The sequence below is a fragment of the Pleuronectes platessa genome, chromosome 14 (assembly GCF_947347685.1).
Source record: "Pleuronectes platessa chromosome 14, fPlePla1.1, whole genome shotgun sequence".
Lineage (NCBI taxonomy): Eukaryota > Metazoa > Chordata > Actinopteri > Pleuronectiformes > Pleuronectidae > Pleuronectes > Pleuronectes platessa.
Genome location: NC_070639.1, coordinates 4,730,001 through 4,833,942, shown reverse-complemented (window position 1 = coordinate 4,833,942; position 103,942 = coordinate 4,730,001). Strand labels below are relative to the sequence as shown.

The 103,942-nt window shown below is 40.4% G+C and overlaps 3 protein-coding genes across 5 annotated transcripts; 1 reads left to right on the top strand and 2 right to left on the bottom strand.

The window, feature by feature from the left end:
* Positions 1 to 9,563: 9,563 nt before the first annotated feature.
* LOC128455803 (interleukin-1 receptor type 1) lies at positions 9,564 to 27,785 on the bottom strand. Of its 2 annotated transcripts, none has more exons than XM_053439677.1 (12): positions 27,649 to 27,785; positions 19,916 to 19,993; positions 18,749 to 19,004; positions 16,435 to 16,627; positions 14,829 to 14,997; positions 14,450 to 14,509; positions 13,738 to 13,873; positions 13,485 to 13,639; positions 13,017 to 13,160; positions 10,835 to 11,002; positions 10,426 to 10,706; positions 9,564 to 10,226 (listed from the first exon to the last, which is right to left on the bottom strand). In XM_053439677.1, the coding sequence occupies exons 2-12, from the start codon at positions 19,989 to 19,991 to the stop codon at positions 9,930 to 9,932; spliced, it is 1,935 nt and encodes a 644-aa protein (XP_053295652.1). In that variant the 5' UTR covers positions 19,992 to 19,993; positions 27,649 to 27,785; the 3' UTR covers positions 9,564 to 9,929. The 2 variants fall into 2 exon arrangements, with proteins under 2 accessions (XP_053295652.1, XP_053295651.1); XM_053439676.1 differs by lacking the exon at positions 27,649 to 27,785 and adding an exon at positions 21,107 to 21,517 and having other exon boundaries at positions 18,749 to 18,928.
* Positions 27,786 to 31,471: 3,686 nt separating this feature from the next.
* LOC128456523 (probable ribonuclease ZC3H12C) lies at positions 31,472 to 55,002 on the top strand. 2 transcript variants are annotated; one of them, XM_053440732.1, is made up of 6 exons: positions 31,472 to 31,528; positions 46,725 to 47,572; positions 48,361 to 48,500; positions 48,591 to 48,825; positions 49,267 to 49,367; positions 49,518 to 55,002. In XM_053440732.1, exons 2-6 carry the CDS (start codon positions 46,827 to 46,829, stop codon positions 50,993 to 50,995), a joined length of 2,700 nt encoding a protein of 899 aa, XP_053296707.1. In that variant the 5' UTR covers positions 31,472 to 31,528; positions 46,725 to 46,826; the 3' UTR covers positions 50,996 to 55,002. The 2 variants fall into 2 exon arrangements, with proteins under 2 accessions (XP_053296707.1, XP_053296706.1); XM_053440731.1 differs by lacking the exon at positions 31,472 to 31,528 and adding an exon at positions 39,601 to 39,989.
* A 1,281-nt stretch (positions 55,003 to 56,283) lies between these two features.
* Positions 56,284 to 86,604, bottom strand: LOC128455891 (radixin). The gene is made up of 15 exons (XM_053439845.1): positions 86,382 to 86,604; positions 77,478 to 77,580; positions 68,180 to 68,263; positions 63,729 to 63,824; positions 63,174 to 63,296; positions 62,024 to 62,175; positions 61,854 to 61,937; positions 61,608 to 61,754; positions 60,744 to 60,840; positions 60,493 to 60,656; positions 59,904 to 60,034; positions 58,733 to 58,893; positions 58,241 to 58,333; positions 57,580 to 57,789; positions 56,284 to 56,603 (listed from the first exon to the last, which is right to left on the bottom strand). Exons 2-15 carry the CDS (start codon positions 77,487 to 77,489, stop codon positions 56,439 to 56,441), a joined length of 1,719 nt encoding a protein of 572 aa, XP_053295820.1. The 5' UTR covers positions 77,490 to 77,580; positions 86,382 to 86,604; the 3' UTR covers positions 56,284 to 56,438.
* Between the last annotated feature and the right edge of the window lie 17,338 nt (positions 86,605 to 103,942).

Sequence of the window (103,942 nt, the reverse complement as noted above, 5' to 3'; positions counted from 1 at the left end):
GAGTGCTTAATGAGAAACAAGATACAGGTGCGTGGGGAAACAAACAGGAAGTAAAGCTAGACACAGGACACAAGAACCCGGACAACAAAATAAAACAGGAAGTGGATACAAACAAACAGACTGAACAGATGTTACATTACTATGAGCTAAACTCCTTGGCTGTAATCCTGCTTTCTTGATGAGAGACGTTACTTGGCAGAGTGAGATGCCAGCGCAGCAGCGATGCAGACTCCCCAAGGTCCTAGTGCCCGGTCTTTTATTGTTAAGTATGATGAGAGGCTATTGTATTGTAATTTGAAGGGGGAGAAAACATACAAACCAGAAATGCACTCACATATGTAGCATATTAGAGTTATAAATAACTTGTCCATGTGTAAAACAGTAGTTTAATTAAAAAAAAAAAAAAAAATCACAATAATTATTTGGGGGGGCTGAAGAACATTTTAGGGGGGGCTTCAGCCCCCCTAAAATGTATTCCTCTACACTTCTGAATGAAATATATTCCAGACAAAGATTATCAGGTTTCTTCTTCCTTATCAGTAGAACTCGACCCCAACAGTTTCTTGTACAAAGACATGAATAAATATAATTCCTATCAAAATCAGAATCAGAATCAGAATTATTTTTATTGCCATGTATATTTGCACATACAGGAAATTGCCTTGGTGTGGTTGGTGCACTGTACAAACAACAATATAAAAACAACAATAGTGATGATATGAGTTGTGTTTGTGTAAAATAATTTCTCTGTGTTTCAGGTGTAGTTCTCCATGTTGCTGCATTTAAAGGTACTGGCAGAGATGTTGAATCCACCTGTCTGACACACAGATACAGTACTAGTATTTGACACCGGCATGCAAAAGCCCATAATGTAGCCTCCCCTGTTCCTGCAGGATCTCTGGAGGGCAGTGTCTCTGTGAAGCCTGCGGGACCAAACATCTACCTGGGTGAGAGTGTGCTCCTGCAGTGCACAGTGGAGTCCCTCTCTGCTTTTGTGAAGAGCTACTGGTGGTTCAGGTCCAAACCAAACAGGGCTCCCACCCCCAGGCCCCAGGTAGCTGTCACCTCTGAATATTGGAGTTTGTTAAATGAAGAATCATTGAATGACATTAACTTTATTTTCCTTTTAATAAATACTTTTGTAATTAAAGTATTTGTATTTCTGTGATTATTTGTACATATGTATGTGAATACAGCTGGATTACTATAGCCTGTGCTCGAACTTAAAACCCTTCATTGTTTATTATATAATCATTAATATTGAATATTGAGATTATTAATATAACGTATATCACTTGAGACTGATATTTAAAGATTGACTCGTTTGTCCCTGTAAACAGGGTGGTGCCCTGCAACGATAAGCAATGATTACAGATTGTATTATTCTTAATTGATAATTTTATTTTTTTCATTAATTATTTAACTATTATTAATGGATAACCGTATAATTTCTAATTAATTATTTTACTATTCTTAATTAATAGCTTTATAATTTTTAATTATTTTTAATAGATAATTTTTATTTTAATAATCATTTTTCATGATTATTAATAATTAGCCAACGTCAAATCGACTACTACTATTGCACAACACTCCCCTGTGTTTATGGGTGACGATGTCACCTTGTGTTGTCAGTATCAGAGCGGCAAACACAAACAAACCAGCTTCTTTAAAAAACGGAGCATTGATTGACTCTAACAGTTCGTCCGGTTCAGACCGAGTCATAAAGATGACTCATAAGAATGTGACACGGGAAGATGAAGGCTTCTACAGGTGTGCGTCCCACGACAGACAGCTGCAGAGTCCAGAGAGCTGGTTATCAGTGAGACCGGACAGAGGTCAGCTGAACATCATCACTCTGCTGTGTGTTCTATAGAAGTGGATCAGTGTCACATATCAACTGTTGTTTCTTTTAGGAAACTTCACATCAGAGGAGACTCCAGCCTCCACTGGTATTTTTCTTATTTATATACATCTACTTGTTTTGGAGGAAATACTCAATATTAATCAACACATTTTCCATCATTGAGTGAAGCCTTTTGGTTGTCTGGTTCTCCCCCTGCTCTGTCTTTTCATCAAGGTCTAATTTAATCAGGAAGATCCCTCAGGATCTAATGAGATGAAAGAAACTAGAATGGGACTCAGTAGAGCGCATATTCACCAAGGCCCAGCAGTCCCCAATACAATCAAGCCGCACCAAATTTCACACACTCATAGATATCAGTCCTCTACATACAACAGATTTTTTTCATTAAGGTCCAAGAATTACTCCCTGGGAAAAAGTTTTAAAAGCACAATGTTAAAGAAATAATTAAGGATCAGCTTAATACCAAAATACAGTGGGCCCTTTCCTGACACTTACTACATCTGTCCGCCAAGTTGATTGGAAATCCAATTGTTGTTGTTATTATAACAGTTTTTTTTATTTAAACAAGAATTATGTTGTCTTGATCAGGTTCCTGGAAATGGATCATTGCTTCATTTGGGGTTCTACTTCTGATCGTAATTCCTTTGACTGTTTGGCTCGTTTGTCACTACAGGTTAGTATTTATAAAATCTTCATCCGTCTTGACTTCCTACTTTCTACTGCATGAAAGACAAGCCCAACAGGTGGTGAAGTAAATGATTCACTGCCTGTTGTATTTTCTTGAAGGTACCAGAAGTTCTGCACTTGGAGCTGCTGGCCAGTTTCCAAACAGGAAGTTCCAGCAGGGGTGCTTCCTGCCACCAAGTTGGATGTGACGGAGGTGCAGTGGGACCTGTCCTGGATGGGGATGTCCAACCTGTTGGAAAATGATTCTTATTGTGGCACTTAAAGGGAAACTCTCTTCTGAAGCCTAGAGAAAGTATTAACTATTGGGTTAACCCTGGCACAAAATGGCTACAGAGAGACACACAAAAGTACTACAAACAGACAAGAAATGTAGAAAGAGAGAGAAAGAAAGAAATACTCTACTTATATATTATACATGCACCTGATAATATATTTCCATTCAGCTGATTGAGTAAAATAGATTTTTAAAATTTCACAATTTACTTCGCTAATATAGGCTCTGGATTTAAATGCAATTTTTTTTTTAGAAAGACCCGAAACCATTATGTGTCTCTCAAGATAATTAAGATGCATGCCACACTGCATTATTCCTCATATACTACACTGTTTATCATTTAAAAGAAGCACATTACTGTAAAATAAATACATGTGCATGCCTTTAGAACCCGGCATCTTTGGTAGTAATTTAATGCAGTCGATTTTATTTTCAGATCTTCTCTTTATTGCATTAGAGGATGAAAAGGAACCTGAGAAGAATTGTTTCCACTTTGTTTGATAAGCAGGGGTTTAAACAAACGGAGCTATTTCTAATAATGTTGAAAATATTGGCTGTGTCAGGGATTACATCTCTTTGCGAGGACTTTACTACGGTGGCCCTGAAAGCTCAACGAACGGCAACTTAAGAAAACACATGCAAGTTGACAAAACACCAGCAAAGTAAAAAAACATCTTCATCAATTTCACAACACAACACAACACATTACAGCAACGCGCTGCAAAAAGAGAAAAGCGCTGCAAATACCGGAACGAGCTGCAAATAGAGAAATGCGCAGCAAATACCGGAACGCGTTGCAAATACCGGAACGCGTTGCAAATACCGGAACGTGCTGCAAAAAGCCAAACGCGCAGCAAGAAGAGGCCACAACACAACGGAAGTGTTTCCAGGGGACAGCTAAAAGTGATGGACACTGCTGCCACAAAAACGTCCAATACACCATAGAAATTCGGTTCCACACAGGCTTCGGCCACCCGCGGCTCTTCGGCCCCTCTGCAGTGGCTGTACAGTACAATGTTGTGCATATGTTTTCATATTATTAACGTGAACGTAACGATGAACGTGAGTGAACGTCATGTACATTTTTTAAATCATCATCGTATCCGGCCATCATGAAATACCAGGAGCGGGCGAGTGTGTGTGTGTGTTAATTATATAAATTATAATACAGTATGGATGTGGTGGTAAATACCTTTGATTTTCATTAAATCATATATATTTGATGTATTTAGTGATTTTATTTTCAAATTGTTGAATTAACGATTAAGTCGTTTTTCCAATTGCACCTAAAGACTTTTTCGTTTTTCTGGTAATGATACACCTGTCTAAACAAAGACACCTGTCCTACACACCGGTGAGTTCCTACAACTGAAAAGGTAGCAACAGGTATGCATAAATGCAATAAACTCAAAGTAAAGCTTAACACTTTCTTCTAACGAAATGCAAGACATTCAGTTACATTCATTTAAAACTCATAACAAAAGATCGTTTTGAACCATAAACATCTTTTGCAATCAAAGTTCAATGTTTTTCACATTCAGTCTGTTCACTCACAGTTCACTGCTTTACACGTTTAGTCCAAAGTGGTCGAGCCACGGTCCTCAAAGTGAATTGATTTGTTCCCCAAATGGACATTACCGTCCCAGACACTTTGCTGGTCGCTGACGATGCGGAGTCACATGTGGCAGGGTAATACTCACAAACCAAACCGTCTGTCGGTAGCTTGAGAGAGGGAGAGAGAGAGGGCAAGTGAGCTGCGGACCATCCAGGGCTGTAATGGCGCTGCGGCGAAGTCCCCGACGCGGCGGGCACATTAAAGGCTGCGGTGGGTAAAAGGCTAGCTGTCCTCCTTGGCCGGCGTGGTGAAGTCCCCGACGCCACAGGCACATCAAGGGCGGTAGTGGCGAAACGGCTGGCAGTCCTTGGCGCGATGAAGTCTCCGAAGTTGGCGACGAGCTTCAGCTTCAGGAGAGGAGCCTGATGGTCGACACAGGAGCTACCTCACACGTCATCACGGACATAATCAATTTCAAAAACGTTGACGACACGTTCAAGCCAGAGACACACTATGTAGAGTTGGCAAAAGATACCCTTTGCAACGGTGTCGCTCAATGCAGGGAAGATACAGAGGTTTGCCTCGGTGACAGTAGAGGACAAAGACATACAACAATGCTGTGAAAGGCGTTGTTTATTCTGTTCTATCCCCAGGACATCTTCTCCGGGAAGTCGGCGACCACCAGCGGAGTGTAGAGATTTTAAATCTATGTTTATCTATGTGTGTGTGTCTGTGAAGATGTCAATGAAACTGAACTCTAAACAAATGCATTGTGTTGGACGGGGATGGGGGCAGCGGCAGTTTGGACTGAATATGTGGAAAATATGTAGCCTTCACACAGTGACCTTTAATAGTTGTTGCTGGCTGGTGTTAATCTCGAAGTTAGTTAGAGTGTGTGTGTCACATCGCAGTTCAGTCTCGCACCTGTCTGATAATGCAAATAATTCAAGCGGCTGGCCCAGGTTCTGAAGGGCAGTTAAGAAAGACGTTGTTTTGCCCAAAAAAATTGCATGTTTACTTAAGACCCACAAGGCGTCAGCCGAGTCAAGGCTTGTTTGTACCTTTTTCTAAACAGTCAGAAATGTGAAGATTTGCCAAGCAACGGTCATAGGAGGGGCTTAACTTGGAGCGGCTCCTCATCATTTCCTGATTCCAGTGCCAAGAGGCTGGGACCACACCTGCGCACCATCAAGGCAGAACCAAGTTTAAACCACAGCGACCCCCCCCTCGTTATTGACCAATCCTGTTCTACCTACTGTTAAATACTTGTTAAACCAAACTAAGACCGGCTCTTCTCATATTTGGGATAAAAGAACACGACAAGAGCCTTGGACATTATATACATATTTAAAATTCATGTGCGTAACATTATTTACACACTGAAGGTGAGAATGGTGACAAGTGCAACGCTTGTCACGATATACAGACGTGACATGAGATATTAGCCCACTGTTACTATGAAGATGTCTTAAAGTTGCAAAATGTAGGCAGAATAAGGGCAACACAGCTAGACCCGACCAAGAATGTGAGGTATGTAATCACGGTAAATTTGTCCAAACCAGAAATAGAAACCCTGATAGAAGAGCAAAGGCTCCCTTACAAATGGTACACATGGACCTAGCCGGTCCGGTAGCTACAGAATCAATAGAAGGTTATAAATATGTGCAGTCATTCACTGATGTCTACTCAAGCGCAGTGTTTGTATATTTTCTAGAAACAAAAAGTGACACAGTACAGGCAACGGAAAAATTCCTTGCAGATACAGCTCCATACGGGGAAGTGAAATGTATCAGGTCTGACAACGGCACAGAGTTCACAAGCAGGGATTTCCAAACGCTGTTAAGGAAAAAACGGATTACACATGAAACATCATCCCCGTATTCACCCCTAAAGAATGGTACCGCTTAGAGGGCCTGGTGTACTCTTTTTGAGATGGGTAGGTGTATGCTAGTTGAAAGTCAGCTCACAAACAGCCATAGTACGTAACGGATGCTTTAATAGGCGTACAGGGCAAACCCCTTACCTAAAGCTGACTGATAAAAATTCTTACATATCTTCAATGCAGAAGTTTAGGTCTGTATGTTACAGATACAAACAAGACAAGGGAAAACTGGATTTCAGGTGTGACCAGGGACGTTTTGTGGATTATGACAAAAACAGCCCAGCGTATTTTATCTATCACCCAGATACTGATAAAGTACAAAAGCACAGGCTAGTTAAGTTTGTGAGCAAGGTAACTGTAGAGTAACAGACACAGACTTGACCAAAATGCAAGAAGACAGTAGGGGGTAAATGGGTTTACTCTATCAAAAGTACAAAAAGGAATCAAAGGAACAGAAAAGTACAAAGCAAGGTTTGTTGCCAAGGGCTACAACCAGAGGGTGGTTATAGACTATGGGGAGACTTTTCCCCCCACGGCCACCTTGACTCGTGTAAGAGAGTTGTTACAGAAAGCAGCACAGGAGGACCTGCTATTACACCAGATGGATGTAAAAACGGCATATTTGCACGCTCCAATAGATATGAAATCTAAAACGACCAACCAGAGGGTTACGAAGAAAAAGATGAAGATCTAGTGTAGCCTGGATGCCAGACGAACTTAGCCCCGCCCACAAAGGATTTGGTCGGGCAGTTCGGTCTGGAGTCGCTCCATGGGAAAAAATTATGGCCGGACCGGGCCAATCAGATTGTCAGGGCGGGCTTTATACGATGATTGACAGATGATCAACGGTAACGTAATCAACCACGTCATCACAGTGCCCTCGGGTTGAATTCGTTTTCAACAAACATGCCTGCCGCTGGCGAGCTGAGATGTGTAGATGCTGCCATTGAGTCTGTTTTAGAAGACATCGACAGCGCATTCATTTTGAAAGAGGAACACAGAACGTGGAGGCGACGCCAAAGCACCGCGCTAATCCCTATCACCCCGGCGCTTGGCTGTTCACAACGGACACTGAAGCGACGCTGAACCGCCGGGCAGCGCTAATAATATCACCCGTTGATCCAGTAGATCGCTGCACGGCTTTGTGCCAGTCACACCGGAGGCTAAAGCACCACGCTGCGCCAAGGCTGCCTCGCGGTGCTTCAGCCTCCGGTGTGACCGGCACAAAGTTTTAACATGGGAGTGGATGGGAGCCAGCTGTTATTTAAAGCTTGGCGCTGCGCTGCGTTGCTTAGCATACGTCACATACTACGTTGCTCTGATTGGTTGTAGGTCTATCCAATTGAGCGAAGAGGAATTTTACTTCCTGGTCAGTTGAAACACGCCCCATAATTTTTTCCCAATGGAGCGACTCCAGACCGAACTGCCCGACCAAAATGTTGTGGGCGGGGCTAAGTTCGTCTGGCATCCAGGTTAGATCTAGTGTGTAAGCTGGAAAAATCCCTTTATGGTCTAAAACAATCTGGCCGATATTGGAGTAGGATTTTGCAAGATTGTCTTACTGAAAATAATTTTAGACAAAACTCAGTAGACCACTGCCTATGCCAAAGACACAGAAGAAGGGAAGGTGATAATAATTATATGGGTCGATGACCTGAAATGTTTACGTAAGTGAAAGGAATGCTATCCGCTAAGTTTAAAAGGAAAGATTTAGGCAGGCTAAAGTACTTTCTGGGTATAGATTTCAATCAGTCTGATGAATGGTTAAAGATGTCACAGGAAAATGATATATATCTAGAGCAGCTACTGGAACGTATCGATGAGTACAAATACACAGAAACAATAGTGTATGAGGACAATCAGGGAACAATCGCCCTTGCCTATAACCCTGTAAGTAGAGAGCGATGTAAGCACGTGGACATAAATTACCACTCCATAAGATTTACTGTGAATGAGGGGAAAGTAACTCTGGTGTATTAACATTTATTTTCAACAGCAGAGGTTTTTTGTTAGTGTCAGAGGGAGATTTGTGATGATCAGTACTCACTGTTTTCAGCAGCGGTGCAGACAACAAGCAGCAGACCCAGCCGGTCCACTCCAGGACTCTTATCTTCAGGTCTGGACAGATTATATTTCGTAAGGTTTCTCTAAGATTTCTCACACATGGCTCATGTTCTAAAATACAGGTTTCTTGACACGTGACTGACAGCCCTGTGACACAAGCAGACGCCACTGAAAGCTGGGAACTGGGACTGCCTTCTTCCTACACACAAACAAGGCAGGGCTAAAGCTCTTTCTGTGAATTCCCAGGAAGTTCCACAGCTTGGGTGGAAAAGGTCAAACACTTAAAGGAGTTGGACTCTTATCTTATATCCTCTAACATAAGAGACAATGGACCATCGTTAAGAGCCATTAAGAAATGTAAAGAGATAACTCGCCCAAAATCCCCCCCCCCCTTCAAATACCATTCAGGTATAAGTTCGACGTGTTTCTTCCTCTTAAGTGGAACCAATTAAAGTTACTGAATATCTCTCTCTTGTGTATCACAGAGCTGTTTTAAATCCTTCTGTAGTGAACCCGCTGAAGAATAAAAACTTTTCTTGGGGTTTAATCCAACAGATATTTGCACCTAAGTGGTTTTGTATTTACATAATCTGCTGCCGAAAAACTGCAAATGGAACCAGGATTAGTATAAATGGTATTTAATTACTATATAAAAATAATTACAGTGAATAGAATATATTACATAGAGAATAATCACAAAGAAGTAATTTAAACTTACCGTAAATGACCCCATAGAGTAAAATTCCTTAAATAAGAAGTTTAGGAGAGGATAATGATAATTTTAGTTGACCAGGTTGAGAGCTGGTGAAGACGGCTGCTTGTCAAGTTGCATTGAGATTTCGAGTAGCTGCGTTGTTTCCCCTCCTCCTGTCTTTACAGAATTGAATACTGTTCCACAAACCCCTGCAAATTTTTTTTAACTGAAATATGTACAACTCATTCTGCAAATAATGATTCATCCCCAGCTCAGAGGAGCTTTCATATGTAAGGCACCAGACCTCAATCACCTCAGATTATGAAAGTGACTCTATTTCCGACATCTAGCCCAATTTGACTGGTAAGATGTGACCTTTACAGGTACTTCTTCATGAAAAACTGATTTTATAAGAACCTCCTTCAGTATAATCTTAAAAAGCAGAGAAGTCAATGTAACAGAAGCTTATCCAGATTAGTTTTTCAAAAGAATACCTGAAAAAGTTCATCATTAAATACAAATAATAAGTGTAATGAACCATTTGTGCATACAGTATTTTTATTTTTAACAAGAACTTTGTGTTTTGCCTTGATGCATGAAAACAAATGAACAGCAATTAATGAAAAACTCAGTTAACTTTTTTTTTTACATATGTACATTTTACTTTTATACATGATGATTCTGTCTGATCCGTCCTCCTTTCTCCAGGTGATTGTTTAGTCTCCACTTGCTATGGAAAATAAACGGATCAGGTGATGCAAGATCATCCAGACTGGAATCCTCCGTACAAGTTTTACCATCCAAAATGTGCAAATTGAAAAGGTCCATGAGCTGAAGGAAAGTCCCGCTGTTCACCTCACAGCTTACTCTGACAACACAGTATTTCTGAAGCATATCGTCAGCCCATCATAAGTTCAACAGGGCAGTTCTCTCGGGGTAGACCGCCCTCTTGCCCCTCACTGGCATATAATACCTGATCTCCTTCCAAAACCTGGAGGAAGGAGAGAGGGACGGTGACAGCTGTGCGTCCCCTTCGGCCTTCTCCTCATCCTCTCTCCTCGTCATACATGTCCTCCTTCTTTGCCTCTTCCTTTGCTCCTTCCACCAACACACTGCACCCTGCTTCTTCCTCAGGTGTTGCACCGACTCCGGGAAGAGAGCCAGCTGAGCCGAGGTGATCTCTTCCAACTCAACCAGAACCACCTGTAAAGCAGCAACTCAAGTTAGAATCAGGATACTGTGTTTCAGTACGTAACTACGGAAATCATTGGGGGTGGGGGGGAACTTTGGGACAAAAGAACTCCACTGGACCTTTGTTGCACTAAAGACCTTCTTCTATGCAGGAATTACATTTGTGTAGGTAAAACATTAATCCCCTGTCAGCAATAGTCTGGTTATTCACCTTGAGCGATCCCTCCAGTAGCGTTTTATGCATTGCTAGCAGAACCTCCAGATTCTGCCTCGTGTCTGGAAAGACTTCTTCACTTCTTTCGCCGCTGCCTCCCTCACCCATCTTGCTTTCACCGTTGTCTTCGCTGTTGTTGTTCTTAGAGAGGTTGTTATTGATGCTGCTCGTGCTAGTCTTGCTGCTTGTGTGTTTTTTGCTGCTGAAAGTGGAGGCGGTGTAGAGCAGGAGGAGGCGCCGGCTGGCTTGTATGTTCTCCTCCACTGAGTCCACTATGGCTGGAGGGAGGAAACGAGAAGATGGAGAGAAATGTTGGATTTCCATTAAAGAAATAGACCCATGTAACTTTGACTGGACGCCATCTATGAGTTGATACAGTCTCGTCTCTGACATGCAGGTGACTTACCCTCCCCGGGGACACAGTCACGGCCTGCTATGAAGAGTTTGTAGCCACAGGCCTTTTCCAACACTCGGGGCAGAGTCTGGAGGGTGAACGTCTCCACCTCCTCGCTGAATCCGATGGCACAGGGCTGTAGGCATGCCACGTAGGCGTCATACAGCCTCCCATCCATATCTGATGCAGGAGAGAAGAAGAGCTTATCAAGGGCATGGGGATACATCTCAATCTATTCTGTGGTCTGAAGTCACACACTACTATTTCATGATTTATTTTATACAAAATGCACAATTCAAATCACAGCTCCAAAACGAACGTTGTTAGATGTCTTTGCCTCTGAAACTGGATTAACTTTTTAATATTCATGTGTCTCACATATTTGTATTGACAGTTGTCAAGAAAGGCACCATGAAATACTTTCTATTATCATTGTTATTATTTCTAGAATTTTGGGTCTTTTCGGTTCCGTTATCATTCTCTTCAACATCATTACATATCCAGCTGGTTGAAGAGTCAACCTTCGATTCTGCACACTGTTCCATCAGCTCCAGCATTAACTCCTCTCCTTAACTCAGGGGTTAATTTGTGCCGGATCCTGCCGGAACAGGATCCGGCACCTCTTGGTTTTGGCCTGCCCGTGTTCCGGGACTTATTTGGGCTGATCCGGTACCTCTCGTATAGAAAAAAATATTAATACAGAGCTGCCAACTCTCACGCTTTCGGCGTGTGACACACATCCAATTTCTCACGCCAAAAAAAAAAGTGATGTCTTACAAGTGGCCAATACGTCGATCACGAAGGCAGTGTGGGCTGGGCCGGCGCCGCCACGCCCCCCCCAACAAGAGGTCCGCCATGGACGAGGTTCGCTACATCGTCCAGGGCGGGGGGTGGTGGCGCCGGCGGCTAAAGACACACCGCCGCTGACGTTTTGTAATAAATCTCTCATTTGATTTTTGTGTTTGCAACTTGTGTTTCTGCTTGCGCGGCTATATTTTGGTCACCCCCGAAAAAATCTCAGTCCAAGGTTTTTTGAAAAGTTGGCAGCTCTGTTAATATTAAACTTTTTTTTTTTTAAATGTATAAAATAAAACAATAATATTCATATAATAATTTACAGAACAAATCCCATGAATTCCATGTTGTTTATTAAGATAAAACAATGTCATTTGAAAGACTCGGAGATCTGTTGTTAATGCACCCCGCTTCGCAGACAAAAACTTTTGAAATTTGCCGCATCTGGGGAGCAAGCAGCAGAGAGGAACAAAGAGTTACCTGTTCAATGCAAACATGTCAAAAAGACAGTGGAATTTACTGTCCTTTTTCAAAAAGAAGGAAGACTTGCACAACGCTTCGAAACGAGTCAGAAAAGCCTCGACAAGCGGCGACAAGGGCAGTTGCAGCGGTCATGTTGACGAGCAAAACCGGCTGCAGCAGGAGACTAGCTCCGCAACCGCTAGCCAGCTTCACCGACAGCTAGCCAAGCCAGGGCAGGAGGCCGGTACCGCGGCAGCAGCAGGTCAGGTTGCCCGCCAGCCGGAGCGGGAGCTAGCTACAGCGCCAGCAGTCACAGACACACGCAGTAAAACCCGAAACAGGGAGGAGGAGGAGAATCCGGACATGGTCGTGATGTGGATTTTTTTGGACAACTAAATATGGTGAGCATACTGTCTATTAATAGGCCGCCGTGCCAATCTTTAAATAATAATAATGGAAGATTTATGTGATTTATTGTAAGCTTTGAACTTTTATTTTTTATGTTTTACAAGTTAGATCTATGTTAAGAAATTAATTGCTGACTGTAAGTCCCACCTGTGTTGATATGGGCATTTGCCTGTGCTTTGCAGTATAGCCTAAAATAATTGTAAATTATTGTCATAAAATTTATACCTACCTACCTACCTATCTATCTATCTATCTATCTAACTTAAAGCAGTTGTTCAAATACAATCAGGATCTTTGAAATGCTCTGTTGTAAAATCAGCGAGTTACACTGAAATGGAGAATGGTGCTGACGGTCCTGTGGTAAGTTGGTTTCCTTGCCCTGTTGAGCAGTCAGGTATGACGTAGAGGTTCAGATTGTGAGGTTGTGTTGCAAGGTCAAAGCATCATTGTGGGTTTTTGAGAGTTGTGACAGTGTTTTTAATGTTATCTCTGCTTACATGTGACTGATAACATGCTTTGAGAGATATACCTTTATTGGTGTAGAGGACTGGAAACACTCTCCTGAAGCACAGCACGATGTCGACTTTGAACATGTAGTAGATGATGACACTGATGATGGAGAAAACCATCACACAACCAAACAGGAACCCAATAGGAATCAAGATGTTTGGATCTGCAGAGACAAACATCAGAGAAGGCCTTCAGAAAATGTCTTCAAATTTGGTTCAAAGTTTCACTCAACTCATGGATGAACTGATTAGATTGGAGGTTGACGGTCAAGATCACTGTGACCTCACAAAACCCTTTATTGCCTTGTGAACATGTTTTCTTAAGAGCCCCTGGATTTCATATTTTTTTACAAAAGGTCAAAGGTCAAGGTCAAGTTGCCATTTGTCACTTTGACTCTAAGATAAACTGATTAGATATCAGTGGTCAAAGGGAGTAGTACAACCACATAGCACTATTTATAGTTGGGGGGGTATTCTGTGTTATATACCTGCTGGTACCAGAGTAAAATATGCTTGATGATATCCATGGCCACTCTGCGCTTGACAAGTGAAGTTGATGTGGAAATCTTCCTTCCTCAGCTCAGAAAACGTCAGCAGAACCTCCAACCACACACCTTTGATGGGAACATCTTGGTTCCTCAACCTGGTTGGAACAGAAAGATGAAAGTTTATTTCACATTAAGCTTTAACCCCAGAAGCAGCAGATCACAGAAGTAAAATAAGAAAATCGAAAGGACTGACGTTTGGTTTGTTTTGTAGACGCGGTGGGCAGGGTCGATGCTGGTAATCATCTTCAAATGGTCAGACCAAAAGACGTCAACAAAGGGCGGCCCAGCACCCGGCACAAAGACACTGCACAACTGGCTGAAATGATTTCCTAAACAAATATAAAATTAATAACATGTTATTTTTGATTAGATGTTAGGTTTCCATTATTTTCCAATTGACAGAAACTGTAACTTAGGTCCAGACACTAACAGGATGTCTGAAAATAGTGCTGTTTGTGTAAATGTGTGTTTCAGGTGCCAGAAAGAAAAGACGAATTTCCACAATCTACAATTTTTTTATGGAAGTATGTTTGGGCCTGAAATAAGAAACAAAAAAGAAAAGAGAATATTTGTTTTTGTTTTAAATTTTGTCAAAATGTCGAGATTCAATGTTCGATCTCGATATTTCCGTTAAAGATACAAAAAAGTTTCAAAATGTCATTACAATAATCTCAGATTGCAACAAAAAAAACTATTTAGGATTTATTTTTACCTCAAAATTTGTCCTTCAAGCAAAAAAAGACAAAAATCTCCCATGACAATATTTTTTTTATGCCCAATGGGCCTCTTTACTTTTGTGAAACAAGGTTTCACAACTCTGTAATCATTAATGGTTCATGGTTTATAAATATTAGGTTCACAGTAGATCACTGTAGCATTGTGCACTTTACTCGTATGTGACTCACCTATCTGTGCACTGATTGTTCCATTGGTTGGTTCACGCACTTGTGGAACCATTGAGTTCTCTGAAAACACAGATAATATGAAAGACTGTGAAAGAGGCTGAGTGCTTCTCATCATGGAAAACAACATTTCCCCAGATTCTAGATCCACACCCCTGATCCAGATCCGCACCAAAATTTATAGGGATGTAACATTATAATCCATCCATCAATTTTTGATTAATCCTGTCAACTAACGCAGAAACAACATAACCTCTTCGGCGAAGGCACATACCATGATAGTGTTTTTTGGCATACAACAAGAAATTAACAATTAAACTGGCCAAATGTTTTCTACATTTCAGGCATTCAAGTTCCTCTCTTGTAAACTAGCTTTTCTCACCTATGACCGATGCATCAATCGTCTCCGACACGGATCCTGTGACACCTCCGAGGGTGAAATTCAGAGTGCAGGTGTAGCTGTGGTTGTTTTTAGCGTTCACCTTGTTAATATACAGCTTGGAACTGGGCCTGTAGATATAATCCTTTTCATTCTGTATGGGCTCACAACCCTAGAAAAAAAAATAAAAAAATAAGTCAGGATTTTCTCTGACTTTTTTTTCTTGTTAAATTAAGACTTTATCCTCTTAATATGATGGTTATTTTATCTTTAATTATGATTTTATTTTTCTAATATTAAGACTTTTTTCTCATTAACTTACGACTTTATTCTTGTGAATTATTTCTCCATGATATTATGAATTTATTGTACTGATATCATGAGTTTTTTCATGAGGAATTACACCTTACCTCTCATAAATGTATAACTTTCATCTCCTAAAATTACGCTTTTATTCTCCTAATATATATGATACATATTGTTCTTGAGAACTTATGATTGTTTTCTTATAATATTGCAACGTAACTCTTAGGGATGCACCTATATCTAAGCTCTTGGCAGATACAGATGTCTAAAACAACAATCTAGCCGATAGTCGATACCGATATTTGGTTATTTTGTTTTTGTTGTTATTCATTCACCCTTTTGTGCTAGGAAAATAATTAAATCATTATTTAAAAAGCACTATTTTAAATTATTTCAGCCCTTAACTCTTATCTTTTAAAGAGCACAAATTCAATTAGATTTATGAAACAATCTTTAGTTTAACTAAACTTTATTTAGAGGAGACAAATTATGCCTATTTTACCAGAAGTTGATATGGCTCCTTGGGGTCTTAATGAAATGTCTGTAACATGTTTTGGTAAAAAAACCACAAGGATCATTTAAAACAGCACCTTTTTACCCCGTCTAAAGCAGCCCTTCTCAGATTGACCTGTTTTGAGTGTACCACCACCTAGGGATATAATCTGGATGCCAGATTGGCAGGCTGCAGAAAACAGCGTGAGGGGGCTGGGAGAGCCCCCTCACCTGCACCACATAGGATCAATCAGCGCAGGTGAGACCTGTTAGCTGATTGGTCCTGACACTTAAAAGGTAGCATCTTGGCTGCCTCTGGGCGCCTCAGAGACTGGAGAAACTGGAGAGAAGCTGGAAAAGGCTGGAAAGCTAGTTACTTTGTGTTCAACTTTGTTTGCTCTCGTGTGTGGTGGCAATAAAAGATGTTAAAAAGCACCAATTCCGTCTCTGGCTGTGTGTGGGAGAGCCCCGTGGCAAGCACCACTGCCACAATGGAGCCCAACGTGGGGCTCCATTGTGGCCAGAGACCCGGACACGCAGGCGGGTGCAACACTAATCGGTGCAACACTATTATACTATCATGACTTTATTTTTGAATGCTCTGATTTCTTTCCCCTTTAAATGGCCTTAATACTCGCAGAAAAGGGCGCCACCTACAGAAAGTTAAAGGATGTTTCAAACAAATGGAGAGTTAAAAAATGAAATATACCAACATTTTATCAAAGTAGCTCTAATGATGAATCAAACAGACATGTCAGATGATTACGTATGTTAAATTATCTGAATAGATGAAGCGATGGAGAAAACTCACTCTGTGCCAAGTGAGGGAGAAGCTGACATTGTAGCTGTTTAGTTTATAGGTGTAGTCCTTCAGGGGACAGGAGAGTTTGTCATTGATGCCTTTTGTGAGTTCTTGACGAACTTTGTTAGGCCTCCCACATTCTCCAGGAAACGGCAGGTGAACGACCAGCTTGGTGGCCTGTCTGTAGCACCGAGAAGGAGTTCTGTAGGAAAATGAAGCAGAAATTGATATACTTCCTCTCTTTTACTTTTAATTTTCCATTGAGCATTTGGATAAGAATAACAAAGCTAACTGTCAAACATCCTGAAAGGTATAAATGGCTCAGCCCTAAAAAACTAAAACCTAGAGTCCATCTACAGTGCCTTGCATAAGTATTCACCCCCCTTGGACTTTTTCCCATTATGTACTGTTACTAACTGGAATTCAAATAGACTTAAATAAACTTTTTCCCGTTTGATCAACACAACATGCATAGTACTTTGGAGGTGCAAAATAAATGTTATTGTGACACAAACAATAATGAGAACAAAAAGTTGACATCTGTTGGGTGCATAAATATTCACCCCCCTGTGTCAATACTTGGTAGAACCCCCTTTCGCTGCAATTACAGCTGCAAGTCTTTTGGGGTATGTCTCTACCAGCTTTGCACATCTAGAGATGGAAAGGTTTGTCCATTCTTCTTGGCAAAAAAGATGAAGCTCAGTCAGATTGGATGGAGACCGTCTGTGAACCGCAATCTTCAAGTCTTGCCATAGATTCTCTATTGGATTGAGGTCTGGGCTTTGACTGGGCCATTTTAAGACATTAACATTCTTTAATCCAAACCATTCCTTTGTAGCTCTGGCTGTATGTTTAGGGTCATTGTCCTGCTGGAAGATGAACCTCCGCCCCAGTCTCAAGTCTTTTGCAGACTGCATCAGATTTTCTTCAAGGATTTCCCTGTATTTGGCTCCATCCATCTTTCCCTCTATTCTGACCAGTTTCCCTGTACCTGCTGAAGATAAGCATCCCCACAGCATGATGCTACCACCACCATGTTTCACTGTTGGGATGGTGTGCTCAGGCTGATGGGCAGTGTTGGGTTTTCGCCACACATAGCGTTTTGCATTGAGGCCAAAAAGTTCAATTTTGGTCTCATCTGACCAGAGCACCTTCTTCCACATGTTTGCTGTGTCTCCCACATGGCTTCTGGCAAACTCCAAACGGGATTTTTTATGGATCCCTTTCAACAATGGCTTTCTTCTTGCCACTCTTCCATAAAGGCCAGATTGGTGGAGTAGACGACTAATAGTTGTCCTGTGGACAGATTCTCCCACCTCAGCTGTGGATCTCTGCAACTCCTCCAGAGTAACCATGGGCCTCCTGGTTGCTTCTCTGATTAATTTTCTCCTTGTCCGACTCTTCAGTTTGGGTGGACGGCCTCCTCTTGGTAGGTTTGCGGTTGTGCCATATTCTTTCCATTTTCTTATGATGGATTTTATGGTGCTCAGAGAGATGTTCAAAGCTCTGGATATTTTTGTATAACCTAACCCTGCTTCATATTTCTCCACAACTTTATCCCTGACCTGTTTGGTGAGCTCCTTGGTCTTCATGATGCTGTTTGTTCAGTAATGATCTCCAACAAACTCTGAGTCCGTCACAGAACAGGTGTATTTATACTGAGATTAAATTGCAGACAGGTGGACCCTATTTACTAATTATGTGACTTGCAAATGTGACTTGTGAATGCAATTGGTCGCACCAGATCTTTGTTAGGGGTTTCACAGTAAAGGGGGTGAATACATATGCACTCAACACTTTTCAGATTTTTATTTGTAAATAATTGTGAAATCCATGTAATATTTCCCCCCACTTCCAAATGATGCACTATTTTGTGTTGGTCCATTACATAAACTCACGATGAAATAAATTTTAATCTGTGGTTATACCATGACAAAATGTAGAAAAGTCCAAAGGGGGTGAATACTTATGCAAGGCACTGTATATCTGTGTTGAGGCTCATTAACTGCTCTTAAAAAAGATGATGGAAGTTGTTGGTGTCTTTCTCCATGTTTATTTAGTATCCGATCCTTCTGATTGGTGAACAGCTACTGCAACAGGTCAAGCTGATACTGCCCTCTAAAGGACCATGGGATTACCTCAAGTGTTCCTTTTACAACGTAGAGTTTAACTGTAATTCATCAGGAACAGTTTGAATATTGGGGTTTACCATGTTTGAAATAATATAACAGGAATTTGCACAATATAGACAGACAAACACATCAGGATATATTTCCTGCTGCTTCCTTCAACTTGTTTTGATATTTCTATCCCTTCTCTGTACCTCAGTATGGTCACATATTCCCCGCTGTCGTCCAGCGTTACGTTCAGAAACCACAGAGTCTCCCCTCGCACCAGGACTCGACCCGTCTGGTTGCTTATCTCTTCACCCGTCTTGGAGTCTAACCAGGTGATGTTGTAAGGGACGGTGTTGAAGTCGAAGACGTCTGGAGACACCAGGGTGCTGTTCAGCATCGCCATTTCCCCAGGAACAGAGAACACCTTAAACTGGCGTGTGTTGTTGGTACAGTTGTCTGCATCTAAATGGAGGATGGATTTGTCTACTTTAGCTACTCAATAGATGGAGCTTACAGCTAAATTATTCTAGCTAGAACACGTTTGTCAGACAAGGCCAGGCTGCCTTAATTATATATTCACTTACAAAAAGTGTTTTTAGAGCAAGTTTAAAACATTTGTTTCTCGTTGGGTGTTTTTGTCTGTTTACTACAGCATTCACTTATAGTTCGGAGGTTTAGAGCTGCCCAGAGGACATTGAGCCTGACTTCCAGTATTTTTCCATGATGCTCTCATCCCTAATGGATATTTTTCTTTCTCTGATTCAGCTGGAACTAAAATGACTGGTCAGTTTGGGATGCAATAATTTAACGGATTCTGGTTTCCCATTGGTGAAGAGCCTGTGGTCGGCACCGCCTTCACTGACAAAGATAAGAGGTGTAACAATGTATATGCCAAAATAAATGTTATTAAAGTAGAATTAGTCTTTGTAGTTTCATAATTTCTTGTCCAGCCGCACTTCAACATATAAAGCTCAGCTGATAATGTTATACTGAGCTGCTTTGAGCCAAATGACATATTCGTAGAATGCTGTTGGCTTGTTGAAGCTCAGCTCATCTACTACAAATAGAAGGGAAAGCCTGTATTGTCATTATACAAGGGAAAGCGTTGCACTAAAATAAAACATAACATATTTAATAGTTTAAAGCTAGAGCTGTGATGACACGTTACACACGCAGTTGCCTCAAAGGTCACAAGATGGCGATAAAATCCTTTTGTACAGCCCTATGGACTAAGTCAGACATAAAAGCCAAGAACAAGAAATATAAAATGTTTTGCAAAAATATACAAATTCACTAAAGTGTGTGTGTGTGTGTGTGTGTGTGTGTGTGTGTGTGTGTGTGTGTGTGTGTGTGTGGTGTGAGAGAAAACTCACCTTGTAGAAATCCTGAACAGATCCCATACAACTCGAAGAAAAAGAGAAGGCTTCTGAGTGTTGGAGTTTGACTCATGGCTGAAAAACACACACATAAGCAAATGTAAGAAATGAACATGTGCTACAAGACAGAGAAAATATCCTGTAAATCCAACAGATTAACAACACATTTACAAACACAGCCATGATCAGCAGAAAGATCAGTTTTCCCTTCACCCTACTTTCTCTTTCTAAAACGGTTTCTCCTCTGTCTCCCACCCCTTTTCTCCCTCTAAGCCACAGAAGTAGATCAAAATCGTTTTTAAGAGTAATTTATTGAGAAACCTCCAACAGAATGTGATGCGTTGCTTCGACGCTGGAGAGAAGCCCAGCTTTCCTGAACTCTGTTAATTTCCAAGTGAACCCTCCTACTCAGAGCTGCCTGTAAATTTTACGAATGAACTCTGCGGACATGTTTCCACTTTTTGCTCAAACTTGTACAACGACTTCATGTGTTGTAATAATTCAGTCGGGTTTTGTTTGTGTGTGTGTGTGTGTGGCCAAGGTATGACTCATAATAATATACAAATCTTTTTACTCAGTCAAACTACGAGAAATTGTCTTAATCATTGGGAAAAGAATTGAAAAATGTTAATCTTTACATATTGATGTCAGGTAAGTGGTAGAAAATATGTCTCCATGGAATGACTAGGTCAACATGAAATCCTCTGAAGTGATAGAGACGGGTATGAGACATTCAACTCTTCTTGTACCCTCTACTATCAAATGGTAAGAACATTGTTGTTGACAAGATGTGGCACAAATCTGGCGAATCAGCCTGTTAATTAAACATAGTCAAAGAATTTAAAATTAAAATTTAAGTGCTACAGAAATAGTAACCATTACATTTCATGATGAGCTTTGAAAGATATTAAAAGAAAAACACCTTGTTTTGGAAGCTGCTAAATTATTTTATTATACTAGTAATGAGTATTTTCATGTTCCATAGTATCCGATTGACTCTTAAAGCATTTTTCATGACTCACTCTTCAACGTACATGGTTATATTGGTTGCAAAGGCAGAAGCTGTGACCTTAGTGTAAGACCAAATTTAAACAGGAAAGTGTGAAGATAACCAATGATCTTATCTAACCACATCTTCAACCACATGCTCACACATTGCTGGCAGTTACAACTTAGTAGGCATCGTACCCCAGGTGTTTCATGAGATGTGCATTTGGAGGTGAGGGGGCTGGGAGGGCACGCTTCACCACAGAGTGATCATTATAGGTGAGACCTGGTGAGAGCTGGTTGGTCTCCATGCTTAAGAGGCAGAGTCTGAGCTGCCTCAGGAGGACAGTGAGAAGACTCTTGAGACACACAAGACCCTGGCAGACTCACAAAGAGACCAGAAAAGACAGCTGTAAAGCTAGTCGCCTTTAGTTGCAGTTTATTTGTTTGTTGAAGTGTGTGTCTCGACTTAATAAAATGCTCAAATCCAAATGGTTCGTCGCTGGCTGCTGCTGTGAGAGCCCCATGGCATGGTTTACTGCCACAGTGTATTTTGAATGAAGTTTAAAAACACTGAGTCAGGGAGAAAAAGTTTATAAAATGAAAAAACAATATCATTTTTAAGGTATCTTTCATCATATAGACATGACCTAAGGTTTGTATACAATGAAAAAAGAGTCATGATCATGTGGTGTGAGTAATGTCATCATGATGTCACTATGATGTCAAAAAATTGAATCACGTAGAGTATTAATGCATTCAAATTTAGTTAGAGCAAACACTGTCAGTCAATAAAACAAATCTTAGTTGTACAGCCCATATTCACAAATCACAATTTGTCTCATAGCGCTGTAAAGGTTGCAGCATCCTCTGTTCTTAACCCTCAGGAAGTGAGGAAATCTACACCAAAAAAGAATTTAACAGGTAAATTTAAGCAATCTAGTTTTCATCATAATGGTACATAAGGCATAAATGACGGCTGACAAAGTTACTATGAAATAGCAGTGTTACAATTTAAAAAAGTGCACTTTCCCCAACTTAAAGCTGTAGTACCCAAGTAAACAAGTGGAGTCTTTATGGCCCCTGAAAAATCCTGTGGGTTATATACAGCATGCAAAGGGAATGCATCACCGCTCAGATGCTTTTCTTTTCAAATTGAGTGATACATACTGAAGTGTATGGATATAAAATGTTCATAGAATCATGCACAAATTACATAGAATTCATCTTTATCTTTGCCTGAGGCCGCTCATAGCAGTCAAACTCTTCCCTGGGCCGTTTGTTAACTATAGCAACAAAATGAGAAAACAGATAGGCAAGGAGAAAAAGATATAAACCTCAGAAAGTGCACCTCTCACCACAGGAAGAGCTTCTGCAGAAGAGATAGAGATGGAAACAGTGCTGTGTTGATAAGTTGAGCGCTGGCGGTTTGTCTGGCTGCATGTGAGAGCTAAGTGCTGCAGGTTGTGAGGTTTTGCTGTTCACACATTTGCGATCTCTATTTTCTAAGAAGTGACGGTACAGGCACTTGGACATGTGTCGTTCGGTCCATTTTCAGTTTTTCAATCAAATGGATATTGTCATGGACTCTATGGTTAAATATGACAAGTAGTTCTAAAACATCCCCTTGGCCTCCATGAAATTATGACATTTTAATCAAACTGCAGTTGTAAAAGAAAATAAATCTGTAACTGAACTTAATAGTAGATTTTAGCATGATTTCGAAAAGAATGTGAATGTTTACAAGAGTTTTTATTCCAGCATCCGAACCAGTGTGGCAGTAGACAAGTGGTGAGAGCCACGGGGCTCTCACCACAGCAGCCAGAGAATGAAAACACTCCAGACGTCATGGAGACTGATAGGTAACTGACGCAACTGACATCAGGACCCACATGCAGAAATCCAATTCCATTGACTTCCAGTAACATCCTCCAGTCTCAAAAACCTCATGAAGATTTAACTTATTGTAAATGTATTATTAAAAGTGCAGTGTCTGTTTTTAAATCCACCTGTTTGGGCTGTTTGCTTGGTCTGTGGTGATTCTGATTGAAGAATTCTGTATGAAACTCCAAAGGTGACCTGCAGTAATTTAGCCTCAGGAAGTAAAGTCTGCAGAACTCACATTTTATTGATAGTGCTGGAATCACGTGTCCTTTCAACAATGCACTTCCTTGGGTCCAGGTCAGTTTGCTTTTAAGCTTCAGGATGCTGATATGATTAAAGTTGCAAATTTCTGGGATTATCAGAAATATTATTCTATCATTAATAGCATGAGTGACTCGCATGTGGTTCACAGTAATACAGCTGCAGGAATCACCTACTAAGCTGGGACAGACGCACAAATACTCTCACTGTGGTTCAGTGCAGGAGATATTTCAGTGTAAACCAGTAAAATGTGGTTACAGTGTATCACTTTTGTATTGCTGTTAATGAGATAAGTCCTCGTCTGTACGAGATGGTGCAGATTGTCGTTTGGCTTCAGCATGAAGAGAACCAGTGGAACCACACACAAAACAAATTCCACCATGGACTGCCAGAGTGAGAACTAAGATGATTTAGGATTAAATGATCAATGGCAACCAATGGATAAACATCCACACATCCTCATCTGCTCTTACAAAACACTAATAAAATCTATTGAGGGCCTTTTTTTCCTAAAATCAAGTCTGCTATTAAGCTCAGTTGTTGATTTATTTTCTTTTACAACATTAAAATGCCATAGTCTTTTAGAAGCCAAGGGGATGTTTTTGAATTGCTTCTCATATTCAACCATAGAGTCCATGATAATTTCCATTTTTATAAAAAACTGAAAATGTATGTTAATGTATGGATTCAAGTTACATTTAAAGCTTAGCTTTAAGGGCAGGAGGCAGATAGGAGATATATTTTCATTCACATTTGACATATTTTACAACTATCATTCAGATCTTTTGCGAATCAAAATTTCAGGAGAGCTGAGGCAGCAATAGTTTTGCTCTGGGACAAGTCTGGTCGGGGAGGAGCGTGGGAAGAGCGAGACCGGTTCAGCAGAGCAGATACTTGGGAGAACACGCGGGAGGCCGACCTTACGCAAGTGACTCAGTCAGTCACACAGGGTAAAGAGAAGCAGTGTAAATGTTCTTGCTGCTGCAGACATCGAGGTGTTGGTGGTTACCGGTGCAGCAGGTTGAATCAAGGTTTTAATGTCACATTAGTTTACGGGTTTGATGGCTTTCAATTTGTGTTTGCTTTCAATTTGATCACTACCACAGACTGACAGATTGTAAAATGACAGTGGTGGTTACCTTGCGGCAGTTTTATTATATCATATTTAAGCTCCTTATCTTTGCACCTTGTGTTTTCTCCCACATGTTACTTTCAACCCACTCCCTGACTGCAGTGTTGTTACACTCCTGCCTTTTCACGTTTGCTTTTAAACCGAAACTGCTATTTCAGTGCCCAACGTTGTTCTTTGATGTAGTTGTAAACTGATATTTAGTGGAGTGTTGTAAAATATTCGGGCTTTGCAGAAACCATACAAATACTGTTGGGAAGTGTGCCTCGATTACCGAGAAAAATGTGTGCAATGTTTGATTTCACAGCCGCAAACTAACAGAGAAGTTGTGGTTGTGTTTTAATTCAGCTCGGAGGTGTTGTCCTACAAATCTGCTCAGTCGTGCAAACTTTGTCCATCTGTTTGTTGGACAGCGGTTGCAGCACACACAAGAGAGCGATCACAGGTTTAAGGTCTCCAGAATGCGTCACTGGTTGATAAACAACATGATGTAAATGTTGTTTTCTTATTAATTCAGTGTTATGTTATCAATCTTAGGAATAAAGGTCACTAATAAAGAATATTGTTACTGTTAGTATGGACAGTCTTAAAGTGAATTTCTTGGTTTGAGTATTAAAAGTGTGAAAGTATGAGTCATCACCAAAATGCAGATAATCATCCTGATACACTGGCGAAACAAACGTGAGGCGGCCGCAGCTAAATGTGCCTCAGCTGATACTGTGCGACTGAACCACAAACACAAGATAACACAATGAACCTGTGTATTTATACAAGGAACTGGAAAAGTGCCGCTGCATTATTTCTCATTATTTGACTATTTACATTATTAACTAATCTATGTCTCTATCCTGTCAACAAAATGGCCGTTCAGTGCAACTTCAAAATACTTGTTTCAACAGACCAAACCAACGATGAATTCTGAAAAAAGATGCAGTATCAGCAGCCTCCGGAGACTTACAGCAGTAAAAGATTGGAGGAAAGAAAACGTGGGAATATTCTGATGAAGATGAAATATATCTTTCCTTAAGTGAGGCCATGTGGAAGCTGCAGTTGTTGGAAATATCCAAATATCAATTTTCGGAAATGAGGGTTGATGGAGGAGATGCTGAACTCCTCTCAGAGTTTCATTTAACTCTTTCAACGGGAAAATGAAAGGAGAAACCGCTCCTACAGCGCAGAACGAGTGTTGTCTTACACATAATTATCTCAGAAAAAACACGCTTTTTTTCCCCAAGTGAATGCAATACGTAATAAAGCTTAGGGACTGTACCAAAAATATTTATTTCAATCGACTTAATTTATTCGTTTAATTAAGATTGTTGAATATTTTTTAGGCCAAATCTTAGTTTTATAAACTGTTTACAGATCAAACAGACAACTTCCACTTGCTGTGAACGTGCAGCCACACAAAGACGACACACATTTATAACCTCAGGGCAGGATTTTCTTTTACAGAGTAAAAACTAACTGGGGTTAGTGTGAAGTGAAAGAAAGTTTATCTCTCATCAATGAGAGAGTCTTTCTGGTTTGGTGGTGAAGTGCTCTGTGAGACGACTGGCAGATTCAGCCATCTCTACTTTTTGCCCCGTCGCTCTGAAACTACACAGATCAGAGCGCAGCAACAACAATCTGTACAAGGGCTGGATTTCCAACTCCAGTGAGCAGCAGTAATGTAAAGCTCTGAAAAAGTTCTGTCAAAACTTAAATCCTAAAAAAAACTGCCATGCATCAATTTACATATGAGGACAAAGTTTCTCATGAAAAAAGGTTCAAGGAGTGTTTTACTTCATTTTCTGATGGCTTTAAAATGGTAAATGGTTTTGTATTTATATAGCGCTTTTCTAGTCTTGATAACCACTCAAAACGCTTTAGAGTACAGTTCTACATTCACCCATTCACACACACATTCATACAGTGCATCTATTTACAGCCCTTTGTTACTCTATGGGGAGCCATTCAGGGTTCAGCATCTTGGCCAAGGACACTCCGGCATGCAGATGGGTCAGACCGGGGATCGAGCTGCCGACCTTCAGGTTGGACGACGACCACTCTACCCCTCAGCCACAGCCGCCCTGATCCGGGCTATGTTCATGTAGTATGTTGTCATTTATTTATGAGCAAAGTTAAGCCACACTAAGTAATTTTTATACATAAAATAAACAGCTTGGAAGTCATTTAGCTGGTACACAAACTTAATAGGGAGAATGGCATGTCTGACATTACCACAGTACCCCCCATGGACACCTGGAACTACACCATGTAACTCTGGTGTACAGTACTGGAACATTACAATCTGCTTTACTGCACATGTCACAAACCACCAACCAGTCTGAGACAACTAGCTCTCTATTATATTACATTACATTATATTATATATCAACACATTTCCATCGCTGGTGAGAGCTAAAAGAGGCCACGGGACGCAGGACAGATGCAGACTTTACATTATAATGTTGGCTTCATTTTGGCTTCATTTCTGCTTTCCTAACGTTGGGCTGCGTGACGAAAGTTGATGACTGGCCATCAGGAACCAGGTATTTGTTCACAGCAGTGAATGTGCACTTGTTCACTGCAAGACATCAAAAACGTCACGAGTCGACAAGGTTCTTTGGCTTCTGAGGTTGCGATCTACTTCCCTGTCATCTTCTCAAATTTTGCCCGAGGAGGCTCAGGCTGCAATGCGTATTTCCGACAGTGATTTATTCATCCCACCTGTAGGGGAAGCCTGGGTATAAATGATAATTGTACATTGTGTCTCTTTAAGTATCTTCCTGCTGTGGTGGCAATTTGAATAAAGAGCAGTTGATGCTGATCATTCTGTGAATTCAGCACGGCACTAATTCATACACACACACACACACCCACAGACGAGCATGTCTCAGCTGTGACGGACGGGACAGAGTACAATGATAAAGTGTCCACACCCTAATTCTGAAAAAACCAGGAGCAGAGCTTTGACAGTAAAACAAAACTTGCTAATATGAAAGTGAAAAAATTGAGTGCATTATATCGCAAAAATAGAAGAAAAAAAACGTGTCAATGTTACTTATGTCTACCTGTGTTTTCCAAAGTGCCCAATGAAAAAGGGAGCTATTTTAGGTGGGTCTTGTACTGGGCTATAAAAAAAACATATTTGGCAAATTCATCAAACATATAGTATGTGATTTCTGATATTATAATATCGCTTGACATACAACACCACTGAAGTGGTGTGTTAAACTAAAGTACAAGTCTGGCTTTGGGCTTTCAGAGGACTTGCTCAGTTTTTAGGGTTCCTGAAGCCTCCTCAAGCAGTTTGGGAAGCTCTGATCTACTGACCCCTTTGTGGTGAGACATTCAAACAAGCTTTTCAAGCAATGTTAGTAGAAAGGGGGCTGATCAGGGACAAACTATTTAATATTATACTTAATATAAGAGAGCAAGAAATCAGGCAGCAAACAGGAGTCTTATCTTTAAATGGTTGACTCACCTCAGAGGAATCACAGGCACCGATCAGAAGGAGGAAGGATGAGCGAGTGTAGACAGCTCTGCAGATCCAAGTGTGCAGAGGGGAGGCTCCACCACAGCTCAGCCGGTGACTCAATCACTCTGTCCCACCTCCACACGACGGAGAAAAACACCCACACACACACAAAGAGGAGGAACAGCATGTTTACATTCCACCTCTCAACTCCTCTGTTCACTTTCCTCTGCATTTCAACACACCATCAATAAAACCATTCACCAACAATATTACCCTAACTAGAAAATAAGCACTCAACATAACATAGAATAACATAAGTTAACCTTAATGGCAATAACCAGAAACTAAACGCAGAACATTTTTCACAGTGTTTCAGCCTGAAAAATATTAAATAAAATAAGATTAATAAGAAAATGTGTGATTATGTGTCTCTTAAAAAAAACACATAATTAGTCCGATTTTTTTAGCGGGAAACTATAAGATAAGGAAAGGTAATGAACAGGTGAGACACATGAGGACAAGTGAAGACGATCACGAGGGTGGGAAACAGGACAAGAGAAAGGAAATATGTAGAGACACAAGGAAATTGGTTAAAAAATAAAAGCAGGAAATTTGACAAAAAGAGAGAAAACCACTTCACAAAGTAAGGTACACGTGGAAGGTTACATGAGATGATGAATACAACACACATCCAAACACGAGAGTCCATAAAAAACAGACAAAAAGAGTCTTTCAAAAATCCAAAAAACAAATACAATGAGGAAAATACGTCCAAAGTCCATGAACAGAAAAAGTCCAATAAGAGATCCAGAAAGTCAAAAGAAGCTGGTGCGTCTCTCCGTCTCAGAAACTTTAACAGAATAATATTCTATCAGGCTAAAGACGCTCATCATTTTATTGGATAGTTTGTCCAAACACTCCTCTACTGCGGCATCTTACAATATGTACAGTGCCTTGCATAAGTATTCACCCCCCTTGGACTTTTTCCCATTATGTACTGTTACTAACTGGAATTCAAATAGACTTAAATAAACTTTTTCCCGTTTGATCAACACAACATGCATAGTACTTTGGAGGTGCAAATTACATTTTATTGTGACACAAACAATAATGAGAACAAAAAAGTTGACATCTGTTGGGTGCATAAGTATTCACCCCCCTGTGTCAATACTTGGTAGAACCCCCTTTCGCTGCAATTACAGCTGCAAGTCTTTTGGGGTATGTCTCTACCAGCTTTGGACATCTAGAGATGGAAAGGTTTGTCCATTCTTCTTGGCAAAAAAGATGAAGCTCAGTCAGATTGGATGGAGACCGTCTGTGAACCGCAATCTTCAAGTCTTGCCATAGATTCTCTATTGGATTGAGGTCTGGGCTTTGACTGGGCCATTTTAAGACATTAACATTCTTTAATCCAAACCATTCCTTTGTAGCTCTGGCTGTATGTTTAGGGTCATTGTCCTGCTGGAAGATGAACCTCCGCCCCAGTCTCAAGTCTTTTGCAGACTGCATCAGATTTTCTTCAAGGATTTCCCTGTATTTGGCTCCATCCATCTTTCCCTCTATTCTGACCAGTTTCCCTGTACCTGCTGAAGAGAAGCATCCCCACAGCATGATGCTACCACCACCATGTTTCACTGTTGGGATGGTGTGCTCAGAGTGATGGGCAGTGTTGGGTTTTCGCCACACATAGCGTTTTGCATTGAGGCCAAAAAGTTCAATTTTGGTCTCATCTGACCAGAGCACCTTCTTCCACATGTTTGCTGTGTCTCCCACATGGCTTCTGGCAAACTCCAAACGGGATTTTTTATGGATCCCTTTCAACAATGGCTTTCTTCTTGCCACTCTTCCATAAAGGCCAGATTTGTGGAGTAGACGACTAATAGTTGTCCTGTGGACAGATTCTCCCACCTCAGCTGTGGATCTCTGCAACTCCTCCAGAGTAACCATGGGCCTCCTGGTTGCTTCTCTGATTAATTTTCTCCTTGTCCGACTCTTCAGTTTGGGTGGACGGCCTCCTCTTGGTAGGTTTGCGGTTGTGCCATATTCTTTCCATTTTCTTATGATGGATTTTATGGTGCTCAGAGAGATGTTCAAAGCTCTGGATATTTTTTTATAACCTAACCCTGCTTCATATTTCTCCACAACTTTATCCCTGACCTGTTTGGTGAGCTCCTTGGTCTTCATGATGCTGTTTGTTCAGTAATGATCTCCAACAAACTCTGAGTCCGTCACAGAACAGGTGTATTTATACTGAGATTAAATTGCAGACAGGTGGACCCTATTTACTAATTATGTGACTTGTGAATGCAATTGGTCGCACCAGATCTTTGTTAGGGGTTTCACAGTAAAGGGGGTGAATACATATGCACTCAACACTTTTCAGATTTTTATTTGTAAATAATTGTGAAATCCATGTAATATTTCCCCCCACTTCCAAATGATGCACTATTTTGTGTTGGTCCATTACATAAACTCACGATGAAATAAATTTTAATCTGTGGTTATACCATGACAAAATGTAGAAAAGTCCAAAGGGGGTGAATACTTATGCAAGGCACTGTATATGTATACATAGATATGTATATGGGCATGATTGCATTGGCAATGATTCCTAAGATGTCATTATCAAAACCTTAAGACAATAATTGAGAATATTGAATATTTTATAGTGTAACCATAAACCTTATTATAAGTATCCATAAAAAAAAAGAAAACCCAACAAAAATTCAGTACTAGTACTTCAATAAAGAAAATACAACTATATCAGTGAAATATTAAATGCACATCTTTTCTACATTGTCTTTTCATTTAAATATACATTTTCATGTTGACAAACTTTAATTCTTATACAGTCTGAAAGGCTGATATCGCACGATGTTCTCAGCCAAAGGAAGAATCAGTCAGGCTCAAGTTTACAATCTGCCATAATGGACCAAGGGAACCTAAATAGTCACCAGAGAAAGTTTTCGGTTTCCGTCACAATCACAAGCTGATCTGAGAGTAATTCTCTCAAAATCACTGTGAAAGTAGTGTAAACATGCAGAGGTGTTAGCGCACACCGGGCTTTCCCACAGCACAGTCGAATTCCCCAGGTTTCTTGTAAATAAACCACAATCCTGATATGAATGTCACTTTTCTCCCACAGGATGCGCTGCAGAAAACGTGAACTCCGCCGAAAACCACAATGTGACAGTTTAAGCAACCATATCCAAGAAGCTTATTTTTTTAGTTCTCATGTGGACAAAAAGTTTCGACCACACTGTTGTTTTTTTTCTCCCCAGCAGACGAGGGGAAATTTTCTGTGGTTGAATTTCGGGGAGATTATACAAGTAATTGGAAGATTGTCAATATGTGTTATGAGGTGTCAGTGTGAAGTGGTGAGATGTTGAAGTGGTGAGATGTTGTAAAAAAAAAAAAAGGTGTTAAGAAATTATTCCAGTATCTTTAGTTAGGAAGTTTGTCAAATGAAGTCAATTGAGGTCACATGTATGTACACAGCACATTCAAAGTGACATGTGTTGATTTGTGTGTTTTAGAATAATAGGAAAGGAAAAACAACACATGTATGGAAAAAAAAAAGTCATGACATGAAAAATGCTGAAGAAACAGAAGAGGGGAAGAAAAATTAACGAGATGAAATAATGGCCAATATGAAAGGAGTTGTAAAATAGAATCAGGCCGGTTAAAGACAAAGATTAAAAAAGCTTTTATTTTAGATACTATATGATAACGGCCACTTGGTGGAGACACTGAGGCTGTCTCTCTCTTTATCTCTCTCTCTCTATCTCTCTCAGTTTATGAAAGCAGCAGCTCTTCCTGACTCAGTGTCTCTGTGTGTGTGTGTGATGGGGGATTTGACTCCGGACAGGATGGATGTCTTGTGAAAGTAAGTACTCATTTTAAATCGACACACAATATATCACTGATACTTTCAGAAGATTAAAAGGAACCATAGAAATGTCACAAATTTAAATGTTTTATAGGACAATGTATGAGAAAGTGAAAGTTCAGTCACTCAGTAAAATATATAATTAATGACTATAATAATTGTCCATTCGCTGTTATTTCTATATTGTTTTATCACAAACACACTACATTCACACCCATGAGGAGATAAGATAAGATACGTTAAGATAAGATAAGATAAGATAAGATACGATAAGCTACGATAAGATAATGTAAGATAAGATAAGATAAGAAAAGAAAAGATACGATAAGAAAAGATAAGATAAAATAACTAATGCCAAGATAAGATAATGCCTTCATTGGTCCCACCGAAATGTACTGTATTACAGGAGCAAAGAAAGAAAAAAGAGAAATACACACTCAGTAAAGGTAAACAAATATATATACACAAGGGACAATAACAAATTGAAAAACGTACACTGTAAATAACATAAACACAGCGTAGAAAGATAGAAAGTTATTGTTGCACAGATAAATCAGCTTAATATTGAAATATGTACACTGTTAATAACATAAACACAGCGTAGAAAGATAGAAAGTTATTGTTGCACAGATAAATCAGCTTAAAACCCTGAGTGAGGTACAAGTGATCAACTGGGAAACGTGTGAGGTGTATAGGTTGTACAACACACAAACACAGCTCCACTTTGTTTGAGCTCATTTTGCTGAGATGCAAATTGAACATGTTGACAACGTCTTGACAGATTTTTGTCCTCAGACGGCCTCATGTCATCATGTGTCTGCTTCAGTGACTCAACAGCTCACACTCTGGTTTGACAGCTTTGATGATGGGAAACAGAAGACTGTGATTAGTGGCTGAATCGATGACAGAGCAAGCAGCTACTCAGGAGAGTGCATAGGCTTCGTCCACCAAGCCTAAAAATCTGTGAAAATCATAAAAAAAAAAAATCCTATCTTGGAATTTTAAAGAAAATGAGATCAGGTCATGGGGCGTTTTTAAAGATGTTTGTGACTTCTGTAAATTTCTAGTTCTATTGCCATTCTAGTTTACGTATTATTTATCATTTATTTTAAAATGATTTTGTTCTCTAACCCTAACCAAGTCAATTCAACTCTATTTGTTTTGCGCCAAATTGTAACATACATTATCTCAAGGCACTTTAATGTCGTGACCTTGCAAAAATATAGAGAAACCAAACCCCCAAAATTAGCTCAAATCTCTTCCATTAAAATCCATCAGAGTTTACTAAGACCACCTCCCTATTATTTCTAATTAATAAACAAAAGTGTCACACACTCAACTACAAATCCTGGCTGTAAGTCGGTGTTACACATTTGTACCTATGTCTGTTCTCCTGTGTCCCCATGTGCCTTTTTACCCTTTTTTTCCTGCAGCAGTGAGCTCTAGACTGTGACTGCCAGGCGGGACAAGTGTGTGTCTGTATGTTGTGTGTATGGGTGTGTATGTTTTAATGTGCATGTGTCAGCAGAATCAGGACTGCGGCACGCTCCCAGTGAAAAGGAAGGGGGAAGGGAGGGGAGGGGCATTGCAGGATGATGTTTGGCCCGGCAGCTGGGAGCTGCTCCATGCTTTTGTTCCTCGCTGACCCCACTGACCTGGCACTCGCCCTGATGTCACACACACACACTTTCACGCACCTGCACAGTCTGACCCACACACACACTTAGGCAGCAAGATGTATGTAAATGTAGAAATTTGCTAATATACACCACAGATACACACACACATACACACACATACGCACACTGCTCAATAGGCCAGGCCCTGTGGGGACGATCTATCATGACCTAATAAGGGAGATGTGAATCTGTGTGTGTGTGTGTGCGTGTGTGTGCGTGTGTGCGCGTGTGTGCGTGTGCGTGTGTGTGCGTGTGCGTGCGTGTGCGTGCTTGTGCGTGCGTGTGCGTGTGTGCGTGTGTGTGTGTGTGCATGTGCGTGTGCGTGTGCGTGTGTGTGTGTGTGTGTGTGTGTGTGTGTGTGGTGTGTGTGTGTGTGTGTGTGTGTGTGTGTGTGTGTGTGTGTGTGGCTGCATGCATTCTTGACAGTAGAGCTATGATTGTAAAATCCATGAAAACGCCCACATTTCTTGCGACCATTTCCTGACGTTGATTTTCAGGCATAAAAATCTGGAAATCCTCGTGCTCCAGGAAGCAAGATTCTGTATAAGTCATAGCAAAGTGTTTTATTTGGATATTTCTGCTTAAGCACCCTTCAACCTTCAATTGCGTGCGTTGAGTCGTGTGTCATTGTGCTGGTAGAAGTTTATGCGTTTAGACTGATGCAGTAATCTTCTGGCAAACAATTAAAAGTGATAATTTTCTGAACCAATTGAATGAATTAGCAAAGTCTGACAGAATACTTATGGGCTGCTTAAAGGAAAAAAAGTATTTTGAAAATAACGTGAGATTTCCCCAGCTAAAGTTGCTCATTCCTGGGAAAATCCATTACTTTATACTATGTGTCGTTTTAGAGGTAGAATATTGATGATCACTCTATTGCCTGCGTTAAAATTATGAATGTGGAGCATCTTGTTAAGTAGTACTTTATTACAGGTGTCATAGGTAATAAAATACTTTTAAGACTTTGAAAAGATTATCCAAGAAACTGTGATGATTCTGAAAAAAGAAACACAATGTTTGGTATTGGTCGGCTACAATAGTGTGATATACAAAGAAGTTTTGTAGTTTGACAAGAAACAATGAGACTGGTTCCAGATTTTAGATCCAAAAGGATTTGAACTACGGCGAGCACAGGTTCTCCTTCCTAAAATAAATAACTGTATATTAATATAATGCAACTTTATTCTCGAAATATTACATTATTTTGTCATCTCTGAATCATTGTTGTTTCTGCATAAGGGCCGCAATACTCGTTAATCAAAATAAAAGATACGAAAAGCGTAAAATGACCAAATGAGTTTTATTCCTGTCATGTAAATAAAAGAGACAGTGGAGCCAGGGGTGAAGTGCCTGAACACACCATACTGTGCCTTCGATCAGGACGGACTGATGATAAAAATGATACTCAGTTGAAACATTTGTACATAAAACTACGATTCCAAACATGCTGAGCAGATTGGTTTTATTGGCCTGCATGTGGTAAATCCCAGCAATGTGTCCGGCTGCTGATTCACTCTATCTTCATTACGCCAAACATGGGCCTGGGTGAACAGCAGGTGGTGTGTGTGTGTGTGTGTGTGTTTTTCATGATGCCTCCTTGCCTCCTTAGGTGACCCGGAGGGCATTGGGCCTAAGGCCAACCTTTTGTGCCTTCAAAGTCTGATGACCCTGTCCCATCCCCCTCGACACACACACATACACACACACACACACACACACACACACACACACACACACACACACACACACACACACACACACACACACACACACATACACACACACACGCACACACACCATGTGGCCTGGCCCTGTTTATTTGGCTTCCCTCTCCATAGGTATAGGAGCATGTGTGGGGGCTGTTAGAATAGCATTATGTCTGTAAAGTGTGTGTGGATGATACCAGCTGGACAACTGCTTCTTCTCCCTGCATCCACCTCTCAGGCACTATTAAGGAAGCTGCAGTAATCCCCGCTGCCTGGATCGGTGTTTACGCACTGGGCCTCGACTCCTGCTGTTCCTTTACCGGCACACGTTCAACCCTCTGTGTGGATTATCTTATCACACATACACTTTCTTCCATCCTGTTCCTCTTTCTTCTCATGCCACTCAGTATAAAACGGTAAAACTGGACGTTCAATGTGATCAAACACGTTATCTTCTGGAGGGGACTGCTGTGAAACATATGTTTAGGGTGGAGGTTGGTTTTGTCCAAGACTGTTATTCAATCTGTGGTGTCCCAGTATGGTGCTAAATGAGCTCTGAGGAAATTAATCAATTAATTAGCAGGGAAGACACAAACATTCAGATATTAGACACATACACAGAATACAGCTGCAGGAAAAGATACTTAACATTAGTTAATATATCTATTCTTCATGTTGACATATGTACAATCTGTCTAAGGCCCTTCTATGTGCACATCATATGTTCTTCCATATACTTAGTATCTTAGCTCGTTGTGCAAAATAATACATTAAATAATAATTTTCATAAAAGTTATTGATTATATTAAGCACTGTTTGCACCAATTGTACATAGAAATACATGTTAACAATCTCAAATAAAACCACAGTAGCTCTCAGTAGAACGAATACCTCCACCAAGACCAGACAGTCCCATTATGAAATTCACCATATCTGGATTTATAAGAGAATCAGGGCCACCAGGAGTGGATCAAGACAAGGCTGCTCACAGATAAGTTTTGTAATATTACACATATCCCAGTCTAATTTTTCTTCTTTTTCTGTATTTATCGTTTCAGTTTAAAAGCCACATAGCATTTCTTAAAATCTTGTGGTTGTAACTCACACACTGTGCTCCTAAATTACAATTTTCTGTTCCCTGATCAAGATCCACACCAACATTTTAAAGGTTCCTACCCTGCACATCATTTGATGATAACCCATATAGTAGTATTTATGTAATCCTGCTAAATAACACACAAACAAAAGAAAAATATGAACTTGTTGGCAGGTCAGATCAAAGTTAGATCATGCAGTTACTAAGGGAAATACTTCATAGTAATCTAATAGTAAAGTTCCCTTCACAACTCCCCCATTTAATGAAGACACAGATGATTCTGGATTATTCGGTGGGATTATATAGATAATATATTGACCTGTTTTTTTTTCTATTGCATAGATGCACTGGTCAAACGTTCATGGCTGTGATCACTCTTTTAGATAAGCTTGTGTATCCATATGTTTCCTGTTATGTTTGAGGTAGAAATGCAGCTCAGGTCAAACAGAACTACTCAGATTTATCTTGTGTAAACAGCAGTCTCCCAGCGCTGTGCTGCACTTTGCTGCGTTGGAGGGGCTCGGTGCGGCGGGAGCAGGACACCTGTTCATCCTGCGATTAGAAGCAGATGGTCCACATGGCTCCTGCTCCCCGAGGGAAAAACCTGTCAGCTGAGCCCCAATTAAGGAGTCACTGCAAGTCAGGGGAGAGCGGGGGCAGGGGGGGATGATGGAGGAAAAATGTTATAAATTAACCGATGGCTGACAACATTGTATTTGCATTCTAATACCGATACATTGTTGGTTTGTAACTTAGTGCTCACCTTCAGAGGAACAATGAAAACTCCATTCATGACAAGATACAGATGTACATGCAGCTTCCTCAATATTCTAATTGAATCTTTGAGCAGTTTATATTCCTATAGTTTATAATAAGTTTTAGAATTTTGGCTAAAGGCAGCAGCACAAAAGGGAGCTGTGAAGCATAGGTCTAAAATATCAGTAATGTCCACATGTTTCAAACCATTTGCATGCCCCACTGTGCCTGAAGAGCAGACCACAGCAGGAATGATAATAACTATGAATCACGCTATTTGGTGAACTAACTTAGAACTAGTCTTTCCAACTGGTCGAGGCCAAACACACACTGTATTCAATAGAGTATGTGTTCTGTGTGCATGAACAATATCAACGACATTTACTAGAATAACTTAAAATAACCAATGTTATACATTTGCATGTTCCAGAGGATGCATGGTTGCTTTTTAACAATCCGCAGAGAGGAGTCATCACCTGAAGAGAACTTTTCTCAGTACAAAGTGGGTTTGACTGACAGCTCTGTCCATGTTATAGCAGGCAGATGATTGTCTGACCTGGTTTTATATATATATATATATAAAAAACAGGTCAGACAATCATCCGTATACCCATATATATATATATATATATATGTATAAATATATACGTAATATATATATAGATATGTTTCCTTTATTTACACTGTAAATCTGTCATGTCAAATGAAGAATTTAGGTTAAGAGTGTAGAGGGGAGACTTTACCAGGTGATCTGGGGCCCCTGTTTAATTTCTTGTATGAAGACATCTCTGACATCCTTTCTGAAATCCTTTCCTTTTCATCAGCAAGAGGAGTTAAAACACATCAGTGGGTCTGAAGGTTCTTTAATGTTGATAGTTTGTTTAGGTAACACATGCCAAGGCCTGCTCCCCATTATATCCCCAGTTTGCCAGGCTGGCATTAAGCCATCCGTGCCGGTGGCCTCAGATGTTTAAATCTGTTTGTGTGTAATTTCAGAAGTATAGCATCACATGAACACACGATTACAGGCACATAAATATCTTGTGTTAGCGTCGGCTTGTGGTTCACTCAAAACTTAAGGCTTCGTTCTTTGTATCATGTGATGTTATGGCACATCACTATCACTTGTATCACTTGAGCGCGACCGTACAGACTCTGGCTCCAAAAGTGCAGGATGGCAGATTCAGATATTTTGGCTTTATTTTGATACATGGTCCATCTTAATATGATATCCATTTGATAATCTGAGTTTCTGTTTGGATATTTAGGAGTTTGGTTGTTTTTTTTGTTTGTTTTTTTCAGCCAAATAAAGGAATGAGGACAGAAAACAGGAGTTCCAGAATGGTGGTAAAAATGGCAGATAAAACTGAAAAGAACAGAAACAGATCCATGGGCTGAGACATGAAACACTGAAACACTGAAAAACTGTTCAGGTTTAATTAGTACCCTAAAATAGAATCACTAATAAACAATGATGGAAAAAAGCATAGTTGAATCATGACTCTATGGAAATATTGGTTCATCCACCACTTAGGATCAACAGGGAAATGTCTTTAATCTCAATAAAGGATGGATCGCTGCGATACTTTGTTCAGACTTTCACGGTTCCCGGAGGATGAATCCTACTTACTTTGGTGGTTATCTGCATTCACCTTTCCGGAATCTGTTGAAATATGATATTTAGTGTCCAGACAACCATCTCACCTATATTAAAGTAACAATATGATTTACTTGATTCGATTGCATTTGTGCTTCTCGCTAATTTTGACTGCATAATTAGAGATGGATTACATTTATTTTGATTTATAATCATAATTTTCTGATCTCTCCTCTACGGAAGAGTAAATCTTTTTTGTTTCACTGGCGTTGTTGGAAAAAAAAAACGACGTCCTTCTCTCTAAAGGTTCAATCGCCTTGTAACTGGATCTGTTAAAGTACAGCTTGACAGGCAGCCAGTCTTTATTCTACACTGAGCCTAAAAGCAAAACCCCTCATCACATTCGGAGGTCTTTGAAACTGTGCCGCCATTTCATCAGGGCCGTGTCCGAACAATAAAGCCCTACTCTTGCTTTCTGTCTGTTCCTACTCTTCTCCTTTTCTGCTACTTGTTAGTTTGAAGGCTTTTTCGCTTCACAGCTTCTCTCCACCTGCTAACTTTCTGTCGGACACACACACACACACAGGCAATATCACTTCTAACACCCATGTTGGGAGCACACACTACTTTTAACATAATTTGTCTCATTGTCTGAGTCAAACCAATCCCCCACCCATGAAACAAAGAGGTCGAAGGCGACAGCCGCCCCCAGTGAGCCAGGTGTTCCGCATGGCTCAATTCTTGGTCCTGTGGTTTTTTTACTCGTTCTTTCTCCTCATGTATCTGTATTTGTGTGTGCGTGTGTGTGTGTCTGTTTGTGTATGTGGTGTGTGCATGGGCACACGTGCACAAGCGTGTGTGTGTGTGTGTGTTTTGGTGTGTGTAATGGCCCTGAGCATGGTGTGTCTGTGTGCAGCTGCCTGCCGAGGACCCTCCTTTGTGTCCCTCTCCTCACAATTGTCAGCTCACGCCTTCTCGTCCATTCATGGCTCAAGCCGGCGGATGGGCTGGTGGTGTGTGTGTGTGTGTGTGTGGGTGTGTTTGTGTGTGTGTGCCTGTGAAATTTTGGGTGGGGGGTGGAGAGGGTGGAGTTATCCTAGTTTATCTTAAAGTCCATTTTCATTGGTTGAGAGATGGCTGACTACTGTGTGTACAGACTGAGCTTTGGTGAACACAGGAAAGTGAGACGTGTGTGTTTGTGGTCAGATTCCTGCCTTGTCATTGGTCAGAGGGCCGCCTCGGTGAGAGGAGGGGATGGTAGATGCCTCACACTCCATCTGTTGTCATTCACACTATGAAACCGGCAGCTTCAGGACACTGCACTCTGCTTCTCAACCAAAAAGAAGAACTTGGAGGCTGAGCTCTTAGGATTGCTGCTATACTAAAACAAAAAACAGTTGGATTGACAGCTTTACTTTTTTCCAGTTCTCTGGTGGATACTGACATTTTACTGTTTTGCAAAAAAAAGGAATTTTGCAGCTGATTTTATCATCACCAACTCCGGAAAGTTGCTTCTTCAGTGCCTGGCAGCTTGAAAGGCCAGAGTTAACATTTCAGGGGAGGCAATTGTAAGAGTTTTTTAAAAACCTTTTTGCTGACTTGCTGTTTCACTTGGAGCTGTGAGGTAAGTTTTATTTAATTTATTTTTATGTGTGTTTGCCTTGGGTGAGCCTGAATTTTGCATGTTGAATGATACTGAAAGCACAACTTTAATGCTAAGTCATGGATTGCAGCGTTTTCAATTGATTGCTTGATTATAGTTTTTATCATAAAATCTTCATGACCACAACTACCCAAAATACATTGTCTATAAACAGCGATCGGCAACATTATCAAGGCTTTGTTGAGGCCGTTCAATTTGTTCATATGGCTTGTTTGGAAATAATTCAATCAACACGCGTTATCTATTACTTTTTCAAAATTATTTGTGTTTAAAGTCAAACTTGATCAGACGTTATATTAGAAAGTTGATTTGGCTGATCAGTGATATTATTCATTTTAACAGCAGCAACAGCCTTTATGTGCAAAAGTGTATAATTGTGGCCATCATGTGTGGAAAAGCGCCTCATCTAGAAAGAGTTACAGAGACATAAAAACACTTTATAAGAGTTTGTTTTTTCTCAAATTTGTTTTACGAGTTAAAAACTGCAAATCCGTTTTTTAAAAACCAAACTAAATTGTTTAATTAATGGACAGACAATGCTAACTTTTTCGTTTCCATTTCAATGGGATTTTGATTATAAGTGAAATTTAAAGCTTGGTGTCTTTGGGTTTGTTCCACAACATAAGGAACAGTTTGATTCTCACTCAAATTGAATGAATCCCTCAATTAGAGAATAGTTTAATTAACGTTTGCTATTTGCTCATGTATTATTGGATGTGGCTGTGAGTGGCTGATCCTGGGTTTCGTTATTAACATTGAGGTGACTCAGCCAACTGAGAGTGTGCACAGCTCTGGAGGTGAAAGTGAGAGCGATACCCTCAACCCCCTACCTCAAAGTCTCACATGACAGACAGTGTTGATATGTGACGCTGAGGACGAATATGGACACCACCAGTTGCAGGGCAGCAGTAGGAGAGGGACAGAGGGAGGAGGGGGAGGAGGAGGAGGATGCTTTCACGGGGGTCCCCTGTGGCTTCAGCAGGCATCTGTTGCCCATATATATATCTATATATATATAGATAAATATACAACCCCACACTCTACACCCTCCCCCCCGGTCGGTCACCGGTGTGGCAGACTGGTTCACCACTGGGCTCAGCCATCCGGTGGCCCTCAGGGACCGGTGTTCCCTCGGTCTGGCCTCGGGGGAGCTCATCCCTCCTTAACCCTGGATCGTGACACGCACAGAGGGGGACAGTGCAGAGGCAGCGCAGGCAGGCTGGGTCACTGAGGTCGAGGCTGCATCTGCTCTCTGTGGAAGGACTCACACCTTCCTCTAAACATATACACTATTTGAGAGATGACTTATTCTTTCTCTGTTATATATTTGGAATTAAAAAGCCTGGACAACGGATAAATTTACAGTCTCACAAAAGTATTGTCCTGCATTGTTTTTGTTGTGTTGATGTATAATCCACATAGTAATGAAGAAAAATTAACTAAAAATTTGCACTATAAATTATAAACCATAAATCTGTATTAATTCATAGCAGCTTTAAATAGTTATAAAATATTTCAAATAAATCTTGTTTTTCAGAAAAGCTGTTGCCTGTATGAGGCTGAAGGCAATACATGCAACTGTATTTTAAGGAATTGTTATTATTATTATTAACAATAATAATAATTTGTAGTAAAAACAAACATTTGGATACAGAAAATCTTTATTCGACTATTTTTAATATTGACATGATCACTTTTTGTTTTGATGTGCAGAGAACACTGTTAACTAGTGACTGGAGTCCTGTAGTATTTTTTTATATAGAATATCAATAGGGTTTGTCATTTTCCACAAAATAATTTTGACATTTTGTAAAAGCAGAATCATGTTGTTAAAAACATATTAAAGGTAAATCTTCCTGCACATCCCTTATTATATATACATTTATTTAAGAGGCAGATGTTATTGGTTCTGAGCATGTTTACTTGCAGCACATTAAACTAGGTCTGAGCAGAATAAATCTGTTTTCTGGATTTTATAAAGTTCATTGAGCTTAACATTGATGTATTAATATACTATTGTCAAAATATTTCTGTAGTAATGATGGGTTAGCAATAAAAGGCAAAACATATTTGAAATTAAATATTTTGGGATTGTATTATGAGAATTTGGATCTTTATCGAGTGTATCCTCAACTCATGAACATGAACTATCACAGTGTCAGAGTAGTTTAATAGCATGTTTATTCTGTAAAGCTTTATCCCAAAATTAAATTAAATTAAATTGAAATATTTCCATATTTAAACAATGAAGGTCTAGTGACTGAATATTTATCTCTATCAGTAAATATTAGACTAAAGCTAATTCTGACACAAAGACACTTATGGGAATATTTTAGATTAAATTCCTGGTTAGTTTCTAAAATAAAAGGCTGTAAATTCAGGCCACAATGAACAGACCCAGACAGTAGATGAGTGCCTCTGATTGGGTGATTTACACTTGCTGTGAGTCTGTCATATTTCTGCTGACTCCTCCGAGATTATGTCTGACGACCTGGGACTGAGGCTGGTGTGACTGCTGAATTATCAGGCATCTTGAGAATGAGTGTGTGCATATGTGTGTGTGAGTGTTGGTGGGGGTGAAGGCCCCATCCCCCCCCAGTCTCCGTCTGTGCACGCTGCTCTGGCCGAGAGAACAATGCTCCAGTCACAGGAGGACAGATTGGGTGGCAGCTGCATTGTTGAAGGACGGCAAGCCAGACACACTTCTTTCCCCCACCCCCTGACACACACACACACTCTCACTCCTTCCTTTTGTGCCTCTTTTGTTGTGGGCCAACTAAATTATTCCAGCTCTCTTGTGGCATTCAGGGTGACAAACAGCGGCGCGGCAGCTTAGACAAGAGGAGTCGGGACATAAAGAGCCCCATGCTCTGCTGCACTTTAGCTCCACATCCAAGAAACTTATCTCTACATGTCTCTGAAATATAACCAGACATAGAGTCTGAAGGTAATTTTTAAGAATTCAAACTAAATATGTGCCATTTACTTTTTTATTCCATCCAAGTGAGAAAGTGAGAAACATTACTAATTGCACCAATTCCAGTGTTAGTGCTCTGGCCCTAAAATTTTTTCGTTCAAGGCAGATGTTTTGTTTCTCTGAGGCCACAAGTGCAGAAAACAGACTTGGAAACAATCAAAGTTTCAAGGTTATTTATTGTCATAGCTTAGTTTAGGGCTAACCCTAACCTGAGTTTAGACAGGCGGAGCAGGGCGGGTAGCTGGTGGAGGAATCCAAACTAGGTAAATGTCATGGCAATCAATAAGGGATGAGTGGACGGTGAACGTGACATCCGTGCTCAAACATTTTGGAAAATGTACCACCCATTTAAAAACTCTTCATTCTTCAAACTACACACGAAACACAATCGCTGTTTGTTGCCTTTGGTCCCCTTCCCCTCTTGTTCGGAGTCCGCTCACCTGATTAAAAAGGAAAATGATTTTATTAAAAGAGGAATCATGAAGAAATCACCGTGGCCCACCCTATTGGCTGAGCTGTGAAGTCATGGTTCCATCTCTGGTGTGTTAATGTGCTGTGACATCAGAAAAAAAAAAGACTGTAAATAACATATTATTGAAATAACAGCTCTCTGCAATATTTGCATAATAAGAAAATTATCAGGTGGAACAGTCAAAGCTTATGCATATTACTCATAAAAACGTTACTGTTGGTTGAAACCTGATGTTAGGTGCTTACGGGAGATGAACATTGCAAAGGTGACATTTGACCATTTCGTACTAAAAGCTACTATCTACAGCTGATTGAAAAATGATGTTACTTGGTTTATAAGCAAATACATCATCAGCTTTGCCACTCGTGTAAAAAAATTGCACTTCCGACAAAGTGTTCTTGTCAATTTTCCCAGTCGGGAACTAATTTATCCGATAATTGCAACACCACATTCACGCACAATCATCGCCGCTTGTGGCCATGGTGGCTGCTCTTCAGTGAAGTCCCGTGGATCCAACTATCTCCTTCTGCTTCACTCAAATTGGGATGATTTTCCATATAAACAGCAGTACAACTGTGCCTGAGATATTTCCCCTTTATGCGAAGCAGCGTCGCAGATAAAGATCGTATGATACTTTCCCTGTGTGTACTTTCCCTGTATTTGTAGGCAGGGACAAAGTTGTAAACAGGTGAGTCATTTAGAAATCATTTGGTCACAGTCCCGGGAGCAGTTTGATGCTGTGAAAGTCCCTTTGAGGTTATTACCAGTCAAGCAGCCCCACAGCCTCTCTGTCCACATCAAACAAGGGATGTCAGGTGATTTAGTGACTCCAGGTATCACACAACTGATCCTTCACTGCCAGTATATTTCTGCAAATGCCTCTTTGTGCAAAAAAAGCAAGAATAGGCGACTGAAAGAATGAACACATTGTTCATATTTTAGATAATCTGCGACACAATGAACAAAAGGCCTTATCTTGTACTCAGGGGGAAATTATGCATCAAACCAACAAAACTGAAACTAGATCTGATTAAAAAGAACGCTTAAAGGAACCCTTTGTAAAGTAAGGTTACTTTTATTGTGTGTTTTAATGTGTGTGTGTGCGTGTGCATGTGTGTCCTTAATACTGTGGCAATGTGCAAGCAAAGGAACACATGTTGTTTTTTTAAGGGGTCACTGAGCAATTTCCCACAGCAGCAGATCGCTCTTTGTTTCAGCCGCTGCTTGGATCCCTGCGGGGGCAGCAGGTCAGCTTCTGTGGAGAAAAAGGACCTAAAGGATCATTACAGCTTCATTCACTTTCACACTGAAGTGGAAACCACCTCTTATGATTCGAGTTGGAAGCTTAATGTCTTATGAGTGAAGTTTACTGTTACTATGTGAGTTTGAGATGGTTAACTTTCAGTCCTGAAGTTTGCTATTAGTTCAACCTGCATTGAACTTTTCAGATCTTGCACACTGCTTCACTCTACATCATTTCACTCTTATCTAAAAATGTGCTGGTAACTAGAATGACACTCAGTGGAGATAGTACCACCCCAAGGGCTCACCAGGCCCTTAAATTAAATCAAGTTTTACCAAATAGTATTACTTACAGATTACAGCTCCCTAAATATGCATGCATTATTCATGCATCCTTCCACAAGATTTTGTGGTAATCTCTCCAGTAGTTTTGCAGTAATTCTTCTAAATAACAAACACACCAATCCTTACTTCCTTCACCAAAGATATGGTGATTTTTTTTTCTTTTTTCTTTGAGAATCATATGTTAATCTTGATGGAAAATCCTATTTCTGTGATATCTATGAATATGTGAAATTTGGTGCAGCTTGACTGAATTTAAAGAGACAGTACGCTCTCTACTGAGTGCCATTCCAGATTTTAATTGATATTTCCACAAAAATATGTCTCATATTGAGGCAATGCACAGTGTCTCTGTCTGTGGACCACACATGTCCTCATGTCTATCTACATGTGGCATCTATGGCATCATTCGTATATACAGCATCAATGATACTATATCTCCTTGTAATATTGTAAAAGTTACAATATGACTGTGTAGATTCAAGGAGGGATGTTTGCAAAAGACTCCGGACTCAAGTTATTTAAACAAAGTATTTTTTTGAAAGAATAACTACATCCTCAGATTATGTTAGGACCCTACCTTCACACACATTTAAAAATAAACAAGTAATTTGTCACACTTTAGTAACTGCCTGTATGTCATGCATAAACTATAACTTTTGTACAGCTTCTCTCATATCTTTTGCCACCATGTCTGCACACCAAAATAACTTTGTTTGCTTGTTTTATTTGGTGTTAAAGCACTTTGTCAAAGCCTCCTGTTTCGATTATTCATCGATAACCCAGGAAGAGGCTGAATCATGCTCTTTCTCTGTCAGCAAAATGGGTTCGTAACTCGCACTAAAATAAAAAGAATCGGACACAGTTTGTGATTCTGTTGTTTTAAATTGCAGCTGTGTGCATGTATCTTCACTCATGTGTTCATCACGAATGAGCGATGGGTTGTGTTTTGATGTGGAGCCAGTACACTGCAAGGTTGGGAAGGTTTTTGGACATTAGACAACACAAGGTGAACAATAATCATAGTCTCCCTTCCTGTCACACAAGCTAGACGACACTTGTTCTTTTAGATTTGACTGATGAGCATGCCTCTAATGATAACCTTGGGCAAGGCAACATTGTGTACTCACACAACTGCAAGAACATGCACAGTGTGACAATTTGAAGAACCCAGACATCATCATGCAATTTATTTGATTAAATTAAGAAAATACTTTATTCTTGGTGTTAATGTTATTCACTGACTGATGTTTCCAGTAATTATGTGAATGTCAGTGAGGAGGTATGGAATCCATTGTCTCAGGTCTGAGCTTCTAAAATGCAAATCCATAGAAGTGGAGCAGCAGGTAGGGTGACAGTAGATTTAATTAAATGTACTTATGCATCCGTATGGGACTTGGTGTGAGTAAGATTTCTTGTTATGTCAGTTGTGTGGTTAGATCTTAATATGAAAACTATATGTGTGGAGCTGTATAAAAGATGCAGCTAAAAACGTTGTCCTTGTTAGTAGAAGAAGAGGTTGTCTGGAGGTGTTCTGGAGGGTTTGCAGAACAACCAGAGCAGAGTAGTTTGATTTTTAAACATGATGGGCAGCTTTCTTGCATACTTTCACTTGAATGCAGTTCTCCGTAACTTAACCATCCCTTCTTGTGTCTCCCTCAAGCTTCACTCCCAGGGAACTGTTAACCATCGGCAGTAACGGTGGGGTCGCTTAGGTGCCCGGGAGGTCACGGAGGGCGTGGAGCTGGATGCATGAGACGGCTTCATGGGCCTGAAGGACCATCTCGAGGATGGGTCAGGCCACATCCTCAGCCTGGAGCTGGATCTGGACTACCTCCATGTGGAAGGTGCTGAGCGTCAGGGGAGTCTGAGCAATGCAACCGATGTAGGGATTGTGGGAATCTCACAGGTCAGAGCTCTTGCCCCACGTAACAACAGCATTGGTAGTAGCGGTAATAGTTTTAGTACTCACTCAAGCTATAGCAGCAGCAGTAGTTGCAGTAATTTCTCAGAGGAGAGTGCAGTATCCGACAGTGAAGATGAGCGAATCCAGAATCGGTCCGAGTTTCAAAATCCTCATCGAGATCAGCCTCACCAACACCACCAAGAGTCCTCCTCTGCCTGTCAGCCGGTCAGGCTGGACCTGACACAGCCAGAAACATCAGCTCCGACCGACCCTGTCACTGACTACCGCACCAAGGTGGAGTTTGCTCTCAAGCTAGGGTACTCCGAGGAGCTGGTGCTGCTGGTGCTGAGGAAACTGGGCACAGACGCACTCATCAATGACATCCTGGGAGAGCTGGTCAAACTGGGAACCAAGACAGAGATGGAGCAGCAAGGAGGTGCGACTGTTTACCAGTCTCCCTCCACCTCTTTATCCTCCTCTTTGGCCTCCTCCTCCTCCTTCAGCTCCTCTCTGGACTCCTGTCGGCTGCTGTGTGCGTCCCAGCTGCTGGAGGACAAAGATAACCTTCGGCCTGTTGTGGTGGATGGGAGCAACGTAGCCATGAGGTGAGGAAGAGAAGCTTTTTTAAGTTTGGGAAATTACACATAATATCTCCATTGATCCATTTACCAATTCAAAAATTTGATAATTATATAATATTCACCACCATGACCAATTTAGAACAAAATCAATAAAAAAATTCAATTAATATAATTAAACAAAGCCATTGTCGCCACCAAGACAACCATATTTTTGTCTTTTATCCCCACTGACACATGTAAAGTGTCCTTGGGTCTCTTGAAAGGCGCAAAATAAATTAAAGTTATTATTTGTATTATTATATGTTCTCTACTACGTCTCTATCAAGTCTTAAACATGTCTCGTTTAAAGTATTTGTGTGAGCAATGAAAAAAGATGGGGTCACACCCACTGCCGTTAAATGGAAGTTATTGTTATCTGAGAGTTTCACTCTAAACATCACACGTGTGTCTTTCTCATTTGTGGAGGTCAGCTTTGCCAAATGTGTGTTGCATTGATCTAGCTAATTTCAACTAATACTGTGGTTGAAGACATAGGAATTAGAACTCCTAAACCAATGGACCACAGCTGAAATCAAAACAACAGAGAAACAGATGTTAAGTGAGAAAATATTTTATCTGTGAAACTGTCTCAAAAAGGTCTTAACAAATTGGAGTGAATCGAAAACGATTGTAACATTATGAGCTTTAGATCCAAGGTTCCGTACGATGTAGTAATGATATTTTATTTAAAAAAATGTCTGTGATGGGAAACCTCTTCTGTTTACCTTTAATTTACTGAATTTGCCATTAACATGTTTTATTTGCTCTTGCAGTCACGGAAATAAGGAAGTGTTCTCGTGTCAAGGCATCCAGCTGGCTGTTGATTGGTTCTTAGAACGAGGCCACCGTGACATCACTGTTTTTGTTCCTGCCTGGAGAAAAGAGCAGTCGCGGCCCGATGCTCTCATCACAGGTAACTTTCTATTTTTAGAAATAAAATGTGCTTGGGAGGGATTTTTTATCTTCTTTGATTACATTACCATCACCCCCTCTCTTTCTTCAGACCAGGAGATCTTGAGGCAACTAGAGAAAGAGAAGATCCTGGTCTTCACTCCATCTCGACGTGTGCAGGGGCGTCGCGTGGTTTGCTACGATGACCGCTTCATCGTCAAACTGGCCTACGAGTCCGACGGCATCATTGTCTCTAATGACAACTACCGCGACCTTGCCAATGAGAAGCCAGAGTGGAAGAAATTCATTGATGAGCGTCTGCTGATGTACTCCTTTGTAAATGACAAGTAAGAAACTCACAAATGCTTCGACTTAAAAAGATTGAGTTAATTTCAAAGAAAAAAATTCATCCAGTTTGTGTCCCAACACTGAAATGCACCTTTATATAGTTGCAGACAATATTTTCACAATATCTTTTTGCAGGGCAATTATTTGAGAAAATTTGAGCTTCATCTACTTATCAGACACTTTCATTTCCTCATCACTGATTACTTCTCTTCCTTTTTGCTCCAATGAGTCCCCTCTTTACACTCTACTTTTTTGTTCTTTTGCTCAAACCACCAAGCGTTTGTATTCACTTATCATTTGAATACACTGTAAAACGAGCAGGCAAAGGCAATCTAACAAAATGTAACTGCAGAATATCCATGATGCAGTCTCTGTTGCTGCTGTCAGAGTCAATGAATCCTGAGTGATGCATGATTGAAAATGTGGGGTTGTGTTTTTAGATTCATGCCACCAGATGACCCACTAGGACGTCATGGACCCAGTCTGGACAACTTTCTAAGGAAGAGGCCTGTTATTCAGAGGAAGCAGCCGTGCCCATATGGTAAAATATCCATTCATGTACAAAAAAAACTCTAGAATTAATAAGCTCTTAGTACACTCAGTATTTTTATACTAGAGACAAAGAAAGAAAGAAATACATTCTACAAAGATGTGAAAAAATTAAATATAACTATTTTTTTCCCTCTTGTAGGGAAGAAGTGCACATATGGCCACAAGTGCAAGTTTTACCATCCTGAAAGAGGCAGCCAGCCCCAGCGTGCCGTGGCTGATGAGCTCCGAGCCAGTGCCAAAATTTCATCAGCCACTTCCAGAGGCCTGCTGGAAGACACCCTGATGATGAAGAGCCAAAGTCCTGGTCATGGTCACAGAATGGCTGAGGCCGAGCCAAGTCAGGGCACTCCAAAGAAACAACCAAACCCCAGCCCCCGAAGCTCCTTCAGTGACCTCCTGGAGGACAGGCTTCTGGTCCAGTCCAAAGTGGGAGGACAGAAGGGAAGCAGCAGCAGCAGCAGCATTAGTTGTAGCAGCAACTTTTTAGGGTATCCTGCTCCAGGGGCACCTCCTTCATCAGGAAACCTGGACAAATGGGAATACCCTGGGGGAAGTTCCAGATTTCCTGGAGCCTTGGGACCGAGTCAGCCCGACACTTACCACAGATGTCAGTCTCCAGAGGTAGGCTATAGCTCACTGGCAGAGGCATATTCAAGCCTCAATCTGGTTATGCCACAAAGTCATGAATGCTTCTTCCCAGCTGATCTGCGAGCAGGCTTGCTGACAGATTGTAGCAGTGAAGGCAGCATCAGCTCGGACTCCTTCTCCCCTGATCCCTTATTAGATGACGGCCCCAAGTGCCACCATCACCACCACCATCCTCATCACCATCATCACTGCTCTGGCCAGTACACCCATCCTACAAGTCGTGTCCCACCTGGATTGGGCCATCGTGCTCCTCATGGCTGTCCCATTCCTCTAGCATTGCAAAGACAGCGTGATTTTGGTTGGGAAGACCCTTCATCTTCTGTTACGTGTCACGCATCTCCACATCCTTTCAAAAGCCCATCGGCCTATGTTGCACCCCACCTTCAATATTCATCACCGAGCAGTTTTCCAGGGGAATTCCCATCTAGTCCACGATGCCCACCCCACCCCTCGCCTGCCCACTCCCACTCTCAGAGCTCCTCCGTTGGCCGAAATCTAATGGGCTCCCTTTGGCAGGATGGTGGGTTCCCGGACTCCAGAGTATACGAAGGGTCACCACTTCATTCCAGAAGAAACTACACTTCCTTAAACCAACAACCACTGCCGCATATAAACTGGGAGCCCCAATACCAACAGTCGCCCAAGTCCTGCTATGATATGTTTACCTTGCAGAGCAGGGGGAGGGAAGCTCATTCATCGCCCCATGGCCTCTCAACATCGAGTCTTCCACCGCTCCCGCAGCTGCCCCTCAAATCCATTTCTCCCCACAAAAGCGACCTGCCCCCAGTGTCCCAGCACCAGGATCCCCCCACCCTGGGTCGATACCAGGACCTGAGAGAGAGGATGTTTGTTAACTTGTGTTGCATCTTCCCTCCAGATTTAGTGAGAATGGTGATGACCAGACACCCTCATGTGATGGATGCTCAGGAGCTTGCAGCTGCAATTTTGATGGAGAAAATGCAAAACTAGCTAAGAGGATTAGATTACAGCTTCGTCCTAACGGAAGTTTCTTCTGCAGAGTCATCCACTGCAATTATCTTAATTATTTAAGTCAGGTTGGACGCAAACAAGCCAAAACCATAAGATATAAGGCTCCCTAAGCCGTGTGATGCTTATGGACAGCTTATTTGCACTGCAGGGAAGTTGTGTCATTCATTTTGATGGTGTTTTTGTTAAGGGAAATCCCTGAGATTGCCATATTTTTCTATATCGAATTCCAGCACTTAAGACACCAGTGTGCTTAGGGAGGCTTTTTAATGTGTAAGGGAGACAGTGCTAATTTTATATTAATTTATTTGTTATATTTTAAGTTATTTGCATATTTTAATTCTATTATGTTTTTGGCACTTTTTGTTAATGTTATTTTTTGGGGGGGGGGGGCAATCATATCAGGGTATAAGTACTGCTCAAGTTCGACCATGAGATCTTTAAGACGTTCTCCACACACTGGGACGACAACATCGATTGTCATCGCCTATAAGTTCCCACTGTATTTTGACTGTGACAGGTGGCAGATCAGCTGCTCTGGTGATGTTTTGTGGATTTCCCCCCACAGGGAAGTGAAAATTGCACCAACCACAAAAAGAGCAGAGCTGTAAGTCCAGTCAAAAAACCCTGAGCCGTTGTTCTCTTTTGAATAGTTTCCTCTGTTAGAGTTTAGCTCTGTCAGCTGACTTCACAGCTCATCAGCTTTCAGTGCGGATTTTTTTTTCAATAACCAGCCCTCTATTCTTTTCCCATTCTTTAAATGTAGCTGCCTCCTGCAGGGACTCACTCTCATGTACCGCTCTGTTGAAAATGCCAGAAACCCTCTGGCAAGAATCTGGGAAACTCGATTCCTACAGACTCTGTTACCAGAGAATTAGTGTCACCACAGTGGGAACACTAACAGATTTGCTACTCTTTAAGCATTAATAATCTGATTAGTTGGATTAAAACTCAGTGGTTTAAACCTGGAATGTATAAAGATGGCCGACATGACAGCTCCCCTAAAGTGAAGCCAAATCATCTTGATCACACCCTGGTGGCTGGCTGCAGTATAGGTCATAGACGCCTCCCCCTCCATAATAGCAGATGGCGCATTAATAATCTACAACGAATTGGCCCCTAGGGGCAACAGACAATAATTCTGGGCTGTAGACTGAGGGTATGTGGGCCAAGCATTGGGACCTTGATGCCACGGCTCCACTACACAATCACTATATTACATCAAAAGTACCAATAGGTGCCACCTGTATTTGAGATATTGAAGCTTCATTACACAATGGGTTGTCGTTCGTCTTTCTAGTCTGTGGGTTTAACACAAATTTTTAAATAGGCTATTTATACAAACACTTACAGAGCGATAACTTTCATATTACATTCAAAGACCAATCTTTTAAACTATGTAATATTCAGTATCAGTATTATTATTAAAGCAATTCATCAAATTGTGAATCAAATGGCAAATCACAGCAAAAATGGGTAACAATTCCTTGTCTTTAACAACTTCCTCTTATTTATCTGCCTTCTTTATAAAAGAATTATTAAGTTTCCTTCTCCCAATGTTAAGCACTTTGGGCTGCATCTATTGTCTGGAATAGTTCTGTGATTATTTCAAACAATGGGATTGTTGTTATATGTGAGGAACTGTTTGTAAAAACAAAACTCTGCCCTGGTCTGCATCATATCTTGTAGCCAGATGACACCTCTGTTCGTTGATACAAATTGTATCCTATAAACTTTTTAATTAAACAAGATCATTGTTTTATATGATAATATTTAAACAAAAAAATATTTCGAGTTGAACATTTTGAGTATCTATGGCAAACTTTGTCACCTATGGTATTTAGACTTTATTTATATGAGGGGGGCTTTTATTCCCTTTATTTTTCAAGTGCAGGGAAGAGAATGTCTCGAATGCACATTTTGGAAACAGAAACTTTGCTGTTATATGACGCTGAAAGTAACCAGCGTTAAATGTGTTTTACGTTGTGGTTGTGAGGAAAACTGAAGCTCCTTAGGGTCATACTCCGCAGTATTTAACAGACTTAGAGCCAAGACGGTTGCAAGTGCAGTAAAAATATGTTTTGATGAACTTGGTTCACCTTTTGATATGGTACCTCAGGCTCCAGATGTTTAGTGACACCGCAACCACAGCGATGAAAGGTGTGTCTCTCAGGAACAAGTCTGCAGTCGTCCCTGTTGACTCAGTGGACCTTCTGACGTTGTCGTGCTATGATGTGATCAGGTGCTCTCGTCCTGCCGGTCTGGCACTGTGTGCTGCTGTCTGCTGCAGGGATGAGACACTTGACATTTGAACTAACCAAACCCGGTGCTGTGTGCACACTCTTGTGCATATTAATAACAATAACATATTAAGTAAATGAGGGGAAAACCTTTTTTTCTACTTTCATGACCTTGTTAAAGAGCTGTTTTTCCAATTGTAAGTGTTTATCTGCAAGAATCTTGTCGCACACTTTACTGAGTGTTCTGGTGTCATAACTTGAATCAATGAGTTCAGACTAAAACATGTGGCAAATCTCTGTGTTTTTTTCTGGTCTTCCCAGCGAACAGCTGATGCAGCAGCTATGCAGACTTTACCTGTTTGTCTTGGGCTGACCTCAAACATCTCAGTCGTTCTCCTGTAGTTTCTCCCCTTTTTCAGACATGTAAGTTGAGTTGACAGAAACATAGTGAACTTGTGGAGGTTCAAGTATCAATGTTGACGATGGGTTTGATGTCCTTCACACTCCCACTGCACTAGACACGTTTACATGGACACCAATATTCCGATGTGACATCTACATACAACAGTTACCAACTGCTCGATGACAAGTATCTTGCTTTTGAGTGTAAACAAGTAGCAGGACGTAATGTTGACGTGAGTCAGTATCAGACTGCTTTTTAACATGTTAACAGGAATATTTATGGAATATTCTACTAGCTATAAATATCATAATTAAAATAAAGTCTAATTCAGAGTAAGGTAAATACTAGGAGTATTGCTGTCCATGTCAATGTAGTGAACAGAAATTCAAGTCCTGTATCTCACTAATCAAAGGTGTAACATGTCTATACAGCCTCAGTGAAAAGGGCTGTTTGACTTTTGTTCAGTAAGTTGTGAAACTTAAGACGAGCGCCACTTGAGTTTTGTTTGTACCTGTACTTTGGACTTATAAAACTGCAGTACAATGAGTTAAGTCATTCTTTTCTCACCTGCTACTTTCTATTCAATTCATTTTCCTTATTAATTCATACATTTTTTCGATGGCTACTCTGATGTGACCTTCTGTCCACGACTGTTGTATTTAATTATTCAGTGTTTTAACAGATAAAACTCAGTATTTTTGTAATTTGTTGCTTATATGACTAAATCAGCCTTTTTTTATCCAATGGGACATTAAATGTAAACGTACCTACTATGTCCCCGTTTTATCTCGGTACATTCCGACCCTTATTTCTAATGTGCTTTAATACGGTTTCATTTATGATGTAGAATTGATTTAAGTGCTGTTTTTTCAGGGACCAAAGCCAAGTAAAAAAATCTGTTTATTGCCGTCCAATGTTTCCCCCTTTTCTCAGGTCAGTGGTAGTTATTTGAAACCAAAGCTGTCATATGTACAACTGTGCTGATTCAGAAGGTATATTGAAGTCAGATTGTTTTTTTTAAATACCTAATTACGTCACATGAGCGGTATTACCAAAAGATATTTCTATAAGGTGATATTACATTTGTAAGTGAAGGATGTACCAAGCCTAAATAAATAATCCATATTAGGAGAAGGAAGAGAAAACAAATATACTTGAAATTCAAATGAAATCCATGTCTTTGTTATTAATTGTTTCTGTATGACTGTAAGAAAATATCACTTTGGAGGTTTTGTTCACAACAAACAAACCTGTGTCATATTTACAGAACCTGAGGCCAAATGAGACGTGTTGACTGTTCTTGTGTTTGATGTAAAAACGAGCAATAAAAGCCCAACTCAAGCTTTCATGTGTCGCATTGTCCTGGTTTTGTTCTGTAAAGAAGGTCACGTTTTGCCGTTTGTTTGTTTGTCAGCCGGATCACACCAAATCAACTGAACGGATAACCATGGAAATTACTGGAAGGATGTGGTGTTAGTCAGGGAAGAACCCCGGTGTTGATCCGGATCAGAGGCCAGAGCCAGGTCTTCACTTTTTCTAACATGGTGAAATAAGGCGTTTATTGACAAATTCACAGTTTTCCCAAGTAATTCTTGAATCTTGATGACAATAATTAGGAATCTTGAGGGGACAGATTCATATCTATGAGTGTGCAGTTTGGTACGGCTTAATTGAATATAAGGCTCTGTTGGCCCTTGGTGGGACATCTACACTATGAGAGCGATTAACATGACAAGAGCATCTAGAAATTGCATCTCTAGTTTTCTAAGGAAATTAATAATTCAACTCGTAACAGTATTATCAACAACACAGGTAGTATATCTGATAATAATAATGTGTGTCCTGGTGGTAACTTTTACAGCCATCAAAAGAAGGTTCATGTCAGGTTCAAACAGGTTTTTCTGACGCATCTTCCTTAATCAATAAATCCAAATGAACGTGCTCTGACCCCTGCAGACAGATCTTTCTGTAGCAGAGTCTTTTGAAATATAAATTAATTATTTATTCTGGGGGTAAATTACATATTGGAACAAACACCTCAGCATTGAAAACAAGCAAATTTAGTTTTGCATGTGTGTTGCTCCCAAATCTCCAAAGGGAGCTTTCGCAAACTGGAAATAACTCAGCTGATGCCACATAAACAAATGGATGACACTCATAGCCGAAATGAACAGGAATCCTTCCCCTGCACAAAATGAGAGAAGGTGACAAGATGGGAAGGAAAAGAGACAAATTAGGCGGTTTTCTTTTTTTTAAAAACTTTTTTAAACAAATTATTTAAATTCAACTGATTACAAAGAAAGAAAAGTAAGGTACAGATATTAAAGCTTTACGGACGAGTGTGCCAGCAACATTGAAAAGCTACAAACGGCCATTTTCTTTTTTGTTGGGTAAAAGCATGACATCGGCCAATTCTCGGTGATGCCATTTTCTCTAACGCTCCTGTTGCTGTTTATTTATCAGACATGCAAGCATTAATATTGTCAGTATTGTAAAAGGGAGGAGTCCGTGATCGACAGTATAGGTCGCTTGCTATTTTTCCAACCGATTAAAAGACGTGCTTCGTTGGGGTCGGGGGGGATGGGGGGGGGGGGGGGGCTCTAAAAAGCAGGTCGCTGTGTGATTGGCTAACCGCTGCTCGGCAGAGCTTTGGCGAGGCTGAAGCTACAAAGCCCGTCAGCTGGTCGTTCCTTGTCCTGATAGGACCACAGCAGTAGCTCCTGCAGGTTTCGGGCTCCACAAGGAAAGTGATGCGTTGACATCGTTGTGTCCCCCCCCCTCCTCACATGGACTCAAACTCGTCGATGCGCTGCTTGGTGTTACCCTGGCGGATCTGGCGCAGGGTTTTGTACTTGTCTCTTCCTGCCCTGACGTTCTCAGCGTGCAGCATGTCGTTCTGAGTTTTCTTTGTGTCATCACGGGCCTCGGCCAACTCGGAACTCAGAGCCTGGACAGAGACAGACAAAAAGAGGAAAGGGGGGTGAGAGGTTTAGGGACCAAGATTAGATAAGTCAAGGAAAGGTTTGATCATTTATTATCTTAGTCTCCTCAGCCTACAGCCTCGACCAAACACAGCTATTGTTTCCTGAGATGATATTAAATAAGACGCAAATAGCTCTAAATTTATTCTGGGCCCAACAAAAATAACCCATTTTTCCTTATTTTGTTTCGACAACAGATTTTGGGCGAGTGTCACTTTGACAACAAAGTTCAGAAAATATGCTGCATATTTCAAACCTGATTAATTAAAAACATCTTTATTATTTCATCTATTGCATATTAATGGCTGAACAGATTTTGTGAGCTTCTGAGCAGAAATAACACTGAGTCAAGTAATACTATCATAACTATAGAACAGGATAAAATAGAAAAGAATCACAGTTGAAAATTGTCTTTGGCATAGCATTTTATAGGGAGAAACAAGAAAAACTTTCATGGTTCATTCATGGTTTTATCTGAGAAACTAATCATTATGGGGAGCGTATTTCAGTTAAACACGTGAATCTCAGGAAGAGTTTGTTCACAACTATCTATAAGATCTGAAGCTGTTATTCTCAAACTCTCTTTTTCTTTGATTCAAAGCATCTCTGGAGTCAAACAATATGTGGTATAGCTGTTTCTCCCTTTACTGAAAGGCTGCAGCTGATATTTCCATCTCTATTTTCTCCAACAAACTTCTGACAGTCTGTTTGATTCTCTTCTGGCAAACTTAAAGCAGGTGTGTGCTTGTCCAGCAACTCGTCCAATTTTGAAACAAAAAAGTGAAGTATAAACATTCACCTGCATTTTAATTCTCCTAAAAATGCATTTAAATTGTCCAATTTATTTATCCTGGATGTTTTTTTACTTCGTTTTTCCCCCTTTTCTATTTATTATGAGTAATTATCCAATAATAGTATTTTTTTCATCTATTTCTGCTCTACCTGTAGCTGTTTCTTGACGCGTTCGTTCTTCTGTGCCTCAGTGATGCGTTCCTCCTCGCTGTGGTGGCTGGTGACGCCGTCACTGAGCAGCTCGGCGCTCGCCTCGGCGTTAGTTTCATCCTGTTCGTCGTGCTCTGGCGCCGGTGGAGACGTCATGGCTGTCTTCAGCTCCTCCCGGGTCTTTTCTAGGTCTTCTTGAGCTGATAGAGCCTGGAAACAACACATGACCATATTCACAGAGAGAAACACACACCGACTTCTACAGATATGAACACGGACAGATGTACAAACATTTGACATAGAAATGTATACACTTTTTTAACTCTTTAAGACAAGAATAAAATGGAATTCATCATTTTTTTCTCGAAATATAATTTAGAAATTTTAATTGAGGTAAAACCTTTGTATCAAGGGATGTTCTTCAGCTCGTCCTATGTTAAAACATTTTTTTTTATATATATGAACTATATACTGGAATGTCCAGTTTCCTCTGTTCTGTTGTCTCAATCACTGTTGACAAAGAATAAGAGCCTCAATGGTGGAAAGGTGTCAGTGGTGAAACGGCAACAAACAAGACCCCACACAGGCCCCACACACACACCATTGTATTCAATAATCAAAAGAGAATAAAACACACACACACACACAGGGATAACCCTACTTTGTGTTGCCACTCTGTTGCTTCCTCTTCTTTTTTCCTCTTTGCCTCCTCAAGCAGAGCAATCTTAGCAGTGAACTCCGCTAGCTCAGCAGCCTGTTGAAAATAGAAAAAAAAAGTTCATCTAAAAACCCAAATGTACAAACAATTCACACTAATATGACAGAGATAGAATCACCAACTTCTTTTCACTCTTGTTTTATGATTTGAATGAGTCACTGTACGAACATCAGTGAATCAAAAATAATGCTGCTGGTCATTAATGTCATGTATTGTCATTATAATGAAACACTTTCCAATGTGTTAAATTTGTTTTGAAGGTAGAACAACAAAAATTACAGAAACATGGGACTAAAGGTTTTAAAGGAATTTAAAAAGGTACATTATAGATTTTGTCACCCGATATAAAAGTAATTTTAACTTGGACAAAAACACTTAAACAAAATGAGTAACTGTTGGAGACTGTGTCTGTGGTTGACGTGTGAGCACAGGTACCAGTTGTTCGTGGTTCTTCATCTGGTCGGCCGCTTGCTGAGCCAACGACGCCTTGGCCTCCTCCGCCGCCTGCTTCTCCCTCTCCAAACGCTCGGCCTCCTCCTTCGCCCGCTTCCGCTCCTGCTCCAACTCAAGTGCTTTGCGAGTCTGATCCTCCAGCTCTGCACACACAACAATATGAGCTGCATTCCATTCACAACCATTGTGACCGTGTAATTGGGACAAATGCAAGTTAAGTCATGTTTAGAATGTTACATATTGTCTGAATTGTCATTAAGTTACACAAGAGTTTTACAATTGAATGATCTCAGACCATATTTGAGTGAACGAGACGTACGTAAAGCAGATGTTCAGAGATGAGCCGACATTGTTGTGGAATTAAGAAAGAGCTTTTGTCTCTCAGGGATTAACTTTAATCCTATATCACATTTATATTAGATTACGGTTACCTCATTATCTGAACCTTTGGTCATTTCACGGTATAGGTGCTTTCAGACATGCATTGAAGTCAGAATATTGTCCAAAACATATCCCGAGGGGCTGTTTGTACTAACGCAAAAGTCCAAGCTCTGGATATATTCCCTTAACTATTCCTGAAAGCACCCTGGTAAAATGCACGTAGAATGTGAGCGACTATATAGTATTTATACAATAATATTTGTCTTTTTTTTATCAATAGGACCAAAGTGTTCATACATTCTGATCTGTGTGTGTATATATATATTATAATATATATATATTTATATATACTCATATATAGTCAGACTCACAGTGGCATGTGATCAGAGCAGCAGGAGGCAGGAAATAACATAAATTCTGCTGTGGAAAACACAGTGATTGTGTTTAAAACACATTGACACCACCATCTGAAAGCTCCTGATTGTCATTGTGTTTCCAAGTTAACCTCATCAGCTACATCCTCTATGCGTATTGCACCTCGGTTTCATCCTGGGAGATATTTATTCCTTAACTTTTTAATCCCATTTTAGAAACGTCATCAACAAACCAACAATCGCTCACTGACCATTGTCCGGACATTGTCCTGTTGTATTCTCACATAGACTCACTCAGATAGTTTCCAGACATTTGAGTGACTCTTTTCTAGCCTGTGAATTGAGGCCGGCTGAGGGAAGTGCATGCACTCTCCTCCTGCACATGCGTTGTGCCCTACCTTTCTGGGCTCTGTGTGTCTGCTCCTCGATCTGCCTCAACCTCTGGATCAGCTCCTCCTTCTCTCTCTCTATTCGCTCCTTTTCCTTCTCCGCGTGCTCTCGCTTCTTCTTCTCGTTCTCCAGCTGCGCTCTGAGTCGGCAAAGCAAACACAAAACATCAGCCATCACGCCCAGCCGAGCATTAATCAGTCAACCTTAATGAACCATCAGAAGAATTGAGAGGAAATGTTATTGAAGTAATGTTAGCCGTTATATTTTAAATTCCTGATTAATCTCTCACTGCAGTGTTTGATCATGTAAACCTGTTTAAATCCAGAAAATAATTGGTTTTGCGACATAATTCAGTTTAACCTTTCCATTTACTTCATCCTCCCAACACTTATGGAGCAGGGTTGTCTTAAATGCAACACTGCCTCCTATTGCTCACACAAAGTTTTTCAATGAATTTCCACTCCCAACTTGTATTTGTTTGTTGACTCAGTGTGAACATGAATCCCATAAACAATAAGCAAAACATGAACATGAACTCTTTACACACTGATTTCCAGCAGGAATAAATGAAAGATGAGAAGCAGCACGTGCTCGTACCTCTCCATCTGTTTGTGGTGTTTTTCCTCTCGGGCCTGAGCCTTCATCTGCTGCACCTCGATGGTGTCTGGCTTCCTCCTCCTCATGTACAGCTCATGGTTTCCCATACATAACGCCAGGATGCGCTTGTTGATGCGCAACCGAGGAGCGTAAAACACAAAATCCTGAAGAAAGCACAGAAAATCTGTTCAAATTTTTTAATCTAATCTAAAAAAAAATGGCAATCGATCCCAGGTTGTTCCATCACTTACTGGTGCTTTCTTATCAATGGGCTTAATGACAAACTTCTTGTCGTTGAAGGAGATGTTTCTGATCTCGCTCCAGGGGAAGCCGATCTTTGGCGACAACCTGAGGAGATTTGTAAGTAAATTTAAAAAATACTTTAAAAATATTTTATTTCAAATTTAAAGGATATGTTCGTGCTTTGAACGTGTTGAAACAAGATTTTAGGTGTGAGAAAAAAGCCCTTGTGTTCCGTTTTCTTAATCTGCTATTCTGCTCAACACCAGAAGGGGGCACTATTGGAGAAGGAAAAATCTAGCTTTCTTTATTCATCACCAGATATAATTTAGCTGAGGTAGACATCCTGCGCTTTGGTACCAGTATTCTCCTGACTTTGATGCGGATATGTAAACTTGAATGTTTGTGCCATATTTGAAGATGCAGGGGATCAAACGTTTATTGTATCAGAAAGTGAGTTTAAAATATGGATTTATGTAATGTCGACCCTTTTAACAATCAATTAATCTATACATAGACCCACTTAGGTCAGGGAACCAAAAATAAACTCTGTGAGTGGGTGTTGAAGTCATCGGCAGGAACTTTTCTTGTTGTTTCTTCCTCTTTGATATAACTTTTCAGCTTCGGTTAGGATCACATCAGCTAAACCAGTGATTGCAGGACACCTCGTCACAAAATGCATGTCAGTGAGTTGTGAGCAGGAAATAGTGATGGGTGGGGCCTGAAAGAGTTAAGCTATAAGAAAAGCAAATAGTTGAGTAAAGTGATGTGTATCATCTCACAACCTTAGTTTCATCACGTAAGGAAGGAATCATGAAACTTGACTCTACCAATCAGATCGTATTCACATTTGTGTTTTTCTGTGTTTTGATTACTTGTCTTCATGCTCATAGATGTTTAGCCCCAGCGCGTCGACCCCGAGCCACAGCTCCGTGCCTTTCTTGTTTTTTATTTCAAAGTAGTTGACACCGTACATCTCCAGGTCCTGAGCGATCTTCAGATACTCCATCATGGCGTCCTCCCTGCACACACGCACAGACACTAAAAGTCAAAACATGGACCTGAGGATCCTGTAGCCAAAGTCTTAAAAACTTGACTGATAGTACAGTTGTTTCTCTGACCTGAGCATGCTTCTGTGTTCCTCATGCCAGGTCTGTATTCTGTCCTCCCACTGTTCCTTTGTCAGCTTGTGTTGCTCCAGAACTCTACGAGACATATGAACACACTTTTACTATTTGGGTACGATATCACTTTAATCCTGACTACTATGAGTACTGTGAATTAACTGTACCGTTGTGGCAGTAGCCGGTCGGAGGCCAGGTAGCCCGGCTTGTGACCATCTTTGTTGTAATCTCCGTACTTGGCCTGGACAGCGTAGGAGGCCAGCAGCACGGCCGTCTCCGGGGGACAGTAGTTCTCATCGTTTAAAATGGCCTCTTTCACCTGCAGGGAGGATACACACACATGCACACAAACATTCAGTCAGTCGTAGAGTGTGGTTGGAACCACAGGAGGTTTCCCAGCAGAGAGGATTGAGATGCTCGGTCAACCTACATTTTAAAGTCTATATATGTAGAGCAACAGTGAATCCATCTGACAGTCTATCAGTCCAGAGGTGAGTAGTCAGAGAACAAAAGGAGAGGTGACAACAAATTTGGCAATCAATTTTACACAAGCTTATACTTTTGATGACAAATTATTGTACAGTTTTTCCATCAGAAGAGGTTAACTTTCCCAGTCGTTCCTTAAGCACTTACTTAAAACTACCATTTGAAACAAGCAAATGTTTTGTTTAAATTAGAGCCATCTTTAATTACTTGAGACACTCAAGTTTAAGGTCAGGCAGTGACCAGAGGAATTTTATTTTTGGTTTGTCCCATTCTTTTGAACACTTTATTTCATTAACGACTTGAGGGAGTTTTGGTACAAACGTTCCATTGGAGTCAAGGATGGTGAGATTTGATTTTGGTGCTCAAAGGTCAAGGTCACTGGGACTTCACAATGCCCATTTTTGTTGCAAGACTGCGTTATCTCCTCCAGGGAATACAGACGTTCACTTTGACTCACACTTTAACTGAATGGATTTAGATCAAGGTCCTGTTGGCCTCTCGAACATAAAATCTAAAATCTGTGTAAGGGAATTTCTTCAAAAATGTTGACCAATTGTCAGAGTCGAAGACACATGTATTCGATTTCGGAGGTTAGAGGTGACCTCATGAGTGTAGCAAAAATATATATCTAGACAGAATCGACACTTGCTGGCAGGATCATACAAGTACAGGGTGATATTTCGAGTTCTTCCTGCCTCACTTACACAAGAATGAAGGTTGAGTTATCATTTGGGGGTATACCTTCATCAATGAAGAACATCAAATAATAGAGGAAGTCAATGCTGTGCTAGTATCAGTTTACAGTGTCTTGGATGAGCAGTCGTACGGCACCTGCAGGAAGAAGAGCTTCTGTGTGATCTCCTGGATCAGCTCCTCGGAAACATCTTCTGGGAAGAACTTTGCTCTGAACTTGAACTGTAGCGGATTCTCCTTCTTCACGTCCTGCTGGGTCACCTGACAGAAAACACACCCACACACGTCATGTCATGCTTTACCCTTCACCCTGGTCCCACGTCTTTGTGGTCCTATGCAAACATGTGACATGTCAAGTCCAGAGGAAATCAGACACTGTGGCTTCATTTAAACATGATTAAAGAGACATTTCCGTGAACGTTCTGCAATATTCATTAAGGCTATTTCCTTAAGCAAACAGAATATTAAAGTGCGATTATAAATACTTCTAAGTTCACTTCTAAGACTTTCCAGCATGATCAAGTCTGACGGACTCCAAAAGAGGATGAATGTTTACTATTTAAAATCCTTTAAACATTACAAAAAGTTGTGGAAATTAATCAACAAAATAAACATATAAAAAGTGACAGGTATAAGACCAGAGCTCCTGATCAGCTCTAAGGGTTTCGATTGATTGGGTTCAGGGTCTCTCACCTTTTTGTTGAGTTTGAGCCACGTCACGTAACCTTTACTGTCTGTGTACTGGAGGCCGAAGAACCAGACCTCCCTCAAACCCACCGTCTTCACCACCTGAAATCGCAGACGTCATTTTGTTTTTAACAGTTTCACAGGAAGAAAAAGTCCCTGAAAACTGTCCGTCTCTACAAAATGAATCAAGCTTATATAACAAGGTCCTTTGAGAATTTTTTTCTTGATAAGTACAATTTTTTTTTAAATATATGTTTATTGACCTTGCTTTGTACAGAGGTCACTGATAAAATGAGAAAATGCCTTTACAAAACGTTTTGAACACCTTAATGCAATTGTAATACATACTTAACTACTCTTTATTACATTCAGGAATAAGTAACCAATCAAATTAAAGACTTAAAAGTAAGAATTGAAAAAACAATCCACTCATAACACATCATATCATTAAGGTATCAACATTTTAGTAGTTCAAATAAAAATTTAAAGTAAAATAAGAGTCTGGGTTAGAAGCTAGAACAAATTAGACATGAGTAGAATACATTTTCTGGAAATGGCATTTGTCATTATTCTCTAGTATCTTTCCAGGAACATTCCTTAACACGGAGGATTTAACATTGATGATGACATTAATAATCAACAAAATAAAGAATAAAAAACAAAACAAAGCTATCTCCTATCTATGTAAAGTGCCTTGAGATAATGTTTATTAGGATTTGGAGTTATACATTTAGAAATGAATTGAATTGAATATCCTGGAAGGAAAACAAATCTAAATTTATATGTATAATCATGTAAGGATCTCAATGAGATTGTGTTGACCAAACTTTTGCCCAAAAATTGGAGTCCTCTTCAAAAATATCATCATATGCTGCAGCTGATCTGCTTCCATCGCCTGTAAAACTTTTCTCTAACTAGAAGGGCAATTGAACAGTGTTTACCTCCACCAGGGCCAAAGCCTTATCTCGCCATGTTAAAGACAGTGAAATGAAAAGTTCCTGGACCCGCCAATTTATCTAGATCTGCTACAAAGTTTATCAGCATCCTATTTGGGTTTTAGCCCACCCCTCTACTCTATTGAAATCAGTTGATTACTTTGTGCCTAATCCTGCCGACTACATAAAAAAACACATTAAATAAAAATAAAAACATAACCTCCAATAAAAATCTTCAGCCAATATCTGTATTTTCTTTCCTTCCTCTTCTGTCCTTCTTCTATTTGCTACCTCTTCTCTTTCCACCTCCCTTCTCTCTCAGCATGCTCACGTGCTTTGTCACTTGCAAACTATCGACCCCTTCACACATTTATAGAGAGGGGGGGAGAGCCGGTCCCTGAAGGGACCTTTAATGAGACTATAATGTGATTTACATGGTCAATACGACGGCACTCACCACCATGTAATTAACTCTCTGTCATACACAGACATGCTCATATAAACACACTGAGTATCAAATAATCACAGACATAATCACATGGAAAAACACCCATCCTAAATGCACCATATCAATGGAAACAACACACACAAACTCCTACACACAGAGGGGCTGGGGATGCAGTATGAAGAGGCAGCTCTGGGGATGCTGAGTGTGCAGCATGCAGATTAAAGGAGAATAAATGGTTTGGGAATGTCGGCGTGACAGAGAGAGGCAAAAATGAGAGGAGGAAGAGAGGGGAGGAAAAACAGGCGACATTAAAGAGGCGGAAGAATCCAACTGATTTCACCACTGAGTAGAGACAACCAGTATGAACCAGTGTTTTCATCTTGTATAATGAAAACACTGGTTCATACAGACATGTTTAAAGGTGTGTGTGATTATCATCCATCAGAGAGGACACACACACACACACACACACACACACACACACACACACACACACACGATGATAAAAGGTCTTAGTGAGATAGGAAAGCTTTTGAATCAAACTAACCTGTGTAATCCTGCCGCCCTGTGTGTGTGTGTGTGTGTGTGTGTGTGTGTGTGTGTGTGTGTGTGTGTGTGTGGTCATATTTAGCTCTGAAGCTTCAATGGGGCCCTCTCTTCATTCATGTGAATTTGCACCATTTAGAATTAAAACAGCTTTCAGGTCACTGCTTCTTATGTGAAACCAAAGCTCGCCGTTCACTCCTAGACGTGCGATTTGTTGATTGTAACCTCGACGCATGAAGGTTAAATGATAACAGTACAGAGCAGTATATAAAGATGAACGACTCCTCTCAGCTTCCTCCTGCGTTCCAAAAATGAAGCCAAAATATGTCAGATATAGAAATGCTGGCATCTTGTGAGCAGTAGCGATCGCATGATGGAGCCTATAGCAATCGATCTCCCGTTGTGCACTTTGACTTTTTAGTTTGATCCATGTGCCATCTGCTAACATGGAGGAGCCAGGGTTTTAGACTGTACTGCAGCCAGCCACCAGGGGGGGATCAAGACGTTTAGGTGAACTGTAATGTCTGCATATTTAGGTTATAGTGCAAATTGATGCAGATCAGATTATAATTTAGTCACGTTTCTAATATTATTATCACCATGGTTACAGGCCGAAGCCACAACATCGCTTGAAAAAATGATGCCTAGAAATTGAACGTTCTTTTTCCTGACTGAGTAAAGATGGTGGATCCAACTCCTTTGTGTATCACTCCTTTATTGTTTATGTCACATAACTTCACTAGAACCCGGTCCCGTGCTTTACTTTCATGCTGGACGTCATTTTGGCATGAGAGTGTTCTTCAAAGAGAGCGAGGATCTATTTGATCTTCATCTATTTTTAGCTCTCGATGGACACATGAAACTTCACAGTGTCCACTGAGGTCTGTCATTACAGCTACACCTGTTTGCTCACTCACTTTTCACCTTCTATCTCCGCTCCATGCTCCTGAAGTACAGTTAGGAGGATTGACCAGATTATGATGATTATGATCTATTATCATCATTGAAAGATTCATTATTGTTTAGCTTTGGTTCACTGGGTCAAAAAGGGAGACGTTCAAACTAAAACTTACAGATCTGAAAAAACTAAACAAATCCTTATATATCAGAAGCTTGAACCTGTGACTTGAATTATCCAATTAATTGACTTATTGGGATATTTTATTTCGGAACATCTCTAAACCCTAAACCTCTGAATCCCTAAATCTACATCAAATATATTATCTTGTGTTACCAACTCTATTAAGTACCAGGAGGAATATCTACAAGTAGATATTGGACAAAAAATGGATGAGAGATATTTATATATGCTGAACACACAAAGACGGTCATATCCATATAAATAATAAGTATATAATAAACATAAACAGGGAAATAACCATCATCATCAGATTCACTTGTAACACAGTTCATGTGAGTGTGTGCGCTTACAACACTGGACATTTGACAGCTGGTTGCTATGACTACAAAAGGACACAGAAAACTGAAACATTCAGATCTTGTGAGTCAGCCGCTCCCGTGTGTGTGTGTGTGTTTGTGTTTCAAAGATAGAAAGAAGATATGTATGAGAGTAACACAGACAGAGAGTGAAGAAGTCAGAAGATGTGGTGTGTGTGTGTGTGTGTGTGTGTGTGTGTGTGTGTGCTCTATTAATAAAGTCATTATAGAGCATTCTAGCATTCACATGACAATACTTCTGTGATTTGAGCTCAAAGTATAACGCAGACTAAAGAGCAAAAGCAGTAAGAGAATGGAGGTGAATAGAGCGACACCGAGGAACAACAGTCTCCTTGAATTCAACCTGCACCAAATTTCACAAACGTGATATCAGTTCCCTTAATATGCCGGATTTATTTTCATCAAGATCCTTGAATCTCCCACACCACTGAAATCTAACAGCTTCTTTCTTGCCCCATGTCCCATCCTTCCACCAATTTCCCAGAAAATCTGCAGAGTAGCATTTGTGAAATCCTGCTGGCTAACAAACCAACCAACTAAAAAAGATTAGAATATAAACTGAGTGGATGTAGCCTGATCAGCCCTTAATGCTGCCTCCTCCCTGATGTCACTAAAACTTTAACAAACCTTTACTGCCTTACATGAAACAACTCTGAAAACTACCCTTTAGTGAGCAGAAAGTACAGACACACACACACACACACACACACACAGTCTCCTAAAAGCCCCAAATTAGACAAAGACTGCTTTGTGTGTCATCTCTGTACAGAACCAGTACCAACCCAGAACCATCCAGGCCCCCACTGGTGCGCACACCCATACCCACACACACACAGTATTACTTTTCATTAGAATAACAAACAACGTGATTCTTCCAGCTGGTCACAGAGTTCACGTTCAAATACCAAGTTTGAAAGGAGGCTGTTTCTTGAACATCATGTTGCTCACAGTCATGCACATGCTCGCACTCCATTGGTAGGAGCGAGTGAGCGTTGTGGGCAATGGCCAATGGTGACGTTGAATTCACAAGACCGAATGTGATTGACGTGTGTGTTCATGTATTGCGTTACCTGGTCGAAGAGCTGTTTGCCTGTCGTGTTGGGCTGGATGGCAAACTCCAGCTCAGCGTCCATGGTGGTGACGCGCACGTTGATCTGCAGAAAAGAAGAAAATGCATCAAACAACTGGAGCAAAATAATGGATAAATTAATTATAAAAATACATCACAGCATTGCACAGGACTGTGGCCCATAACAAGGCCCATGTCTTTACAGTAAAATATGTTCTCTTCCTGGGTTTTTTTCTGATTTTCATTGCTGCAAAACTGTAGGTTGCGAAATAAATACATTCCTTGCCTTCTCTTGACTGGACAATTTATTTATGATCACAGAAATTTCACAAGCTGTTGTGTTAAGACTTTATCACAATATTGTTCATCTATCAGATCTCATTCATATCAATGCAGAAAGTACCATTTCCATTCATTCTTGGGCTACTACCTCAACTCAGTAAACTCTTTTCATCCTTTCGTTTAATGTCTTTTGTTTGTGCAACAACAACCCCCGAATCCCAAATAATGGCACGTACTAAATTATTCATGATGAAAAAAATAAAAAATGTTTTCCTGCCACTGGGAAAGGAAGCAGTGAGGTGAAGTCTAGTGCCGCTCCACTGCAAAAATACGAAACCAGTCGAGAAGAATTTCAGTTAAATTCAAAAACGTTAACTTATGTATTCTGTATTGTGAGTGTGTGTCTATTTTGTTGCAGCAGAGCTTGAATAAAACCAAAACCACAAACACACACATACTTATGCACAGTTGGTGTGTTTGTGTGTGTGTGCGTGTGTGTGTGTGTGTGTGTGTGTGTGTGTGTGTGTGTGTGTGTGTGTGTGTGTGTGTGTGTGCATTTCCCCCTTCACTCCCCATTGCAGGTGTAATACAATAGATGGTGCTGTGGTGGTCGGCAGCAAGCAAACCTAGCCGCATTGAAGCCACCTCACAATGTCCTCACATAACCCTGATGGACGTAGGGAGACTGAGGGAGATAAAGAGTGTGAGAGATAGAAGAGAGTGAAAGAGAGGGAGGCAGACAGATAATGCCTGAGGTGAACACTGCATCAATCATAAAAAACGGAAAAGTGTGTCTGTGAGTAGACTCACAGACACACAGACAGATCCACTGACCTGAAAAATACACACAAAGATGATATGCACGCACACACACACGCACACACACACACACACACACACACCATGTGGTTATGTTCTCATACTTTCCTTATTTTTGCTATTTTTGATGGTCTATAGCCATTTACCATATAATTGATTAATTTAAGAGAAATTCCCTTCCTTTGGATAATTAAATTAATTCATGCAGCAGCAGCATAACAAACACCGTGTTACTAAGTGAACCATGTTTACTATTATTAACTGCTGTCAATTCAAAGCTGCTTATTGTTGAAGTGTGTCTGTTCTTGTAGCTCAACTTATATAAAATGTCCAATGAGGGAGATTCCTTGGTTTAGCTCAAAGACTTGTTTGTGAGTTTGAGCTACATATGATGTTGTACAGTAGATGTCAGGAGAGTATGTGAACACAACCATATGGTCACTGCTGTGTGTGTGTGTGTGTGTTTGTGCAATTCAGTGACACACAAACATCTGAGTGTATACGGGAGCGTCGCCATGTGGTTCTTTTACACATGCTCACACAATGTGGCAACGTTTTACTTAAACACCGGCACACGTCTCTGCTCTGTCTGATAAGGTTTCCATAGCAACTCACTTCTGGCTGATTTTAATGTCATTTAGTAAAAAGCCTCGCGGACACAGTAAAGAGGGATTTACACACTTGACAGGACGACATGGTGAGCGGATTGACCCCTGCTGAGGTGAGCTATAAGCTGATCCACACAGAGTAAACAGGAGGTAAACAATAAAACTGCAGTAAAATCAGTTTCCAAATGCCTGTTAATTGTGTTTGTCAATTTGAGTTTTTCAGTTTAGATTCACTGAATCATATTTGAGTCACAAATCAGAGTATAGAGCAAAAGTGGCCAGAATCTAAAGGCCATGTTCAAAGCTGGTATTAACATATGCTTCAGGTGCCGTACGTCAGTTCACACACACCCCTCCCAGTGTGTGTGTGTGTGTGGGTGTGTGGGTGTGTGTGTGTGGGTGTGTGTTTGTTTGTGTGAGAGAGAGCGATAGTGGCAAGGCAGGAGCAAGGAGGAGCAAATCAATATGGAGTCAATCCAGATCACAGTCTGGATCCACCCCCTGATCCGTATCCACACCAATAGATAATGGGTTCCCTCTTTACAACATTTCATGGTATCTTGACTTTGAAGTATTATTTCCTCTGAAGACACCATACGTCTCAGATACTGCAGTCCCTCATAAGACAATAAGAGCGTTTTAGTCTGGTGGTTGTGTGTTGAGTTTAGGTCGGCAACTTGTTCGAAAACGTGCGTGTCTGTCTCTGATTGACTGACTGTGTTCACCAGCCTCCATGTCATTCATAACGAGTAGTGACGGCTACATAGTGGGTTAGGGTGTGCACTGTGCAGGCAGAGGCTGCCCACACTTACAGCCCCCCTGTGGACTCTGTGTGTACGAGTGTGATAGAGAGACTCAGACAGCCATAATTAAAAGCTGTTGGTATAAGCTGGTTAACAGAAGCTTTAAAGGCAACCCGGGCCACACTGCCATCTTCACGTTTTCCTTTACAACCTCCTCCACTCAGCATATCCTCTCTGGCACTTCTTTCTTCACTTTCACTCATTTTAGTGCTCTCCACCTCTCCTCCTCTCCACTTTCCTACCACTTCGCTTTTCAGCTCCAGGACCACTCTACCACCTCCGCTGTCCTTAGGTCTGAATGTATTCTTAGTGCTTTGAGTTGATTTCTTTATTTTATTTTTTAATAGCTGTTTGTATTTTCAAACTCAATGTGCGTTATCAAGCACGAAAGAGAGACAAGTCATCGATCAGTTGAGAAGAAATTACATCTTCAAGCAAGATGATGAGTGATAAGGAGAATCTTTCTCAAAGACACTAAGTTGTATGAGCAATAAAGTAGTGAAAGACTTCCATAAGGCTACGTTCTCAAACAGTTTCTCAAACCAACCGCCCAGAATCCCCAGATCTTCCTAATTATAAGTTGAAACAAACCAACTGTGATGCATCTCATCTTATTAATCATCGATGTGACTGGTTGGAAGAATTACCTAAATCGTGATGTTTAAAAATCCTGTTACTATATTTCACAAAGATTTTAGCTTTTCTTCTGAGGTTGGAACAGACATTGATTATTTCAAACATCGCGGGGCTGGATATCAATAACGCTGCAGCAAATCCTGAAATAAGCAAATGTGTTAGGACGCTTGACAATGAACAATTTTGGGAATGATTCTGTTGATCATCGGTTTTTGTTTTCCACAGGGTTTTGGAATCTGCACAGTTACAAGCACATTAGTGAGGTGGAACACTGATGGCAGGTGACAATGTCAAGGTCGCAGTTGGTGCACATCGTTTGTTAGATTAAATGGAAGTCAGAGGTCAGTGCAGGCTAATACCGTTCCTCCACACCAACAAGAAATAGTATAATGGTGTTTATATCGTTCTTCTCCAGTCTTATCGACCACTCAAAACACTTTACAGTAAATCCCTTGTTAATACATTCTTTTATCGGAGAGCCTTTTCGAATTTGACCTGAATTTCAATTCTATTTTTATTTTATTTAATTGTTAAAAATTTATTTAAAATAATTGTATGCCTTTTAGAGTTCTTTTAAATGAATATTGCCTTTATATGTCATATTTATATAATATTTGTGATTCCTTAATTTTTGCTGTGCTAATTATTTTATGACCGGTCTGTTTTATTTTGCTGCCCTTGTAAAGCACTTTGTAACATAGATTTTGAAAAGTCTTCTATTAATAAACGCATTATTATAACAAATTGTATTCCATCATACAGTGCTTATATGGAGTCTCCTTTTTTCTATCGAGCATCATTCATGCATAGTCAGCACGGCCGGGGTTCAGTATCTTCGGCATTCAGAGTGGGAGAGCCAGGGATCTAACACAGACCTGGTTAGTGCACCACCCTTTCTACCTCCTGAGCCACAGCCACCCGGGCCATTGCTTGAGACACTGAGACATTGCCATGTTACGTGTTACTGTCATTTAAAGTATTATTCAGCATTATTTTCTTAAAGTCTGCATCATGAAAAACCAACACAGAGATTTACAGTCAGTAAATCTCTGTGTTATGAATCATGTGTGGGTCTAGTTGTTAATGTTTCATCCCGATGCTCTGGCAGAGCAGCTATTTTTAAAACATTCCAATGAAGCAGTGACTTGAATTTAGTTGAGGTTAAAAGCGGAGGTGGAGGGGCTGAATGGGAGGGGGGGGGGTGAACTTCACACCCTCCCTCTAATTAGTTTTAGTGACTTGGATAATTCCCATTATATAAATGAAAATGGCCCTCTGAAATATTTAAAGCCTCCCTCCCTCTCCCCCCCACCCCCACCAGCCCCTGGCCCCCAGGGACACCAGGACGGGCAACATGTGCAAAACGCAGCGATAAATCAATAATGTACGATGTCCCACCACATCTCGTACCCTGGATTAACCGATCTGATGCATGCATGTGCACACGCACACATGCAGACACCGAACAGACCCAAGTGCTCAAATATCACTCTTTATGCAAGCAGACAGGTATCATGATAGAATTGTGAAACGTTTATTGTATTCTGTGAAACATGGGCAAACACAGATCTATACTCATGCACATACATACTCACAGTGCCGACGGGCATTAACATACACTCACCAAAACATACTGGAAATCAATACATCTTTTAAAGGATTCTCCAGCAACATTGAATCCCCTCAGGGTGAGTGTTGCTGAATGGTCAGAATGATTCTCTATGTTTGCTCTTTTTTATTTCCCCCGAGGCTCCTTTGTTTGTCCTTTCTCCTCTAAGAAGCTTTGTGTACACGTATAAGGGCCAGTCTGCTTGATGTATTACTGAATGGAGTCTGAAACAACAGCAGGGGCCACAGACCTAACTGTTCCTCATGATCTTTACCTAACTTCAAGGAAAGTCAGTCATATTTTCGTTGTCTTGTGTTAAACCCTAATAATACAAGGTTTGTTAGATTTTCTCTTCAGACATTGACTCCAAACACCAAGAGATCAGTCCAGAATATATATATATTTTTTATTAAGGTCCCAAAAGTTGCTTTCACCTATTCCACCAGCCAACAATTTTGCAGCAGTTTCAATGGTGTTGCTCTGTACCTGACCTCTGACCTCTATGTCGAGAGCAAGATTTCCTACAGCTGCTGTGTAAAACTGCAGGAAAATGAAATAGACAAGGCTCGGTAGGCAACAAATGTTCCTTTGAGGCTGGGATCTTACAATTTAGTTCAGTTGTAATATTATATTCAAGAGCCAGAAAATCAAAGCAGTTCCATTGCTAAAAGTGAGAATAGCTTCAATGCATTTATTAACAACACACCTAAGGTGAAATAGGAGGTAAAGATAAGATTGCTTCTATCTGGTATAGCCACTGACACAGAGCCCTTCTGTAGGCTACAACCCCCATTTTGACCAACATGAAAAAGACGTGTATACCAGGGGAAACGCATGTTGTGTTAGGGGTGTATGGAGCACACAGACACACCATTAAAACACAGCCTCAGGCAGGGTTAGGGTCCAGACTACCTTTTTAATGGCCCACCTGAGGCTAACAAGCTTATCGTCCGTCTTTCCTTTTAGGAAGACAACAAAACAGACTCTCTTTGTTTACCTGCTCTTTCTGTTTTCCATCTCTACGTTTCGTTCCTGTGATTCTAATGCACTCTTCCTTACCTCATGTGTTCAATGGTAAGAAGCACCCCTACAGGGGCCACTCAGCTTTAGATCTTTATCCAACGTGACATTTTGGCATTTTCAATGGCAGAAATCACACCAGAGAATGCACAGGAGCGGTGAAAGGGCTGATGTGTTTATTGTCTGAATGCAAGGCCTGATGTTAATGTTCAGCCCCCAGTAACCAGAGTGGGAGTTCCCCTCGAGGGCGACTCGGTGTCGTTTTTCTCGGCTTGATATGAACAAAGTACCTGTCAATCAGTCCTCTTCCAAATCTCCTTTATCCCTCTATGTCCTTTTTTTCTTCTTCCCTTCAGTGCGTTTCAATAATCTGAGCTTCACTTCTTCATCACTATGAATTTTCTCTCCATCTGTCCATCCACACGACTGTGTCTCTTATCTCCACATCTTCCCTTCATCTGTTCCTCTCTGATTCAATTTATTGACTTCTTAGCATGGGTTCTTATCAGACACAACACAGTTAAATCCCTTTGCAAAATCTAAATCTTAAATGCATAGCACTCTGTATGAGAGAGGGGATGGCGATGTGCAGAATCAGGAGGCGAGGGACAAGGTTTTGGAGTTGGAGGCCTTCTCGTTTCCTTTTCTAGTTTGACCAATCACATTTGAGCAGGCTGTGGTTGCCCGCAGGTAAACAGTCCTTGTGTCAAGCAAAAGACTTGGAATAAATGAAAAGAACTGCATCGCTTATTGGCCTTTTAATTTATCTGCATTCGGCGGCTGTGGCTGAGGGATAGGCGGTCGTCCTCTAACTTGAAGGTCAGTAGTTTGATCCCCCGTCTTCCCCATCTGCATGCCGAAGTGTCCTTGGGTAAGATGCTGAACCCTGATTTGGCTATCATAGAACCACAAAGTGCTGCTAATAGATGCACTGTATGAAAAGAGCTTTGAGTGGTCATCAAGACTAGAAAAGCGATATATAAATACAAAACCATATGATGATAGGTGTTAATAGAGATAAGCAAATATGTAATTGTATTGTGTGTGTACAGAGGACAAAGTGTTAGCCCAGACTTCCACTGTCTACACCTGACATCCCAAGATATTGGCTGTTGACCCAGATGTTAATTAATCATCAGATAATAGCCAATAGGCTCCATTTGAATGATTTTCATGTTTTTTTTAGCTGTGACCGGACACAAGGTCAAAAAGCACTGGACCTTTTTAAAAGCCGTTTAAAACCTCCCTCCTTCTCTGCCCCTTCTTTCTCTTTATTATAAGCTGCTCCATCGTTTCCTTTCATTTCTCATCTTCCTCTTTCCATCTCCATTACACTCTCTCTCTCACTCTCTTCACTTCCAATCCTTTCATTCGTTTTTTTATTCCCATCACATGTCCCTGGTCTCTTTCCAGGAATTGGACCTGGCCTAATTCCCCATTACTGAGATTGATGGAGCAGGGGCTCAGTGTAACTGCTGGCTACGTGCAGATAGATGTGGATGCAGCCAGCACGTACAGACAGCAGGACTGTAAACACCCTGCGACCACACGCCTCCTCGTTTTCACTGACCTCTAGCACTCTTTTTTTAACTATTGCAAGTGGAGGTTTACAGTCAGACATTGATTCGCTTAAATGATAAATTTTTCTATCCACTGAAACTGAATTTATGTCAAATACTCTCCATCTAGGGATGTTAAATAAAATTGAAGTGAAAATATAGAGTATATAAAGTTTTTAAAAGCGACTTGTTCTGCAACTGCAAACATTTACCACTTTTGCTAAAAAGAGGAGCATCTTAAAGGAGTTTCTTTCTTCAAGTGCGATATATAAAAATGCTAAATTAAAAGATCCAAAGTCCTTTTCAATCATAATTCTGAGCATTAAATAGTTAAATGGAATTAGTTTCATCTGTGTCGTAACAGTCTTTAATTTAATCAAGAAGATGTTTGTAGAAATAATTTGACATCAGTTTACTGACTTGGAAACAATACAGTGGACAAACCCTTTGACAAGATTCATGCTCCTGTTTCCAAGGTGAAAATATCATAAAGGTAATATAATAAAAGGGACAATAAGCTCTAAAAAGCATCAGACTATAATCCTGTTATTTAAGCTGCAGTGCAAACTCAGGCTGTGTGCGTGTTTGTATGTTTGTGAGTCTGTGTCAGAGCAACATGAAAGCTCCCAGTGTCCTTCTGTCCAAAAATAGAGCAGAGAAAGACCTCTTTGTGTTTGCTCCTTTCAATCGACAGGACAGTTCCACAAAGTGACCGACTGTTGTGTGTCTGTGTGACTGTGTGTGTCTATGTGTTCCCAAATGCTCCGTACACCCCTGTGACAGATCACTTCTGACTGGGAGAGCTGATGCAAAGACTCCAGGCTGGCATGCATGAGGGGCCGCACTTCAGGAATAAAGAACAATGGGTTATTTCTATTTCTTTCTTATCTGTTTTTCATGAGCCTGAAACCCATCCTGAACTTACAGTCAACCTTTACCTCAAGCCAAAAACCTCTTGAGTCCTGAGGTCAAATAAAGGGTGTGGTTTGAATGGAGCTCTGCAGTTATTGTGACCATCTTAACCAAACTGATTATTGTAGCTGCAGTCAGTAGAAAACAATAATACTACAGTTCATGTTTTTAATCGCAGGATTGCCTCGAATGTCATGAAGAATAAAATAATTGCTGTAGTTTAAAGCTGTTAAAATACTTTTCTGGAGACTTCATGCCTATGATCAGTTTACTACTAAACTAGAATGACATTCAGTTAGGCACAGACCTCCGACAGGCACCTTCATTTCAACGAAGCAGCACCAAACCGCACACACTCATGGATATCAGTCCAAGCAAGCATGAATTTATTTACTCAAGATTCATGAAATATTTCCGGGGTAATTGAGGAAAATGTTATGGATTCCTCTTGTCCTTCCAGGAAGTTTTGTGGAAATCCGTGTAGTATTTTTTGCATAATTTAGCTGACAATCAAACCAACCGACTAAAGCAGACAGGGGTGAAAACATAACTTCCCCGATACTGAGTAAACGTTTAACGCAAAACCTAAATTAACCTATCTATTTCCGCCTTTTTCTCACTCTTGACTTCTTTACTTGCAGAGAAGAGTATTTACATTTTGTTTGTGCCACACCAGCCAATACATAAGTTCAAATAAAATGGTTAAAGAAGAAGAATGCAATCAAAAACACTGAAGCTGCCTAAATACATGAAACTCCTGAGATTTTCCTGAAAGTAACTAGAGGGGAAGTTTTGTTTTAACTGCAGTATCAGTTTCTTAGAATCACCAATAGTGCAGATGCTGCAATCTAGTAATTACACAGAAGGGTGTTATGTTGTGATATGATCATAAAGCAGTTTTTTCTCATTAAATTGGCTAAATGCACCTCTTGCTTATAACTCCCAGGAGCCACATCTGATTCTGAGGAATTCCGCAGATAGGTGAGCAAACCTTGTGGGAATTAAGAACATCAGTAGTCGCAGGAATGTAGCTATAGAATTAGAAACTCACTGGTTTAGGCATCTTTCTCCTTTTTCTCCAACCGTCCCCTGATTCTGAGAAACTGCAATGAAGTCCCCCTCCGTCTTCCTGCCTCCCTACGGGGCACCAGCACCTGAGAGACAACAAACAAAGACAAATGCACCAATGTCAACACATAAACAAACAAATATGCATCAGAGTGTACGTCAAAACACAACATGCCGATTCGCAGTCTGGGAAAGAGTGATGAGAAATGTTGAGTCCAAAAAAGACAGAAAGCGGAGGAGCAAATTATAGAGAGAGAAATGGATAATAATAAGTGCTTCAATAATTTCTGCTACAAACATATTAAAGCATGTATTTTGTCCTTGTGTATGAACTTGTGTCCAACAAGAGTCATCAAGAGATGATGAATCCAGGCAAACTCAAAATATCAGAAGGCATCCCTTCACTACTCCACCACTTCACTCACTGATTATTAACACAAGTACGTGTATGAGGCTTCATGAAAATATTCAAAATGGTTTTTGGGATTCTGCTCTGAAACTAAAAGATTTCAGTATGGACGGGTTGATGGACATAATGATCACTAGCTTCTCTGCTTATGCCAGGAACTTATAAATGTGATACCAACTATATTAATTACACACAATTAACTTTACTTCAGAACTGAGCACTTCATACAAATCGATTTAATTCAATTTAATTTGTGAGACCTTAAAACTATAGAGAAACACAACAGTTTCCACAATGAGCAGCCCTTTGGCGACTGTAGTGTTAAAAAACTCCCACATCAAAGATTTCTTAATGCTTCTTTAACTCTTCTATGTTTCCATTTCTGTCAGAATTATACTCCCAGGCAGAGGAAGGGGATTTCTAAATATTTGAAATACATTAAATGTTCTTGAGGCAAACTGCACGTTTTATAATCACATCAGAGAGCTTTAGGAAAAGACTTTGTAGGAAAGTGACCTAATTCCGTCCTAATTCTTTCTTTCACATTATTCTTGTTCACTTTGAAGTGCCACATAGAGTAACTGAGTGGCGAGTCCTGCAAATGAATGCACAAGTTAGTGAGACCCCACTGCCCCCCATCAATGTTCTTGAGGGGTCAAATCCTCAAAGTGTATGAGGCCTGGAAGACGACTCTTTGATTGTAACCGCAATCAGAGCTGCCTCATTCTAAAATACACAAAGCTTCACTGACCCAGGATTGTCATTTATAAGTTCTCTACACTTCCATTTGCACGGTAAGTAGTTCAAGCACGAGGACAGTACTTGCCATTACCATGGTAACCATGTTTAAGAGGCAACTCTGTGATGATGTGGTGACAGTAGCTGCGTCCCAATTCAAGGGCTGAATCCTTCAGAGGCTAGTTTAGAGGCCGATGGTGTCAAAGCTGCTGTCCAGTTTAGAAAATGCGAGAAATGCATCCTTCCATTCCCAAGCAACGAAGGATCCTTCTCGTACCAACTTACTGTATTTCCCAGGATTCATTCCACGCCAGCGATGGAGCTAATGAGCTAGTAAGTAAGGGCGGGACAAGCTTGAGACGTAAACATGAACTGTTCAGTCTCACTAGTGAAACCGGAACAATTTGATTAGAATTGTCTCAGTGGATCAGTAGATTGAATCAGAATCATTTGTCAGGTCAGGCCATAAAATGATAACGATGATTATGGTGATGACATTTTCTTCAATAGCGTCATAACAAAAGCTCTTTATACATCAAATTAATCTTATGAATTGTGCAAGCAATTTAAGTTCAATGTTCAACCTCAGACTTGCAGGTTTAACCTTTTTTCAGAGGTTAGGGTTCTCTCTTAATTAAAAGGTACAAAATCTTAAAAGGAACTGAAAAATAAGCAGCCTACAATGAGTTTATCAGCCGGGCCTCCCAGTGCAATTTCCTCTAGCGCTATATCTCCTTTTCTTGAGTTGCTTCTTTCCATTTCACCTTAACAATGGAGGAAGACAGAGGGAGGGCGAGGAGCAGAGCAGAAGATTAATGGAAGGAAGCGTGAGCAGGCGTCAGAGCATATAAGAATTCACAGGGTACCTTGACCCATATTCCTGCAGCCAGGAGATAGGCGAGACAGAGAATACTAAAATAATGAGTTGACTAAAAACATTTTCACTGATTTCCTTCATTACCTGGAGAGAACCAAGTCAGTCATGGAGGTTTTTGCTTCGGATCAGAAGAAACCATTTGGGGCTTAATTCGTTTACGCAACACAATTTTTAAGTCAATATTGTGACTTCAAATATATTGCGGACGAAATGTCTCTTTCCTTTTTCACCTTCACACCGGATCTCTCTAACCTGTGCGCTGACGTTAACATGTAAAAAATTGTCTATGTTGGTTCTTCTGTGAATGGTCAGAACCAATAACATCAGCTTAGTCCTCCGAGCTGCAAGTTGAGAGCGATAACAATCTACAAAATGTAATCGATTTTAGTGCTTCTGCATGGCTTTAAAACACATGAGGCCTTGGCCTACACACACTCACACACACTTAAGGGTGACTTGTGTGCGCTGTAGCTGAAAGCATCTGGAGCCAAAAGAACACAGGTCTGCTCTGTTAAGCAGCCCACTGCTATGTAATGTGGATGTATAAGCCTTCAAAGTGTGTGTGTGTGTGTGTGTGTGTGTGTGTGTGTGTGTGTGTGTGTGTGTGTGTGTGTGTGTGTGTGTGTGTGTCCCTTCACTCAGTGAAACTGTCACAGCTTCCAGGTCAATGCTCACGTGGAGAGAGAGCACAAAAGCTCAACCCACCTTAATTTTCAGAGGGTCTTGACCGGGGTCTTCAACGTTTTTCAGGCCAAGGCCCCCCAAACTGATGGAGAGATTGAGCAGGGACCCCTACTATATATATTTTATAAAATTGTGTTTTATATTAAACTGGGCCTAGTGCCATGTATAAACATAGCTACCCAATACCCCTATTGTGCATTCAATACTAAACTATTCAAATAATACACAGGTTCATATATTCATGTTTTTATTATTGTGTGTCGCTGAATGTGTACATTCTGCTGACTGATTAATTTGTATGTGTATTTAAGTTCATTTCAATTTGTGGGGAAAAAAACTTGTTCTATTTTATCATAGAAATGTGGAATACTGGATAATTGTATTTACTGTATTCTAAAGTGTTGAGACTAGTTACATGGAATTGAAGACAAACACAAATTTGCTTCTTTTCTTGCGATTTAATTTCTAAACCATTATTATGTTTTAAGATATGTTAAAGATAAAGAACGAACCTAACAGATGATAACGAAGCTGTCCATGGCTTCTTCGAAAGAGGAATTTTTTTATTTAATTACATGCGTGTTTTGAGAGTCGACAACATCTAATAATTAAAGTGCAAGAGAGGACACACAAACATACACAAACACACACACTCCAACAGCTGTTACAACAGCAGGAAACTGTACCAGCTGCTCCTCTTGACAACAAGGCTTTCCTTGTACAACACGAGTGTGAGGGGATTTGTCATCCAGTGTAAAGGAGGCGAGTGTTTGTGGAACAGCACAAATGGTCGGTGCAGGGTGCGACCCATGAAACCACAAACAAACACGCTGCAAACGGATGTTGACACTTAAAGGACTGCTACTCTGGTTCTGTACAAACACTCCAGTGGATCCCATGTTATCACGACATTCTTTAAGCTTTTTTAATTCTCACATTTCATAACTTTCAGGGGCTCATTTGTTCCAAGTACTGCTACAAACACTGACCATTATTTTTAAGTTACTATTGCAGTTTTTATTCGAATTTCAAATATCATTCGAATATGGTGTGAAAGCTCAAATTGGAACTGTAATGACCTCAACTTTTAAAACATGCAGTCCAGGATCTCATCAGACTGTCAGAAGCACATCGTGATCCAGCAGAGATCATGAGCTGATGTGATCTCAAACTGTCAGCTTGACCTATTGCGTGCCCTCTTGACTTATCCGTTAAGTAAGAGCAAGGTCACACAATGTTATTGCCAAATTAATATTGCAGGTCAAAGTTCACTACAGTTGAACTCCAATGCGAAAGCAGTTTACCTGCCGGCAGGAAGCTAATATTTTGTTAGCCTCCTTACTCCCACCGAATAAAAGAGAAGAAGAAGAAAAGGTTTGCCTATGATACTTTTTCATATATGTGACCACTAAAGGCCGGCGCATGCTTCTGCGTTTTCACGGGACCGCAAGAGCCCTTCCGGGCCCCTTACGTGCTTATGTATCTCTTCTTACGTGCTTACGTGCGTCGCCCAATTTTTCTAACTATACGACAAAGCGACGCGAGCCTCACGCAGCCCGCAAGCCTGTGATTGGTCTGCTTACTACATCCTGTCCGGAGTCTAGTTTCCGGTTTCATGCCCCATAATACCGGCAGAAATCACGGAAGATTTAGAAGAACGAATACGGACCAAATAGAAGAGCACTTGGCAGAAGAGATCCGGTAGTATGATCACTTGTATAACCCGTCACTGACTGGCGGATTTGTCCGCCAGAAAAAGGCTACAAGGAGCCTCAGTGGCTATGTAAATAAACAATCGACGAAGAAGAAAGAAGGTGTCTCTAAGGTCGTCTTCGAAAAAAAACATTATTCCGCCTAGTGTTCTGGCGGGAATTGCTTTGTAAGACGCGCAACGCTTGGGGAAGGTTGGGGAAGCATGAATGACTAAGAATCCTGCGACACAGCTGCGTGAAAAGCCGCCGACGCAGTTGCATAAGCATGCGCCGGCCTTAAGCCACTAATGTTACATCAGTTTGTTACGTAAATGCAAACAAAGCCGTCCTAAGCGGACAATCCCCTCACAAATATATTTGAACAATAATTTTAGAACTTGATTTTTGGAATAAATACAACATCCCTTCTTTGGATATATTCTGCTGGAACACTTTTAAAACCATTTTGACCACTGTTGGCTTTTAAATTAACAATTTTAACAACAACTAACAATAATGTCGGTTGGTTGACTAATCTACATTACAGCAGAAAAGAAAACGCTAAATCTCGCAATGTCAAAGAAAGTAATAAAAAAAAACTGCTGACAAACAAATACACGGACTAGAGTGAAAAGAAAACATCCTGGTGGAGGTAATGACAGATGACCACAGACTCCCTGCCCTTGGGAAAACCTAAAATTTATATAAGATAATAATTATTTTCTATCTTGTGATTAATCCAACCACCATTAGTTGGTTTACTCACCATTATTGATATTCAGGGGATCAATATTGACTCTAATAAATATCACTTGGCTAAAGAGAAGGTAGCAAACCGGTTTGAACAGCTGCTGAAGTCATCATCCCTCCTGTCTGCTCTCACATGGAGCTGCTGACACTCATCCAGGTCGACTTAAAAGGATGTAGTGGGCTGATATTCAGTGTTTGGCACAAGACTGAGGGCGGACTGAGGTTAAACCTGAGACCACATGACGTCTCTGGACATGGACGGGTCTCACAGGAATGACAGAGGCAGGAAAAGAAAGTGACAGAAATGAAGCAGGAGAAGACGTAACGGTGAGATGAGAGATGGAAAGAGAAACTGGATAGCATCTGTCAGCGAACCTGGCTATGATGTGGGCTGTGAAACTCAAGTATTTGCTCTCAGGCACCAACTGATATCAACCAAGACAAACACCTACTCTGCACAGTTTAAAAAAACAGCTCTGGATTACTTTTAATATCGATGAATCTATTATCATCTCAACTAATCTATTATTTGAAAATATATACAAAGTATGACAGTTTACCGTCATATATAAAAAGTTTGGGTTTTCATGAAAAATACTTGAATTACATTATTTTCAAATTGGAAATAATGAATAAACATTACAAATTTGATTTGAATTCAAATCAAATTTTGAATTTGGTTCAACTTTGACCTACTGTACTAATTACTGGTGCATGCATGCACTCTTACCATACGTTGGTTAAATATAAAAGGATATTTCGCATTTGTTCACTTTTGTTTTATTGTTCTTGCTTTGGGTTTAACATGACTGGGAATGTAAACAAAGCTGATAGAGCAAAGAATAGAAAAAATATGAAACCAAAAAAAAGAAGAAATTCACTAAACACTAAAAGTGTAAACACGAAAGAAACTCAGAGGGACAAAGACACAGATACAGATTTCCTCCAACAAGCTCAATGAACCAAACTGATTTAGCCATTCAGCCTGAGGAGCTGCTCAGCCAACACCATGACACCGCAAACAAGCCTCAGACGCTCTCACATCGGCAGCTGCTCTGTGAAGAATTAGTCCAGATTCATGAGCTGAATTTAATGAGTCTGTTTATTTGTAAAAAACGGCTTCAATGTGTTTCTGCATTGAGCCCAATTGTCCCTGAGTTCTTTAATAGATGGATGTTGCATCGTTACAAACCTTCCAAAGGGTCTGGGTGTACAACAACCTTTTTCCAAACCTCTTTCCAAAACTGGAGCGGCTACTAAGAGAGTGCACATGTCAAGCTGCAACAAATTGCTCTCACTTCTAAACATTAGTCCCCTAAATAGCCTTGTTTCTTTTACAAAATTCATTGGAAACCTATGAAAATGTCAAAATACAGTATGCTTGATGTCACAATGCTGGAAGAAAATGAAAGAAAAGTACTGGATCCACCCCAAATTGTATTGGGTTCTTTTTTGGCCCATGTCCCTCCCTATGCCAAGTTTCATTGAAATTAGTTCAATAGTTGTGTGAAATCCTGCTGACAAACAAACGGATACAGGGGAAAATATAGCCTTCCTGGCAGAGGTTACGAAAACTTCATTCTGATAGGCAATAAAAAAGAACTTAAAGGTTCATGTTCTACGACACTATGTGAATGAAATTTTCAGTTTTATAGATTGTGACCACATTATTTTAAAATGTTGATTTTTTATTCATGATCCATATTTGACAAGCAGAATTCCTCCATTGTTTGGTCTCGCTTCTGTCAGTGGAGACTTTTAGCCAAGACAAAGGCCTATATCCCACCTAAAGTCTAGAGATCTACGCCTTCAGATCTCCTCGACTTGATTACCATAATTCTCTGAATGTGGAATTAGACCAGTCATCCATTCAACGCCTGCAGCTCGTCTTAAATGCTGCTGCTCGCCTCCTGACACGAATGAAAAGAGGGACCATATTGTGTTGCGCTCCGTCCACTGGCTTCCTATTCGTTACAGGATCGATTTAAACATTTCGTTGTTAACTTTTGCTACGCCAGGATTTTCCTAAAAACTAGGCTCAAGACCAGAGGCGATCAAGCCTTTGCAGTAGCTGCCCAAAACTTGTGAAGCAATACGACTCCAAATTAGATCTGGCTCCTCTCTTGCAAGCTTCAAGTCATTGTTAAAGACACATTTCTTCTCTGTGGCCTTCTTTGAGTTCTGGAGGTGAGAATGTCTTTATCCCAGCTGATTGTATTTTATTATCATTAGTATTATGATATATTGCCTGTTGCATTGTTATACCTTTTACTTTTTAAAACACTTTGGTCAACCAAGTTGTTTTAAGCTGGTGGTCACTGACATCCGATAACATCAACTAATGGTAGGCATTAATTAGCAAAGTAGAATATACATGGGATATTCTCCATCTTGTCCCATTAGCAAGTCAGATTTGGCATTAGCCTCAGTGTACTCTCAAGTTCGGCCTGTGTCATTGATCAAGGCCAAAACACTTGATGATGGCAAAGTGCACAACTGAGGTTATGTCCCCAACATCCGCTGGTGCCCGCTAACATCTACTGGTAGTTGGTAACTTAAAGTGCCCTATATTCCAAAAAATAAATGAGCTATAAGAACAAAGCTGACATTGACATATGAATAATTGCAAGAAGTCATATTTAATTGGATTTTTTTTAAATGTCCTGAAGCCTTGAGACTCACAAACAACACAGATATTATGGCCGTCTGCTCAGGACAACACGAGCCTGACCCTCTATGAGCTGAATGAGGCAGAGAGAGAAATCTAAAACCAGGTACAGGTGGACTATCTCATGACATGACGCGGAGCCTCCTTCTCAAATGAGCTGTAATTTAGTCCCCGGGAAGGAGGCGGGGCCAGGGGCAACAGGAGGGGATTTGAGCGACAGGGGTTATGACCAATCAACTCTCTCCGCCGGCTTGTAACGAGGCCAATCAACAAGAGTCGTTAAGTTGCCTGAGACGCAGCGGACGGAGAAATCTGTCTGCGCCAGATGGAGCGTCACGTGAGGGCGCGCTAAGGTGCCTCGAATCAAGACCGATGTTCACGTGCAAAACGTACAATCGCTCTGAATAAGAATGCGTGTTATCACCGCAGCGACTGTCAAACTGCGGTGGAGTGGCCGCAAATTGAGAGAGAGGCGCAACAAATAGCGGGGTTTGACATTCTAGAAGCCACCTGCGACAGCAGAGGAGAGTTCCCACCCGCTACACCATATAAGTTTGAAACGTTGTCGCAGAAGAAACCCGCAGCGACACTCGACACAATTGTTGCGGCACAAGTAGCGATGTTTCTAGGTGTAAAAACACCCAACAGCCGCTAAAACAGCTCCAACAACCAGGAGCCGGGCACGCGTAATTGCGCATAGATGTAAACAGTGTGAGACTCCTGAGCTCGAAACAATGAGGGGTAATAGACCCGCATCTAATTACCTTGACTGCCGCGGTGTCCGTTGCGTAATATTTGAAGTGACACCGCTTTATTCACCCCGCTCTCACGCCCGGTAACGTGCACGACGTCCGCCGGTATGAGGCTGATGTGTCTGGTCCACGAACGTGGCTAACCTGCCGTTCAGATAGGTGGTCCGTATTGTCCAAGTTACAAGCGCCGCGGATCTGTAAAGCGTTTGCGTAAAAGGCACAACCAGCCCGAGGAGGAGAATAACCCCCCTCCCTCGCCACACCGGGTTTGAAAGGGATTAACGGGAGGCAGGCGGAGACGAAGCCGATCAAACTCACCTCTAACGCCCGGCGGCTGAGGATGTGTCCAACTGTCACCCCCTCCAGCTGGCTGCGCGTCTTTATATAGATCCACCGCGCGTAAAAATAGAGCGTTTCACCTTCCCGTCCTCCTCTGCGCCGTTTACCGGACACGGTGCGCACCGAGGGCTGACGCGGTGATACTGTGATACGGGCTGCGGGAGACTCCTCCGCCAGGCTCCCACGGCCGGAGGTGCACACAGTCAATATGGCTGACGAACTTGCCGAACCGTAACCGAGGCGTGGTGAGTCCTGCAGATTCACCCCCTCCCTCACCCCGGCGCTGACACTCTTCAGAGCTGCGGGGTGTCAACCAGGACTCCTTGACTGTAACACAGGACACAGCCAGGAGACGTTTTATACTGCAGAGACCCCTCTGGTCACACATGCTTATATAGAGCATCGTTCCCCCCTGAAAGGATATGGAGCAGGCAATTTCTCACACACGTTAATAGACACCTTAGAGTAAATATCCAGTTTGGTTTTCTAGCCTGGTTTGTGGAGATGCACGAAATGCAAGAGTACCTAATTGCATCTGGTTGCTTAATCCACATGTAAAACTCTACAGTAAAACTCACCTCAGTTATAAGAACACCTGTACCAGTCACATTACCATTACCAGCATACAGAACGGTGCTTGGCTGTAGATGACTCCACAGTGTGGCTACTCCTTTGTTTTCCCTTCCAAAAAGCTCCAGACACATTCAATGATCAGCCGCAAAATCAATCATCAGTCAACTCGAATGGAACTCAGAGAACAATGCCTTCTCTAAGGCCCAACACACACCTAAAGCCAACCAAGCCGCTCTAAATTACACAAAATCATATATCAAATCAGAAGTTTTTGAGTCATTCTGCTAACAACCAAACAGTCAAAGAAAGAACAAACAAACACACAAAGAAGAGTCTGTTAGCAGATATCCATTTTCCTGTAGATTAGGTAATTAACAAGGATTAATGCATCATGTAAAAATATTGCTTTTATTTTGTATGAATGTACAGTATTATAAATCAGTATCTAATCTCTTATAATTGTGATTTATACTCAATATTATTCTCTAAAAGGCTTAAAAATCTTTCAATACATTGCAGTGTGCATCCTTACTATGTAGCACCATCGATGGTAGAGCACATTAGTTCTTTTTATCTTTTTTTCTCCTTGTTCATTTTGCTCACACAACATTAAGGAGTATCTTGAGTAAGTCTAAGGATGTCCAGAGTGTGTTCAGAGCAACCACAGAGCTGCATTGAAATTCCAACAGCGTTCCTTCCACAGAAAGGGTAGTCTAAAATAGAGGCCAGATTATAATGAGAGATCTCCTGGGCGGCTGATTCATCAGTTTGCGTCTGTAACCCATTTAAACATTATTGAAATGAATGTGAGGAAAATTATGACGTGAAACAGAAACTGCAGATGATCGTAAATGTCCTTTTTGTTATCCTACATCATGCACCATTATGCACATGCACTAAATCACTCAGTTTCATGTTCTTCACATTCCTTTCAACCTTTGGTTCCTCTTCTCTTGCAAACCTCCTAAAGGCCGCGTCCTTTCACTTTCTCTCCCCAGGGTTTTTTCAGTCAGAAGTTTAATGAGGTGATGTGGAACATTAAACTGGTTTAATGTAACCTCATGGGTGCTCTACATGGACACAGCTGGTAGTTATTCTGTTCCAAAAACAAACATGAACATGAATCTTTGCCACCATTTTCTATTATCACAATTTAATCCAGAGATTTATGAGTCCAGCTAATAAAACCCAGTATATTTATTTCAAACTTGGCCCATATCAGTATTAAAATGAAACAGAATACAGAACAGTTTCAGCAGAAGTCTAAATGCATTGTTGTTTTTATTATGTTTTGCATTATTGTTCTTTTGTTTTGTTACATATCCTTTTTACAGTCTAATTTACAGCACCCAACACTGTCTGTATACAAGCTGCTCAGTTGAATGTTTATTGGCAATTTAATTTTAATTTTAAGAACCTGTGAAAGTTGTAATTTTTCAATGCTGTTGATTAGTCACAACATATTTTATGTTGAGAAACACTGACATCATGTGGCTGATAAGTGTAAGACACCAGTTTGTTCGTTGGTCTCCGGGGCAACATGAGATACAAAGCACTGCAGTAACCATCCTTTTCTTATGCGTCATTTTTTTTACATGTCAATCATTTAATTCTGATTTAATAATTGCAGAGTTTGTGTCAAGAAAAACTAAGCTGCCTTTATTATGTTTACAACTGAGGTTATAGGTCAGTATGGACTTTTTTTATCGTCAAGTTTTAGGGACAGAAATTATTTTCCATAGGTTGCAGTGATGAAGCATATCAAAGTCAGTGAAGAAATGATTTTTTAAATGTGTGTGTTTTCAGTTCTGGAAGTATGTTAACCTATACTTTAGTGTACTGTTTGGAAAGCAAGTGTCAGAGTTCAGGGCAAATACCACATCAGTGAGGAGCCTGTGTGGCTGACTGTCCCTGATGATCGAGTGAATCCATCTCAAACACCCAGTCTGCTGTTGTCACTCATTACCCTGACCTCTGACCTCCAAAGGAAAGAGAAACATATGTGAATGTAAAAGAAAGGAAAGATCTGAGTTAATCATGGTAATAGATTGAGGTTTAAAAACCAGAAAAAGAAAGGGAGACGTTTTGTGATCTTTTAATAATTAGACACAAGCCGTATGAACAAGAACTCTAATCATCCAACCACTAGAGGGCGTGTGTTTGCCATTTTCTTTCCCTCTGACCTGAAATCCAAGACATCCTTTGACCTCATGTCTTTTTTTAAACCATCAAATGGGTTTTAAGTCAAAACCATTTACTCTGATTATCAACAACTTAATGAAAATATATTTAAAACTGCCAAAATATAGCATGCATTGTCTTTAATTAGCTGACTAAACAGACAATCTTTGCTTTTATTTTGACTCATTCAATGAGATTAGTCCTGTGCCCAAAACAAGTGTCTGATAAAATATTGATAATCATAAAAAAACAAGAGCATAATAAAAAGCAACTAATAAAGCAAAGTGGAGGAAAACAGATCAACTCCAAAGTGTGTCTCCCTTCACGACTGCTGACAGTGTTTACACTAATACTGAGCTGCCCTCTGCTGTATAAGAAGTAAAAGTGGTATTATTTTTTTAATGAAGTTTGATTCTAAGTAGATTCTGAAATGAACAATTCCTTTCTTTAATGGTTCTATTCCTAGAATTATTTATAATGTGCCATGTATGACTTTTAAAAACCTGGAGAGCATTCACATCCAGAGTTGACACAACACACCTCTGCAGAGATTTGCTTATGATTCCAGGTGCAGCGCATGTATGGGTTGGAATCAAATCTTTGATGTGTCCTGTTTCATTAGCGAGCCTCATGAAAAGGTGGCTGCACAATGACCTTCAAATACAAGCTCTGGCTAATCTTCCCATGTGATGATTATTGTTACTGTAGGCTTCTTTTTTTTCATTTCCGGGCAGGAAACATCAGAGCGAGTTGTGTTTTGGTGAAAGCAGATTGAGCTTTTACTGATGAGCGCACATTTATTATAAAACAAGGCTATGATTTATAGTTTGTGCATAATAGAGATGAAAAGATTAGTTTAATAATTTATTCAATTGACAGATAATATATTGCCAACTTAATTTGAAGCTTTTTCTGCTGCTCAAAATAAATAAGCAATTTAAAGATGTCATTCAATGCTCTCGATGGGTAGTTTATACATTCATAATAATGATTAATTGAAAAGAGTTTGCATATTGCAGCATATTTTATCTTGAGATATTGTAAATGTCTTATTTCATCATATGTGATGTGTCAATGACTTCATAAATTCTATAACATTTTTATGAGAGGAAACATTTGGGGTTCTGGTGGATGTCCTTCAAAAACTGTCTATACACCTTAATTGTAAAACCTTTTAAAATAATTTATATATATCTTTAGATTAGAATTTTACTCTCAAACCCTTAAATATATATTTTCCCACAGGAACGAAAACACATTGGAGAGATCTCTTTGCCCTGAATTAAAAAAAACGTATAAATCATGCAGGTAGAAGGAATGCATTATTTTACAAGCCTATTAGGTGCATTTATGGCCACAGAGGGGCAGCAAATCACCACTTGATTTTACACAGAGACACACACACACACACATACACACACACACACAGTACATTTACACCACCTTTGGATCTCTCTGTTATCTGGGTTATTAAACAAACAGCACTGGACTGTTTGCAAGTATGTTAACATGTGACATTCTTTCTCTATTGATTCTTTGAAGTGCTGAGTAAACAGATGTTTGATAGATGTTTGATAGAAGAGTCAATAAAACTCACACTTCTCATTATGTCGGCACCCTGAGTCATTGAACGGTACAGTACAGCCTACAATGGCCCACATGTTTGCATATGGAGGTGGTTGAACATTGTGACTGAACGCTCTCTGACCTTGATTGAACTTTGTGGAATTTCTACAGCAGGCAGAGGTTATGGCAAACTATAGACACTGTGAATCATTTATAGTGAAGCATTTATCTTATTCTCACCTCAGAGACATCTCCATTGTATTTGAATCCTTTCTGGGCCGGGTAAAGGACACAGTGACGTTATTCTTTTATTGTCCTTGTCAACAAATCCCATGAAAAGACCAAAACTGATCATTAACGAAACCCCAGAACATTGTTGTGCACGTATTCAAACCCTGATACACTTTATTTCACAGCTCTGCGTCTTTGAGCTCCATTAACAATTATAAATGAGCCACATTACACTGATAGACATTTCTCTTGATTACCATGAACCTTTAAACAACTCTGACTCAATCCCACACTTACTTACAGTGGATATCAAAAGTCTACACACCCCTGTTAAATTTCAAGGTTTTTGTGACGTAAACAAATGAGACAAAGATAAATCCTGTCTAAATCTTTTCCACCTTTAATGTGACCTTTAACGTGAACAATTCAGTTGAAAAACAATCTGAAATCTTCTAGGAGGAAAAATAAAAAATAAAAAACTTACAATAACCTGGTTGCATAAGTGTGCACACCCTTAACCTAATACGTTGTTGAAGCACCTTTTGATTTTATTACAGCACTCAGTCTTTTGGGGTAGGAGTTTAATAGCATGGTGCATCTTGACTTGTCAATATTTGCCCACTTTTCTTTGCAAAAGGGCTCCAAATCTTTCATAATGCGAGGGCATCTCCTGTGCACAGCCCTCTGCAGATCACCCCACAGATGTTCAGTTGGAATCAGGTCCGGGGTCTGGCTGGGCCATTCCAAAACATTAACCTTCTTCTGGTGAAGCCATGCTTTTGTTGATTTGGATGTGTGCTTTGGGTCATTGTCATGCTGATAGGCGAAATTCCTCTTCATTTTCATCTTTCGAACGGAAGCCTGAAGGTTTTGTGCCAAAACTGACTGGTATTTTTTAACTGTTCATAATTTCCTCCACCTTGACTAAGGCCCCTGTTCCAGCTGAAGTAAAACAGCCCCAAAGCAGGATGCTGCCACCACCATGCTTCACTGTGGGTATGGTGTTCTTTAGGTGATGTGCATTGTTGTTTTTACGCCAAAAATACCTTTTGGAATTATGGCCAAAAAGTTCAACCTTGGTTTCATCAGACCATAACACATTTCCCCACATGCTTTTGGAGACTTCATGTATGTTTTTGCAAAATTTAGCCGGACTTGGATGTTTTTCTTGGTAAGAAAAGTCTTCTGTCTTTCCACCCTACCCCATAGCCCAAACATGTGAAGAATACGGAAGATTGTTGTCACATGTACTACACAGCCAGTCCTTGCCAGAAATTCCTGCAGCTCCTTTAATGTTGCTGTCGGCCTCTTGGAAGCCTCCCTGACCAGTTTTCATCTTGTCTTTTCATCAATTTTGGAGGGATGTCCAGTTCTTGGTAATGTCAATGTTGTGCCATATTTTCTCCACTTGATGATGATAGTCTTCACTGTGTATCATGGTATATCCAATGCCTTGGAAATTATTTTGTGCCCTTCTCTTGTTTGATACCTTTCAACAATGAGATCCCTCTGATGATTTGGAAGCTCTCTGCGAACCATGGCTCTTGCTGTAAGTTGCAACTAAGAGAATGTCAGAAAAATCCTACTAGAACAGCTGAACTTTATTTAGGATTAATCAGAGTCACTGTAAATGATGGCAGGTGTGTACTCACTACTATCTAACATGAGTTTGAATGTGATTGGTTAATTTTGAATACAGCTTCATCCCCAGTTATAAGAGGGTGTGCACACTTATGCAACCATGTTATTTTATTTTTTTATTTTAAGTTTCCCCCCTAAAAGATTTCAGTTTGTTTTTTTAATCGAATTGTTCACGTTATAGGTCAGATTAAAGGTGGAAAAAGTTCAGACAGGATTTATCTTTGTCTCATTTGTTTACGTCACAAAAACCTTGCATTTTAACAGGGGTGTGTAGACTTTTTATATCCACTGTACATGGAACAACATACAGAACATTTAAAACTCCTTTTTATCCTTAGGGCAATTTGTTTTACCTCCTGTTGTTTGCATGTTCTTTTGATTCTTATTTGTGTTTTCTTGGAATGTTTGGTTTATTTTCTACACAGCTATATTGTAAATGAGCTCTCTACCTCAATGTATTCATGAGTAAAGTAAAGGTTGAATGAATATATCAACAACAGCTGGGAAACACTCACCAATCGGCTTTGCTATATAATACAGTCCCTAACCATACAGGGAACTCATTTATAAGTATGTGTCTTCATAACCACAAATGTATGGCTGAATCTTTGGGAGACAGGCTCATTGGTTTTGTTATTTTCATAGGTTAGACCACTCTTACATTAATATGGAAATGTGATGTTACTTTTATATGCGTCTCGTCTTTGTTGCATGGAAAATGCACTTAAAACCTTTTTAATACGAGTTATAGAACATGACCTTTGTAAACCAGAGATGGCACATTTTGAATCCATCATCTCACAACCCCACGACTCCACAACTCAACTTCTGGCATTTCTAACATTTCAGCTGCTGCCTACCACCTCGCAGAAAACAGGTAAAAAATTAATGAACCTGCTTTTCTTAATTTCCCTCCACATTCAGAAAGACAGGTTTACTCATCATCATTTATCCTCCGCTCCATATCATCTCCACATTTGACACATCAGGGGGTTCTGTTTGGGTAGCCAGGGCGACGCAGATTTGGACGCTAAACACAGAGTTTGGCGTTTCCTGCAGGATGACGTGATGTTTTCAGCTGTGTGGAGAAGAAACGGGGGAAACCTGCCTTCAGTGGCCTCTGGATGCCAAGTGAAATATTATTCCAGTGGAATAATACGCTTCTGGCTGAAAAAGTGCTGAATAAATCCTATTTCTGATTCTATCTTTTGTAGAACGGTGATTGTAATTCTCACGATTATGACTGGAGGGCTGTCTATCATGATGTAAAATGGGAAAAGAAATCTCATGAAAGTGTTCACTGTGGTGCTCAGGAGTTAGTTTGTTGAACGGAAGTAAATATTAAATATAAAGAAACTATTTCGCAGAAAGATGATACAAACAACTGGCCTCTGAAAACAAGAGGATACAAGGTAAACTGGAGGAACAAGCAAAGAAGGAGAAAGCTCGGTTCTTGCCAATAAATCTGAAATTAAAGAGGCTAAAGAGAGGCCCAGCAGACACAGAGGAACTGATGTATGACAAGGAAACATGCAGGATGGAGAAGTATATCACGGTTAAGTTAGAGGCCATGGAGGCCAAATATGACCTATTAGTTCAGAGAGACAGAGCTCACTCTCGGCGGAATGAAGAACTCCTGGCACAGAAAGACGATGTCCTCTTGAAGAATCAAGCCATCAAGCTCCAATATATAGTCGATGAGCTCAGGACACAACAGTCAGAGAGCAAGAGGAAACAGGCCCAGCTCGAAGACACCCTACGTCAGGAGCAGATACAAAGGGCCATCTTGGAGGAGAGAATTAGTAACACTGCCTCTCTTGAAAAACAAAAGATGAAAACCGTTCATTTTGCCTATGCTCTTAAAACAGAAAGGGCCAAAAGTAAGAGATACAGTTTGGAGCTCACGGAAGCCAAGATTAATCAAGTAAAATTGCAGGAGCGGCAGCATTTGAGTCCATCCCTCCACAACCTCTGACAACCTGCACAAGAAACATGGAGACTTTTCATTCTTTTGAAGCATTCTAGATGCTTCAAAATCTCGGCATCCGAACAGCAGGCGCAGCCGGGGACGGCCAGAAGTCTGTTGATCTCATTGTCCCCACCAGAAAGTCTACACATCTTCTGCCGCAGGCTGTAAACACATCTATTCCGACTACACCTTGGTTCGGCCTAATCCCAATTCAATCCTTGGCCCTGTGGTGGTTGGAATCTTCCCCTACGAATTGGGACTGCCCTTCAAGAAACCTGCCACGTCAGTAGTGGTTGTTTTAAACAGACGAGTCAAAAGTTTTGCCGGGGATGTCATTGTAATAAAAATGTTTTAGATCTTATATAAACCAATGATATGGTTTGACGTTACTAAAGTGACAAAAAAAAAAGCAAATGCAGGTGAATCAATGAAATTTGAAACTAAAAAGCTTGGCTGCTCTGCCTTATTTCACGTATGAATCAACAGTTCAGAGCTTCAGGCGGCTAGCAGTTGTCTGTAGACAACATGCTTTGTTATTAGCGGAGAAGTTAGGTTCAGTTCCTTGCTGCTATACGCTGGTTCATCAAGTGCATCATGAGGCTTCCAAGAGGGCTGGTGCGATGTGACAATACGGTATTATCATGCAAAAAGATAGCTAGCATGCTAAAGTTAGTGCATCGCAACCTTTGGTTTTAAGGCTGTTGGGAAATTACCATATACATTGAAATGATATCAAACTAAGATATTATATTCAACCTTATTAATGGAGCAAATACTACTTTTATTGGTACTTCTCCCAGCTTGCCGGTGATTCGCGAGGCATTGTGGGTACCCCTAGGTTTGAAGAGAGTTACAAAAATCTCAGTTCCTAGGCCTCAGTCCCAACAGGTATTGTGTGGATCAATAAACTTTTATGTAATCGTGTCTTATCTTGAATTAGTTTCGGATCACCTGAAAGACATTGCTTTGAAAACTCATTTCAGCCACTCAATGTTTGATTCTAAAGCTTTAAAGCCCTTCATGATTATATTTTAGATCTTATATACAATAAAATAAATAAATCCAGGTTTGAATCCAGGTTATAGACTGGTTGGAATCTGATAAAGCTGGATTAATACCAAGAGTATCGCTGTATTGAAGTCAGAGAAGCGATGGTTTGAAACATCAATCAACTAACTTTTTGTCAAAATAAACAATTTGTTTGAGAGAATAGTCACAAATCTGCATAAGAGCCTGAATAATATGGATTTTATTTTTGATAAATATGAGTAAAATATGTCCAATACGATATATTTGTTTCAAAAAAGGCAAAGATTCCAAAGATGAAAGTGTTCAGTTACACATAAACTTTATTTTTAATAAATATTCATGAAATGCAACTCACATACACGCAAAGACATTTAATGATAATGTTAATGAGTACTTTTAAAATAACTCACTTGTTAAAATAGAAAACTTCTCACGTCATTACGTAAAACAAATCATCTTATATAAATCATTTTCTTAAAACAACACATTAACCACGAGTTTTTCACGTGGCAACAACATGCTATCGTACAGAAGAAAGCAAGAAAAAAAATACACCTGTGTATCGATTTTTGTGAGATCAGTCAATGTAAACACGTTCCAGGGGTCTCGGGGGGCACCATTGAGCCATTTTGCAACACCCATTGAAAATACCTCAATAATACTTACATATTCACCACTTTCTAACTTTTAAGCAAATTTTGGTAAGAATTTGAGCATGTTAAAGCCTTCAAAAAGCCAATTCATTTGCCTGAATAATAATAATAATAATAATAATAATAATAATAATAATAATCATTACAATTTCATTAGGGCCTCCCACTGTCAGTGCTTGGGCCCTAAATAAATGAATGAAAAGCATTTTCATACTGTAACTGTGCCATATAACCACACAAAGATATATGTATATATTACCACTATATGATGATGACTGATTGATTAAGGCCTTTTGCAAGCTATGAACGTGTCCATCGTATAATCAGTTTGCATGTTATCAATATTTTTAAACCCTGTATCCAGTAGATGTGCTCTTTCACATCACCATGGAATTTCACTCAGCAGTACTTTGCAGCCTTGGGATAATTTTTGGCATGGACACAACATACCAACCATAATGGCTGCTCCTGACAAAAGACCTTAGACCAATCATCTGCATAGTTATTCATCTGGAGATAAACTACTGAGTTGTATTCCCAGTGAGTTAATTTGTGCATACACACAAAGACAGGGGAAAATACTGACGTTACTGAAACGCAGGGTGATGGATAAATAAACATTGAGAAAATTTGATGTTATGCTGTACTGCACATATGCAATAATATTATTATACACCTCAGTGATAAAATGCTGGACTTACTGTAAATAAGAGTAAAATGAGGCCAGCATAATGTTTTTATGTTGTTTGGTAGGATTATCGTCACAGTGTTCATGGTGCACGTGTACATTCACATGCTGGACAATCAATCACGGTGACATCTGGCACGTGTTGCCTTCAGCCTGAGACCCTCAGTGTGTCCATGGCTTTATATGGTTGAATCGCTGCCTCAAAGAGCTACAGCCCAGACACACAGAGGTGAAGAGAAGAGGAGGGAGGGATGAGGAGAGCACGTGAAATGAGAATTACATGGAAATTCTAAATGACGAAATGCAGCAGGGGGAGGAGGACAAAACAGAGTGAGTGAGAGAGAAAACAACAGGAGAAAAGAATGACTCCTGTGGCTTTTTGAGATCTAAGAGTTTGAAAAGTTTTGATAGGTCAGTGCTGACTTCTGCTTCTATAAAACTTGTATCTAATATTTCAAAATTGTTGACTCCAGTCTATTGTCTATGATAGGGGTTTTCAACCAGGGGTCCGCGGCCCCCTGGTGGTCCGCAACGGCATTGCAGGGGGTCTGCGAAATTCACTTTGATATTTCAACACATTTCCAGATTACTCTTGAATATTGTGAGTAATATCTAAAATAAGAAAAATATATTTAAAATAATATAAAGGTGATGAGGGGAACCTTGAAACCGGCTTGGGGCTAGAAACTGCCAGTAGTTTTCCCCTGTGCATGCGTGTTAAAGGTAGTGTAGAAAAGCGGTTGAGCGGAGATGTAGTTTGTATGAGGGGAATTTTTATTTTCCCAAAAAGAAGGCCCAAACGGGCAGAATTAATAATGAAAATATTAAATAAAACAAAAGGGCGAAAAACAAATACTTTGTAATGAGAAAAATTTATTGGCATAATAGCCAAAACAATTAATTGCAATAACAGTCAACTTTACCACGTTCGCTGGTTGAGAAACAATTTCTTAGGAGAGCTTTAGACACACACACACACAGAAGTACTACTCACCCAACACCCCCCCCCAACACTAGCAGTAGGTGGGATTTGCTGCTGGTGATCATGAGGTAAAACTTAAGTAGGCCTCAATTGTTTGTGTGATATTGTATGATTATCATTTATCACATATTCTGCATTACTTTCTCATCTTCCCTCTTCAGTTGTAGCCCCAGTTTATGTTGATTGTTATTGATCAATGTTAATTTAACGTTCTCTCAACATGTCAGCTACATGTCTGTACATTTAAGTCATGAACATTATATATTGATGTTCATATGGTTCTGAGATGCAGTACAACTACAAACTGCATTTTAATTTTGTTTTCAATTCTTAAATACACTGAAAATCAACCGTTTTTATTGATTTTTACACAGATTTTTCTAGATTTGTTTGAGGTTTTTAAGTTGATATATCTAGATTTGTTTGAGGTTTTTAAATAAACTCTACATGGAAAACCAAATGTTAAAACTTCCTTCTATCCACATAAACACACACACGTAAACACGCGCGCGTACGCATATCAGTGGGCCATGGATTACTTTCTTGTCAGAATGGTGGTCCCTGGGACGAAACCAGTTGAAAACCCCTGGTCTATGATAAGAATGTTCTCTGATTAATAGCTGAATCAAAAACGCCAATGGAAAATCAGCGGCTGTACATTAAGCCAACTTTTCTTTTCAGGAAGTTTAACCAAAACACTCTTTGAAAGTATAACTGCAGCTGTTTCCAGGCACGCACTGAATATTCTCCTGGAGTTATCATGAGGGGCTGAGAACCCAAACGTCTAAGTCATTTGTTCGTGACATTCTCCAGGTTTTTGTCCTGCTAGCCCCCGAGTAAAAACTCCAAAGAGGTTCTGAGTGAGCAAGTGTGAGGAAAATGTCAGAGGATTCATAGGAAACGAGTGGGAGCTTCGATGACATGTTTCTAAAATGTGACGGATGCAAAACTGAAAAACAAAACAAAAACTGAATGCAACTATCGATGGAAATAAAGGACTGTGAGATAAAGGACCGTGAGTTTCGAGAGCTTTTACGCTGTCATGTCCTGACTCCTGCTGCTCGACCCAGGCTCCAGCCTTCACCTGAATGTTCCGACATTTTCCTTTAGATCTGAACTCGTATGAGCCGCTCAATAACCTGCTGCGTTCTTCACATGAGGGGCAAACGCCAGAGAAAGGGTCAGGACTTTTTCAGAGTTCATGTCTGAAAACATCTCAAGTCACAGTAAGTATAACAAGTCAAAGCTGCAAGATGTTTTTCTTTGGCAAAAATAATTCATTCATTTTCTCATCCAGATAACTTTGTCTAATGCTGGTGTTTGTTTAAAACTTGTCTCAGTGCCCAACATGACTTATGTTCAGCTTCAATATCAGCAAAACATTGAGTACAATTAATAGCAACAGTAAGAACTACAAAAAAAGAGATCTAAGTTGTGACGCACTGGTTAGTCCAGTTTAGATATAATATGTAAAAATTCATCATCAAAATGTCTAAAAATAAATAAGACCTATGATATATATTTTGTTGACTTGTGCCTTTACATTTTTCAAAATGTTTAAAGATGTTTAAACTCAAAGCAATCCCCAGTTTTATTTTTAAGTTAACAGGACGTTTTACTTTGTCGCCTTTTAATTGCGTCATATCATCTTTAACTGTGACTTGGTCCATCTCTGCTTTAAATTCAGACACATTCCTTCCAATGTCTCTTAATGAATAACAATTATTTGTGTGAATAGCAAACTTGTAAAGCGTTTTGAGGGGTCATCAGGTCTTGAAAAGCCCTTTACAAATACAAACCATTTAACATTTACCTCGGTCGTCTGCTCGTCAGGACCAGCAGCCTCTGTTCTCCTGAAATTCTGACCTGTTTTGGTATTGAGCTGATAACATCTTCTTTTCCAGGATCCTTCAGGCAGAGGGAGAGAGAGGGAGGACGTCTCCCTCCAAACTCAGCACTTTGTTTGAACCCTCTTGCCCTGTAAGTGTGAGGGAGTTTCTGTTTGTTTTTATGCACCTGCGATAGAAGCAGGAATTCATCACGCCACCGCTCTCATGCAGGTCAGCGTGGCAGCTCAAGTACAAACCAGTGTCCACCTAAAAGAGAGCGGCAGAAATGCTAGTCAATTTCCTCTGATGTATTAGGTTGCAAACAGTTTGAATGCACACAGATCAAAAGCTGATATTCCACTCTGTACCAAACTGTGGATGTGACCTCAGGTCGCCCTGAACCTCATTAGAAACGTGACTCCAGATATAAACACAGTAGTTTTCAATTTAGAATTGTTTACAAATGGTATTGTGGAGTAAATATTTGAAGAGGAAAGCAGGTCTGGTCAGATTTCTACCATGCTTGGTTTATATTTTCCTAAGTTGCTCACAGACAGAGAAACAGTGAAGATTATGTTTTTCTCACCTGATTTCATTGCAGAAGAAGGTCGGACTGAGAGTTACACGTGACTCTGGAAAAACAGATGAAACTGACACATGCTGAGTCTGTGAATGTTAAAGTTTAGTAGGATATCTCTGGTTTTGCTTTTTCGTTCCCTGACATTTTGTAAATAAACAGAACATAATAGTCATGAGAAATATTTCTTTGTGCAAACCAAAGAATATTTTTTTTAGGAGCAGGAAACCAGCCTCAGTCAGATCCTGCTTCCATTTCTCTTCTTGCTCTCACATGCCTGAGCAGAGGGTGAAACTGTCAGAAACAAACAGACTGCCTGCCGTGTGCTGAGTCTAATGCTTCTTTATCAGTGACCTTTCATTTTCACTCCAGGCTAAAAACCACCACAGCTTCATTTCCCAGGCTTTTGATAGGAGGGTTTGATATTTAAATCTCATTTCCATATTGTACCCTGCAGACCTGTGTGTTTTCAGGATCTCTATAGAGTTTGCATTTTAATTGTACAACCAGGTGGACAATACTAGACATCTATCCTTGCTACAAAGTGTGTGAGTCTCTGTTTGCATACACATATCTGCTTTCTGGCTCTAACTGTGCGTTCACCTGCTTGATTCTATTTTGATGAAAAGTTAAATAAAATTTTTTTACAAAGGAGGCATCATATCGACCAAACATTTGTTCAGCTCCTATTTGTCCTCGAAACCATTTGGCTCAGATTTGACCCACCGAGGCAAAACAGGTGCAACAAGTGAAATCCTGTGAAATAAAACATTTACACTACAAAGTAAAAGACAGTATAAACAATTTGTAAATGCATCTCCTTATTTCAAAAGTTGAAGTTGAGCTTCTCTCTCCGCTTGTTCCAGAACAGCTCAGACTTTAACCTTTGACCTCGCTGACAGCCTTTTTCTGAGAGTGCCACCTCCTCTCATCCCCTGACAGGAGACAACTCTTTGATGCTTTTTGAACTTGACAGCTTCTTCACTCTATGTCTTCCTCTCCACCTGGTTTTCTCTCCGCTCATGTTGAGTTTTAGCTTGTTTCCAATTATCGTCAATTTGTATGAGAGACTATCCTCACGTCAGCTGCTGTTCACCTCCAAAGAAAACAGGTGCCTCCATGAATTCAGAGTATTCTCTGTCTTATTTCATGCTGAAACAGTCATTATTTCCTTTTCGGAACACAGGATCCAATTTTATGTCACGGGGGAGGAACTGGAGGTGATACATCCAGCACGTGTTTCTATCAGATCCAAAATGGCAGATGTTAAAGTGGGAGTGATGCCGTCAGAGGGCCTCATTTGGCCCGTCACTGCAACATGTGAGTGGGCCAAAAACAGCTTAGGCGTGTGATAGGCCGAGGAGATCTGCATCAATGTGATGATGAATTATCTGTCAATGACGTGATGCAGACTGGTTCCAAAATCAGTGAGCCAGCTAGCCAGGGGATGTCTTATTGATCTTATACTTCTACTGTTATTATTGTGCTTACACTGTTTGGTCCAATCGGCACGCCACATCCTGCATGCTCACACCATGTCCCAGTCGGCCTCTTGTGACCGATCTGACTATTTTCAAAGAATAAGAAGTCAAAGTCAAATACGGTGTCTTGAACATTTTGTGAGCCACCAACATTTCTCTCTGCTATGTCAGTCCAGGTTAGAGGAGATGAAAACATCAAACAGGCAGCTCAGTGACCTGATCATAAATCAAAGATTAATATTATTGTTTAGAAGTTTTATCCACTCAAACTCGTAATGAGGCTGGACTTGGCCTATGGACATGCTCCAACACACACACACATACACACACACACTCACACACTCACACACTCACACACTCACAGGCTAACACACACTCACACACAGCCCGCTGAATAGGCTGGTGAATGACAGCTGGTGAACTCCAGACAACTGCTGGGCTGTGAGCCAATAGAAATGCAGAAAGTGGGTCAGCATCGTAGATTATACTCCCATCAGTGTTGGAGACCTCCCTGGATATTGTTTTTAATTCATTACTCCTATTGTTCAGTTGGTCAGATATGACCAAAGCCTCTTATGGCCACTTACAATGATTATATTAATCAGATTTCAGGGCATTTGTAAATCAAATCCCTCTGAGGGATTTATTGAGCTGATGAAAATGTTGTTTCCCTTACTGTGGCAGCTGCTGAAGTTGTTATATGATGATGTACAAACCAGTGAGTGTATATAGAGATGGACGACCCGTCTCCATAAACTCTATTGTACATATATAAAGCCCAAATATCCTGGATATGGTCACTGCCATCTGGCTCTTGTGATGTAATTTGGAGCCAAAGTCTGTGCAGTAGTTATAGTAGAGTGAACCTGCAGTATATTGTCCCAACCATACATTCGTAAGTCAGGCTCAGCTGTCAAGTGACCCTTCAATCCATTTCTATGGCATCAAATAACCAATTAAAACCAAACTTATCAGAGACATGATCCCTTGAACATACGTCAGTGTGGGTAGAGCTACCTAAAATGACAGAAATCACATTTATTTGATGTTTACTTAGTTTGGTCCATGTCCTGGTCACTAACATGAAGGAGGCAGGGCTTTTGACCTGAACTGTAGCCAGCCACCGGGGGCGGTCCAGATGTAAAAAAAAGCTGGGGTATGTTCAGAAAAACATGTGTTTGCTTTCATCACAAAGTTGGAGGACTCAGAAATCCACCAAACTCTTAAAATACTGAAAAACCTTGGTTGTGGGTGTTTTCAGCATAGCGAGGTCACATGACACCCTGAGAACCAATAAGACTCTTTTACGGACTGGGTCAGAAAGATTTTACCAGTATGCACTGTCTGCATGGCTTCCAAATAAACAAATGGACATGCACGTTTGATAATCATTTTTTCACTTTTACATGTCACAAAATACTCCTGAACATTTCATCCGTCCTAGCCAAGCTAAAGATGTTTGTGACAAGATCGTCATTCCCCTGGTGCGACAATCGAGTGTCGAGTATAAGAGTCAGCCGGGGAACCTTAAGGTCTTGGTAGACGTGTGCACGATGCATTCTTCTTTATTTATTTTAGATAATGTTGTACTGAACTGAAACAGTTCAGTTGGTTACATCATTAATTACTTGATATTTTTTACTGTATCCAAAGCACTTTTCATTACTGAGAGGTCAGAAACACACAGTAGCTGCATCATTTAGCACAGTCACATCATGCAGGTTCTCCTGGGGAATTTAAAGATGTTTCCAGACCAGATGGGAGGCGTATATAAAAAACACTATATAAGTAAATAGAAAGGAAAAGTAGATCTTTGGAAAAGACATGTCAGCATGTTTGGTCAAAACCCAAACCTCATAGGTAATGATGTACATTCTCGATCTTAATTAGCTCAAAGCCACTGTTGTGCAAGAGCTGCAGATTTCCAATATGGCTTCCAGAGGATGTGTTGTATCACCTCAAGATCAGCTCTGAGTCACTTCTTGGCTAACGGCAACACAAAACACACACACATCAAAATTACCCATGCTGCAGAGTTGGAACAAAGGTGTGCGTATAGTAAACAAGGAAGCTTAAGTAGGGGGTTGAATGTCATGAACATAATAGTCATCTGTGAGCAGATAATGGGAAGGAATACACT

Bases quoted from the DNA above. Each gene is read 5' to 3' on its own strand.
- LOC128455803 (XM_053439676.1), bottom strand. From the start codon at position 21,216: ATGGAGACCAACCAGCTCTCACCAGGTCTCACCTATAATGATCACTCT. The intron at 19,994-21,106 runs GTACGATGCCTA...TGTGTTTTTCAG, and splicing joins CATCTCATGAAACACCTGGG to CCATGAGTCAAACTCCAACA. The intron at 18,929-19,915 runs GTGAGTTTTCTC...GATGCTGAACAG, and splicing joins CTGTTCAGGATTTCTACAAG to CACCCTGGTGTCTCCAGACG.
- LOC128456523 (XM_053440732.1), top strand. From the start codon at position 46,827: ATGGGCCTGAAGGACCATCTCGAGGATGGGTCAGGCCACATCCTCAGC. The intron at 47,573-48,360 runs GTGAGGAAGAGA...TTGCTCTTGCAG, and splicing joins GGGAGCAACGTAGCCATGAG to TCACGGAAATAAGGAAGTGT. The intron at 48,501-48,590 runs GTAACTTTCTAT...CTCTTTCTTCAG, and splicing joins GCCCGATGCTCTCATCACAG to ACCAGGAGATCTTGAGGCAA.
- LOC128455891 (XM_053439845.1), bottom strand. The intron at 60,657-60,743 runs GTAAGTGATGGA...TGCTTTCTTCAG, and splicing joins CCATTGATAAGAAAGCACCA to GATTTTGTGTTTTACGCTCC. The intron at 56,604-57,579 runs GTAGAGCAGAAA...GTCTCTGTCCAG, and splicing joins GCGTCAAGAAACAGCTACAG to GCTCTGAGTTCCGAGTTGGC.